Source organism: Pieris napi, chromosome 16 (assembly GCF_905475465.1).
Source record: "Pieris napi chromosome 16, ilPieNapi1.2, whole genome shotgun sequence".
In the NCBI taxonomy this organism is placed as follows: Eukaryota; Metazoa; Arthropoda; class Insecta; order Lepidoptera; family Pieridae; genus Pieris; species Pieris napi.
The window spans coordinates 1670395-1792290 of record NC_062249.1 but is presented as its reverse complement, the minus strand read 5'-3'; the positions used below and the strand labels follow the sequence as shown (position 1 = coordinate 1792290).

Here is a 121896-nt window from a genome sequence, read left to right as displayed (position 1 = left end):
GATCACTGATTATGTATTAGGTTCGTTTTACAAGACTACTCAAATATAGAACTAGATGAAATTGTATCCACAGTTTAAAACTGTTATTTGTGTTTTAAGGGAGCGTTCAAGTATTAGGTAACGCAATTTTTGGAGATTATTGACCCCCCCTCCCCCATGTAACTCGCCGTAACGTTTTTCAGTACCCAAGTATAGTAAAAGGTTTCGTGACCACCTAGTGACTCTTCAGTTACTATTATGTGGTGTAAGTCGAAATTAATTTTATTATTATATTTAATCCCCGCCCCGCATCGTAACGTTTTACAAAATGAACCCCCCCCCCCCAAATTCGTTACGTAATACAAACACTCCCTTACTAAATGTATTTTGTAAATTATATTTATTGTTAATGCATGGTATGTTTATTGCTTTATCAACAAATTCTTACAAAATTTGGAGATTCAGGTTTGAGAAATGATTTGTAAACCGAACCTAAAGTGTGCTAAGTGTAACTGCAATGCAGTGAGAAACAATTCAAATATTTACACATTATTTTTCTAATCACTTGAATAAAAATCAAAATCATTGTAACACACTGCTTTCCATGTGTGCGCTCACAAGAGCCTTAACAATATGTTTAAATCTAATATTTATGTCTTAATGTAAATAATAATTGTACTTAATATGAGGTTCGATGTAATGGATTCACTCTGTGCTCAAAATTCAATCTATTATTTTGAGAATGTAGTGGAGGGTATATCATAAAATAAACTTGTGATGAATGTGGGTAGTTTCTTATGTGCAGAAACTGATCAAAACGGTATCAATCATTGCACAATTGTATGATATAACACTGATAGCCATTTCATTTAGTCTTGGTGATTATATGTTTAACCTACACATTATCAATGCTCATAGTAACCCACAATTCAGTTGTATTGTCTATTTTAAAATGGTACATTTATAACAATTCTAACCCCTTAGTCATTACAAACGACCCTCGTTAGCTTGTCGTAGCAAGCTAGAGAAGCATTTGTAGAATTATCCAAGAATGTCTATAGATTTTAGATGTAAGGTTAAGATAAGTTCTCAATATTGACTTTATTTACGTCCATTTTGATTTTTTATTGCTTTACATCTCGGTTGACTACAAATCATAGTGGAATGTCGAATTTGTATGGACAGATGTGTAAAGCATTTAATCTTAATAATGTCCTTTAGGAATCCTAAGTGCAATCACTTTGGTCCTTTTAGTTTCTCATTATTTTGTATATATGAAAGAAAAGATATTTTTTGTTATTAATATTTGTAAATGTAGTTTTATTTTGTTGAAAGAATATTAACTTTCTGTTGATAGATATAATAAAGAACTTTTTGATGACTCTAAATGAAGTTTTAACAATCCCTTTCCATAAAGGAAAAAAAACACAATCCCTTTAGTTGTGCTGTGGTTCAATCTGCCACATTATATGTATATCCATGCCACAATATCTAACACTTTTCGATAACTGCAATATCTATACAAACACACACACATATATCCAACATAAAATTTTTAACATAAGCATGTAGGCCCTACAAAGTTTAAAAAAAAAAACTCCAAGCTTATAGTATAAACTATAAACACCCATAATTTTGATTATGTAGGTAGAATTATAAGGTAATTATTTTTTTAGCAATTAGATAAGTTATAGCTACATATTGTTATTCTAAAATGGCACTCCATATAGACAAATAAAAAATAGTATCAAATAAAACATTTATTTACATATTTATACCTAATTCAATGCTAAAGCTTAGGACATGAGAGGTGAATAGTTTACCACTTTCTTGAGAGACCAGCAGTTGAATCAAAAAGCAAAGGATGTTTGAATTCTCCCCGCATATCAACCATATAATGCATAGAGTGATTCTTAACTTTTAGAGGAAGTTGAACTTTAGCAAACTTCCTATCTTCTTTACAACATACATTCTCTAAAGGAACTTTCATAATTCTATTCTTTCCAAAAGGTGTGTAAGTTACAAAGGTAAGATGTCTTCCACCTTTGTTGAGAATTAGATATCGAACTGATTTAAGTGTAAACATCCATATCATCCCCAGTGAGCCAGTACCTACAATTAAGATTTGGTTAATATTGTATTGTTATAAATTATAAATGATTATAGTGCCTTGTACGTACACCAGCATCTGAGAGAAAGGAAAAAATTAGGGACAATCTGACTTAATTCGCAGAAATCAGACAGCATTGTTAAGATTTATATTCAAATCATAAAAATGCCAAAGCAATAAAAAGCTATGTTTACATTTTACTGTAGCAGTAGCAAAACTACTTAAAATTATAATATAAGTGATTTAAAACAGAAATATATAACAACCTACCGACAAGAAGAGCTATAGCTCCTAAAGTATTCTTGTACTTATTTTCACCTAGATTGATTTTCCTAAACCATGGAGTTTCTTCATCCTTCATTATTGATGAATCCACAGGAGCATCTCTCAAATTCTTTAAGGCAAACACTCCTAAATAGCACCAAAATATGTATTGCACAACAGCGAATACATTCATATACCTAAAATACTTTGGGTTTTCGTATTTAAATAAAATTACATCCTTCGTTACTTTGGTATTAACATCATGTATCGGTTTATTAACAGTGGAACGAAATCTATGACCATTATTTTTATGTATATAATATTGGGGAGAATGTCGAAGGGAAATAGCTATTCGTTTCAATATTGAAAACGAAAATGGTAAAAACATCTTAATCGTTTACTTCTTTAGAATTTATTTGGAATTCAAAATTCACATTATAAATTCTACACATAACCTCAATCTAAAAATTCAAAACACTCATTTTTTTTTTTTTTTTTGGAGTTTATGGCCTGGTATCTAGACCTTTCAAAACACTCAAGGACTCAACAGCTGACAGCAAATAAAATAGTAGACTAGAGAAATTTTATCAATTCTTAATAATCCGAAGTCTGTGTCTATAGATAAAGACCACAGACAAAAAGGACAATGAAAACGCACCAACGTAAAGTTGGATATTTTTACTTTCACACACTTAAATATTCTGGCACATCTAAAATTAAAGTTTATTGTATTTTAAATATTCCTAAAGCATAAAGGTTTCACAAGTATTGAAATTGAATAAAATTACATAATCCGCTATAATATTTCTCAAAATTTTATATTTAGAAATAAAAATTAGTTTCTGTTTCAAATTTATTTATGTTAAGTTATTTAACTCCATGTTGCATTAAAAACCAGTAAAATTATAGCACTTAAATAATTGGGAGGGCAAGCAGTGGCCTTATAGCTTTCAAGCGATCTCTTACATTAGAACAAGGTAAGGTCACGCGTGTGTTTCTTATACACGTCACTTGAAAACCCACGCGAAAAAAAAGTACTAATCAGTTGCTAAACGAATACTTAACAAGTTTCCTTACAATATTTACATTATATATAAGACATTATTCGTTTTGGGTCTGGTAGGATACACCCAGCTACAGGTATGGAGGAATCTAGCTATTACTCCTGGACCTATTTTAAAATCCTAACATGTAGAGCGCATAGTGCAGGAATATTAGAGAGTCTGGAGCTTCGTACACCGATTAACCACACTGACTCTAGGCATGGAAGATGATAACGATTATTGCTGGCTGTGCCGCAAGAGCGAACGAATTCAATAATAAAGTTTAAGCTAAAAATAATTAAGAAGGTGAAGCAGTGATTTGAAGTAAAAAAAAAATAATTACTTTTTTTAACATTTCATTTTAGATTTTGCAAATAAGTTTTAAGTCACCACTCACCAGTTTACGGTTATAAGTTTGTTAAGGCCGATTTACATTATCTTAGTGTTTAGGAGAGTGCTTTAGTACAAGTTGAAAGGCAAGTTCTTTAGTGCTTCAGTGCGTTGCGAGTGAACGTTTACATTTCTTCCAGTAGAGTATCATTACAGCGCCACAATGAACGCGCAACGACGTCGGCAAATACGCTCTATTCTACGCAAAATACTAACTGTAGTTATGGAACAAATAGAAGACGAGATTTTATTCGAAATCAATAAACTAAATATAAATAATAAACAAAATAGCTTCTTTTAAGGCAGTGTATGCCGAATGCCTAGCCGGTTTGTTTTTAACGTTCCACAAACATTCGTGAACAACATATTCAGACACAAATTTGATAGTTGTATCTTCCGACCATTTAGCCATCTATAAAAATCTAAAAACACGCACGCGTTTCACGGCACTTATGCACCTAAAGATTTGACTAAATTACGTCTTTACACACAACGAGGGAAGATCTCGGGGGGTGCGCAGGCGTGGGTGGGGTATCACTTGAAACAGAAATAAAAAGCGATTCTATTTTGATTCAACTTGAAAGTCAAGTAGAACCGTACTAAAGCAAGTAGCGTTTACATGTTTCAACTAAAGTACTATCCTAAAGCACTCTCCTAAACACTAAGATAATGTAAATCGGCCTTTATGTCAGTAGTATCATATTAGCTGTGTACGGTCACAGACAAGTGTTGATTGGTGATCTTGGAATGAATACTTACTTTTAACTTTATAGTTTATGAATAACTTGGCGTCTCTGTCAATTTATTCACGGTCGTGTTACTTTGCGAATTTATCGAATAAAAATGTTATTTTGCAAAAGTTACTAGCATTTGCTCTAATATTGTCTTGTTGACAAGGCAATTAAATTGGAAACGCGTTGATCGCGTACGATTTATAAGCACAACTTACAAGATGGCTGATATAAAGGTAAAGAGGTCCGACTTGGCGGCATTTTGATCAGTAACGGTCAATTCTTATTAAATTGTTTTTGGCACAATATTACAATGCCTTACATTTTACTCATTAATATGTTAAATACCTTTTTTTGATTCGTAAAATAAGAATATGTAATTTAAATGCACGGAGTTTTTAGATTACAACTTCTTTAATTTGCATTGGATGATGCTTGGACTATTATATGGCGGGCATTATATTGATAAATACACCAATAATTTATCAGTATTACCCACACAAATATTGGTTACTGAATTTCTGAGAATCATACTGAAGTTGATATTGTATCTCAGCTATGTACGTCTAATAATGGCATAAAATATTTAATTTAAAATTTTACTTATTCATTATTTCTTGTTAGGTATTTATTTGAAATTAAAAGAAAATTTATATCATGTGTAATATTTCTCATAACTTGTTAAACTTGATTTCAGTCAATGTTTCAAAAAATTAACAATGGCCCACAGAATGGTACTAAGGACGCTACACCCCCCAAAAACCAAAAGGGTAGTATAGAAAAGACTTATCAGAAAAAGTCACAGCTTGAGCACATACTTCTTAGACCTGATACATACATTGGGTCTGTTGAACGGGCCACAGAAACTATGTGGGTCTTTGATAAGAGTAAGGAGTGCATGGTGCAGAAGGAATTAACTTATGTACCAGGTTAATGATTTATATTTATTTATGTTATCTTAAAAGCTCTTGTTCATATAAGTACCTCTAATGCAATAATAAAAAAGTACATATATCTTAGTATATTTCATATAAGGAACATTTAAAACAGGTGAAACTTGTTATTTCAGGCTTGTACAAAATATATGATGAAATATTAGTAAATGCAGCTGATAATAAGCAGAGAGACCCTAAGATGGATGTTATAAGGATTGAGATCAACCAAGAACAAAATACAATTTCTGTATATAATAATGGATGCGGGATTCCAGTAGTCATGCATAAAGATGAAAAAATGTATGTTCCCACTATGATTTTTGGACATTTGCTGACATCATCTAATTACAATGATGAAGAAGAAAAAGTGACTGGTGGCCGTAATGGTTATGGTGCAAAATTGTGTAATATATTTTCTACAAAGTTTACAGTTGAAACTGCATCTAAGCAATATAAGAAACATTTTAAACAGACTTGGGGATCTAATATGACAAAAGCTTCTGAGCCAAAGGTAAAAGAATCTGGCAAAGACGATGATTTTACAAAAGTGACATTTAGCCCTGATTTGGCTAAATTTAAAATGGAGAAATTGGAAGACGATATTGTATGTCTAATGTCACGACGTGCGTACGACGTAGCTGCGTCAACAGCAGGTGTCAAAGTGTATCTCAATGGAGAAAGGCTCAAAATTAATAAATTCAAAGACTACATTGATTTACACATAAAAGGCAAAGAGGATGAGGCTGGACAACCGCTGAAGGTTGTCTATGAAAAAGTAAATGAACGGTGGGAAATTGCTCTCACCCTCTCCGACAGAGGTTTCCAACAAGTTTCATTTGTAAATTCTATTGCTACCACTAAAGGAGGTAAGCATGTTGACACCGTAGCAGATAGTATTGTGAAAAATGTTCTGGAAGTATTAAAAAAGAAAAATAAAGGTGGTGTGAACATAAAACCTTTTCAAGTCAAGAATCACATGTGGATTTTTGTCAATTGCCTCATTGTAAACCCAACCTTTGATTCACAAACCAAAGAAAACATGACACTCCAAGCCAAGAGCTTTGGATCAAAATGCACTTTCTCAGAGAAATTTATTACGGCAGTTTCTAAGAGTGGCTTAGTAGAATCCGTATTGACATGGGCTAAGTTTAAAGCTCAGAATGAACTTGTGAAAGCTTCTGGTAAAAAGCAGAGCAAGTTGAAAGGTATACCTAAGTTAGAAGATGCTAACGAAGCGGGTACAAAGAATTCACATTTGTGTACTTTAATTCTTACCGAGGGAGACTCAGCTAAAACGTTAGCTGTATCGGGGTTAAGTGTTGTCGGGAGGGACCACTATGGGGTGTTCCCACTAAAGGGTAAACCTTTAAACGTCCGAGATGCTTCACATAAACAGGTTCTCGAGAATGTTGAGATAAATAATCTCATAAAAATCTTGGGCCTTCAGTACAAAAAGAAGTACAACTCGATAGACGATTTAAAGTCACTTCGTTACGGCAAAGTGATGATAATGGCCGATCAGGATCATGACGGATCCCATATAAAAGGATTGATCATAAATTTTATACATCACAATTGGCCCGAGCTGTTAAAACTGCCGTTTTTGGAAGAATTCATTACGCCGATTGTCAAGGCGACTAAGAAAGATAAGGAAATATCATTTTACTCATTACCCGAGTTTGAAGAATGGAAGAATGAAACGGACAATTATCACACCTACAATATCAAATACTACAAGGGTTTGGGTACCTCCACTGCTAAGGAGGCTAAAGAGTATTTCCAGAATATGGAGAGGCATAGGATAAGGTGATTTTCTTTTATTTATTTTGACCCTATTTGATTTTATTTAGCTTTTATGTTAAAAGGCCGGCAACGCACTTGTGAGACTCCTGGCAATATGAGTGTTCATGGGCGGCTGTAACTTAACATAAGGTGAGCTGCTCGTGCTTGTTTGCCTTCAGTTACATAAAAAAAAATATTTTTGTTTATCATCATTATTCATTGCCTTTATGAAATTAATATTAATATAATTATGGGGAATTTAATAGTGATTTTTTGGGTAAATATTTATTTATTTACACTTTGTTGCATTAAAATATAAAAATTTAACATAATTAAATGTAAAAGTGGGCAACCGGCGGCCTTATCGCTTTCGAGAGATCTTTTCCAGGCAACCACTGTGAGAAAAGAAAAAATATATTACAAAATATAATAAATATTTAATTTTACTTTATTAGATTTAAATATGCGGGTGCAACGGACGACCATCACATAGAACTAGCGTTCAGCAAGAAAGGAGCTGATCAAAGGAAGGAATGGCTGACCAGCCACATGGAGGAAGTCAAGCGACGAAAGGAGATTGGATTACCAGAACGATATCTTTACACCAAGGAAACTAAGACCGTTACATACTCTGACTTTGTCAATTTGGAGCTGGTTCTCTTTTCTAATGGGGATAATGTGAGGTAATTATAGAGATAGTAATAATAATATAGACTTCTATTCAGATCGACTTAAGTACCGCGATCAAGGCACCGTTCTCACTCATGCGTTATATGGGGGACGCATAACGCGTTATAGGGGCAAGATACTGCGTTATATGGGGGATGCAAAATGCGTTATAGGGGAAAATTATGTGTCATATGGGGGACGGTAAACGCGTAATAGGGTTAAATACTGCGATGTATGGGTGACGCAAAACACGTTAAAGGGGAAAATAATGTGTCATATGGGGGATGCAAAATGCGTTATAGGGGAAAATTATGTGTCATATGGGGGACGGTAAACGCGTAATAGGGTTAAATACTGCGATGTATGGGTGACGCAAAACGCGTTATAGGGGAAAAACTGAGTTATATGGGGGACGGAAAACGCGTTATAGGGGGCAATACTTCGTTATATGCTAGACGCAAAACGCGTTATAGGCGAAAGATACTGAGTTATATTGGAGATGGAAAACGTGTTAAACGAAAACGCGTTAAGGGTAGAAAATACAGCGTTATATGGGTGACGGAAAACGTGTTATACGAAAACGCGTTAAGGGTAGGAATTACAGCGTTATATGGGGGTCGAAAATCGCGTTATAGGGGGATCACTGTAACAATGGCCATGCATCACGTGCCGTGTGCAGTATTTATTACATGGCACAAGTAAATATATTTTCTTTATGTAATTTCTGTATCTACATATTCCAGATCTATACCATCTATGATAGACGGGTTGAAGCCAGGTCAGCGGAAAGTGATATTCACCTGCATCAAACGTAACGACAAACGAGAAGTGAAAGTCGCACAATTGGCTGGTTCAGTGGCTGAACACTCGGCTTATCATCATGGTGAGTTGGTCACACAGCTTCAATAAATTGATAAAAAAATTGCAACACCTTTTCGTATATAGATTACAATTTAAATTACTAATAGAAAAGTTGTCATGCGGGATTTTTTGTTCAGGAGTTCTCTGAATCTGTTTATAAAGAATATTTAAGATGACCCGACAATCGTTTCGCCATGTATATTATTTCTAAATAACATTTTTTAGTGAAATAACAATAACTATATTATAATAAAAAATTGGGGTTGATCGTAGAGGGGGGGAAATTAAGGGTTGTATGTATTTTTGTATGTTGTATCTTAAAAAAACAAAAACAAAAAATGTTGTCTAATAAATAAAATAAAAATTTAGGGGACCTTAACATTCAGGGGGATGAAAAATGGATGTTGTCCGATTCGCAGACCTAACCGAAACAAAATTTCGTGAAAATCGGTCGAGCCATTTCAGAAGAGTTTAATTACAAACACAGTGACACGAGAATTTTATATATTAGATATTATTAATTAAATATTCGAAGCCATTTCAGAAACTGAAAATATTAAAAAATAATTAAATATCCAGTCTAGTTTTGCCATCTTAGATTCATTTAAACAACTTGTCATTTCGTAACGTCCAATAGCGATACCGGCATTAATATTTAAAAAAATCTAGTGGTTTTTCAAGAATAGGTCGTAGGTTCGATCCCCAGCTTTGCATCAATGAACTTACTTTCTATGTGCGCATTTAATAATAGCTCAGACGGTGAAGGTAATCGTGAGGAAACCGACATGCCTTAGGCGGCCCCTAGCTAGACCTACAATAACATTGTACAATATATTTAATTGTGCAATGAGATTGAATTGCGTTTTGAATCCAATCCAATCGTTCAATTATTGCGCAATCTTCAATATTACCCCTAGACGATTAATTATATTGCTCAATTTTCAATAGTGCGCAATATAATTGATCGTCGAGTCTAGACTCTAGGGGCTGCCTTGGACCCAAAAAGTCGACGGCGTGTGTCAGGCACTGGAAGCTGCTACTTGTATTATATTGAAAAATGATCATGAAACAGATCTAGTAATATGAGGGCCAGACCTATAGAGCTTGTAGCGCCACTGATTGATTTTATATTTGTAAATTCAGGTTTATTAAACTTCCGTGTTTTAAACCTAATAACTCCTTACAGGTGAACAATCCCTGGCGATGACAATCGTAAATCTCGCACAAAACTACGTGGGTTCCAACAACATAAATTTGTTAGAACCCCGTGGTCAGTTCGGTACTCGCTTGTGCGGAGGCAAAGACTCGGCCAGTCCCCGTTACATCTTCACGCTGATGTCACCACTCACGAGACTGGTGTTCCACCCTCACGACGACCCTTTGCTACTGGTATGTATTAATAATAATATTATTTTCACATAAGACGTAAAAATATAAGGAATTTATGTATGCAATTTGGTTTGAGCGATTTCTTGTAGACAGTTTTTTTGGCCAAAACAATTGTTGTGCAAACTTTTTGATAGATTTTATAAGACAGATAAATTGTATAAACAATTTTGAGATTTTTACTTTTTTGTTATATTTTTTTTTTGTGAAAACACATTACACAGTACAATAAAGAAACGTGGATAATGTCATGGAGGTAGTGTATAAAAAAATTAATATTGTGGGTACTAAAAAATACACGTTATTTTTGGTTGGAGGGGTTTTAGTCTCAAACCTCACCAAGTATCACCATGATCACGTGATTAATGGACGGCCCCTTCACAGATTGTATCGGATTTACACTAAAACTGTGGTGAAAAATAACTCGATGGACATTTTCAGCAACTCCATAAAGATCTTTTGTTGATTCGTTTTCGAATTGTTGTGTTAATTATTTTTTATTATTATTCCTACATAATTATGTAATTTTCAAACGTGTATATCCTTAACATAACATACTTTCATAAGTAAGTATTCTCATTTGAGAGCTGTTAAAAAAAATCCTAGTTATGTGATGAGCAATATATGTCAAGTAACCAATTTAATGGTGAAATACATTTATTTGACAAAACGGTAAAAATTAGGTGTGATAAAATTAAAATATGTGTTTGAACTTAAGCTTTTTATGTATATAACTTTGAATCTTCTGTATTCAAATAAACAGAAATTAAAAAATCTCTTCCAATTATAAGTGTATTAAATCATAATTTCTGTATTTTGTAGCACGAGTTTGAAGATAACCAGAAAATAGAACCAATTCACTACGCTCCCATACTTCCGATGGTATTGGTGAATGGAGCAGAAGGAATCGGTACTGGATGGTCTACGAAGATACCTAATTACAATCCAAGGGATATTGTTGCTAATATACGGTAATGATTGCTTAATCTTAAGATTTTAATGGTTATTTTAACGATCAAATATGTAATAAAATATTAAAACAACTTAACTAACTAATATCGATAAAAGCAGTGTTGGCCTAGTGGCTTCAGTGTGCGACTCTCATCTCTGAGGTCGTCGGTTCGATCCCCGGCTGTGCACCAATGGACTTTCTATGTGCGCATTTCACATTTGCTCGAACCGTTAAGGAAAACATCGTGAGGAAACTGACATGTCTTAAACCCAAAAAGTCGACGGCGTGTGTCAGGCAGAAGAGGCTCATCACCTACGTGCCTATTAGATTGACATGAAACAGATACAAAAATCTGAGGCCCAGACCTAAAAAGGTTGTAGCGCCACTGATTTATTTTTTTAAATATCTTTGTTAAAGGCGTATGCTTGATGGCGAAGAACCGAAACCAATGCACCCCTGGTACAAAAATTTCCGCGGAACCATAGAGAGCTTCGGTGATAAATACGTTATTTCCGGCGAGGCCGCCATTTTGCCCAACGACAAGATTGAAATCACTGAACTTCCGGTTGGCACGTGGACACAGAATTATAAAGAAAATGTTTTGGAACCCCTTTTGGGAACGGATAAAGTGAAACCTGTTATATCTGAGTATAGGGTGAGTTAATTTTTTAAAAATTATTATTAAACAAATGGTTGTCTTTAAAGTCGGTTTACGGACGATAGTTTAAAGTGACAACGTCATAACAAAACATTGATAAAATGATTGCATTAAGTCTTCGAGTGGAAGAGAGATAGTTGCGGCGCATGCGTACATAAGCGTAATGGGACAACGAGTGTAACAGGACATTGAGCGTAACGGGACAATGGGTCATGCTTTTTCGTGCGTTCAGCCAGCGTTGTCACGTATTAAATTTAATAATAACAAAAATTTGTGATAAATTAAGGGAATTTGAAATGAGTTACTATTAAAATTATGTAATTTTATATTTATGGTAATTGTCACTGACATGTTAATCAATCTGTGACCATGTAGGTTACTCGTAAAGCAAAATTTAAAACCTTAACTTACTATAACTACATTACTTAAAATGTGACATATGCGTGATTGAATATATTGGAGTTTAAGTGTAAATTTCTTTATAAATAACTAGCCGTTTCGCGCCCGCTTTGCTGGACGAATTAAAATAAATTTTATGTTTCATTATTTTATTTTTTTTCATATTTTTATTATTCTTCTTTTTAACTTCCCGCTAAGAAAATGATGAGTTTTTAACAGATGTTGACGTTTAGAGGTTCTAGGAAGCCTCCCCGAATGTTTCCGCGGTGAAGTCCGTATGGATAAATTTTCATAAAAGTAAAACAGCAATAAAAAAATGAAGGAACGTTGGAATTAAAAAAATAAATAGCCATAAACCATGTAGGAAAAATTTGGTGGTAGTTTCATGCCGATACGATCAGTGGTTTAAGCGTGAAAGAGCCTCAAACGAACACCATTTTCATTATATATATATAAAGATATCGCGCATACCTTAAACACTTATTAACTGATAAAAATATTTTCAGGAATACAATACAGACACGACAGTTCGCTTCGTCGTGTCCCTTTTGCCGGGAAAACTCGCCGAAGTAGAGGCTGAGGGCATCCACAAAGTGTTCAAATTGCAAACCACCATCTCTATGACTTGTATGAACGCTTTCGACCACAACAACTGCTTAAAGAAGTAAGTAATATTTAATCTTGTGCAGAGAATTCTTTATTTATTGAAGTTATACTTCTTTAGGCGCGTTATGAAAAATTTATGAGAGTGAAATTTTAAGATGCGCGCGCACCGTGACACAAAATTATCAGTATGAAGATGCCCACTAACGAATTCTTTTTAAACCTACCGGGCGGCGAGCTTGCGCGAGCGAGATGGGAATAAGACAATATAAAAGTAAAAAGAAATAGAATATGCGTGAAGTTAGCAGCTATGACAAGAATTATTATGAATGACCATAATGACCTTTGTTGTACCTTTTAAACAAATAAAGGACTTTTAATTATTTTTTCAAAGCAATTTAGCAATGCTTTTTCATAAAGACCTATTGTTACTTAGTTAAAAGGTTATGAAACATACCTTATACCATTAGTTATTAAATTGAATGAATAGTATAATAAAATAATAATAATTATTATTATTAATATTAATTAATAATTGAATTATATATTAAATATTTAAAAAAAATAAAGAAAGTCAAAGAAGTATAACTTCATACACGCACCCTTTTTTTTGTTTATATATATATTTCAATCTTAAATTTCCTGTAAAAAATTCACGACAAAACATAGTTTAACTAACTCCTATTAATAACTCCAGATTCGACAAAGTAGAAGAGATCCTGCGGCAGTTTTACGACGTCCGATTGCGATACTACGCCAAGAGGAAGGAATTCCTCGAAGGGCAACTGCAAGCGGAGGCAGACAAACTGACAAACCAGGCTCGGTTCATCGTGGAGAAGTGTGACAAGGGGTTGGTGGTCGAAAACAAGAAGAGAAAGGTGATGGTGGATGAGTTGATCAAACGAGGTATGTTGATTTGCCTGTTTGATAGGTGTTGTATAACTTTGACCGCGCACCACAACTTTGTGGAACCAGCTGCAAACAACTTTTTCCAAACCAATTCGACTTAGGGTCCTTCAAGAAAAGAGCGTACCAATTCTTAAAAAGGCCGGCAACGCAGTCGCGAGCCCTCTGGCATTGAGAGTGTCCATGGGCGGCGGTATCACTTAACATCAGGCGAGCTTCCTGCTCGTTTGCCCCGTTCTATAAAAAAAAAACTTTCGGATTGTAGGACCAAAATTCTGTGGGTAGGGTGGATGCTATGCATGAGACGGGATTCGCTGTCAGTCACGTTCAAAATTAAAAAAAAAGAGTAATTATTCCGTTTTAGCTATTGTATTCATCTGTCTCTTTCTATTGCAGTATAAACCCAACTCGACAGAAAGAGATCGAAATTGCTTTGGTTCAGACTTAGTTTTCTTAGAGTAAACAATTTTCCGAAAAAAAGTAAATTTCGGTTTAAAGATACAATTAAGCATTTGTATCTTCTATGTATATTTTGTATCATAAATATATGTGTAAGAGTTATATCTCAAGAAGTTTTATAATTATTATGTAAATAGGTTACGCCCCTGATCCCATCGCGGATTGGAAGAAACGAGCGACGAAAATGCAAGGTCTGAACGCGTTGGAGGATGATGAGGCAGAAGAATCCGAGGAGGAACTAGAACCTGAGCAGACTAAAGGGGGAAAACCAGTAGATCCCGGTTAGTTATGAGACTTTTTTAATTATATCCTGGATTAAAATTAATAGCGTTAAAATTAATTGTGGTAAAATTATTTAAGAATTACATTTAAAGTGTGAGTTTGTTGTAGATTTATCAAGAGATATTAGTAATAGTCTAATATATATAATTCTCGTGTCATGTTCGTTCCCATACTCCTCCGAAACGGCTCGACCGATTCTTATGAAAATTTTTATGCATATTCAGTAAATCTGAGAATCGGCTACTATCTTTTAAACCCCTAAATGTTAAGGCCACCTCTAAATTTTTATTTTTAGATACATTTTTTTGTTGTTATATTTTATGATACACCATACAAAAATACATCAACCCCTAATTTTTTACCCCTCTACGATCAACCCCTATTTTTAATAATAGTAGATAGATATTTTTATGGAACTAAAAAAGTGTTTCCTAGAAATAATATACATGTCAAAACAACGTTTGCCGGGTCGGCTAGTTATCTTATATAATTGTATTTCTCTCTTAATATAATTAAAATATTTCAGAGAAAGCATTCCAGCAATTGAAGGAAGTTAAGAAGTTCAACTACCTTTTGGGGATGTCGATGTGGATGCTGACGAAGGAGAAGAAAGATGAATTGCTCAAGCAAAGGGATCAGAAGTTATCGGAATTGGAGGCTCTCAAGTAAATAACCTTTTTATTTTCCGCATTAAATTTTAATCATCACAAATCCCAAAATTAACTTTTTTGGTTTTATTTTTTAAATGGGAATATCAAGTTTAACAAAAGTTTATAGCAAGTGCAAGTGCACACTTAATTCTTATCTAAATTTAAGAGTTATTTTTTTATGAAATTGTTTAATAATAATATTTGAATATTATGTTTTGGCAAAGCTATTTATTTTAGTTTAATTTGTAGTCCAAGGTCCAGTCCAAATTCAATTAAAAACGGTTTAGTAGTTTTTGAGATATGAAATAGCAAGACAAAAAACGTAAATGCATTTAGGCAATGAGTGAGTGAACTTATTCAATGTTTAGAGATTTAAAATAATTAGTCTGTGTTAGTTAGTTAGTTAGTTAGTATGTGTGTTTGAAGACAAGACTGAAGAAGTTGTCTTAATTTTTTTAATTATTAGAAAATATTGATTCTATTGAAAAAAAAATTAACAGAAAGAAAACTCCATCAATACTCTGGCGGGACGATCTTGACATCTTCCTCGCGAAACTAGAAGACCTGGAAGAGAGTGAGAGGCAAGAAGAGGCTGCTACCAACAGAAAGACGTCTAAGGCACAGGTACACATGGTGTTCAATTAATTTGTATGCATATTTCAAAAGGTGCTCAAAAAGGGGGCTTCACAGGGTGAATGGTTACCTTTTAATTGTAAATATTAATAATATTTATTTAAATGTTTAATAATGTGGTACTTTTAATATTTTCATGCTAATACTAAGATGGATAGAATAAAGGTAAGCTTCAAAACCACGTTAGATAATAAATTCACCATTTTGCGTATTGCGTAACAAAGCGTAAGTTATTTAATGAGGGTTAACAAAAATATTATATTTATTGAAAAACAACAACTCTTACTCGTAACGACCAATTTTAACGTCAGTTTAAAATGCGTCGACATTAGCAAAGAAAACGTCTATAACTTTATTAACAAAAATAAAATTAGATACAGAAAATACAAAACTAATATCTAAAATAAAAAAAATCTAATTTTAAGAATCATGAATCAATTAAATAAAAGATAGATCTATCTATCTTTTATTTAATACATTCATTAAGAATTATATATTAACAAATAAAAAAATATATATTTACAAAAGTCACTTATTATTAAAGATGGAAAGGATATAGGTTTTTATATAAAGCCTTTTTTTATATTAAACTTTCGTACTGACGCACAAGCGTGCAATTTAAACCAAGTACGTAGTTATATGTGTAATTAGTGTGATAGCAATGTGATATTATATCTTTTATTATGAAATATATTTCAGGCGGCGAATAAGAAGAACCGCAAATCAATAATAGAGATCATTCCTTCCGCTAATGGAAGACGAGTGGAGCCAAAAATATCTGAAGATATCATCAAGAGGATCCAAGCTGCTGAAAAAGCCAAGATCAAGAAGGAAGTTAAGAAAGAGTATGATCCGGTGAGACTTTAAACTATTACAAAAACTATCATAGAGCCAATAATCTGGATTTTCTTTTTTTTTTATAATTGGACATTTCACACCAATTGATCTAGTCCCTCGCTAAGCTGGTGAAGCTTATGTTATGGGTACTAGGCAACGGATATACATACATATTATAGATAGATAAACATATAAATACATATTTAAACACCCAAGACCTAAGGACAACACCAAATGCTCATCACATTGATGTTTGTCTCAGCCGGGGATCGAACCCGGGACCCATGGATTCGCAGTCAGGGGTGACCACTAGACCAATGAGCCGTCAAACTACTACTACTAGTCGTACTTAGTCTATCAAGTAATACAACAAAATTTACGATTATATTTCATAGTAATATTTACAAGTCAATTAAAGGCGGAAACATACTACCAAAACGCGACGCCACACCACGCCATCCGACGCATGTCAGTACTTATCAATCCCATATATTTAATATGGTCAGATGCACATAGACAACACGCCATGTGATCACACGCGGTAACATCCAATCGATTTGGATCGGCGTGTTGTGGATGTTGTGATGATGACGTCATGCGTCAATGCTTTCGAGTTTTTGACACGAATGTCAATTTATATACTTAAATATTTTTGGATTTATTTGGCGAAATGAACGACGAACAATTAATTGAGTTGGTGAAACAATATTCTGTTTTATATGACATGAGATTACCTCAATACAAGGACAAAAACAGGGAGTTAGGATGTTGTTAGTTAATACAAATAACCTGCTAATCAATTCAGTTTATTAGAAAAATACAGGGTGGGCCAGAAAGATTTGCGAATTTGAAAAAAAAATTTAAAAAAAACTAAATACAATACACAAAAAATTTTATTTCAATTAAAATAGACATCTGGGAAATTTATTTCTTAAAAATAACATCATCCAGGTGTGCACCATTGCGCTGCAAACATTCCTCGAATCTGAACCTCAAATTGGTAAAAACTTGCTGGCACATTGCGCGGGGAATAAATCAGCTAAATGACTTTTGAATTTGCAAGCGTGTCGTGGTGTCGCGTGTTGGTAATGTGCACGATGGACATCGGGTGTCGACACGACACGTCGCGTCGCGTTTTAGTAGTATGTTTCCGCCTTAATTATAAGAAATTGGTAGTCTTCAAATTTTATATGAATTTAAATATCACATAGTAAAATAAATATCACATGTTATCGCGAAAAACTTTAAATCCGCTAATTGCTTTATTTTATAATTGTTGGTACTTTTTTCAGGATGATCCGACAGGTGTGAGTCCCGCTAGTAACGAGAAGAAACCGCGAGGTAGAGTCAAGAAAGAGAAAGTAGAGAAAGTTGAGAAAGAGAAGGGAGACAAGAGTGACAAGAGCGACAAAGAGAAGGACGGAATGAAGCAGACTAAACTTACGTTTAAAAAGGAACCGAAGAAGGTAATAATACAATTATTTATTTTACAAATTACTCTTCACACAGATTTGTATGTTTTAATCTAAAAATATCTCGCTAATTATTATGAAATGTTTGGAACTATTTCCGAAATAATTACAGAATTCGTATATTATTTTTATTTATATGTAAAATTAATGATTTGTTATTTTCATTTTATTATTATTATTTTGTGTATTTCGTAAGTAATAAATGTTATGTCTATTATAACTGAAGTACTACGATGGTGCCTAAAAATATAATATAATTAGCTGTGCTGTTTAACACACGGTTATTCGGGCGTAACATATTATCTAATGCCATCCTTTATAATTATGGTATGCAACATATATTTATAAATAAAAATTGCCTATAAGTAAATAAAATATTTCAGAAGAAGCCGACGTTTAGTGGCAGCGAGTCTGAAGACTTGTCAGGGTCTGACGTGGAGATGGCAGCTCCAGCTGCTCCCAGGGAGAGGACTTCCACGAGAAGAGCTGCTACCAAGGTATATTATATTTTTACTAGCTGACCTGGCAAACATTTGTTTTGCCATGTATATTATTTCTAGGAAATATTATTTTAGTGCAATAAATATTGATCGTAGAGGGGTGAAAGTTAGGGGTTCATAAATCATAAAAACATTTTTTTAAAATTGTATAGAATAAAAAATATTTTTTTCGGGTGAACACCCCTTATCACTTAGAAGGTTGAAAGATAGTAGCCGATTCTAGGACCTACTGAATATGCATATAAAATTTGATTAAAATCGGTTAAGCTGTTTCGAAGGAATATGGTAACTAACATTGTGACACGAGAATTTTATATATAAGATTATATTACATTTAAATTTTTATAGTTATCAAATATAGCCCATTAAAATCGTACATACAAATTATAGAACATAGAGAATAAGATTATAATACGGAATTTATCAATAATTAGAATTTTTTTTTTTTTTACTAACAGCAACACCAAAATGGCAGTAATGGTTTAGTAGTTAATATCTGTCCAATAATCCTGTGCGAGACAGATATTTTTTAAATGTTTTAGTGTGAATTAAGGCGATATATTTTTCTATAGAATCGAAGTTTTCTTCTCTACAAATAAAAAATAGTATCTTTGATTAGGGGCCATTGTCTATGCTTCAAAACGAAATGCATTTTCGAGGATTCCTACAAAAAATTAATTATTTTTTCTATAAAAAAGAAACACGTTTTAAATTTGAATTCCTTACAGGTCCAAAAATACACAGATGGCTCTGACGATTCCAAATCTGATTCGGAACCGGAACTATTAGATAACAAACTAGAGTCAGACAACGATCAACCGCGGAGGGCCATTTCCCTCAGCGACGATGACGATGACTTCAATGTCAAGAACAACACCAATAAGAAGCCCGCGGAGATGGATTCAGGTAATTTTTTCATTATTTTCAAGTTCATTCAAAATAAAAAATGTGTGTGTACTTAAATGTACATGCCTAAGAAGATAAAAAAAAAAATATTCTACGTAGAAAAAACGACACTAACAATAGAAAAAACTAAAATGTTGACTATAGCTAACTTCAGCGTGTTGGTTTTTTGTTCTCGTAAAAATTTACTCTCATCATTTTTCCCTAACGCGCCAAAAGAAGTATAACTTCAAAACAATAATGAACTTAATATCATTTTGATTACCCTGTTTCAATACCAGTAATAATAGCTACGAGACATTTTCAATAGATGGCGATTGGCAGCCATTTTTAATAGAAAGTATAATATATATATATTAGGGTGGTCCTTATTTTTCGACTTTTGAATTATCCTCGGGGCACTTTCTCATTTGATTATATACCTCTAAATATGAAATACGTGTTTTTTTGTTTTTGTTAAGATTTAGAGGACCAGCTGTCAAAATTTTTACAAATAAAATATTTTTTATATTATTAACAGTCAATTAGATACCAGTCTTGATGTCTCTAAATTGAGTGACAGACAAGCAACTATACAACCTAATTCGTCATTAACAATCCATTGGGACGGTAAACTTCTAGATATTACTGGACACAAAACTAACGATCGGCTGCCAATTTTGACATCAGGATATGGAGTTTATCAACTACTCGCTGTTCCAAAATTGGAACGTGGAACAAGCGAAGCTTGTGCGTCCAGCTGTCTATGAAGCTATAAAGTCATGGAATTTGAGCTATAAAGTAAAATGTTAGACAATGTTTTGACACTACTGCTGTAAATATCGGCTTAAGGCGTGGAGTATTCGTCCTTCTGGAGCGCAAAATGAATAAAAATAAGCTTTGGTTTGCTTGTTGTCACCACATAATGGAAATTATGTTGTCACCTGTAGTGGATCAATCGCTTGCCGCATCTAGTGCTCCTGATATACAATTATTCAAAAGATTTAAGAACAATTGTAACACTATTGACCAAAGCGACTTCAAATCAATAACAGCTGATGACGCTGAGGCAAATATTCTAGCAGAAGTGGCCGCAGACAGGATTTCGTTTGCATAAAAGCAACTTCAAGTACATGAACCTCGACATGACTACAGAGAACTGTTGAATCTTACTATCATTTCCTTAGGAGGTGTTCCTGACAAAAGCGTTTCATTTCAGAGACCTGCTGGTCTTCATCGAGCTAAGTGGATGGCAAGAGCCTTGTACAGTTTTAAAATGTATTTATTTAAGCATCAGTTTAAGCTAACGAAGAAGGACGAAAAGGCTGTGAGAGAAATATGTATTTTCACGGTGATGATTTATGTCAAATATTGATCAAACAGTCTTCGAGTCAGTCAGCACTAAGAAACGACTTACAATTATTAATAGACCTTAAAGCTTCAACAAAAATATTATAGCTACTGATGCGCTGATAAAGATTTTAAATAATTTGTAATTTGTCAGAAGACATAGTTTCGCTTGCGTTTTTCAATGACGAAGTTTCAGTTCAAGAAAAGAAAAAAATGGTAGAAGTACTCAAAATTTAAGGCACAGAAGATTGCTTAAAACGAATAAACCTTGACATCGCACATATCGACAAAAAAAATAAAAAACTTCGTGAGTAGTCATTCCTTAAGATTCTTCCAGACCCTAGATCTCTCATCATGTTTTTTTTAAAAGACGTCGAAACCTGGAACGAAGACGCTGATTATATACCTGCCAAAAATATCGTTCATTCATTGCGAGTAGTGAACGACATAGCTGAGAGGAATGTAAGAATATAAAAAATTAATTACCACAAATGAAGAACAAAAGCAATATTTGCTTTTGATGGTAAAAGAGTATAGGATAAAGTACCCTAATACATGTACTATGTACTAACAATTCAACCCTTGTATCTTTAAAATAAACAAATCAGATATCTATATAATATCTTAATTAATAACAATAACAATAATTTCGTAACATTTTTAAGACCTGGGTATAAAAATAAAGAATTCTAGCAAATACGGATTTTAAATTTTTATTTAAAATTTAAAACTTGGCGACCTCTAAATATCATTTAAAAATTTCAAAAAAAATACTGAAACACTTTTTTATGGTATATATCCAAATTACGTGGTGCCCCGCGAAATTAAAGAAAAAAAATTTTTTTCTTAGGAATAAGGACCACCCTAATATATATATATATATAGGTATTTTATCGAACCAAAATATATATTGTAATTTCATACGTGAAATGTATAAAAAGATCATATATTTAGTTAAAATGCTCATTTATATTAAATCATTATTGAAGGAACTGTAAAATACTTAACTGGCCTAATGGAGCGGTATCAGATAGAACTAATGGGCTTAATTAGTTCTGGTCCATTGATAAGTTCTTTAACGATAGATGATCAGCCGTCAGTGTCATTAGAAACCTCTTATTTTGGTACAAATAGAAATCGGCCGGAATCCGGGCTTTTGTCAATAATTAATAAATGTTTCAGATTGTCTGTTCGATTCCCTGATAGAAGAAACAAAGAAAGAAGTGAATAAAAGTTCAGATAACATAGAGAGTGAAGATGAAGCTCCGAAGAAGAAACCAGGTAAAAGGAAACTGTTGACGGTCAAAGAACCGCCTAAGAAGAAGGTCAAGCCAACCATTAGCCTGGACAGCGATGATGATGACAGCATATTTGATACTAAGAAGGTAAGAAACAGTTTTTTTTATTTTTTTTTTTATAAAACAGGGGGCAAACGGGCAGGAGGCTCACCTGATGTTAAGTGATACCGCCGCCCATGGACACTCTCAATGCCAGTGGGCTCGCGAGTGCGTTGCCGGCCTTTCAGGAATCGGTACGCTCTTTTCTTGAAGGACCCTTAGTCGAATTGTTAATTAATTTTAAAGTTATTTCGCTTAACCTTAAGTTTTGATTGTATTTTGACTATAGAATCAAAGTAAAGAAAAGCAGTATGATATTTTGAAGTATTTACTGCTGCGGCTAATAAATGGACTGCCCGGTCATTTATTAGATAGGTTAAGGTAAATTAATCAACAAAGCTTTTTATAAATTCAACGATTATTTATATGATCCTAAAATCCTTGGGATTGATTTGCTCCAGTTCAAACAATTTGTATGACTTAAAATTTAACGATTTAAAAGACTGGCGGAGAGTTTCTTGTCCGCTCTACGCCCATGACTTGCGAACTGGTAGTAAATGTAAATTTAGAATTAATTTTATATCTTTATGTTGACGTTCATAATAACTTGTTTACCTATATGAATAAAGTTATTTGGAGTAAAATATAAAAACAAGTTTAAATTATTTTTATATGCATTTGTCGTGACCGAAGCACTAGATTGTTATTCTTACATTAATACAAACCACAGTGGTTTTCAAATATACCATGATTTAGATTGTATTATTCTGTAAAATAAACAAGCAAAATATAATATTGACAGATGACATGTGTCATTGTCATTTGTAATTTTTTTTAATATTTTATTACATACTATATACGACACTGTCAGTCGGAGATGACCATTGATAAATGTAATATTGCCATAATAAAAAATAAAAAAATTATTTTAATGTATAGTATATAGATAGGCCTTTGGTTAGTTTTTTTAAATAATTTATACGATTATTTGTGAACCAATAAAGTCTAAATAAACACTTGCTTGTACCCTAGGAAAACGTATGGAAACCCGTGTGTCTTAGATAATGTGGAGATGTACATAAGACTGATCACATCGTCTATTTTTCCCAGGATAAGAAGAAGCCCGCAGCTAAAAAGCCTGTCAAGAAGAAGAAAGAGTCGAGCGACGAAGAAAGTGACGTCTTATCGCCGAGTCCGCCTCCACGAGCCAACAACAGAGCCAGGCCCAAGCAGAAGTACAACTTCAGTGATGGCTCTGATAGTGACTGAAGTGAGTCATTGCCGTGTCAGGCACTTGTGTCTTATTTATATTTATTCAACAACACTCCTCTATTCTAGAACAATTATAGAAAACTAAAAGTCCTAGGGCTGGTTTTTTTATTTAAATCGGATATATTCTAACAATATTTTTTTAAACATTTCACCGGTATGATTATTAGATAAATTCTATACCAATCGAAAGTATGAAGCCCATAGAATATGCAAACGTTAGGTTGTTTTTAATCAATTAATTATTTATGTGTATATTTTTTATGTGACACTAAAGTATATATTAAACATCTTTAGTAAAAAAGAAGGTTATAGTGATACATATATAATAAATACTACCCTGATTAAAAAAATTAATTGAAAAAAATTAAAAAAATTTACTACATGCAAATTATAAACAAATATTTTTTTTAAAATATTAATTAAACATACTCTGGACTGAAATTTGCTAGGCAACCCATATGGATTATATTTATTGACATATTAAATTAAATATAATATACGTTTCATTAAATAAGCATCTCGGTGAAGGTCGTTGTATATTGGGATCTTATACTAATTGTATAAATTTATTATTTTTCTTCCAGAACCAGTGCAGATCTGAAGATAGTAATTTTAGATAAGTGTAAATAAATTTAGTAAATTATAATAACTTTTTCTAGTACTTTTCATACATTGACTTAGTTTAACCTTACTACGTATGTAGCTTTATTTGTATTAAGATAATTTTATGTAAAAAGTTAATTTTCCTTATTTTCTCAATTCCTTCTCTATGATTTTTCAGTATTCGCCAATTAATTATAATTAATAATGTATTGAATGTTTTGTACTGGTTACAGTCATAATTGTAAATAAAGACATTTATTAATAAAACATATTTTATTTGTCTTCAAATTTTTATTTCTTAAACGTTTTATTGATTAAAAGACTAAAAATAATCAGTAAATAAATATTCTCTATTTATTAATATGTTTTGACACGTCCACCAAATCAAAGATTTTTTTGTTTAATTGCAAACGGGCTGGAGGGGCTCATCTGATGTTAAGTGATACCGCCCATGGACACTCACATTGCTAGATTGCTTGCAAGTACGTGGCCGGCCTTTTAAGCATTGGTGAGCTCTTCTCTTGAAGGACCCTAAGTCGAATTGGTTCGGAAATACATCAGTGGGAACGGAACGGGGAATTCCCAGTATTTTTTTGCGTGTGCGTCTATTACGGGGGACTTCCCCGTAATAGACCAGATACCCACAAATTCACGATCCGCCCGTGCATACTTCTATCTCGCTTATCATTAAGCATTATACAGGTAAGAGGTACTGTATTGTTCAAGGCATAGGCTTGGATTCCCATAAAATATATATTTATTATTTAAATAGTTATTTACGTAATTAGGGATTTTTAACACAAGATCTCTCTGAAACAAATTATGTGGTTTGAGTTTTAAGTTATTACGTTAATCCATTGAGGTGCTATCTAGGAGTAAATGGAAATTTCACTGGGGTTCAAGTTTTATAAAGTACACAAGTAATTACATAAATATTTTATTCGCATAAACATGACGTCACAGACTTAGCACCAGTGCGCTTATAAATAACATTAATATGGCAATTCTATACTTAGTATTATTATTTACATTTTATTTTTAAGTACATAATATCTAAAAATAATATTTAATATAAATTATGCCAGAATTCACTTTACTAATATGTAAATTGCATTAAGTAAAAGACAAATTTACTATTGATTCATTTTTGCCTGTATTTAAATTGTTTTCTAAGCTCTATTGGAGAACATTTAGTTAGTTTTTTATAACGAATTATATTTTCCTTAAATCGTCTGTTTCAGTATGGTACTAGTAATTTCGTGTGACCGTGACCATCAAAAATACAAAGTACAGCAATTAAGACGCTATTTCACGAGAATTCAAAATAAATAAAATAATCTTAGATCTTAATATATATATAATAAAAATAATAACATCTTTTAGTATAATAGTTTCAAGTAAACTTTAGACAAGATTAAATTCAGAAACGAGACTTGGCCCGAACTATGATTCCCGTTTGCCTAAAATTTATTAGGTTTTTAGCAGCCTTACTTTTACACCACAGACAAAAAATATTCCTATAATTTAACTTTATGCTAGACTGTTTGATTTTTATTTTAAATTCTCGTAAACGGTTTGACATTTGAATCTTACACCTTGGGCTTACACATTTTAAAGGTGTGTTTATAATAATTATTATCATGCCTATCTAAAGTACTTTTATCTAGCAAAGTAAATTCTTGCAATTTTGATCTTATAACTAAGTTAGTATATATGTCAGTAAAGCTTTTTTACATCTCAAAATAAAATATTCATTATGTCCATACATTTTTAAGTATCAAAAATATAACACGGAAGTCTCGAGTCGTTCGAGATAAAAATGTAAAAATTCTGCGTAAATTTATTAAATCTTACAAAACTTCTCTGCATTTAACTTGACAAAGCAATAGATAGATTTTACTTCTTACTAAAATTATGGACTTTCCGACAACAAATCATGTTGATGTGCGCATCGATTGCAATATAATTAATTGGCGTTATTTTTATATGCCTTTACATCGCAGGATAATAAAAGTCTTTTAAAAATAACTTCGTACATACATTAACTAATTTCATACACTCTTATCTCCGGTACTCTGTTACCCACTAAAACCCCTCAGCGGTACCACCAATCGCCGAGACAGGACACAGTAACTGCGTAGCTTTGGGGTCTAACTCAACATTTACCCGGGGCTATTAAAGAAGTTTCTGATGCCAAAAAGGCGAATTGAAAAAGACTGGGTCCTTTTTTGTCTCACCCCCTTATTCATACTAAATCTAATACTATTTTCATTTTACTCAAGTGAATATGGTTCAGAAAATTCTCGTAGCCAGCCTCCAAAACAGGACGACTATATGATCTCCCAATAAGAGAGAAAGAGTAGAAAGCTTACACACAAGCGTAACATCAAATGAAATTTTAAATTTGTTGAATATTATTTAATTAATAAAAATGTTTTGTAAGACAGCATTCTGGATGTACTAAATAATTTTTTTTTTAACGTTAATACTTGCTTTAATCCGGCTTAGTATCGACTAATAACTTACCTTTATTGATGTGTCTCTCTTTGCTTTAACTCTATTAATATAGTTAAAATAGTGTAGACTAGTTTTTATGAATAAGAGGGTACTTCCAAAAAAAGTTGTCTTAATACCTACTTAGCTTACTCTCTCTATCTGAAAATTTAGCACTTTCCCTATCCGAATATTTACCGTTGTACTTATTATATCTATCGTGTCTATACGGTTTCTCGCTCGCACTGTAGTGTATCTCCGAAGGCCCTATGGTCTTGGACCAGTGGTGGGTCCAATAGAAGTCGTCAGGGTACTGCGGGTAAGGGTTCTCCCGGCAGAGCACCACGCAATATATAAGACTGCCCACGAGTGTGATGAATCCAAATATAAGGAAGATTATACCCAGGATCCTGAAATGTAAAGAATTATTTAGTAATAAACGATGTTAGCGGGATGAAGGGGATACTAGAGCGATTAAAAAGTGTGGCGGAGAGTTTATTGCCAGTTCTTCTCTTCCATTCTACGCCCTTGATTTGAGAACTGGCTTACATGTAAAATTAGAAGCATTTAATGTATATTTCTTTTTTGACGTCATAAGTGTACATTATGTTACCTATATGAATAAATGCTTTTTGACTTTGACTAACTCCATGGTCAAGCGTTCTAACCTATGCTGTGATTTTCCTATTACAATTAATAATACAAATTCTAATAGTTTGGTTCAATAACGACAGACACGGACGGAGGTTCCCGTGTATTGGACGCTTCTCAGTTAGCTATTAATTATTGATTGTGTTGAATTTCCTATATCAAATTTTAGATTTTTGTTATAACTTTATGTTTTCTTTAAAATAATATTAATTTAGGATTTAGTTTTTTTTACTTACTAGCTGCAATACATACTTATACAAAAGCTTTTGCCTGCAAGGAAGTTTAGAGATTACCTACCCCTTAATCATAAACTACATTTATTTAGTTAGTAATCCTAAACTATATTTTTTATATTGTGGTGAAAAGAGACCGGTCTGTTTTAGTGAAGTAATAAGATTGTCTAATTATTTAATTAAATATAAAACAGCCCGGCATTTTAACTTCTAGTTACATTTTTATTCGGACTACATAAAATCCTCAAGCGTATTCAACAACCCAATGCTAAATCGTTTTTTAATGTTCATAAAATCTCTCATGGCGGTTAGCGAAGAATAGCCGATCCACATTTTAAAACCATTTCGTTCGTGGGAACACATTTTTGGATGATTTGCAGTGAAAAGTGACAGACGTATTGTTATAAATGTCCATTGTCATTGTCACTTGACCATACCTTGACAATGTTAATTACTTTTTTTAAAGTATTAAAAATACGTACGCATTTCGTGAAATTTATGAATATTAAATATAATTAGAGGTATATTAGTATAAAAAATAGTAAACAAATGATTGACACCGGAAATTATTTATAATTCTTTAATTTCTTCCTTAAACATATTATTTAAGTTTTTTTTTTTAATCTTAAAATTTATGGTTGATAACATGGCACGAAAAAGTGTTTGGAAACCACTCCATAAAAACCTCTCTAAGCCTCTGGACTCACTCCGCTCTAGCCAATCCAAGTTTAAACCTAAGGGGCATACTACTTATTTTTTATAGTATTTTTTTTGTTTTTATTATATTTATAAAATAACAGTGATCTTTCTACGTTAATTCAGTTTCTCGGAAGGTCAGTCGGTGAAATCTGTGAAAACTTTAAGAATTGCTTTTTAATCTAAATACTTTTTGGAACAAACGAAGTTTACGAAGTGTAAGTTTGGAGATTGTACCTCCAAGGCAGCACGGATCAGACTAAATGTCTAAATGGGGCCGTACTTGAGCCATGTACAGTTGCATACGAGTACTTATTAACCATTTATATATTTTACTTACCAAACAAACAATGGTTCAAAGAACTGCAGTACTATAACGAAACCCAGTGTGACGAGGATCAATCCCAGGTTCAGAAGTAGCATCAGACAGCACATACCCTTTACGTTGGGACAAAATGGGTTTGGTGCGGCCATAGCGTCCACTTTTACCCCAGCCTGAAATATTTAAACTCTGTATTAGAAATCAATATTTGTGTCTTATACTTTCACGTACATTAAACCCACTTAATAATGAATTTTGGATCATCCAATAAATTGTCCATCAATAAAACAGCTACTTTATGACTTCGAATTTAACTAAACTTGGACCTCTGTGACTATGAAAATATATATTTCTCGAAATTTGAATCATAGTAAGTCAATCTACTAAAATCTTCTAAACAGTCCAAAAACTCTTATAAAATCTGTCCAAATACTCGTTGAATTTAACGGGCCCAAACTCTTGCTATTTTTTTATACTAACATGAGTTACTTATTATAAGGTATTCAACAAACTAGATAATATAAATAACAGGTCTATACGTATTTGTACTAACTTTTCGGGAGACTTTGGAGCGATGTGTAGACGCGACAGATGGCGCCACACCACTTCGATATGAATACACACTCCTTGGCGCACGAGATTGTCGACTGAAACAAATATCATGTTTTTTTATTAATTTTCATCTTTGTTCTGCCTTCCTTACTAAGAACCATCATAATAACCAGTGGTCTAGAGACATATAATGGTTATAGAATCCTTATTTCTGTTACAACTTTTTATTTTTAACACAGAAACAATTAATCTCTTTGCACAGATTATTTACAGTTACACAATACAAAGCGAAAACAAGCATATAAAGAAAAACAAATGAAAGAAGAAGAAAGAAAAACCAAAAACAATAACCGACTCCTAACTAAAAAGTATTAAATAACAATATTTCTATTTGTATTGACTTGTATTTGTTAGAGAAGGGAACGAACTATGCTTATACGATAATATCGAGAAAAAATAAAATAAATAATAAAATATTAAATACATAATATTGGTACACAATAATATCTCTAATGTGAACTCACTTTGCGAACATTTGTCGAATTAAAACATATTTAAAAAGTTTGGTCCCTGTGGCAGTGTACCTTTAACGCTGGCAGTATTTCCTCGCTGTATTGCGATACGTTTAGCGTTAGCGTTATACGTTGAGCGAGGAAAGCACCAGCTCTGTGGTCACCGGTACTATCTACCAGGCGCCATCTTAAATCTTTAACTAGCGCCTGTGCACTTAAACTCCACGGCCCAAGAGTCTCTACTCCAATGAGAACAATCAAATCAAAGTTGTTTTAAATTTAGTTACACCTAGATTTTGAAATCGCATTGCTCAACGAACACACGAAATCGTGTCTATGTAACAGAGCCATAATAAATAAAACTGCAGATTAAATTGATCAAGTTCAACTTGTCGGATGCAATTCAATATCGATGTAACGACCGAGTCACGATTCTGAATCGATTTGTTTCGAGTCAAGGCCAAATCGAGATGTCACGGAATCGATTCATTACATAACACGCCGGTAGTGCCGGTGCTAATCTTACTGACCTAGTGTGGGTGACATAATGTTTGTGGGTTAACATACCAGTGGGTTAACAGCAATAGCATTAGCATACATTTCGTCATTTGTTTTCTGTTAAAATCAAATAAAGTGTAATAAATATATTTCTTTTAAATGGTTATTTATCTGTGATGTGTCAAAACTGACATTTTACTTAATTGTAAATTTGAGAGTTTGTTAGTCTGTGGAAAAGGCGCGAGTTTTGGCTGGTCACTAGAAGTTTTTTAAGTTAGAATATTTTCGGATTTTAATTAGAATGAAATAATTGTTTCGAAGAATTTTAATGAAATAACAAACTCTAAATGTTGTTTCTATAACTGTTTCAGGTACATAATTGATTAATTATTAATAACTTTACCTACTTGTCTTCACGTATTTTAGTTTTTGGTTTATTATTAGAGGATTGTTTCTTTAAAAATTAAGGTTAGAATAAATCTATAAGTATTTCAGTTATTTAATTATTTTATTTATGTACTTCCAGTCAAGCGCGAAATCGAATAAACTCTCTGTCGCGCAACGAGTCTTTTTTTAAGATTTTACGGAGCTACTTATCACATACCATATCTAATCAATAGTTCTTATATTATTGGAAATTAATTAGATTTGTTATTAAAATTAAGTTAAAATTTGGTTTTTCATTTGTGTGATTGTGAAGTTTAAACATTAAGAACATTCAACGTACAGAATTCAGATATTTTAGTATAAAAAGTTATATTAAATATACAATGAATTGTATTAAAATCCGTTAATGAAAGGTATTTAAAAACACAGTGAAGAGCTATATTAAAATGACTTCTCACTTTTGGTTTTATAAAATCAACACCATTATTTTGTAGCTGACAACTTTAACGAGAAAAAACTCAACCGATGTCAACGTCCCAAATGTTTTTCATTGAACTAAGAAAGTTTAGAGTACAAAAAGGTAACGAGTATCGAAGCCCTTAGTCATGCAAACAAACACTTTAAATAAGTCGTCATGCTAACAATGCTGACAAAAACTTAATTGAAACATCACGATTAGGATAAATATGTACTTAACAGGATTTAAGTTCGGTGGCGGTTGTTAGGAATGTTCAAATACATGTTAAATGAAACACTTTGTCAACTGACTTTAATCGTTTAAGACATGAGCTTATTACTAACATTTGGGGTAGTGGGGTTGCGACGCTGGATTAACAAAAAACTAACTTATATTTAAGGGTCTTAAATCTAAGTGACACTTATGTTACCTATAAAGAATATAAGTGTTATCGACCTATTGGACATTGGAGAATGTTGTAGTACAATTTATGAGTATGTGTAAAACTATAGGACTCATTTTGGTTTCAAGTGTGCGATTATTGTTAACATTTTGATTTTGCTTCTAATTATTAACTAAAATATATATACGTAACAACTAATGTTACAAATAAAAAAGGAGTGCTTTAGTAGATTCGTCTAATACGTTGTGCGTTCAAAGCCCGGATGTGCACTAATGAACATTTAACACTTGTTGGAGCGGTAAGGAAAACATTGTTAGGAACCGGAAGGACCAAATATAGACATGTCAAAGTCAAAATATTCATGTAAATATTTGGAAAGCGCGGTAAAATATGTTCTACACAAGCCACGCACCATAGCCTTTCTTAAATTCTTATGCCCTATGGATTTATATGCAATACATAATTTTTAATATTAAAAATTTAATTGTTCACGTTAGAAACTTAAATGATAGGATTTAGGAAAAAATACTGGGAATTACGAAACACAGTAAGTAAATTTTCATGAAACACTGAAATTTAAATTCGAAATAATTTTTATAATTTTCGAATCAAATAACTATGTGGGTATGTGGTTTGTGTTTTCCAATAACGAGTTAAAAGTATTATGCTGGAAGATAGCTTGTTTTTACTTTCATTAGTAACAAAAGATATGATTTTGGTATTTAAAACGTCTTATCAAAAAGAATTATATATAAATGCTGTGTGTGATCGATAAATGGACTCTCTCTCTTTAATAGGCAGCTCATGTCTAAGAGTCGATAGTCAGCAAGGAAGCTGGAGCGGACAATCTGTTTCCACCGGTTTCTGTCCAGCGCCTCTCTTATGACAGTACAGTTTTGAGGACGATGAGTCTTTCACTCGATCGGTCCATCTGGTTGGTGATCACGTGATCTTTTGCCTTCTGTGTTACCAACCGGCAACCACGATCAGTTTCTCCAAGTTCTCAGCACTTCTACGCATTGTATGGTCGTAATAAGATACAATTCGCCGTTGGCATATGGTAGACAGGTGAGTCCGTATGCGGAGTTGGGTCAGCCCTGCGATTCTGTAACTCACTTTTCAAACTCGCACAGCGGTTTTCGCATCGGCGGTCGCTCTCAAATCAGTCGTGAAGCAGTCATTTTATGATTTGGCTTTCTGATAAACAATAAACTACAATCTCCCACCTTTTCAGAATTCCAAATTATAAAATGACTGCTTCACGACTGATTTGAGAGCGACCGCCGATGCGAAAACAGCTGTGTGAGTTCAAAAAGTGAGTTACAGAATCACAAGGCAGGATCGATTTACCGTAACGCGCACCAACGCTTCGCAGTCCACGGTATTCAGATCCATATCTCAAAGGCATCGATCCTTTGCCTTTCTCCAGGCAAGATAGTCCAAGTTTCTACTCCATACAGAAGATAGGGATCACCAGAGCCCGTATCAGTCTTATTTTGGTTTTGATACCAATTCCTCTTTTCTTCCAGATGTTGGCTAAACGTGTCATGGCATCTTTAGCAATGCCGATTTGACTTAATCTCGGGGGATAAATAGACTGTCTAATAAAAAAAAAGGGTGCGTGTACTTATGTACGCGCGTAAGAAGTTATACTTCTTTGGCATTATTAAACATAGTTTTTGATTACATGCAAATAATTAATTACAATTAAATAATCAAAGACTGGAAAAGGAGTCATTATAGTGAATAAAGTTCAGTTTACATTTGAAAAATTAAATAAATAAATATTTATTATTATTCTCTTACATTAAGTGTAACATAAATTCTATTATTATTCGAATGTTGTTTTTAAATTATGTCCAATGCCGTAGCATCTTCCGTGGGCAACTTCATTCTGTTAATTTTGTGTCACGGTGCGCGCGCATCGTAAAATTTCACTCTCATCAATTTTTCATAACGCGCCTAAAGAAGTATAACTTCAAAAATAACAATTCAAACCACCCTAAGATTAGCACGTTCAAACAAACTACATATTGAACTTTAAGACTGAAGTACAAGCTGTTGCTTAAATTTGATTACACGTTTCCCACAGCCCTTACCAAAATTATCGTCGGCGTTTCAAAGCTTTGTCCGAAATGTATTAATGTAATCTGGTGACCAGTGCATTAGTTATGGTCTCATCCAAGGACAGTAGAAAGTTATAATTGGTCACGCCTTGGGAATCTTTATGGGAACTAAAATAAGGAACGAAATTTTTTTTAAAGAAGATAATGGAATTGTTGTATGATTTTTACCAGTAACGCAATGCTGCCAGCATTATTATTTTATTTTACAGTATAGCTACATTCGCTTTCCGCCATCGGCGTTTATCATTACGCTACGGATTTATTAGGTTTAATAATAAACTTTATGAGGAATTTATTTTAAGAGAAGTTTTAGTCAATACTAGTCTTTATATTTATTAGTAGTACATATACAATCATTATTGCGTTTAGTTCTGTTGGTTTTCATATAATCCTTATGTATAAGATCCCGATATACAACGATATAAGCATCTCGGTGAAGGTCGTTGTATATCGGGATCTTAGACCCATTACGCTTGTTAATGTTAGTTCGAATCTAAAACAATTTAATAAAAAATTCTAAGTAATATACTAACATTTCTTAAAGTATACAAGGAAATATATACGTTATCGCCGTCTATTTTAAAGCTTTACAAGGATCAAAATGGCGTGTACAATTTAGGGTAAATATGTTTATGTATCCCTTGAAACGTGGTGCAACTAACAGAAACCACATCGTTATGAGGTTATGAAACTCAATGGCCTAACCCTAAGGCAATTACCTAGAAAGCTCTACGTCTAAACACAGTCTCACGCGCATTGTGCACTCAATGCCCTGTCAACAATAATAGTGGTTCAGTAAACCGATCAACAGATATTGGTTCCATCATAATGCAGTTTTCTAACCGGCAGTTGCGAACTTGCAAAAAAATAAATAAATCAGTGGCGCTACAACCTCTTTAGGTCTTGGCATTAGATTTCTGAATCTATTTCATGATTATTTTAAATCTAATAGGCAAGCAGGTGACCGACAGTGCCTGACACACGCCGTCTACTTTTGGGTCTAAGACATGTCGGTTTCCTCACGATGTTTTTCTTCACCGTTCGAGCAAATGTTAAATGCGCACATAGAAAGAAATCCATTGGTGCGCAGCCGGGGATAGAACCTATGACCTCAGGTATGAGAGTAGCACGCTAAAGCCAGTTCAACACTGCACAAATACCTATAACCTACCTAATAATTAAAAGTTAATAAATAGAACATTAAAACAGTCCCTTTGACAGTGTATCCTGTCAGCGTTTCCCCTCTGGGGTCACCGTACTATCTACCGGCGCCAATTCAAACCTTTAATTAGCTTATGCACTTGACCCTCACGGCCAAAGAGTCTCTAATCTAAACAAAATCATGGGATTTGTTTTTTGTTTTACATGTTGGATTGAGGCGGAAATGTCAATTATAAACCAAAATAAAAAGTCGTAGTAGTAAAGCTAACGTAAAGAAGCAGGTATTAGATGGAAATCGACTAGTAGACACAAAAATATGTCCGTTAAGCTTATTTCCCCACGTTGTATATACTGTATCACCGTTAGTCGCTCCAATACAATGTGTCGAGATGAAGTCAATAAACATACATCGGATGAGTCATGCGTGCATGCGCATGCGATTGCACTATGGGTAATTTTCCATCCATCTCGCCGTTTAATACCCCGGTTTTGTTTTGTGAACGTAAAAGTAAACGGACGGTTTGAACGCGACTTTTGTAGTACAGATTCCCACTGCTCGATTCTTTGATATAATTAATTTTAAATTAATGTTGAGGGTGTAAGCAATGGATAGGTTGCCTATAAAAATTAGCCGCAATTACGTGTATTAATTTTTGTATAATTGATTTGCTGCCTTAAATGAAACTATATGTTTAATTAATTTTACGAAATTTTAAAGAAAATTATGTAAATAATGGAAAAAAGGCTGCCAGCTCTGTCCGCCGCAACGTTAGGGTTGCCAGGTATTAATATTGTCAATTATTTACAGTCATTTGTTTTTTAAATCTTATTACAATTCTTCGTTTTCGAATCGTTTATTGGCAATCTCTGCTTTGCCATTTTTTAACTGGCAACCTTGGATATGAGAAATATTGGATACGAGTGCTATTCGGTTTAAACCCGCTTGTAAAACGTATTCGAAATGCCCGTCTACATTGACAGAGGACGAATCTAGTAATTGAACACGTTTCGCGGCCCGCTTGTATGAATTAGGCGAAGGATTAGGAATACATGTGTAGCGGTACCAAGTAACCTCACTTAACTGTTATATTATGCACTTTGTATAGTAATTTAAGTGGTTTAAAGAGTCAAAAGTCAACAATTTTGTTTAAATGAGACTCTTGTTTGGTTCTCCGACATCTGCATATATATTTTCATAATAGTTTATGATGCAGATACGTTTGATGATACAAGGAATTATACTGTTACGAAGATATATACAGTCAACCTGACTAAAATGTTGCCCGAATTTTCCACAAGTAAGCGATGTTTTCAGCAAACATGAAATAAAATGTGATTTATGGCCGTTTCAGAAGAGGTTCTATTACATTTCAGATTATTGTAATTTACATAATGTCTTGTTTTCAGGAGGCTGAAACATTTTTCAGGCGTTTTCTTTTTAATTTGTGTCTTGTAGTACAATTAAATTCCTCGTTGATTTATATGAAAAAAAACCCTTGAAGAGATCTAGATCGTTTTCTAACCGATCCCCTAGCTCGTAACAATAAAACTAAAACATTACAAGTAATAGAATCTATTTAATGTTCTGATTGACAGTATGGGGACAGTCGTATTTCAATTAACTTAATTTAATTTAAAATTAAACCCTTGCAAAATGTTCTCCATAGATTATATTAATAAGCATAGGTATAGGTTTTTTTAACAGAACATAGTTATAATTGAAATTTATTGACACGGTTACACTACATACATTGTTTATTTAATTACACTTCGTCGCAAGAGGGCAACCACTGTAAGGATTTTTTGGAGTTATTCTTCTTTAGGCGCGTTATGAAAAATTGATGAGAGTGAAATTTTACGATGCGCGCGCACCGTGACACAAAATTAACCGAATAAAGTTGCCCACGGAAGATGCTACGGCATTGGACATAATTTAAAAACAACATTCAAATAATAATAGAATTTATGTTACACTTAATGTAAGAATAATAATAAATATTTATTTATTTAAAGATTAAATAAGGTGAGCGCAAGAAGTCAAAAACTTTATAAAATATCGCATAGACACAAATAATGGAACAAAACATAGCAATCAAACATATGTAGAAAATAAAAGGACAATTTGGCACTGATCTAACAGTAATGTTGCCAAAGTTAAGGATATGATGTGAACAGGTATTGCTTGTACAATAGAGATTAAAAGGAAGATAGAGAAGGAGCTAAGCGGATAGATGGACTATAACTGTTTGTCATGCACTACAAAAACAATGCCTCACCTGATCTCCGAAGGTGGTCTGTAAGCAGCGCTGGTCACGTAGACTTCCGATGCAGAGTCAGCCCTTGGTGAGCCATTGGTATGTCTCCTACCATTACGCTCAGACGGGGAGCGCGTGCGTTCGTCCATTACCTGAAACCACAATGCGTGTATGTTAATGTGATTATAATTTGATTTTTTGGATCTTTAAACGCGTACCATACCCATATATATTTGCTAGTACCTTCAGTACTGGCATCGTGACGAATATTGCGAATACTTGACTATTAAGAAAAAAATGATCACAAAATCTTTACAAAATTGTTTATCCTTGGGTACATCTTTTATGGACAGATGTTTGGCCATAATCCCACCTGATGTTAAGTGAGATACGGTCTAATGGAGTGCACTCCTGTCTAGATGCCTGTTTAGCCGCCGTTTGAACCAATGTCTCTTAAGGAAAGATTGAAGAGGGCAAGGAGTTCCACGCGACCAAAACTTGTAGCGCGGCATTGGGGATGTCAACAACGAAAGGATAACATTCCAGCGTCCTTCTAGACGAGTTAGAAAGATGATGACGGAATAAGGTTGTGTAGTTCCAAGAAGTATTCTCCGGACTGCAATTTATAGAAGACTGAAAGGCAGGCAACTGAACGGCGATAGTCAAGACTTAAGAGTTGAGACTCATATCTTTTTATATTTTATTTACCAATGGCGCTACAACCTTTTAGGCCTGGGTCTCAGATTTCTGTTACTGTTTCGTGATGAATTCTAATAGACAAGTAGGTGATCAACGTTCGCCTGACACACACCGTCGGCTTTTTGGAATTAACAGACGCTGGTTACGATTATTTTCTTCACCATACGAGTGTTAAATGCACACATAGACAGAAAGTCTATTGGTGCACAGTCGGGGATCGAACCGACGAACCACTAGGCCAACACTGCTCATTTTTATCGCTTGGAAATAAATTTTTCCGTTATTTATTTTATTAATAGGTTATTATTTGTATTAATATATTCACGAATAACATTATTCTCTCTTTATAATATTAGTATAGATAAAACTATATCTAGACATGTTAAAGCTATCAAAACAATTGAACGTCAAACGTCGTGATGCGATAAAAATAACGCATGATCCAAATGTACATAATATTGGATTATTCGCAATAAACAATGTTATGACTTATGGCTTAAAATCCAAATAGTATTAACGCTGGAATTCAGTAATGATTGCTTGTATAGGCTTCGGGACAAGTCATAAGAGTTGACTTTAGGTTGAACCAATATAAGAGGAATTTTTTTAAAGAATTCGCATCGCGCCGCTCACCAAAGCCCGCCACCTAATGAATAGGTGTGGAGAGGCGGACGCAAATTCCGCATGTTGGGAAGCAGATAAGGCTCTGCTGTTAATAAGATGAAATCATTGCTATCATCCAAAGATGTTCATGATTGTCTCTATATGATATTAATTTACCTATAATATTAATAAAAATCCACAAAGATTATCTACGAAGTTCAATAAGAATAATTTATACTAATTAAAAAATATTGAAATAATAGAATTTATTGGTGTGAATTGTCCAATAAAAAAAAATAAAAAAAATAGAGAAGGCCAAAAGCAAATGAGGTTTGGGGGGCCTATACTAAAAGACACTGTCCGAATGCTTAAATGGGCCTTCGCTGTAAGTCAAAGTAACAAACTAATTACATTATTAAATTATTAAAGAACAATAGAATTTTGAACAAATAACAAATAGCTTTTTTTTTAAATATTGAATGTGTCATTAATATAGTCGTGTAGTTCAAATTGAAAAATCATTTATTCATATAGGTAAAAAAAATTACACTTATGAACGTCAAAAAATTAATATATATGAAATGCTTCTAATTTAACATTTACTGCCAGTTCTCAAATCAAGGTTAAAAAGATAATACTATAAATGTCTATTAAATAAAACGCTGTGTTCTCAAACTTGGACGCGAGAACGTTTAGAAGCGCATAGCGGGCTGGGCATGTTTTGATAGCATTTTAATCGATTTCGGACGAAAATAACTATTTACGTTACTTCTCCAGTTATTACAACCTGTTATATTGTTTTCTTAATATTTTCAATGTGTTTACGGATCGTAAAAAAATTATTGAGTTTCATGTTAGTTTAAACATATATTTACATTAAATACATTGTTTTGTCTAAACACTGCGTTCAAGTAATAATTTCGCATTGAGCTTTGTTATAAATTTATATAGAAATAATATTTTGATGTTCTATATTACAAGATAGTACCTGAGTCTTACACTCAGAAACTAGATAAAGAAAACAAACAAACCAGTGGGGCTACAACCTTTTTAGGCCTGGGCCTCAAATTTCTGTATCTGTTTCATGAACAACCTCCTGTGCCTGACACACGCCGTCGACTTTTTGGCTCTAAGACATGTCGGTTTCCTCACGATGTTTTCCTTTATCGTTCGAGCGAATGTGAATGCGCACATAGACAGTCCATTGGTGCACAGTCGGGGATCGAACCTACGACCTCAGGGATGAGAGTCCCACGCTTCAGCCACAAGGCCAACACGGCTCGAGACGATAAAGCCGTCTAATATTTTGTTAAATTAAAAAAATATCTTGGGTAAAATAGGGTATCCGAAAAAAAAAATCAAACAAATCTAATTTATTCAAATAATTGTGGTTTAATATAATGAAAGCATATGTATATTTTTCATATGTATCATAGTTAATTATTAAATAATCAATAGAACGCCTATGATGTGCAAAATATTAATAAAAAAAAAATGTTGCCAGCATTTTTGTTCAGCATTGTCCGTTGCCAAACAATTTATTTTAGTGTTTTCGTTTGCTGTATTTATTTGTAAGTCAAAATTAGCTGGTTAATTTAAAGCTCATTTAAAACTTTACAAGCGAACAGATGGACACGGAATCGAATTTTATTATAGTCAGAAGGCGTCTGTTCGCAATTTTACGGATGGAAGTTGCGTCAATACTTTGGAACGCAAATTAGAACGTACTTGTTTGTTTCTTAGTAGTTTTCGTGCGCCTACGCAAGCATCGTAAACATAATTATGATTAAGCTCTATCTTGGTTCGTCTTCAGTGCTTGGTTGGTAATGTCCAACATTACATATTATTCAGTATACTGATGATGTCGGCAAATCTTGACATGGCGATTTGGGCCCCGTCTGGTGTGGTAACGTCTCCCGTCCTATATACCATATCATATAATATAATTGACCACTACAGTAAATATAAAGAATTAGATGTTGGCCTAGTAGCTTCAGAGTTCGACTCTCATCCCTAAGGTTCGATCCCCGGCTGTGCACAAATGGAGTTTCATTATGTGCGCATTTAACATTACATCAAAAGTGGAAGAAAAACATCGTGAGGAAACTGACTTGCCTTAGACCTAAAAAGTCAACGGCTTGTGTCAGGCACAGGAGGCTGATCACCTATTAGACAGATACAGAAATCTGAGGCCCAGACCTAAAAAGTTGTAGCGCTACTGATTTATTTATATTTTATTTTAAAGCATTAGATAGATATCCATAGAATGCGGTTATAATCCGCCCATTTGTCTATGCTGTAATGGACAAGCAATTAAAACCGAATGGACTACTTCCGCTAAATAATTACCCGTTTAAGCTGGTACTCACCGTATATTCCGATAAAGTCCTCTCCGAGGGCGCCCGATGGCTGTCATTCTCATCTCGTGATGATGCTCTGTGCGGAAATCCACCCGAGGAAGGAGAATCAACGCCAGACCGGTGGGTAGCGACGTAGTGATTATTCTTTAGTTTATGCGCCATTTTGAATCTGTGTCAGTGACCTGTCATTTTCAAATGCGCGGCAACCGCAACATTTTTAATTTTGCGTCTGTGGTCACTCCTAATCTGTCATGATCCAATCTTGTAAGTAGTTTGTAGGTTACTGAAACAAAGGAATGGTATGACCTTTTTATAACCTTGAAGTAATTTGTGGTTAGGCGATATTGACCTATACAATCCACTTGCTTCGATCGAGATTCGATTATTGTGCAAAGTTTTTGTTCTATTTCCTAGTTCACACGTTTTTGTTGATTGATATAGCAATTAAACGTAATTCGACATGTTTGATTGCAGATAAAATTATCAATCGAACGAAAACGAATTTTATTTTAAATATGTATGTTATTTATTATAAAAGCGGATATGAAGTTATTTAGGTTTTTTAAGTAAGGTAAGACTAGAAACTATTTATTTAGATAACAAACTAAGAATATGTCCAAATAGTATCGAAAGGTAGAACACTCCTTGCTTGAAATTGAAAGATAGAGATATTACTTTACGAAATAAAGGGCATGAAAAAGTTTAGAATTGCTGTTACTTCTAGTAAAAGACTGAATTGGAAATGGACTGGACACATTGTGAGAGAAGACAAAGAGAAGATAAATGGACGAAAAAAACGACGTAATGACTTCCTCCAAAGAAAACGAAAAAGACAATTAAAAAGATGGGAAGATGATATAGGTAGAACAGTTGGTCCTATGTGGCTACACATACACCAAGACACCAACACCAAGAGGACACCAATAGATTCCATATTAGAAGCCTATGTCCAAGGACTAGCTGTAAAATAGAAATTAACCGGCTTGCGGGTTAAATACACTAGGTATTTAGTACTTCACATTTTTATGTACTAGAATAAGTATTTCACAGCAATAAAGGCTATTATTATTATTATATACTGAAATTTATTTGATGAAAGTCTATATCTTGATGTTTCTATAGAAACTGATCAGAATCTAGTATTCAATGTAACTAGTGACCTGGATGATTTGCTGTTATTATAGAAATCAGAAATGAGGACACTGGAAAAATCTCGATAAACATAACTATTACAGAACCTTAACTCCGTAAGATTAGTTCGTACGAAATTAAAGTATTACCAACTGAAACAGTTCTCAGAGAGGAAGTTTTATCGGATTTCAAAGAAGTTGAAGAATAACAGGTCTGCGATGATTTTTTTTTAAATTGCAGGTCAAACCCGTTGGTGTTACGTTGCAAGTATTAACTTTATTTTATTGTTACACGTCACATGTTTTGCACTTAATCTTTAATTTATTAAATTCGCTAGTTTTCAGCAACATTCCTTTGTAAGTTTTTACAATCTTGATTCTTTGTGCAACCGTTCTATACTCTGTGGCTGGTCATTCTATAGTATATACACCGTTTTATATTCTGTGACCATCCATAGTAATATGTATAAACAAAGATTTTCATTCTTTTTATCAAAAGTAATTACATACATATGTAATTATTATATTTCAGTCAATACATAAAACCATTACGAATTATACGCGTGAATCTTCCGGTAACACTATTCTATTGGTGAAAATCGTGCACAAATCCGTTCAGAACTGTTGAATTTATCGCGTTGTTACAGATATATACAGCCGGGGGACTTCATTATTCCAAGTACTATAATCCTAAATCTAAAATGCATGTTAGAAGAAAGTATACATTATACTAAAACTTTAATCAAAGTAACAAAACGCATGAAACAATTTTCTCCATACACTTTCGTTTTTATTGAATATTTTGATTATTCGTTATCGAATTTAGTTGCCGATTAATTAAATCGATTCAGGTCGACATTAATCGAAATGAATGACGTATCAGGGACGGACGGAAACAATGTTTTCTGTTAGATTGATTTATTTGTAGTTTGATTTGGGTGTGGCATTTTGTCTTTTTGTGAAAGTACTGCATTCATATATACTTTCCTTATATTGGTTATATTTGGGTCAAGAGTATCGAAAATAGAAGGATCTGGAGGAGAACGGACTTAATTTTTAATTTATTTGAGAATAAAAAGAAACGAAAAAAGGGCTATTTTTATTTTTTACTTATTTATAATCCTTATAAATAGTTGTCCCTTGGCAGGAACCATAGATACAATGAAATGTTTGGAACAATATTTTTTGACATAATCTAGATTGATCTAGAGATAAAGACGCAATATATTATCATATCTAACAAAAAGTAAATATAAGAATTATATCCATACATAGGGAATAAAGCTAAAGTTTTAAGACGTGTTGTATAAAATAATAAATATAACTACTAATTAATTTTATCGCTGAACAAATAAGTATCGCAATACATCAAGGAAATGCTGCCAGCGTTAAAGATACTACTTTTCTATACATGCATGTTTAATTATAGTATGTAGGTTTAGAATGTTGTTAATACCTTATATTTGTATGTTGGACAAAAATAAATGTAATATTTAATTACTTATTGTAATATTTTAATTAGAATAACGATATTTGTAAACGAAATGGAAAAATTTGTGGTTTAAGTTGCATTGGCTAAACACCAAGTTGTCATTAGCTTACATCGATTAATTAATCAAGTGAATTCATTAATCAGACGACAAAGGGGTATTGTGTTCGATTCCCGACCATTAAATGTTGTGTAACTGTTTATTGTGGTTTAGCAACGTTATCAATTAAAGCGTGACATTTTGAATAGCCTTGAATAAGAGTTTTTAGGTCAAGCGTTTATAGGCGTTTAAATATATAACTAGATCCTATTAACCTTATTAATGAGTATATATTGGCGCTACAATCCTATAGCATAGTTTTTTTAATAAAAACTGATTTGCAAGAGTGCCACACATAATGGTGTGATAATTTTCCTTAAGTATACAGCATACAAAAATACATACAACCCCTAATTTTTATGATTGTAGATAGTTACTTTTATTGAACTAAAAAAATGTTTCCTAGAAATAATATACATGGCAAAACAAACGCTAGTCTATATATATAAAAAGAAAATGGTGTTCGTTTGAGGCTCTTTCACGCTTAAACCACTGATCGTATCGACATGAAACGATCCATTCGATGCGAAATTTTTCGTAGATGGTTTATGGCTATTTATTTATTATTCCAACGTTCCTTCATTTTTTTATTTCTGTTTTACTTTTATGAAAAATTTTCCCGCTAATAAAAACAAAAGAGGCTTCCTAGAACAGCAAAACGTCAACATCTGTTAAAAACTCGATTTTCGAAATATTTCAATTTTCTTAGCGGGAAGTTAAAAAGAAGAATAATAAAAATATGAAAAAAAATAAAATAATGAAACATAAAATTTATTTTAATTCGTCCAGCAAAGCGGGCGCGAAACGGCTAGTTTTACATATAAAATAATTTCGTTTGACAGTAATTACGGTGCTAATTAGAATAATCAAATGGCATACACATTCACAAATTCCTTGCTGACTTTCACATTCAGGCTTCGAGTTTGCAATTGTCCTAGATATCGGTAATGTTACAAAAACAAATACTATTAACTTTGGGCCCGATCTTCGAGATTACACTTGAAATGTTTATGAATATTTTATTAGAAGACTAGCTGACCCGGCAAACGTCGTTTTGCCATGTATATCATTTATAATAAAAAATAGGGGTTGATCGTAGAGGGGTGAAAATTAGGGGTTGTATGTATTTTTGTATGTTGTATCATAAAAAAAAAGAAATTAAAAATGTTGTCTAAAAAATAATAAAAATTTTTTAGGGGTGGACTACCCCTAACATTTAGGGGGATGAAAAATAGATGTTGGCCGATTCTCATAGATACCGGATAAGCACAAAAAATTTCATCAAAATCGGTCAAGCCGTTTCGGAGGAGTATGGCAACGAAAACTGTGACACGAGAATTTTATATATTAGATTCTATTTCTATGTGTTTCGTCGGTACACAATCTTGTTTTATGCATTAACCGCATATAATAACAGTTAAATAACAGCAATTAATTATGAATGTGTTTTGTATGTAAATGGAAAGTGGCAGACGTGCCGAGTTCTCGCAAAACATAAATGTGCTAAACAGTCTATTGTTAGAGTTTCACAAATATGCAACCGCATTGTGGTCTAAGTTAATTTTTTAATATTCGTGTTTTTGAGATTCATCGTTTTAAGAAAAAATAATAATTACAATAAATATGTGCAGTGGACAAACGTTACGTAACCTTGCTCGTATTACAAAACAATTTTCCCCTATTGAAATTAATTGAAATGCCATTAATCGGATCCAACGCCAAAACACCACCTTAGTTGTTTTTGTTAAGGCCCTATCCCAGCTCCTCAGCAGCAGAGCTGGAGCACTGCATAATAACAATTAGTTATGTAAAACATTAAATTAATGTAATTTTATCATTTTTTTTTTCTGAAATGGATAACTTGGCTTGCGATAAAATATATCGTGTAAATTTCAAAGTGTAAAAATAATAAAATTCAAAGTGTCAAAAATTGGCTATGTTTGGATTTTTTTTCTATCAAGCGAAGTTATTTCAGTCGTGTATCGATCTTTAAAATTGATACATAAACAACTCAAATCCACCATATATTTTTTCCATTCCTTTACTTCAAGAAACGATGACGAAAAATGGAAAGAAACAATGTACGTTTGGCGACATGAAAATGATTTCATGCTTTAATTCAATAGTCTGAGGTGCGAAAAACTACCTCCAACTATTCAACGTACTCCCTCAAAGGCCGGCAACGCATGCACAAAAAATGGGTCCTCAAATCTTGCTCTCATCTTAAAGCACTCATATATTACGACAATCGTATCGAGGTACCACTAAGTTCATAATTGTCACGCAGAGAGACAGCAGATCGTTGGGTTAGGAGGCTCCGCTTCTTAAAATTTTTATTCTATAGTCGCTTCATTCTGTAGTTTATGACACACATAACGCTAAACGGTCTATTGTCATAATGTTTTTGCATTGTTTTGGTTATACGATCTGAATGTTTAAATACTAATGCAGTATAGATATACTTATATATAAAAAATATATCACTTTAAAATATAATTATAGATTCAAACAAAACAATATTACGTGTGATTCGTGAAGCTTTTAGTTTTTAGTTTAGATTAATTTTGGTAATAGTATATTTTTTCTGTGGTTCTTGAGTTATGTAAGCTAATATTAGTTAAGTTACATATATATTTTAGTAAATCATTAGAAGCGTAAACCAAATGTTAGCAATTATCCCACATTTGAAGCCAAAATGAGCCCTTTAGTTTTACACACTCATAAATTGTAATATAACATTCTCGTTTCCGATAATGTCCAATAGACTGACTACACTTATTTTATTTACAGGTAACATGAGCGTCACTTAGATTTAAGAACCCTGAAATGTGCCAAGTTAGTTTTTTGTTAATCCAGCGTCGCAACCCCACTATCCCCTATGTTAGTTATAAGCTCATGTCTTAAACGATTAAAGCCAGTTGACCCCAGCTTCAAATTGTTTCATTAAACAACTTTTTAAACGTAACTATAACAACCGCCACCGAGCTTAAATCTTGTAATAAATTTTTTTATTTTTTTGTACCTTTTAATTTAAAAAATATTATTTTTGTATGTTTGTACCCGTGGCATTAATGACGTCAATCGTGAAGTATATTCTTCCAATTATTTTCTAAATAAACTCAGTCCTATGAAGATCGAATACATAATAAGTGAACGTTATCAATCATTCTGAGAAGAAAGGATTTCAAAGATTATAAGTTAATTATAACATGTAATTAGTTTTAGGGTGAAGCTGCATTATTTAACAAAGCAATTATACTGGTACTTCGAGCAGGAGTCGGAATAAGAATTATAACGTACCAAAGAGTGTCAAAGTAACAATTATCTAAAAATAAAAAAAAATTCATGCAAATTAATGGTTTGGTTAATTCCAGGGTAAGATAAAGTTTTTTGAGTTAAGTGGGATAAGAGGCCGGCAACGTACAAGTCAACTGGTGGGATGTCTATGGGACCACCTAATAGATACCGGGGTTGCCGTAAGAGGTCGCTGGTTAGCGATAAGGCCGCCCGTTGCCTCCCTAATTCATGTTATATGAAAAGTGTTAATAAATAATATAGGATATTAGGGAATCTTGCCAACTATATACCTAAACATATATGTTTTATTTCGTGTACCTAGATACCCCATCATCCCATTTATCCCTCCTTTCAGAAGATCGCGTTTTTCACAGAACTCATTGATATCTGATAAACGAGCTAGGTCTGGATATCCATAGTTGCTCTCCTCACACTTTGAAATCAATTTTCCTTTACTTTTTTATAATTTATGAATCGATGTATTTTTTCCGTGCGAGTTTTTTATGTTTGCCTATAAGTGCTAGTTACATTGAAACGTGCCATTATATCAGTATGCCGAGCTAGGCAAGCAATTGTAAATAAATACAGACTTATTTTGTGTACAGGCGAACCCACCTTTGAACGTGCTTAACTCGGTACTACAGAAGATCTTAGCTTAAGTATCCTATCAAGCATATCGCTCGTCACGGAAGGCAATCAGGAAGCCATCATGACATAATGAGAAATGACGTTCCATCGTCAGCCGTCATACTTGACGCACCAATTATTGTGATCGATATATTTGTAAAGGCTCTTTACAGAGATATAATATTATACAATTTAAAAGGAAAAAGGAGATCCATAATTATCTTGCTTTCAATATAAACGTTTTATAATGAAGTGTGAAAGAATTATTAGCCCTATGGTAATTTTGAAGCGATTATGGATTTTTTTGTAACAAATGTGAATACGCCGCCCATAGACACTCACATTGCCAGAGGACTGGCAAGTTGCCGGCCTTTAAAGAATTGGTACGCTCATTTTCTTAAAGGACCCTAAGTCGAATTGGTTCGCAAATACTTCAGTGGGCAGCTGGTTCCACAGCGGTGGTGCGCGGCAAAAACTGCCTTGAAGAAAACGCTCTGCTCTGCGATTCTGTAACTCACTTCACGCACTCACACAGCGGTTTTCGCATCGGCGGTCTCTCTCAAATCAGTCGTGAAGCAGTCATTTTATGATTTGGCATTCTGAAAAGGTGGGAGCTTGTACTTTATTGTTTATCAGAATGCCAAATCATAAAATGACTGCTTCACAACTGATTTGAGAGAGACCGCCGATGCGAAAACCGCTGTGTGAGTTCGTGAAGTGAGTTACAGAATCGCAGGGCAGTTATGGAACGACGGACGTCGAGGTGATACGGGGGGAATTTCGTATTCTGCCTCGATGTCCGATGATGAAACGATGTTTAATATTGTCTCACTGACTTGGAACGCCAGTAAAATAAAATCATTTCATTTCACGGCATGTGGAGGAAAGTGTGAAGGTTGTAGTTCCTTACTAATTATTCCACAATAAAATAGTTGAAGAATAAGGCAGAGTTCCTAGCCAGTTCTTCTCGTCCGACTTAGACTTGAGAACTGGTAGTAAATGTAAATTTACAGACATTTCATAACGTTTCCCTTCATAAGTTTAGAAAAGTTATATGTATGTTTAAGAAATTAATTGTATCTAAAAGGTGATACAATGGCAGGCGATGAAATGTAAATAGCTGTGACAAGAATTTAAATATGAATGAAATAATAATCTACGAGTATTATAACTGTAATAATTACGTATAATATAATATGTATGAATAATTATTAATAAAATTATTTGTTGTGTATATTTTCGTTTCTATTATTGTTTTTTTTTTAGCTGTGTATACATAGTTTTATAAAAAGCATCTTATCTGTGAAACAATTTAAGGACACTTCTATTATTATTTGTTTATATTTTATTAAATATATTTGTGATGTGTCCATTGCCTTATTAATAAATAAATATTTTATATTACCTTAATAATAAATGGTAGATGAGCGATGCTGGAAAGTTATTGTTGATGGTCGATGTAAGATAGGGCCACGCCCAGGATTTCTTCGTCTTAATTTACTACTTACAGACGAAGTAACGGTAGGAGGACGGTGAGTAATAATGGTAATAATTTTGACATTAAGATACCATTGTAACTGGAAATCAATGGATAGTTTGTAACTTCATATGTAAATAGCAATATATAAAGAGAATAGCATTATTCATATGTATTTAAAAATGTCATGAAATAGCGAGATATTTTTTTTGAGAATTCCCAGACAAGGCACATTTTAAATTTGGTATAGGCTTTTTTCGTTTAAAAAGAAACAAGGGATACCAATAAAGCTATGGGCGGACGAGATCGAAAGTAGCTGGAAAAAATTGACGGCAAAAAACAAAATATGTTGGAAAATGTTGGAGAAAGCCATCTTCCGGACGAGGCCACATCTTAGAGTAATAAAATTATAAATAAATACATATATCTATTTGTAGTATAATATATGTCAAAGATGTGGATGAATAAAGGCTTATTATTTTTTTCCTTTGGGAAGTCAAATAAAAATGAATAATTTGAATAATTTTACTTCTTTAAAATATCGTTAAATTTACAAACTATTACTATTATTGTTAAATAAGTATAGTAATTAATTGTTTCGGACACGACACGTTACGGAGAGTTAAATAAAGAAAAGTACACACATTTAATCTCTTCCCGACACAGCATTAAAACAATTTAAGCAAGTTAGTTATTAGACTGTTTTAGGCCTTAAATTAAATCACTAAGTTAACTATAACACTTAAAAACTTTGTACAAATAAATCGCTGTATCGGAGATTCAAGTATTTTTCACGTGTTTAATATTTAAAATCGTTAAATTTTAAATCCGATTACACCTATTATTTAAATTCCTTTCGACAAATGATTGGTATCTAATTAAGATTCTTATTTTGTCAGTCACGCGATCCTGTTTTAGTGCGTGATCAGAAACGATCGCATAATTTTTCTGGAATTTATTAATTTAGAAAGTCATTTAATGTTATAAAAAACAACCTATGAGCTTGGATACGTAAGCTTGCTATGTAAAATGAGTGATTTTGGAGTTCTGTGGATTGTCTTTTAACTCCTCCCTAACACGGAACCAAAACAGCAAGACTTTTATTTTGACAAAACAATGATTATTTTTTAAGAATCAGATGTTCTTATTCTTGTGCCCCTAATAAGCCTAGTTTGAGTAACTTAATTTAAGGCCTAAAGCAGTCTAATAACTAACTCGTTTAGATTGTTTTTATGCTGCATCGGGAAGAGATTAAATGTGTATACTTTTCTTTATTTAACTCACCGTAACGTGTCGCCTCCGAAACAATTGATTACTATACTTACTAACGATAATAGTAATAATAGTTTGTGAATTTAACGATGTTGTAAATAAGTTAAATTATTAATTTTTATTTTACTTCCCAAAGGAAAAAAATAATAAGCCTTTATTCATCCACATCATATTTTAATAAATAGATACAGTCAAAATCTGTTATAAAGACATCGAAGGGACTACTCATATATGGTCGTAAAAACCGATAGTCGTAACAGCCGATGACGTTGTTATTAAGAACTTATTATACAATGGTATTTTGTTTTTGATTTTGTTAAATATAACCGGTATGTTGTTCTAAACGGTTTTGACTGTATATAGAATTTTATTACTTTAAAATTTGGCCTCTGTCCGGAAGGCTTCCTCCTACTTTTTCCACCATATTTAATTTTTTATCATCGTCATCCATTTTTTTCCAGCTACCCTTCGATCCTGTCGATCTATTAGTCTGCCTTGTTTTTTTTGGACCAGTTCATTCGGTTCATTCATCTGTGTAACAGGCTACATGCATTGCCCATCTCCATTTAAGTTGTAGGGCATCAATTATTTTTGTTTTTCTGCGAATACATTCACTTTTCCGTTTGTCGCGTAATTTAATTCCGAGAATACTTGTTTGTATCGCACGCACGCACAAACGTATTTTGTATAACAAAAACAAATTTTGTCAATATTATTCTCAAAAAAATAGTTTATTTCTCTATGGGTGTTGCCCCTACATACAGGCGACGCCTTGATATGTAGTATTTGCGTATGCAAAACTAGTTATACCTTTACCATTTTTAATCAGAGTCTATAGACTTAAGTCACGTCAAAGCATTATAGAAAACTAGTGGACCCGACAGACGTTGTCCTGCATGATATTTCAAGCAATTAATAAAGCAAAGTATGAAAGTACCGACTGCAGCGCCATCTGGCGGGCTGATTTGTGAATCTAAACCTTTCCCAGATCCCCTTGAACACACACAAACAATTTCATCAAAATCGGTCCAGCCGTTTGAGAGAAGTTCAGTGACATACACACTCACAGAAGAATTATATATATATAGTATAAAACAAAGTCGCTTTCTCTGTCCCTATGTCCCTTTGTATGCTTAAATCTTTGAAACTACGCAATGGATTTTGATGCGGTTTTTTTAAATAGATAGAGTGATTCAAGAGGAAGGTTTATATGTATAATAACATCTATTAAATAGTGAAGAAGTACTGTTATTTTTGAGGTTTCTAATGTGATGTCGTAAATAATTACATTTTTTCCGCTTACATTGCAAACGCAGGCTGAACCCTACGAGTTTTATCAAAATAATGTACTAAGTATTGTACACATTGAAAAGGTCTACAGAAAAGTCCGTGACGGTATATGTCTATCTCTTATGGATAACCCACAATAACTTTTTTTTGTCATTTACTTTTTACGACAAATAATGGCTAATTTTCGAAGCGATTTTAACCAATACAGCATTAATCCTTATCCAATTAAATACCTTAAATAAATTGTTGATTTAATATAGATTTATAAGGCCCTTTACAGCATATGATTTAAATGAATATTTTCGATGATATTACAAATTTAATAATTGCGGGACGCAGCGCGTCGGAGGCCGCGGTTCTCCCTATACTCTATAGCACTTTGAATTTAGTATCAGCATTGCATCCGTGCGAAGCCGGGGCGGGTCGCTAGTATATATATAATATATATATAAAGACAATCATAACAATGCATCAGTAATTTAGTTTTACGATCATTCTACGTGTATATGGTATTAATAGCTCACTGAAGTGGTCATACTTTGTTCGGCAGTAATCTTAAATCGCGACCAACTATCTGTTACTATCGACACGAAATATAATTATCGCCAGGAACTATTCGCTTTGTTCCACTTGGCATAGACCCAGCACGAACAATAGAGTAAAATTGTTTGACGTAGTAGAAATAAATATTTATCATCCACCCTCGTTCCACAATCATTCAACATTCCACCTCGACGTCCGTCTTTTCACAACTGAGCGTTTTTTTAGGTTTATACCGCGCACCAGCACTATGTGGAACCAGCTGGCCACCAATGTATATATTTCCGAACCAAATCGATTTAGGGTCCTCAAAGGAAAGTGCGTACCAATTCTTGAAAGACCGGCAACGCACTTGCGAGCCCTGTGGCAATGAGAGACAATATATCATTTAATATCAATTGAACCTCTTGCCCATTTGCTCTTAGTATTGTTATATTTAAAAAAAACCTGCTACTTCTGCTGGCTTCTGGCTACGCCTATTGCAGGCGCCTGTATATATCATGGATGTTGACTCAAGGTTCAAATATAAGAAAACACTATATATAATATACAAAGCCAAAACAGATTACATCGTTAAACAAAATATACGAAACAGAAAACATAAATATATAAAAAAGAAAACTGAAATTAAACATTCAACAAACTAATTGACGAAACGAAACGAAATAAGAAATTGTTACTACTGCTAAATAAAATCTAAGTCCTCCGGCTTGCTAAAATATTTCCTCTTTGGTATGGTGTAGTTAGCTAAAACCCGGGTCATTGACTTTGAAGTGGTTTCCGTCTTAAAAAATAATATAACAATATATCTATAGCTGTAAGATTACTTATAAATAAATAAAAACATGTCTAAACTAAGCCTATTGTGAACAAAGGGCCCAAGTCGAACATACCTTCAGATTGCAATAGAGGAGGGGCCGATGCAACGGTATCGCGGCTCGCTCTTAGTTTTATTGATACGGCTATGATTTTCAGCTTACGAGCTATTGCTGATGTTATAAGCCATAACGGAAACCTTAGATAAGCCAAGCTATTTAAACAATGCCTTACAGCTCCTGTCAGTGAGACAAATGGTTGTTTATTGGAGGATTATTTTGCTTTTATTCTTAGGCCATTCAATGTTATTATTTGGATTTAAATTAGATACGGTTCACCGCAAATGAGTTTCTTTTAAAAAAAACATTACCCTTGTTGGCTTTGGATTTCATATGTTTCGTGATTTTTATTTGTTAAAGTCTTTGTACTTGGAACACACCGTCGGCTTTTTGGTTTTAAGGAATGATTTCACGACCGTAAGAGCGATGTTATAAATTAATATTGAAAGAAAAAACACGACTTCAGCTAGTGTGTTTATTTGTTTGACTGTCTTTTGTTGTTATTGTATCAGCTGTTAAAATAAATAATCTTACATTAAGTTAAATATTATAAAGGCTTAAATATATTAGATAATACTTATATAAAATAAATATATTAATAATTTATCTAGTAGCTCTTATTCCATAGTTTCATAGTTCTTCAAGTACTTTTTTGTATAGTTCGAGATTCCGACTACTACTACTGTTAATACTACTGAGACTACTACTGGGATATTGTCGAAAATGATAAAACTATGATCTAAATGTGATCCTCGAAAACAAAGTCTATTGTTGTCTGTTTCTTATTCTGTGGCCTATTTCTATTTTATACAGATTATACAATAATCTGAATGGCGGACTTAAAACATAATTGGTAGATTTTTCTGTATTAACATCAATATAATATAATGTTTTAATCTATATTTAAAATAGATTCATTTTATTATTGTTAAAAATATTATTTTTATAGTTCAAAAGGAAGGCTTTGTGTAATTAAATTGATATTATATTCAGATAATTCAGTCACCTTCAGATACAGATTAGGAAGAAATACACTCTATTCCACATATTAGAGTTCTGATTTCCCTTGGTCGATAAATTAAATTGATCCAATACAAATGGAATCCCGTAAATTAACTGTAGCGTACTTCACGGGTGGGTGAGTCGAACAGGTGTTTTCATTTAATTAGCGATCATCTTTAGTTCGCTATTAAATGATTCCTGATTTAAATTAACTCGACATGATATATCTTTCTGACTAAACTATTGAGTTTTTATTAACACTTTGTAACAAATAAAAAAAAGGGCGTGCGTACAAATTACACGTCATGTCACAAGTGAAACCTATAGGCAAACTAATTTTTAAGTCTTGTTCATATTTATACAAATCTAAAATATTAGATTTCCGTTAGAGGGAGGGAAAAGGAAGAAGATATGTTAGGAATATTAAATATTAAGTGTCGAAAATTAATACAAATTAAATTTTCTTCGATAATATAAACATGTGGGATTTTAATTTACAATTCATCATTTGAGATTTCAATAAATTATTTTGCATAAAATATAAATTTTTACGAAATTTTAATTTTAAAAATAGAATTTCTATTATATTTCTCTAATAATTTATACCTACAAGAAAAAAGATTAGGGATTATTATACTAGATTCATCATTCATCGGCCTTAGACAATAATACTATTTGACAAGAGTTCCCCCTCCCCTAGCCCCTAACTAAATTTTATAAAAATAGTCACATGATATGTGAACCTCAGCCAGCCAGCGATTCGACTGTTCAAGGAGACTGGCTGGAAAATATCTGTCAAATATCGAAGCTTTATAGTAGCTGTCACTTGTTATCTCTCTATTCTCTGGTAACGTTGGTAGCGTTGGAAGTTCTCCCACTAGGTGGACAGATGACCTGGTGAAGGTGAAGGAAACGCGCTGGATGCACGGGGAACCAGTCTTACTGGAAGTTTAGCAGAGGGGTAACAGTCGGCGTATTAAATACCTAAGATCTTATTGCCATTGCAAGCCGTAGTCTGAATTATCGAGATATTAAAAAACCTTTTCCCACTATCAAAATGCATTTTAAAGATCGATACTGAGTTAACGATGTTTATTTTGCGAACATTATTTTAGTGGGCAATAAATATTTATTTTATGAGTGTATCTCGGCTTTTATCTTGCGGTTGCTTTATTGTTGCGAGACGCAAGGTTATTTGAAAACAGAAATGTTGTAATGTCAATGAATGATAAATATCATTGACAATACTAGAACAAAGACTTTAGGGAAAGTAAGGCAAGAATTCAGGCTCAGATGTCGGAGAAAAGGCCGTGAGGGGCTCATGCGAGCCGTATGTGCCGAGGCCCTGAGCAGGTTGACGTCCAGAGAATTCCAACTCCTACAGAATATGCCCCTAAATATCGATTGGAAATCCCTAAAGTTTTTGTTGTACTAGAAGTAATTTCTAATACGACATTTATTCAAGTAGTAAAAAATAGCTTTTGTTTCAAACTTGGACTAGCTTTTGATAGTTCAGTTATAACCACACTTTTGGGTTCGAGGCTTGATATAAATTGTAAACAGTCGTGTGTTTTTTAAGAATTTCCTCTTGAATAAAGTACTCTAAAAAACCCCTGGACATTCCCTCTTAATTTGGAGCTAAGTTCCGTCTATAAATGTTAAATGTTAATAAAAATAATTTATCAATTACGCGAAATTATAAACTGTGATTTTCACAAGAGCTCTGTGTAATTTATAAAATGACCTTAAATTATACGATTTCTTTCCTCTTTTGGCGAGGTTAAGAACATAGAAATTGTACCTATTTTATCCTTGAGGCTTGCAAGAACCCGTAAATAAGGCTTTGCAAGGTCTTTTACGGGTTTATGTTATGTGTGTAAATAAATTACAATTAAGTCTGAGAAAGACATAAATAGAAACAGAGGTCTTTATTTTTCGCCTTGGATTTTGTAAAACTGTGCAGAACAAATATTTTTATATTATAAACTCAAACTCAAAATATCTTTATTCATATAGGTAAACAAGTAGGTACACTTATGAACGTCAAAAAAGAAGTTAAATTAATTGTAAACTTACATTTACTACCAAGTTCGCAAGTCAAGGGCGTAGAGCGGGTAAGAAAAACTGGCGAGAAACTTTCCGCCATTCTTTTTAACCCTGGAAAGATAGTCTGCGTAAAATTTACGCATGCGTTTTCGAATAATTGCTCTATCTTTCTAATTAGCGCGAATCCATAGCTGTGCGTTTAGGACATTTCATTCGTCGTTGGGAGCTGCCGCGTGACGTAAGTGTCAATAAGGTAAGTGCCACCGATTTTGAAATATAACGACCGCGTGAGTCAAAATTACGCATGATTATCTTTATCGTGACTTTTATGATTTTGGCTTATATGACAGTTTTAGTACTGTTTTAATACTTTATATCATAACTAATATTATAATTTCATTTTTAAAGATATTGAGGCAAATATATATCACAATGGGGAGTATCAATTGAAACCAACACGAAATCCTGGCCGCTCTTATGCAAAGTGATGACGAGCTTCCGTGTGAGGACACCGACAGTGAAGTAGCGGACAACGTTTAAAGTTTTCTTTTTTTTTAAGTAAAAATAAAGGAGTTTAAAAAATTATCTGCAGTATTAATAATTCTAATATATGTGTATATATAATAACATACAATTCATTAAAATAAACTATTAAACCTAGACCTACAACTAATTCAAATTCTTGCGTAAATTTTACGCATGATTATCTTTTCCGTATTACAAAATATGATTATCTTTCTAGGGTTAATCGCTAAGTTTTGAGTCATACAAATTGTTTGAATTGGAGAAAATCAATCCTAAGGATTAGGATTATTTAAATATTCGTCAAATTTATAAAAAGCTTTATTGATTAATTTACATATAATATTTTTTTTATATGGCTGACTAATAATTTGATAACTCGATGTACACAACTAACCTTAAATTTTCTCACTAAGTTATTGATTGTGAAAGTATATTATCTTTGAACCGAAAGGCTTCCGATGGACTATATCATTAAAGGGTGATATATGATTTGATACTATAATAATCTATTAAATACTGTAAATATTTATATACTTTTTAAATATATTATTATATAGGAGTTTATTTATTCATTTTTATTTATTATTATAAACAGCCTAAGTGATTTTCATCGAACCAACCATAAATAATTCATGTTGCATATTATAACTATATTAAGATTTTCCGATCAAAAATAACGAAAGTTATATGAAAAACGTAGAAAAAGTCCCAAAACGCTATAATATCATTTATGATAACATTTACCGGAAACACAGCTGTAGCTAAAATTATTTCAAAATCAATAAATCCTTGAATAAAGCAAAACTATCGCAAGCGCAGCGTGGAATTCGATTCGAGCGTTGCCCTCAAAATCTGCAAGGGCGAACGATGCTGATAACTGTTATGATATAGTATCGCTCGTTAGAAATTGGGACCGCTGGGTAGCGATTGTAATCGAATAGACACTCGAATGATAAATTCGATTATTATATACAATGACCCGGAACGGTCTTGTGAAGGTATTCTTATATAAAAGAGCAGTGTTGGCCTAGTAGCTTATGCGTGCGACTCTCATTCCTGAGGTCGTAGGTTCGATCTCCGGCTGTTCACCAATGGACTTAATTTCTATGTGCGTATTTAACATTTGCTCAAACGGTGAAGGAAACCGGTTTGCTTTAGACCTAAAAAGTCGACGGCGTGTGTCAGGCACAGGTGGCTGATCACCTACTTGCCTATCAGATCGACGAATGATCATGAAACAGATACAGAATCTGAGGCCTAGACTTAAAAAAGGTTCAAACGCCACTGATTTTTTTATATTTATCCTGATATTGGGAGTTCTCTTCACTACCCAGTAATATGATATTAATATCAGATACGAAAAGTGGTCCAAAATGTTTAATCCTCACGCAACTATGAAACTCACGGAACAGAAGAACGTATAGATTTAACGAATTAAGTTTTTACTTTGACATTTCACCACATAGTAGGGAAATGTTCAGACATGTACTGATAAGTATTATACAACATTCCACAATTGAGAGATTTTTAAGGCACTTTTTTCCGCGCACCACCACTATGTGGCACCAGCTGCCCATTGATGCGTGGCCAAACCAATTCTTATGGACCCTTATAAGGAAACGCACGGAATATTTCAGTGGTGGTGAAATAACTGCCTTAAATAACGCTCAGCTGTGGAACGATTGACATTAAGGTCATACGGGTGGAATTTCGGTGGAAAACTTAGCTGGAGCTATTAATCCGCACAACTCCTCTAAACGCTGTCCATGGTAAATGCGGTAGAAGCTGCAGTGAGACACTATATCTTTACGCAACGCCAAGGGGCCAACGCAACGCATTAAATAAATGTTATCAAACAAATTACCATCGGAAAGCTATTAACCAAATATTGATCGATACACCGTTAATAACTTTATGACAACATAAATAATTTGTAACTCAAAAATTGTCGAGCATTAATAATATTACATAATATTGCTACGTGCTTCGTCTACAAAAACATTTTGAAGACGTCTCAATGGTGTTAGACACAGCCTCTGCGTCCTTACTGACGTGTCAATTGTACGAATGTTAGCTTTCTGTGTGACATTATACAAAACGCTATTTGTTATTAGACATTGTTGGCCTAGTGGCTTCAACGTGGGAATCTCATGCCTGAGGTCGTAGGTTTGATTTTCGGCTGTGCGCCAATGGACTTTCTGTATATATGCGCTTTTAACATTCGCTCGAACGGTGAAGAAAAACATCGTTTGTCTCAAAAGCTTGTCTTAGACCCAAGAAGCCGACGGCGTGTGTCAGGTACAGGACTACTTGCCTATTAGATTGACAAATGATCATGAAAAAGATAGAGAAATCTGAGGCCCAAACATAAAAAAAGGTAGCAGCGTCACTGATTTATTTATTTCAATTTGTTATTAATAGATACAGCCTTCCAGTTCCAGGTCAAATTAACTATGAAGATCACTTTACAGAATGAGCAAGAAGAAATAAGAAGAACTCTTTCCAATAGTAGAAATGTTTTTTCTACTATTCGCTTTTTGAAGAGAATAATAATCATAGGTTTATATACCATATGAAATAAAATATAAGCCAATTTATAGCTCCGGAGAAATATTATATGGATATTAAAGCCTTCATTACTTTAAGAACCCGGTAGTCCGTAAATTGTCAGCTGTCTGAGTTACACGTTACGGCGATAAAATGTTTAAATTTACAAGCACTGGTAAAAGATGTTATAAGAATACAAATTTAACAAGGCCCGCCGTTGTTCAGTGCCTGTTAAATATAATTATGTTCATTTGTTTTATAATTTTATTTGTTTGTTGTTTTGTTTATTTCTGTTATCGCTTACTACGTCATGTGCCACTTTACAAATATTTTCTTGATAAAATAAACATATGAAGGCTTGCAATGTAAAAATGATTGTCATAATTGATTAGGCTATAGTCGTCTATCAAATCAAATCAAATCAAAATACGTTTATTCAATTTAGATGCTTCTTAGAGCATGCTTATGAATGTCAACAACGTTTACAAAATTCACGAAAGAGCAGGGCTACGCCATCAGAGAGCAGATTCAATTTTTTTAATACTGGGACATCATGGAACATAATGATCTAGCCTAACTAAAGACTAATAAGTAATTCTAACCTAATTTACTAATAAGAATATTTAACATAAGAAAGTGTCCGAAACCTTAGTCTCTATTAAAGGATATACACTATGTTCTTATTTTTTATATTTTTTAATTGTGTAGCACTTAACACTAACGTGCGCAAACACCAATTCACAAATTCAAATGGTTTTGTCCTTTTCAATCTTCGCACTAGGTCCGTGGTGTCAAGAAGTTGACACCAAAAATAAGCAATTAAAAAGTGGCGAGTTTATTGTCAAGCTCTCGTTCTCGTCCGATCTACGCCCTTGTGTTCCCTGGCCTGACTTGACAATAAATTGTACTTTGCACTAACACAATCTTCTGACTAGGCCCGTGGTGTCCAGAAGTTGTATGGCCTCGCCTAGATTAGCCTTGATTCCAAAATGGCGTCATTTTCGTTAACCCCATTTCGACCGAGTCTTTGAATATCTATTCAACGCAATATAAGTCTCTGTTGTAGTTGTTTCTCCGCTTGTGCCCGCTTTTTCCGTTTACTTAAACCGTACGTTAGACGCAAGGCCGCCCTCGTGGGAACCATCTCACGGCGATAGATTCCTTTATCAATTTACTTACAACTATTATCTATTAGCCTTATTTATTACCGGTCACTTCGGCCATTTTATTGTTCAATAAATACCTTAGACGGTATGCGACAATGCCTTGCTAAACATTGTCTTATAATAGACTGTTATGGGAGCGCTAAGCGAATAAGTGTAGAGGCTATTCACATTCCTATTAAGTTTACTTTATATTATTTATTATTATGTATAGTAACACACTGGCAGCGTTTAATAAGCTAATGCGCGTGTATTTTGAGATTTGGAGAAACTATCCAATCTATTTTTAAAGGTGTTCAAAGATGGTGCACTAATTACACTTTCCGGAAACCTATTCCAGTCGTTATGTTATATTTAATCGGCACGAACTTCTACTACTAAATTATATGGTATATGTAAAATATTGTAAATTTAAATTAACATACCTTATCAAAAATTCGTTTTGATATTTATATAACAATTAATATACATTTAACTGAGAATTAACAGGCTCATGAAATACAGTTCTAACTACATCAGGAGCGAGTACGTAACATGTTTGTGTGGCGAATATGGTTTTTGAGGTTCATAGGTGTAGAGAACAGTATTGGTCTATCGTCATCCCTGAGGTTGTGCGTTCGAATCATGGCTGTGCACCAATGGAATTCAGGTGAAGCGATACATCGTAAGGAGCGTTTCTCAAACCCAAAAATCTATGAACTATGAAATATAAATGATCAAAGAAACAGATGCAAACTGAGACCGAGATTCATATATCTATATGAATTTTGAGTTAGAATTTTTACGGGTTGCAATCAGCTACCTCTATCCAATCCAATAACATGCAACGATCATAAAATGAAACGATTCATAAGAAATGTGTCTTATGATAGTGCAGCTGCACATGTGTTCTGGTAAACACGAGAAACATTTATATGAAACCAGCTGCCCACTGAAGTGATTCCGAACCAATTCGTCTTAGAATCCTTCAAGAAGAGAGCGTAGCAATTCTTAAACGGCCGGAAACTCACTTGCGAGCCCTCTGGAAATGTGACTACGGGTGACGTATAACTTAACATCCGGTTATATAAATAAATCTGTAGGCAACATTTAAATTGAATAATTTTTAGTAAATCAAATTTGATTGACTATTTAAATAATTCTCATACACACTTTCACATACTTGCCCTAACTTTTACACCATCACACAACATAGCCAAATTAGGTACCACTTAGTTAAATTGAATAATTTTTATTTGTTTGTTTCCTTTTGTAAATTTTTATACCTTTTTGTAGTTAAATGTATTATTGTATTCCATCTATATAATTTATGTTAGCTGTAAGATTACGAAATAAATAAATGAACAAAGAATTTAACGCACTCACTTGCCGTAAAATTTTTCATTAAAATCAAAGGATCGGTAATTATACCGAACAATGTCTATATGCCGACAAACAAAAGGTATCATGGGTGGTAAAAGAAATTATACAAAATTGAAACGTCACTCACGTATTTTATTAAGTCATGATGAGGTTGGCCTTAAACTTAATAATAGGGTGGTATTTTGTTCTAATATATATCCAGCTTTTATCAGCGCCAGATTGAACGCGAATATAATATAACGCGAAATTTGAGTAGGGCGTCAAATATAGCAAGCTCATGATTAAGAAAAATTTGTAAGTAATTCTGATAAATAAGTATACATATAAATATGACTTTCGTATGTTCCAAAACTTTCGATTTGACATACAGGCGTCATACTTAGCGTTAAGGCTCTACTCTGGATAAAAAAACTCTATGGCGCTACAACCTTCTTAGGGGTTGGCCTCAGATTTCTGAAACCGTTTCATGATCATTTTTTTCAATCTAATAGACAAGTAGGTAATCTGCCTCCTGTGCCTGACACACGCCTTCGTCTTTTTGGTTCTGAGACTCCGCTAGAGCGAATGTTAAATGCGGACATAGAAAGATAGTCCATTGGTGCACAGCCGGAGTCGAACCTACGAACTCAGGGATGAGAGTTGCACACTCAAGCCACTAGGCCAATACTACTCACCTTTGACTCTGGATACCTAAGCCAAAACTCGCCTGTGTATAATAGATGATATCAATGATTTTTTGATCACTATAGCCAAAATTTTCGAAATATCTTCGACATTCTTATACCAACATTGCTAGTCTACCTTTAGCGGTTCTTCATCACCTTACAAACTCAGAATTTTCCTTGGTCTAAAACCAGTATTCAGTTTTAACAAATAAAATTAAGTATTCTATAAAATTATTTGTTGATTTTACTGCAGTAAAATATATCGATAGTACTCGTATTTGCAAGTGATTTCCCGGGCGATAAATCGTCAGACATACAACTGTACCCGTCCGTTAGCTGCGCCGCTCAGCTGTCTAGCTGGATGATTCACTGTCTTCAAATAAACTATAACTGGACTTGCAAACTACTATTACTGTACTTTAAAATTGTTTAGGATTTTTTTTAAAGACAATTCACACCAATTGACCTAGTCCCATGCTAAGCTGGTGAAGCTTGTGTTATGGGTACTAGGCAATGGATATACATAAATATTATAGATAGATAGACATATAAATACATATTTAAACACCCAAGACCTAAGAACAACACCAAATGCTCATCGCATCGATGTTCGTCTCAGCCGGGGATCGAACCCTGAACCCATTCACAGTCAGGGCTACTAACCACTAGACCAATGAGTCGTCAATATTATTATTATTCGTTATATTAGAGTAGTAGATTTACAATTCCATGTAATTTTTTTTTTAATTTTCTTCTCTAACGTAAGACATAGCCACCTGCCCACTAGATGAATATTCAGGCTTTCAATAGCGAAACCGATTCTGATGATTTTGTATGAAAAAACATAGTTCTCTCAATTTAGGATCGCGTGGTACCAAAACTCAACACTGAAGTAAAGAAAGACATAAAACGAAATATCATAATGTCATTGACTTTATTAAGCACTTAGAGGTAGATTGTTGCATATAAAACCTAAAAATATTTTCGTAATAAGATTTAGGTTTTTTGAACCACTTATTTGATATATAAAAACCAATCGCTATAAACCTTTTAGGGGCTCAGATTTTTGGATTTCTTTCGGGATTTTTTTGTAATAGGTAGTTAGGTTTTTATTAGGTAGGCTTTTGAGCTTGACATACACTGTCGACTATTTAGGGTTAAATGCACATATAGACGGAAAGTCTGCCCACAGGAATCAAATACACTAGGCTGCTCAATCGTTAAAATTATGTAACTCTTAAAATATTTTTATTTTAACAACTTTTTGTAAATGAATTATGTATTTTAATTACAATTACGAAAAAAAAGGTGGATAGAAGAAATAGAAGCGGTAGCAGGAAACGAATGGAGAAAGAGAGCCATAGACAGAGTTAGTTGGAAAAAGCTGGAGGAGGCCTATACCCGTGAAGGGGTTCCGATCGACGGTACTGAAGGAAGCTAGAATATAGAATAACAAGCAAAAAAAAAATTAATGTATAAAAATTTAAAATAATCTAAGCTGTGTTTAATAATTTGTTTTTTTGTCACGATTGGAAATAAAACGGGCTTTATTATTATGATTATTAATTACGATTACGATAGTAATATATATTTACCTGATATTAATATCTTGTGTGACGTTGTAGATCTTTACGTAACAATCTGAAAAGAGAAGAAAATTCATTAGATTTATGACAACTATTGTAATTCTAGTATAGTGTATACTATATTGTGAGATAAATAATGTATCAAAGCACAGTTTTAATATTAGAATTAGTAGATTTAGTTTGATTCCGGCCAATCGTTAGGTTCAAAATAGAGCTTTTTACCAATTCTTGAAAGGCCGGCAACGCACTTGCGAGCCTTCTGGCATTGTGAGTGTCAATGGGCGGCGGTATCACTTAACTTCAGGTGAGCCTCCTGCCCGTTTGCCTCCTATTACATAAAAAAAGCTAAAATTTTTAATGTATTTTTTTTCCAGGGAATAAAACCAAGACCTCCGTGTTTAGATTACTATTACTATTAGTTTAAGAGCATAGAGAATTTAACCTTGTCATTAGTTTTGCCATTACATCTGCCTTGAGTTACAATCTTACATATAAAATTGTTGTGTTTCTTAGAATTCAAATTATTGCTTATTTTGTGATTGTACTGATATGAAAACATGGAATTTAATTTTAATGAGGCAAATCCTTTATAGGCTTTGTGATAAACGGTAGGGTTTAAGTGAAACACTATAGCAAGTTAAGAAATTATTTAATATGATATATTGATAGTTTTACATTAAATTTAAAACACATTTAAATTTCTATAATCTTATTTTTAGGTATCTGTGTGCCCCTTTTTGGCAATAACCTCCTCAAAATCTTCAAGGAATGAAGAAAAATACTTGTTTTAATCACGGGGTAGACGTCATAGATTTCAGAGATTTATTATTATTTAAGATTTGGCGCCGAAAGCGACAATTGAATGAAAACAACATAAAAGGGGCTGAAAATCTAAAACAAATGACGGTTCGGTTCTCTTTTTGTGATATTAAATCGCTTGTTACTAGACTAGAGAGGCTGTAGACCAATCATAATCAAATGCACTAGAGTTTCATTTATATATATATTATTTATTTATGTATTAACACTTTTTTGCATATACAATCTGGTAACATAAATGATTAAGGAGGCAACAGCGGCCTTATCAAGGCAAGGAATTCGAAAAAAAACTAAGTAACTAATTTAACTAAATGAAATGAAATTTGTTACTAGTAGTTATTTAGTTAAATTAGTAGTAGGTTAAAGGTACAAAAGGACGAAGCCTTTTATTTTTTTTAATTTTCTATTTATCAATTTTTAATTATTATTATTACTATGTAGGTTAAAAATATTGTAAATACTGTATATTTTGTGTTGGAATTGTATATTTAAAAAGAATAAAATGCAAATCAATGAAACTAACAAAAAAATTAAAAACTAATCTTAATAGTCATTACACAGAATACAATTTTACTATTACAAGTATTTCACTCTACAAGCACATACCTTGGGCCACGCCCAGTGATGTTCCGAGCAATGTTAGTTGGAACTAACAAACAGATGTCTCTGATACGTGGCGGCGTGTTGCCCGACATCAGACCATTTACGTACTATGACAGTTCTACAGAAAATCGGACGAAACGTTGCCAATATATTTGACTAATTGATATATTTACTTCTTTATCCTACAACTAACATAAATTATATATTACAAAAAGCAATTATACTTAATATATAGCCAAAGATGGAATACATATACCTTTACAAGGTTCAAACATATACAAAAGAAAAAATCAATAAAAATATTAAATACATTTAAGTAGGTAAATCCTATTTATATGTTATGTTGTGTGTTGTGTGATAGTGTGAAAGTGAGGGTATGTATGTGGCGTGCTCATGATGCACCTGATTCAGCGCTATGGATACTCCTTTTAAGAATATTACGCGTACGTTAAACAAGTCAAGGCACAAATAGTGCGTCTTTAAAACATACAGACTATTACGCTTCACTCGATTGATGGGACATTTAATTGAATGAATTAATCTTTAAAAATTGTATAATGTACTTAACTGTTCGGTTAAGGTCTAAAAGTTCTTCTTGTTTTGTTGGCGTTAGTATGTTCGCTCGTTTCAGGGTATAACTCTTTGTACTGATTGTAACTGTCGCTATATGTACATGTATAGTGTAAACTCTTTATAACGAATTCATGGACCGAGCATTTTGTGTCGTTATAGAGAACAAATTTAACCAATTACAATAATTTCTAATTTTACAGTATCTAAATTATCCTTTTTTTCTCCATCTTGACAGTTTCAAAGTTTGTTTACGACTCATAATACACGATAGGTGACGATGGTGTGTTTAGTAACTGAGACCTACATTTCCTACAGGCAATGTACACGTGTTAATGCGTCGCTATTACATTATATTGTGGCATGTATAGTTTAAAAAATTTGTACTGCGCTTCTAACATGTGTTTTTATATAAATGTAAAGTAACCGCATGCGCATGATTATAGTAGTCCTCATATCGTGAGATCATCCAATGTCATTTGCCCGATGCGCTTACGTGACGTAGATAACTTTGAGCCTTGCGTTCCCAGGAAAATGCTTTTGGAAAGTCATTTTGATTTAGAAATAAGTATTCTGCAATTTAAAACTATAACATAGACTCCGTTGTTTAGTGGTAAACATAAACCAGATATGCTGGGTTCGATTCCCGGCGTATAATGTTTCGAGGTCGGACGCAGTAAGTTGAGGCTATATTCCATGCCCCATTAGTTGCGAAGCTTTAAAGAAAAAGCTGCAGTTATAAATAGTATTGTAAATTGTTTACGATTTTATAACTTTGTATGTATATTTAAACGATTTTAATTTACTACGGATTTTAAGCTGTGTTAGTCTAGTGGCGTCAGCGTGTCACTCTCATCCATGAGGTCGTAGGTTCGATCCCCGGATGTGCACCAACTTCCTTTATATGTGCGCATTTAACATTCACTCGAACGGTGAAGGAAAACATCGTGAGGAAACCGGCTTGTCTTAGACATAAAACTCGACGGTGTGTGTCAGGCACAGGAGGCAGATCACTTGCCTATTAGATTGACAATCATGAAACATCTGAGGCCCAGACCTAAAAAGTTTGAAGCGCCACTGATTTATTTTTTAAATTTTAGATAAGGGTTTCAAAGGCGAGACTGAACGCTTTTATCCCTCCAGTATGTAATAAACGTATAATGTATTATGTGTATCAATAATACATTTTGTATTAAAAATTAAAACAACATTTTTGTTTAGAAAGTTATAAAATAAGCCCACGAAATGTTTCTCTATTTCCCTATTTTCCAGCCTAACGCTAAACGTTGATAAATTGTTATTCAAACCAGACTCTTTCTTCGGAGATCAACTAATTGGTAGACACTTGTTAAAAGCGAATCTACTCGATCACGTGTTGGCAACTCTTGTTAACACTTCCTTAAACTAAATTAGCTGTATAAATGACCTACCCCAGAAACGTCTATCTAAACGTTTCCGCACTATTGCTTTTCGTTTAATGGTATTTATTTTAACCGTGTGGAGTTTTAGTTAAAAGTTAACGGATCGTACAAACACATATGTGTTTGGGTAAATAGCAAGCGAGCGAATTGTTAATAATTAAATATATAAATTAATAAAGTAAGAAAAATATTATATACCTATTAGCGAATCCGACAGACGTTGTCCTGTACACATCGTACATTTTGTGTAAGATTGAACATTTTCCTCTCATCCTTGGGACCCAGAGTAGGTTATGACTGACGCCACCACCCTAAAGCTTAGGTTTCCTAGAAAAGCGGTGCCGTTAACTAACGGCCGTCATTTTACGGTTGTTAATAACAGATGTCCTTACTTTTTAATATAATGCAAAAAAAACTCATTTTCGCTCGTCCAAGTCACGTTTCCACTCATTGTGTTAATTAAATATGGTCACCGCTACACGCGAAAAACGTTGAACTAATGTATATCACCGCTATGACGGCCGTCATGCAAATGACAGCACCGCTATTTGACGTTACGGTGACTACACATTCACTAGAAAACCTACTCCGATGTTATTTATAGACAACGTATGGGTGACGTCACCCAACGTTCATTACGGTCGTTAGATAGCGGCACCGCTTTTATAGGAAACCTAAGCTTAAGCCCCTAAGGTCCTTGGACAGGGTCTTATTTATTTATTTACTTCGTTACCATACTACATATATAAAATCATACATATAAAAATAAAAAAGCAGGTTAAGCAAAAATATATCGATAGTACTCGTATTTGCAAGTGATTTCCCGGGCGATAAATCGTCAGACATACAACTGTACCCGTCCGTTAGCTGCGCCGCTCAGCTGTCTAGCTGGATGATTCACTGTCTTCAAATAAACTATAACTGGACTTGCAAACTACTATTACTGTACTTTAAAATTGTTTAGGATTTTTTTTAAAGACAATTCACACCAATTGACCTAGTCCCATGCTAAGCTGGTGAAGCTTGTGTTATGGGTACTAGGCAATGGATATACATAAATATTATAGATAGATAGACATATAAATACATATTTAAACACCCAAGACCTAAGAACAACACCAAATGCTCATCGCATCGATGTTCGTCTCAGCCGGGGATCGAACCCTGAACCCATTCACAGTCAGGGCTACTAACCACTAGACCAATGAGTCGTCAATATTATTATTATTCGTTATATTAGAGTAGTAGATTTACAATTCCATGTAATTTTTTTTTTAATTTTCTTCTCTAACGTAAGACATAGCCACCTGCCCACTAGATGAATATTCAGGCTTTCAATAGCGAAACCGATTCTGATGATTTTGTATGAAAAAACATAGTTCTCTCAATTTAGGATCGCGTGGTACCAAAACTCAACACTGAAGTAAAGAAAGACATAAAACGAAATATCATAATGTCATTGACTTTATTAAGCACTTAGAGGTAGATTGTTGCATATAAAACCTAAAAATATTTTCGTAATAAGATTTAGGTTTTTTGAACCACTTATTTGATATATAAAAACCAATCGCTATAAACCTTTTAGGGGCTCAGATTTTTGGATTTCTTTCGGGATTTTTTTGTAATAGGTAGTTAGGTTTTTATTAGGTAGGCTTTTGAGCTTGACATACACTGTCGACTATTTAGGGTTAAATGCACATATAGACGGAAAGTCTGCCCACAGGAATCAAATACACTAGGCTGCTCAATCGTTAAAATTATGTAACTCTTAAAATATTTTTATTTTAACAACTTTTTGTAAATGAATTATGTATTTTAATTACAATTACGAAAAAAAAGGTGGATAGAAGAAATAGAAGCGGTAGCAGGAAACGAATGGAGAAAGAGAGCCATAGACAGAGTTAGTTGGAAAAAGCTGGAGGAGGCCTATACCCGTGAAGGGGTTCCGATCGACGGTACTGAAGGAAGCTAGAATATAGAATAACAAGCAAAAAAAAAATTAATGTATAAAAATTTAAAATAATCTAAGCTGTGTTTAATAATTTGTTTTTTTGTCACGATTGGAAATAAAACGGGCTTTATTATTATGATTATTAATTACGATTACGATAGTAATATATATTTACCTGATATTAATATCTTGTGTGACGTTGTAGATCTTTACGTAACAATCTGAAAAGAGAAGAAAATTCATTAGATTTATGACAACTATTGTAATTCTAGTATAGTGTATACTATATTGTGAGATAAATAATGTATCAAAGCACAGTTTTAATATTAGAATTAGTAGATTTAGTTTGATTCCGGCCAATCGTTAGGTTCAAAATAGAGCTTTTTACCAATTCTTGAAAGGCCGGCAACGCACTTGCGAGCCTTCTGGCATTGTGAGTGTCAATGGGCGGCGGTATCACTTAACTTCAGGTGAGCCTCCTGCCCGTTTGCCTCCTATTACATAAAAAAAGCTAAAATTTTTAATGTATTTTTTTTCCAGGGAATAAAACCAAGACCTCCGTGTTTAGATTACTATTACTATTAGTTTAAGAGCATAGAGAATTTAACCTTGTCATTAGTTTTGCCATTACATCTGCCTTGAGTTACAATCTTACATATAAAATTGTTGTGTTTCTTAGAATTCAAATTATTGCTTATTTTGTGATTGTACTGATATGAAAACATGGAATTTAATTTTAATGAGGCAAATCCTTTATAGGCTTTGTGATAAACGGTAGGGTTTAAGTGAAACACTATAGCAAGTTAAGAAATTATTTAATATGATATATTGATAGTTTTACATTAAATTTAAAACACATTTAAATTTCTATAATCTTATTTTTAGGTATCTGTGTGCCCCTTTTTGGCAATAACCTCCTCAAAATCTTCAAGGAATGAAGAAAAATACTTGTTTTAATCACGGGGTAGACGTCATAGATTTCAGAGATTTATTATTATTTAAGATTTGGCGCCGAAAGCGACAATTGAATGAAAACAACATAAAAGGGGCTGAAAATCTAAAACAAATGACGGTTCGGTTCTCTTTTTGTGATATTAAATCGCTTGTTACTAGACTAGAGAGGCTGTAGACCAATCATAATCAAATGCACTAGAGTTTCATTTATATATATATTATTTATTTATGTATTAACACTTTGTTGCATATACAATCTGGTAACATAAATGATTAAGGAGGCAACAGCGGCCTTATCAAGGCAAGGAATTCGAAAAAAAACTAAGTAACTAATTTAACTAAATGAAATGAAATTTGTTACTAGTAGTTATTTAGTTAAATTAGTAGTAGGTTAAAGGTACAAAAGGACGAAGCCTTTTATTTTTTTTAATTTTCTATTTATCAATTTTTAATTATTATTATTACTATGTAGGTTAAAAATATTGTAAATACTGTATATTTTGTGTTGGAATTGTATATTTAAAAAGAATAAAATGCAAATCAATGAAACTAACAAAAAAATTAAAAACTAATCTTAATAGTCATTACACAGAATACAATTTTACTATTACAAGTATTTCACTCTACAAGCACATACCTTGGGCCACGCCCAGTGATGTTCCGAGCAATGTTAGTTGGAACTAACAAACAGATGTCTCTGATACGTGGCGGCGTGTTGCCCGACATCAGACCATTTACGTACTATGACAGTTCTACAGAAAATCGGACGAAACGTTGCCAATATATTTGACTAATTGATATATTTACTTCTTTATCCTACAACTAACATAAATTATATATTACAAAAAGCAATTATACTTAATATATAGCCAAAGATGGAATACATATACCTTTACAAGGTTCAAACATATACAAAAGAAAAAATCAATAAAAATATTAAATACATTTAAGTAGGTAAATCCTATTTATATGTTATGTTGTGTGTTGTGTGATAGTGTGAAAGTGAGGGTATGTATGTGGCGTGCTCATGATGCACCTGATTCAGCGCTATGGATACTCCTTTTAAGAATATTACGCGTACGTTAAACAAGTCAAGGCACAAATAGTGCGTCTTTAAAACATACAGACTATTACGCTTCACTCGATTGATGGGACATTTAATTGAATGAATTAATCTTTAAAAATTGTATAATGTACTTAACTGTTCGGTTAAGGTCTAAAAGTTCTTCTTGTTTTGTTGGCGTTAGTATGTTCGCTCGTTTCAGGGTATAACTCTTTGTACTGATTGTAACTGTCGCTATATGTACATGTATAGTGTAAACTCTTTATAACGAATTCATGGACCGAGCATTTTGTGTCGTTATAGAGAACAAATTTAACCAATTACAATAATTTCTAATTTTACAGTATCTAAATTATCCTTTTTTTCTCCATCTTGACAGTTTCAAAGTTTGTTTACGACTCATAATACACGATAGGTGACGATGGTGTGTTTAGTAACTGAGACCTACATTTCCTACAGGCAATGTACACGTGTTAATGCGTCGCTATTACATTATATTGTGGCATGTATAGTTTAAAAAATTTGTACTGCGCTTCTAACATGTGTTTTTATATAAATGTAAAGTAACCGCATGCGCATGATTATAGTAGTCCTCATATCGTGAGATCATCCAATGTCATTTGCCCGATGCGCTTACGTGACGTAGATAACTTTGAGCCTTGCGTTCCCAGGAAAATGCTTTTGGAAAGTCATTTTGATTTAGAAATAAGTATTCTGCAATTTAAAACTATAACATAGACTCCGTTGTTTAGTGGTAAACATAAACCAGATATGCTGGGTTCGATTCCCGGCGTATAATGTTTCGAGGTCGGACGCAGTAAGTTGAGGCTATATTCCATGCCCCATTAGTTGCGAAGCTTTAAAGAAAAAGCTGCAGTTATAAATAGTATTGTAAATTGTTTACGATTTTATAACTTTGTATGTATATTTAAACGATTTTAATTTACTACGGATTTTAAGCTGTGTTAGTCTAGTGGCGTCAGCGTGTCACTCTCATCCATGAGGTCGTAGGTTCGATCCCCGGATGTGCACCAACTTCCTTTATATGTGCGCATTTAACATTCACTCGAACGGTGAAGGAAAACATCGTGAGGAAACCGGCTTGTCTTAGACATAAAACTCGACGGTGTGTGTCAGGCACAGGAGGCAGATCACTTGCCTATTAGATTGACAATCATGAAACATCTGAGGCCCAGACCTAAAAAGTTTGAAGCGCCACTGATTTATTTTTTAAATTTTAGATAAGGGTTTCAAAGGCGAGACTGAACGCTTTTATCCCTCCAGTATGTAATAAACGTATAATGTATTATGTGTATCAATAATACATTTTGTATTAAAAATTAAAACAACATTTTTGTTTAGAAAGTTATAAAATAAGCCCACGAAATGTTTCTCTATTTCCCTATTTTCCAGCCTAACGCTAAACGTTGATAAATTGTTATTCAAACCAGACTCTTTCTTCGGAGATCAACTAATTGGTAGACACTTGTTAAAAGCGAATCTACTCGATCACGTGTTGGCAACTCTTGTTAACACTTCCTTAAACTAAATTAGCTGTATAAATGACCTACCCCAGAAACGTCTATCTAAACGTTTCCGCACTATTGCTTTTCGTTTAATGGTATTTATTTTAACCGTGTGGAGTTTTAGTTAAAAGTTAACGGATCGTACAAACACATATGTGTTTGGGTAAATAGCAAGCGAGCGAATTGTTAATAATTAAATATATAAATTAATAAAGTAAGAAAAATATTATATACCTATTAGCGAATCCGACAGACGTTGTCCTGTACACATCGTACATTTTGTGTAAGATTGAACATTTTCCTCTCATCCTTGGGACCCAGAGTAGGTTATGACTGACGCCACCACCCTAAAGCTTAGGTTTCCTAGAAAAGCGGTGCCGTTAACTAACGGCCGTCATTTTACGGTTGTTAATAACAGATGTCCTTACTTTTTAATATAATGCAAAAAAAACTCATTTTCGCTCGTCCAAGTCACGTTTCCACTCATTGTGTTAATTAAATATGGTCACCGCTACACGCGAAAAACGTTGAACTAATGTATATCACCGCTATGACGGCCGTCATGCAAATGACAGCACCGCTATTTGACGTTACGGTGACTACACATTCACTAGAAAACCTACTCCGATGTTATTTATAGACAACGTATGGGTGACGTCACCCAACGTTCATTACGGTCGTTAGATAGCGGCACCGCTTTTATAGGAAACCTAAGCTTAAGCCCCTAAGGTCCTTGGACAGGGTCTTATTTATTTATTTACTTCGTTACCATAATACATATATAAAATCATACATATAAAAATAAAAAAGCAGGTTACATAAGTTATTAGACAACGGGCGGCCTTATCGCTAACAAGCGATTTCTTCCAGGCAACAATAATATGGAACAATAAAAAAAACACCTATAGAGGGTAAAGTACAAGAAATGCATAATTAATTAACAAGAAAAAAACTTAAAATAACATGTAACTAAAACTAAAGTTAAATAAAGTTAAATGTAAAGAAAAAAAATGTAAAAGCTAATCTACAGGTAAATTAATATATATTAGTACATAGTAGCTAAGTCTTACTGTATCATGTTTCAAATCGGTGCTTAAATAGTATAAAAACTTAGTTGGTACAGGCTTATTCGTAAAAAAAAAAAACTGTATGTGATCCAAATGCCAATATTAGAACCGCCTTGCGCTTGCGCTTATCTCTTATTCTCTTATATCTCTCGCGATGCATCTATAAATATGTTATATACTAGCAGACCGGACCACGCGTTGCTGAGGCTAAGGTGTTTGTTATATTAAATAGTAGTAAACTATTCAAGGGAACCGGTAGGAGAACACCAGTCATGGGGACCACCATGCTTCTTTGGTGGTTATGCCATCAAATTGTAGCTTATGTGAAATGTTGGTACTATCAACACAGCGCCATCTGTTAGAATAACTGTTAAATAATAAACAAATAATATTGCTGGTATAAATTAAGATGTAAGCTATCCTATCTTTTAAGTTAGATCAAACTGCACACGGTGTGCAAATTTGATTGAAATCGGTTAAGTAGATTAGGAGTCCATAGCGGACAAACAACGTGACGCGTAATTTGTATATATTAAGATATATATAGTGTACTTTGGAAATGTTATATACACTCTTAATATGTCAAATCAAATATATTATAAACATGTTTATTGTATTTGGGTTATTATAATCTATAATCTCGAGATAGCAACAGGTTTTGTAATCACTTTTTCACTTCCGAAACTCGATAATTCAATTACCTCCTGTTTCTAACTTATACCGGAAATACACTCGCATCGGATATATAGATTTAAATAAAGTTTATGTCAATTAACGATAAAAATCTATAAAAAGCTAGATCTTAGAACCATTAATTATATTTATAGAAACAATTGTTTTGTTTTACTTTATAAAACAGTGTATTAAACAAGCCTTAAAATACTGTTAATCATTATTCATAAATCAGTTACACTATGTATTTTATTTTGTTTTAATATAAATTGAACATTTGTAATATCTTAATATATATAAATTATGGGTCACGTTGTTTGTCCGCTATGGACTCCTAAACTACCGAACCGATATCAATCAAATTTGCACACCGTGTGTAGTTTGATCCAACTTAAAAGATAGGATAGCTTACATCTCAATTTATACCCGCAATATTATTTTATTGCAAAATATTTGTTTATTATTTGATAGTCTATTTAATGGCATAACCACCAAAAAGCATGGTGGTCCCCATGACTGGTGTTCTCCTACCGTTTCCCTTGAATAGTTTGCTACTATGTAATATAACAAAAACCTTAGCCACAGCAACGCTTGGCCGGTCTACTAGTATTTTTATAAGTTACAGTCAGGCCCGGGCGACTACTCCTGAGAAATCCACGTGATATTCATGGGCCAGTCGGAGCCCGATGGCTCGCGAGACCCGCGTCGCCTCTTGTACTACTCATGCTGTACTGTTTTCTTACGTTCACCATAAAGTACCATTCAAAACGAAAAACTCTTTCTTCTTGTACCTTAATATCATCTTCTATTTAAAGATGTCTCTCTAATTAGCTGTTGTCGTTAACACTCGTTAACACAACATCTATTAAAATGATTATATTTCATGCTATTTTAATGAACGCATTCTTCCAGAAAACAAGTGTTAAGTGAAATAATTGTCAGTAAGTTATTTTTTAGTGTTATGTCTTTTATGAACGAGACCGACACGTAAAAAACTTATTAACAAGGATTCTTAGCTTTTTACAAAGGGAAAACAAAAATTCTTTTGATAAACAAAGTTTTACAATGTATTTCTATTATATTATCTTATGCTTAATAGTAAGGAAGAGTGCTGGTAGGAGAATCGATTATCTACTGTTAAAATAAATCAGTGGCGCTACAACCTTTTTAGGTCTGGGCCTCAGATTTCTGTATCTGTTTCATGATCGTTTGTCAATCTAATAGTCAAGTAGGTGATCAGCCTCCTGTGCCGCATACGCCGTCGACTTTTTGGGTCTATAGCAAGCCAGTTTCCTCACGATTGAGCGAATGTTAAAAGCGCACATAGAAAGTAGGTCCAATGGTGCACAGCAGGGAATCGAATCTACGACCTCATGGATGAGAGTCGCACGCTGAAGCCACTACGCCTACCCGTTGGTCTGACCAAATAAAGACAATTATGGGTCTCAACATCCCTAATACCACACAAGCTGAGGATAGAATGGTGTGGAGGCGTAAGTCGACGTATCAGTTAGGGCTTTTCAAGCGTCGTGTCGTTCCTTCAGTAGTGAGAATACGAAGAATAAGATCTTATGCTTTTTGAATATAACATATATATTCGTCATGCTTGATAAATTAATTGCTGTTCGTTTATCGTGAGTTTTAAAAATGTGTATTTTGTTTTGACAGAAATATTGTAGGTGATACAAAGTTCACCGTGTCCTCTAGTTATTTAAAAAAAAGGGCTAGAGACTCACTTGATGTTAAGCCATGGACACCCTTAATGCCAGAGGGTCATGAGTGCGTTGCCGGCCTTTTAAGAATTGTTACGCTCTTTTCCTGAAGGACCCTAAGTCAATAAATAATTAAAAAAACATAATTTAATATGTTGTTCCAAAGGGACATGATTATATTTTGAAATTTAAAGTTTACTATTTGTCACATCCGTCACTATTCTACGACTATGACGAAATATTCGCCCTTTGACTTGCTAGCTAGATACCTCTTAATAACAGACCGGAAATTAACGTTATTAATCGTTTCCTATATATTATGTTATTTAGCTAGTACCGTAAGTATGTTTGAAATGTAAAATAACGGTGACAATTAAAATTTTCCGTGTAAGATTACATCAAATATTTGATAACAAAAAATGTAAACCGGTGTACCTTCCTGTTTAAGCTCGATTTTTAGAAACAACAATCTAAATTTCTTAGAACGAATCGATTAATCATAAAAACGTCTTAATACGTTACTAAAAATACAGTTTTCCTGGTAACAAAGTTTATGTTCGTTATAAATAAAAAATAAAATATGTTTATTATGGAACATAAGATACATGTATCACTTATTCCACGTCATTAAATTTGAAGGCATCCCTAATCATCGGCAAAGAAGACAGAGGGTGTAGGCCGAGAGAAAAAGCCGGCGTAAAAAACTCTCGGTACTCTTTTAAAACAGCAAATCATCAAACAACACTTATTTAAAACAAATATCGCAAATTAATTAGAAGTAGCCTGTCTAGCACTAGTCCCAGGCCCTTTTATCAACTAGATAATCGTTGACTTTATAGTAAGCCTTTTTACACAGCTTTTCTTTAAAACATTTCTTAAATTTATTGAAAGGCAGTGATAAAAGAGCCTCTGGGATTTTATTAAAGAAGAGTATCCCTTTCCCCAAAAAAGAATTACTAACTTTAGATAGTCTAGTACGGGGAAATTGCAGCCTGCGTTTGTTCCGTGTATTAACATTGTGCGTATGTTCTATTCTAGTAAACTTATCACTATTTTTGTATACATACATAATATTTTCATAAATATATTGCGAGGGAAAGGTAAGTATATTAATTTCCTTGAATTTATCTCTAAGAGATTCCCTACATTTTAAATTATAGATTGCACTGATTTGCATTGTTATGTAAATTAATACTAAGAACTTTTAGGAATAAGTATATCTTTAGATCAGACCTGTATATCACAAAAAACTTTTTTGAATACCTTAACTAATGTTGAAGAGGCTGCGTCATTAACTCAAAGACCTCTTCAGCATTTATCGTTATAATTCAGTCAATTTACATAATAATCATGGAATTATAGACATTTTTTTATAGAAATGAGGGAAAATAGAGCGGAGGCTCATCTGATGCCAAAAATAAAACAGTGGCGCTACAACCAGTTTAGGTCTGAGCCTCAGATATTTATATCTGTTTCATAATCATTTGTCTATCTCATACGCAAGTAGGTGATCAGCCTCCAGTTCCTGATACACGCCTTTTTGGGTCTAAGACATATCGGTTTCCTCACGATGTTTTCCTTCACCGTTCGAGCAAATGTTAAATGGGCTGATAGAAAGAAATTCTATTGGTACACAGCCGGGGATCGAACCTACGACTTCAGGGATGAGAATCGCACGCTGAAGCGACTAGGCCAACACTGATGCTAAGTAAAGTATAAAAGGCCGACAACGCACTCGTGAGACCTCTGTAATTGAAGGTCCATTGGTGGCGGTATCACTTAACTTCAGGAGAGCTTTCTGCCCGTTTGCCCCCTGTTCGATAAAAAAGTAGTTACACCACCAATTGACAGTCACACTCCCAGAAGGCCCACAAATGCGCCAGCAATGGCCTTTAAGATTTGGTAGGTTCTTTTTTTGAAATAGCCTAAGTGGAATTGATTAGAAAATACTTCAACTTTCTTATCACACACAAATCTATTCGGCAATTTTTAGTTTACCTATATCTTTATACGAAATTGTAATGTAAGAATAATCAAGAAAGAAAAAAGAAAAAAATATAAAACATTTTTTTGATTAAAGCACACACATATATATACAAACACAATAACTTTAATCAAAACCAACTTAGCTCTAAGTTACTGTCACCAGCAACACTGATTTTCAGTGGACCCATGATTTTGGAGTGACAGCTATATACTGAACAAAACAAAAATCTCTGTTTTGATTTAACTTTTTTAAATGCCTAGAATTTAAGCTGTGTCCACCAGGCCCCCTTACTTTGTAACATTTTTGAACGGCTAACTCAAACTCAAACTAAGTAATGAACTGAATTTGATGAATTAATACTATATTTAATCGTGGTAGTCATATATTAATCACGTTGTCACAGTGCCACGTAACATACCGGTTGCGTGCGTTCGGTTTTTGTGCGCGCTTTGATGTAATTTGAGTAACAGTTCGTAAATGTTGTGTCTGCATTCTTACATATGAAACCAAACAAAGGTTTCTGTTGCCAGTGTCGAGTGCAAATGTCACGTAAAGAATTACATATATCCCTAATGTGTAGCCATTTAACCTTTAAGGTTTGGGCCTCAGATTTCTGTAGCTGTAAGTAGGTAAATAGGCTTGCGACGCTGGTCTAACAAAGAACTGTAACTGAGAAATTTATCTTTACCTATAAGTGTTAAGAATATCAAAACCTAAACATAATAATCAAATATACAGTATTTGAAGTTTTCTTAACCTATATAGTAATAATAAAAATACATACTTAATATTTAATAAAAAGAAAATACAAATTTAAAAAGTTTGGTCCCTGTAGTGTATCTTTAACGCTGGCTGCATTTCCTCGCTGTATTGCGATACTTATTCGTTGTGCTAGGAAAGCACCAGCTTTGGGGTCACCGGTATTATCTACCAGGTGCCAACTTAAATCTTTAATTAGCGCCTGTGCACTTGAACCCTACGGCCCAAGAGTCTACTCCAAAGGGACCAAAATCGAAGTTGGAGGATTGAGGAAATACTTATATTGGAGACGTTTCTTATTCTCCGCCTGCTCTGCGACCGGCCCAGCTTTTTTGCTTATGTATTTTGTTAAGTAATAATATAATTAAATATTTTTAGAGAATTTGAATTTATAATTAAGTGTGTTGAATTTATAAAGCTGGCTAAGTTAAGTTTATCGTTAACATTTGATATTAATCACTTTATATTTTTAACTAAACTACATACAATGTCAATTAACTAAGGTTAGGTTACATAACTGACGCCAAAGCGAATAAATACTCGAGTAAATATTTTTATTTATTTAACTTACTATCTTTATAATTAACAACCAATGTTGATCTTTAAAAGATCTAATATCAACGTTAAAAAGTCCACAAGTAACAGCTTTTGTTTCTTTCCCCAGTTATTACAAAGCCTGACTATTTAATGTAATTTTTGGTTATACAATGCCGATGTCAAGGTGTGCAACGACTGAATGAAAGTGGTATTACCTTATGTATGGTATAAGAATGCAGTTTTTCTGATGTATAACGTCATGCTTGGTAAAACGTGTGTACCACAAAAGAGCGCAAAAATTTCCTTATAAGAGATGGCAAATATTTTTATGTCATCTTAAAAGAGAATGACAGAGTGAGCAAGTCTCTCATAGTAAAAGATATTCATACATCTACAGGGCTTGGATCCGTAGGGTTGTTATCTTCTTCGGTCTTATCCTCTCATTCATATTTAGTTATCTAGTGCAGCTTGATAATACATATACTACACATAAAATAAATAAAAATAAATCAATGGCGTTACATCCTTCTGAGGTCAGGGCCTGTGTCTGTTTCATGATCATTTGTTTATCCTATAGGCAAGTTGGTGATCACATGAGCTGATGCAAGCCATCGACTTTTTTGGGTCTAAGGCAAGCCGGTTTCCTTCACCGTTCGAGCGAATGTTGAATGCGCACATAGACAGAAAGTCCATTGGTGCACAGCCGGGGATCGACCCTACGACCTCAGGGATGAGAGTCGCACGCTGAAGCCACCAGGCCAACACTGCTCTATACTACATATACCATACCAATACTTCTGACATTTATTACATATAAATTTAAATACACATTTAACAGCCCACTGGCAGGCAAGCTGTACTTTGGTCCTTCGAGCCGGTTTATCTGTTCTTATATAACTGCAAACATAGGGTTGAATTAAACTCACAAAACAGAATTGACTCTAGTATCTATTCAGACCAGCGGCTGTCCAAATCGTCTATGTAATGATGCTCTTTTGTTTTATATTAACGTCGTAATAGCGCTGATAACACGCGATTCATGTTCGTTCGTTCTGTTATACGGGTACTTAAAAATCTCTTTTTAAAAACTAAATGATTTTATTTGGAAATAGTAATAGAATACAGAGGTGTAACCTTAATGGATACCGAATGAGAACTGACCCTGCTCCCGCTCGCTATGCTTATATGCTTTCCTCTTGATTACTTAGCATATTAGATAATCAAGAGGTTAGCCATTACTCCTACATATTAAGGGTATAACAACCCCTCGCATAAGACCGAAATTCAGGGATATAACTGAATTTTCGGAGAGTATTCAAACTAAGATAGATGTCTAAGAGGAGCAGGGCTTACATTCATTTCCACATCTTCAGGTTCAGTGGTTTTATGGAGTTTAACATTTTTCCTTAACTTAATACAATAAACTAACTTATAAGCTAGTAGTATAATAGCAATAATAAAAATAATAATTACAGACACTGTGTAATGAGTTTGGAATTTTACAATAAAAGGTTCCTTATTAATTAAATTGTCTAGTTCTTTCATTTCACTTTCACTATTAAGTTTTAATTTATTTAAATCTATGACCTTCGGCGTCTTATAGTCAGAACTGAGTTCACTTTTAATTTCGGGAATCATATTACAGCAAGAATCGTTTGTCAACGTGAAATCCAGTATAGGTGTGGTAATATTAACCTTGAAGTTTTTGTAAGCTTTTATCTTCATTGTTCTTGTGAATACAGTGCAATGTTTAGGTATCCTAAGTATACCTGTACCAAATACTGTGGTTTCAGATAGGCCATTTGCACCACAATCTATAGAGATCTTATTTCGATGTGATTGGATAAACACCCATCTGTTATTTGTGAGAGGTTCCCATGCATCAAGTGGTCCAATGTGGGTTTTCGTTATGCATTGCTGTGGTAGTGAACTATGAGGGTTTTTCAACAGTTCTGTTTCACACGTAGGGTTGCCACTGGTCGAAAGGATTGCCCGAGTTTCGCAGATATAGAGCTCAGAGTTTACAAGGCTACATTTTCTTAAATTATCAAAAATACAATAATCATTCTTATCATTAGAAATAGCAATATATGGATTATTTGGTAGAATAAAACTAAACGAATTCGGGTCATTCATATTGTGTGGAATTGGTATAGCTAAGGTTCTGTATAACACATATGTTTCTCTAGTTACTAAAGGGATTTGTAATATGAATACTAATTTATGATTATAATAATAACAGGCTACACTAGAAATACTTAAAATTAAATGAATATTACTTAAATCTAAGGGTACAGGAATATGTGTATCTTCCGGCAAATGTCTGATGTTGCTTACAAGTTCTTTGTAAAGTTGAGAAGGAGATAAAATATTAGGATGAAATACATTTTGACTGGCAAATAGAATACCATTAATAAGGTCTTGTACTTGGAATGACATGGTAAGTAAAGAACTTTCTAAGTTACTAATAATTGAATTTATGCTAGAGTTTATGATAAGTTTATTTGTTACATTTTCATATTTAGAAAAGAATTGGTAAATATTTTTATTTAATTTTTCTTCATTTAGTTCAAGTTGCTTTATCGTTTCTTTAAAAGAGTTTAATGTATTTGTTGTTATTAAAATATTTTCTTTAATTAATTTGGCAAGGGTTTTCTCATCTTTCTGAACGGACTCTATAGCCTGATCATATTTTATTGCATCGTCTTCGCGTTGACGTGAGCGTTTATTACGATTAGAAATAAGATGAGATATAGAATTGAATTCACTTTTAATATCTTCAAAGCGAACCAGTAAGGAAGACAGGGTGTTCTCGCAGGGCTGATAATTAGCACGTTTGCATATCTCTTCCAGAGTGGTAAATACGCCATTTAAATTATATAGATGAGGGCCGATATAGGAAATATTAATGTAATTAATTATATCTAGTTGTCCCTTTTTTATTTTTATTTTACCCAAACCATCGAAAAGGATGCCGGAACTAGAAGGGAGTGGTTCAATAAAACCAGAGGATGTGTGCACCTCACCCATGGCGCTGAAATGGAATTATATAATTTAATCGTGTTAAATATATGTTTAAAACTAAACTTAAATTAGAATAATAGAGTATTAATTATATAAACTTTTATTTATATCTTTGATTCATTGTAGAAAGGAATGTTCTTTGCTTATCGTTTGTGTTTATATTAACCGATGGAATTGTACCTGGGATAGGATGTTATCTTCTTATACATTCGCAATTAGTTAGACATAGTTTAAGAGACGCTTATTTAATTGATGGGATTATTAAGTATAATATATTATATTATAAATTATACTTTGAGTTTTATTTAGGTATTAGCGCCGGTTTCATTTGATCGAAATGATGTGTTACATGTTTCCTATTTATTAGAAGTGTCGCTGTATGATTATTATTAACCATTATTATTTTATAAGGTCCTTTCCAGATAGGAGACAGAGCTTTTCTTAGCCTTAAGTGATTTTTAATATAAACATAATCTCCAGGTTTATAACGTGGAGGAGATTTGGTATGTGAATCGTAATAAGATTTTGACGTTTCTTTAGATTTTGTAATGTTTTGCATGGCAATTTCCCTTGAGAATTTTAATTTATGTTGTAGCATTTTTATATAATCCAAATAGGTAGTAGGTTCTTCTTCAAATACAGAATTTGGTATATAAGGCTTATGTCCAAATATGAGTTCGTAGGGCGTGTATTTTGTAGTTGTATGAGGAGTTATATTATATGTGAGTATAGCAGTATAAACATAAGTGGGCCAGTTGTCTTGATTATTATTAATAAAAGATTTTAAATATTCTTTTAGTGTTGAGTGGCTGCGTTCTAGCGCGCCTTGAGTTTGAGGATGGTATGGTGAAGACCAGAGTTGTTTTATTTTTAGAAATTTACAGGTACTCTTGAAAAGATCAGCTGTGAAGTTAGTACCTTGGTCTGTGAGAATGGTTTTAGGAATGCCAAAAAGTGAGATAAAATGTATTAGACAATCGCTGGTCTCTTCAGCAGTTGTGGACCTTATTGGATAAGCTATTGAATATTTTGTAAGATCATCTTGTATGGTTAAGATGAATTTGAGTTTTGCAGTACCTGATTCAGGAAGAGGACCGACTATGTCCAAAGCTATTCTCTGGAAAGGGGCTGTAGATGTTGTTGTTATTTCCATAGGAGCTTTGTTAATTTTTCTAAGAGCCTTATTTTCCTGACAAGATCTACACGTCTTTACATAATTTTCTATGTCGCTCCTCATTCCTTTCCAGTAATATGACTCTTTAATCCTTTTGTACATTCTGACAGATCCTAAGTGACCAGCTATAGGAATGTCATGGTTTTCATGTAAAATTTTGGATCTTTCACTTAAGGTTGGATATATTATTTTATTTCGATATACATCGACAGGGATGTTAGTATTATGGAATATGTGAATAATTATATTGTATATTTTAGTATAAGATAGTTTATCAAACGGATTTCGGAAATCAGAGATAGAAATGTTTGTTGAATCAGAGGATAGTAATAGGTCGTTCCTCACTTTCTTCAAAGCATCGAATATAGAAGGATATGTCATTTCGTCGAAATGATGAACTTTCGTAAATAGCAAATAAACAATTTTATTTTCATAGTGTATTTTAAGAAAGGAATTTAGTTCTTTTTCGATATTCAAGATTTCATCTTTATTTTCTGTATTAAGAATGACCTCCGATACGTATGGATTGCTTTCGTCGAGGTCTATGGATGTTGGAATAAGAATTATTTTATTTGTTGTTTTCAAGAGATGTTCGTTGTGTTCTTGTAATGTAGTATTATAAATTATGTCTTTTTTAGAATTTGATTTTAGAAACTGTGAGTAATCATCGTGGGAAATATTAGGATTATCGGAATTAGATTCATTAGGCGACGGAATTTGGAGTGAGTCGAAATCTAAATTAATATCGTCTTCTGTGATATCTAAATCGATTGGGCCTAGATCAATTAAATCTGAGTGTGGAGATGGTAGTTGATCTTGGTCTGGTGTAACACGAGGTATGGGATTAAGTAAAGGATTTTGAACAGGATTTTGCATTTGATTCAGAGGATTTTGAATTGGACTTGTTTGAAGTATATCTTGATCATTGAAAGAAAGTGGTATAGGAGATGGTAATTGAGAAAATTGATCATCTAAAGAATTGTTTGAATTTTCATCGATATTTGGTAAAAGAGAATTTGGAGATTTGGGATTAGTATGTATAGGATTTACCGGAAATCGAGATAATGCATCAGCATTTGTGTTAATTTTTCCTTTTTTATGAACTATCTCGTAATCAAACTCTTCCAACTTTAGTCTCCATCGCACAAGTCTGGAACCAGGATCTTTACAATTAAAGAGCCATTGGAGGGGCTTATGGTCTGTGACTATGGTGAACCGACGACCATAGATGTAGGGCCGGAAAGTTTGAGTACCGAATACTATTGCTAAACATTCTTTCTCGGTTACACTATAATTGCATTCCGCCTTGTTTAAGGTGCGTGAAGAATAAGCTATTGGCCTGTCTTTGCCCACGGGACCTTGGGATAGAATGGCGGATATGGCATAATTAGACGCGTCGCAGGTGAGAATAAAAGGCTGAGTAAAATCGGGATATGCTAGTATGGGAGGAGAGATGAGTTTACTCTTTAGGATTTCGAAAGCTTGCTGTTGTTCAAATTTCCATTCGAATTCAGTGTCTTTCTTTAATAATTTTGTTAATAATTTTGCAGTCTTGGAAAAATCAGGAATGAACCGTCTATAATAAGACACAAGCCCTAAAAATGACTTAATGTCTTTGGCACATTTGGGAATTGGAAATTTTTGTACAGCTTCGATTTTCTTTGGATCAGGTTTCACACCATGTTCGGTAATAATATGGCCTAGATACCCCACTTCTTTTCGTAGGAATTCACATTTATCGGCTTGTAGTTTTAGGTTATGACTTCGAAGTTTTTGAAATACGGACTTAAGATTTTTAATATGAGACTTTAAATCATATGAATACACTACTATGTCGTCTAAATATACAAAACAACGTTCACCTTGAAGACCAGCTAGCACGTTGTTCATTAATCTCTGAAAAGTCGCTGGTGCATTTTTAAGGCCAAATGGCATACGAGTAAATTCATAATGACCTTGAGGTACACTAAATGCCGTCTTATTAGTGTCCTGTGATTTTACCTTTATCTGATGGAAACCGGAGCTTAAGTCTAAAGTTGTAAAATATTTGGATTTACCTAATTGATCAAGGATTTCAGTGATGTTTGGTATCGGATAAGTATCGCCTATAGTGATGTCATTTAATTTACGATAATCAATAACAATCCTCCATTTTTGAGTTCCAGAAGCATCTATTTTCTTAGGTACCACCCATATAGGTGCAGACCACGGGGATGAAGATGGCTTAATTATGCCTTGATGTAGCATTTTTTCGACTTGTGTTTGTACTTCCTTTTTGTGTGCCTCTGGGAAACGATACGTTTTTACACTTATAGGATTGTTTGTGTCGGTATTTATTTCATGTTGTAGAGTGTCGGTTGCTGTCAATGATTCGTTTGGGAAATGGAATATATCACTGTATTGGGCACAAATATCAAAGAGGGACTTAGATTCTTCTTCATTTAAATGAGCTGTGCGTAATGATTCAATTACTCTTCTCGAGCGGTCAATAGCAGATTCAGAGAAATGATGTTTAAGATTGGATGTTGGATGATATTCAATTGGATGCAGAGTGATTAACATATTTGGATTTAGTGATATTGGGTTTTCTGATACATTAACAATGGATACGTTTACTCTATTATTCTCTTTGACTTTCACGATACAATTTGCGAGTAATAATTTGTCCGAAACGTATTCATCTAGTATAAGGCCTTCTTTAATTTCGGGATTTACGACGGAACATTCTACAATAGTCTCAGATCGAGGAGGTATTTCATAAGTAGGTTCGTTAAAGTGGAGTTTGATTTTATTACCATCCGGTCCTTCTAAGTGTCCTGTTTTATAATTAATTTTCATGTCAAAAGTTGTAAAGAAGTCATTGCCTAGTATGCCGTCATATTGAAGACATATTTCCTCAACAATATGAAACTCGTAAGAAATAGTAAGTTTATCTACCTGAAACTTGAGATTTGTAGTACCGAGACTACGGATTGGTTCGTCTTTAATATCTACTCCTTTAATAGTAACTATGTTATTTTTATTAATTGTTTGAATCTGAGATAGGCACGAGCGCTTAAGCAAACATATAGAGGATCCAGTGTCTACTAAGAGATTTATAGGTTGATAGGATTTAGAGGTTCGTAATACAACACAAGGTAAATATCTTTTAGAATTCGTATTAATTTTATATATTTTTTCAGGAAGATCATTTGATAATAGTGAAACAGTGGGCATAGTGCTCATTATAGGTTTAGAAATGGTTGACGTAGTTGATACAGTAAATGCGAGAGTTTTAGGAACTGTGGATAAAGAGGATACAGTGGACACAGTGGGTTCAACGGATGTAGAGGAAACAGAGGATACAGAGGATGCAGTGGATCTAGAGGTTGTAGTGTTTCTACCTAATGTAGAGGATACAGAGGATATAGAGGATGCAGTGGGTACAGTGGATACAGAGGATGCAGTGTTTCTACATAATGTAGAGGATACAGAGGATGCAGTGGATACAGAGGATGCAGTGGATGCAGAGGATGCAGTGGATACAGTTGATACAGAGGATGCAGAGGATGCAGTGGATACAGTGGATACAGAGGATGCAGAGGATGCAGTGGATACAGTGGATACAGAGGATACAGAGGATGCAGTGGATACAGTGGATACAGAGGATACAGAGGATGCAGTGGATACAGTGTTTCTTCGCGATACAGAGGGTTCAGTGAATACGGTATTACTATATGATGCAGAGGATACGGCGGATGTACTGTTGTTGTATGATGCAGAGGATACAGCGGATATGATGTTTCTGTGTGACGCAGAGGATACAGTGTTTTTACGTGATGCAGATGATTCAGTGGATACAGTGTTTTTATGTGATGCAGTGGATACGGCGGATGTAGCTTTTTTATATGATGCAGAGGATACAGTGTTTTTATATGATGCAGAGGATACAGTGTTTTTATATGATGCAGTGGATACAATGTTTTTACGTGATGCAGAGGATTCAGTGGGTGTAGTGTTATTACATGATGCAGAGGAAACAGAGTTTTTATATGATGCAGTGGGTACAGCGTTTCTGTGTCGTACAGAGGATTCAGTGGATACAGCGTTAATAAATTTGGTATCGGCTTTGAAATTATTATTTTTATTTCCCGGGCGATACCATTCGGGAAACCGATTTAGTTTAAATTACCTTGGGAGGTATATTCGTCATTATTATCCTGGTAATTAAAATGTGTGTCAATATGTTGTGCGCGATTCTGAGTAAAGTTTTGATTGCGATTTTGATTAGAGTTAGAATTACGATTAGGGTTTCGGCTGTTATTATATTGTCTTTTACGGCAATTTTCTATACTATGACCCATGTTCTTGCAATATCTACAAGTTATCACATTTGCAGTATTATTTGAGGAAAAGTTTGGTCTCGAGAAACGATTAGGTGTTGAATTAGGACGTGGTATGTTGTTATGTTTTTTATTCGTCATACCCAATATTTTTTCTTCTGCTATCGCAAAAGCAATTGCTTCTGAAAGCGTTGATGGGTCCTTGCATCTCACTATTGTGGAGAGTTGTGGCTGAAGGCCGGTTGTGAAAATGTTTAATGCTAAATCTTGCATTGCTGCTACGCGACCTACGAGTTCATCTTTTTTCTTTGTGGGTATCGAGATATTAATTTCAGCCAATAGTTTTGAAAGGCATGACTCCACCTTCAAGGAATATTGACTGATGGTTTCATTAGTAGACTGTTTACAGTCTTGTAAGTCTGCCAAAAGATATGCATAATGTTTCTTATCGCCGAACTGGGCTTTTAAGAAATCCTCAAGTTGAGGCCATTTATTAAAATCTCTAATTGAACACGCTGATTCTGCCTTTCCTTCTAGCCTACTCAGAATATATTTTAAAAGGACATCGGTTTGTGATGGTGTGGCCATACTCATCGCATTTTGACAATTTGTTAAGAATGGGCCTAACTTTTCTCGTGACCCATCGAATGTAGTAATGAACTTGAGTAGTATGTTTAAGTCGATTTCTGACATTTTGTTGGAACTACTGTCTTCGGTTTTTAAGTTTTTAGACATATAATTTTTTACACAAAATAAGATATAAAAAATGAACAAGTCACAAATGAAAAGAATACACTGTCTCTTAGACTACCTAACTCTGAGCTCTGATAAGTGTTTGGGACTTACAGCGCAACGATGATTGCAGTAACCTTGAAGAGCATAACTTCACTGGAGATATATAACTTGTAACACTTTACTACACTCACTTAACAGGCCAAATAGAACTATTATTTAATTACCACTTGAAACACACACGAAATACTTATATACGGAACTTCGGAGTCGTATTCGGGTAGGGGATTTTCGTATCCCACCGCTGCCACCATTTAATGTTATACGGGTACTTAAAAATCTCTTTTTAAAAACTAAATGATTTTATTTGGAAATAGTAATAGAATACAGAGGTGTAACCTTAATGGATACCGAATGAGAACTGACCCTGCTCCCGCTCGCTATGCTTATATGCTTTCCTCTTGATTACTTAGCATATTAGATAATCAAGAGGTTAGCCATTACTCCTACATATTAAGGGTATAACAGTTCGCATGTAGATTTTTAGATAAACAGAAAATTCGCTACTGTGCAGCTAACAAACTTATATGCTTAAAAAGTATTAATAACACACCCGAAACAATATTTTTAAAATGCAATCTGCCGAGGCACGATTTTCAATTTGAACAACGATCATGTCATATTATTATTAGATTCAAAATATTTTTTGTGCCTTCATGACCTCCAATTGGCCGATTGGCATTCGGTAGCATGATCGGCAAAGGTCTCTAGTTTCGGAGGCCAAGGCTCGCTTTGTGTCGCTACCAGTGAAGTAAATATCCTCAGGTACAATATTTGATGACACAATAATTAAATCACCTATATGAAAGTGAAGTATAAAACAAGAATGAAGAACGGGAATGCTTTGCGAAAATGCCTTTAAAACTTTCACCTCATGTACGTGCTTTAATGATATTCTTTGTAAGGTAACTTATGATTGGCCACTTTCACTTAAACCGCAAATGTCGAGATCACCAATTTAGGGTGAATTCTACAGATGACCGACAATTTTTTATTGTCTAATTAATAGTTCAAAGAACTGGTACGCTCTTCTTTATAGTAAGTAGTTACGGTTCGGAAATAATTGGAATGGTAACTGGTGCCATAAAGTTGTGGTGTCTGTCTATGGTGGAAAGTCACGATACGGATGGAATTCTGCCTTAACTTAAGATGATTAAATTTAAACATTTCATCCGAAATTACTGCGAAAGACCTAGAATATAGAAGTGTCCCTAGTATTTAGACTAGCGACTGGCCTAACAGCCTGCCCTAATAAATAAAAAAAAAGGGTGCGTGTACTTATGTACGCGCGTAAGAAGTTTTACTTCTTTGGCATTATTAAAAATAGTTTTTGGTTGCATGCAAATAATTAATTACAATTAAATAATCAAAGACTGGAAAAGGAGTCATTATAGTCAATCAAGTTCAGTTTACATTTGAAAAATTAAAAAACAAATATTTATTATTATTCTCTTACATTAAGTGTAACATAAATTCTATTATTAGTCTAATGTTGTTTTTAAATTATGTCCAATGCCGTAGCATCTTCCGTGGGCAACTTCATTCTGTTAATTTTGTATCACGGTGCTCGCGCAAGTAAAATTTCACTCTCATCAATTTTTCAAAACGCGTCTAATTATTAAGTATTACTACATTATATTATTAGTTAAAAAAGTAAGTCGGATTTCTGTAGTCTCGTAATCATTTATCTTTGCTTTTAAGCAGCAGGGGGTAGCCTTCTGTGCCTGACACATGTCATCGACTGTCTAAAGCATGCCGGTTTCACGATATTTTTATACACCGTACGAGAATTAAATGTGCACATAGACACAAAGTCCATTGATGCACAGCCGGGACTCGAATCTACGATATCAGAGAGAGACTTTAAATCTATTTTTTTCACTAACAACTATTTTAAACATGTACCATATATTACTGACTAATTGTTATCTAGTTACCCACAACACAGGGAGTTCAACGGACTAGAGATAGATGAATTTTGTCACAACCTATTAGCCACGAATAAAGGTTTTATTAAAAAAAATATATTATTCATGTTATATAATTGGTGTGTATTTGAGCGGTTTCTCTATTTGGACTTTAGATAAGCTTTAGAACCTTTGCTTAAGGAAATTGTAGGCGTCAAGTTTAGCTTTAATTTATCAACGCTCATTAATATTCATGATTTGTCAACGTTTGATTAAGTTGCGTGAAAACAATGTATGTATTTGGTTCAGGCTATATATTTTCAATTATTTTGTGGGTTTTTATAGCATATATTTTAAAGCTTTTTTGGTTTCGAACTAATTTAACTAGCTGCCCCCGCGAACTTCTTTTCGCCTTAATGTGATTTTTATGAAGATTTCTTTCCCGTACAATTTTTCTTATTTTTCTCAATATAATCATAATACTATTAATCATCATTTATAGTTATCATTTATAGTGATATTGCTATATATAGCTGAATAAAAATATGTAGACTTTCACGCACTTGAATTACGTAGGTATGTATTCTGTCTACTAATTTCTCGGAACCTATTATTTTTTATTTATTTATTTATTTACCCTTCGTTGCAAATGAAAGAAACACAATACATAAAAATTATAAGGGATGCAACGGGCGGCCTTATCGCTAGTAAGCGATCTCTTCCAGGCAACCCTAGTTAAGAGAAAAACTTATTATAGGGATAACTTGATTTTAATGGGGCATATTCCAGGGGAACAGTACTTTTCTTTAGTTTTTGAGGGAACCACGCATTGGGGCTTGTACATCAACCTAGGTAAAAGGTTTTACTGAAACTTTACTTTATAAGTAGTAAGTTAATACCACAGTAAAAGAGAAATTAGGCGTTTGGAGAAAGTACTAGTCTTGCTAGTTATTTGCATTCCAAACAGACATTACACAACGAAGTTAGATCCGTTTAACTGCCCACGTTTACTTCATAAATGGCTGTAACCAAGTACCCGGGTAAATAAGCGATATTTGCGATGCATAGGTTTTGTTCTGTGATATTTAAATCTAACATATTTTGCTGTCAAAATTCATTCGGATTTAATATTTGAAATTCTGGGAAAAATTAACAACAGTTTTTGTAAGTGGAATTTTAAATTTAGAATTATGCTTTACAGGCCGAATGGTTAGATAATGACACGCGGTTCAATTGTTTGTGCAAATTGTCAGATTAGTGAAATATACACATCTTAGCATGTAATTTACCCTACCTTAATCTGACGCGCTCGAGAAAGTCTGATGGTTTTTACTAATCTGATCCTTTATCCTTAACGGGCGGCCATATATATGGGGCTCATATTTTGTAGATATACTTAACCGGGTACAAGGTATCTCCTTGTATATTAATCTGCCACGCTGTACAAAATCCCGGAATACCCGCTTGAGCTCCCCTACTATTATACATTTTTCAATCTGAGATTCCGATTCACGTCTTATTGTGGAACAATGATATACGGTCTTATGCGCGCTCTCAATCACCGCCAGAATTTGACAGCAAGGGTGAATTTCGGATTTAGTTTTTGCAAATACTTCTTAAATGTTCAGTCTATATCGTAACGTATATAACTATTTTACTTGACTTATAATTATATTACTATATCTAGTATTGCTTTTGTTTTAATTATCAATACGTAGGAAATCAATTGCGTACAAATATTAAATAAAACGCACAAATCCAGTATTTCTATTCCAAATTACAGATAATGCGTGTCTGATGGAACCAGCTCCGAAGGTCAAATCTAATTGTAACAAGCTACATTCCGTTACAGGAAATTATTTAATTATAACTGTTTAATAATAACAACCATTTGTCAGGAAACGCGGTGTCAAAACAATCCTGCTTCAACGGTGATGTAATGATACCATGTAAAAAGTTAACTAGCCTCCAGTTATCCGGCTTCTTAGCTTTAAATTATGACGTTGAGGCGAGAAATTAGATTTTCTAGTTGTTGGAGAATTTGCGGAATAATATTACTGTGCTTTGAGCTTTGTATGTATTGTATTTTCATGTAAAAGTCAAATCAGTTATTTCAATTAGGCCTATTAAAAGGCACTTTTGAAGGTCTAAATTACAAGTTCCCCTTCCAAAAGGTTTTATATGGAGAAGAATGGGCAAGATACTCCATACTTACTGTTTTAAAATAGTTTTTTCAGTATTTTGTATACATTGATTTGATAATTATGTGTGAAGGCCCTGTACCTAGAACAAAAAAACTACTATACTAAAATGAAATAGGCGCATGGTGCTATAACAAACAATGCAGCAGATAACTTCAAAATTGATTACTTTTTCATAAAAAAAAAATAAAAATAAAAGCAAATATAAACTTTTATAACTAGATTAGCAACCAGTTGATTTTGTTTGGATCATGACAATATTTTGTTTTTCCTAAAATATTAATAAAGACTATCTATATACTGTATGTATATAAAACAAAAAAACTTTTGCGGAGTGGAGAGTTCTTCTCTTCCGTTCTACGCCCTTGATTTGAGAACTGGCAGTTCTTTTTTGACGTTCATAAGTGAACATTGTGTTACCTATCTGAATAAATGATTTTTGACTTTTGATATTTGTAATTTGAAACGACTTGACAGTTGACGTATTTTTATAAATTTTTCGTGTATATATGTTAAGTCTGCAATAGGTCGTAATCTAATTATATACTCCTATAGATAAGGAGCACCCTAATTTTAATATTTGGACAAAAAAATGTTCTTTTCAATTTTCCATTAAAAATACACACAGCGCCTTTTAAGGTATTTTCTGTCTGGCACCACCTTTTTGTGGAATCAGCTTCCAGTAGAGATGACGACTGCTCAGACTTAGGAACGGTCTTTAGGTCGTCAACCCCCACGTAAATCCAACCTAACGCCCATGGGCGTCGGTCAGCACTTTATTTAAATTGCCCGCTTGAATCTTAACCCACAAAAAAATAAACTAATCCTTAAATTCCCGGTTCTGCAAAAAATATTATTTCCTTCGCTAAACGTGTTTTTTGTGATACTTGCAAACAGGTGTTTAAAATATGTAATTATTCTTGTTATTATCATAATATATTTACGACTTAATCAATTTAATATTATCAAGGTATATATTATGCTCATATATATAGGTAATAAGTATGCTAACTGCATAATAACGAAGGCCTTGTCGCCATCTTGTGACGTCATAAGGATGAATTAACAAATGAACCGTGACGTTGTAAGGTCGCTGTTATAATATTTAGTTTTAATATATTTAATTATATATTATACTTTTAATATATTTATAGTTAAACAAAAATATATATGTTATAATAATTATTTATAGAAAGGGGGTCAAACACTGTAAATAATAATAATAATAAATCATTTATTTGCAAGAAAGTGGTACATTTATATCGATTAATTATAAAAATCCGCACAATGAGCCACACAAAAATAGGCATGCAAATGTCACACTCATTTTCATTATGTCATATAATACAAACCACGGGGAAAATATGAATTATTTTAGCTCGATTATTATGTCCAGAGTTATTTTCAATATATGTCTGGGAAATCATCCCAATTAAAATAAAAACAATGAGCTGTCGAAATGTAAGTCGGGGTCACGTCGTGAGGTGAGTCGATGAAAGTAAGATTGGCTCGTTCCCATCCCGACACTGGCTCGACCTACTTTGATGAGACTGCCATGAGACATACCAAGGATCACGTATGGTTTTATTGGTAAAAAATAAATTTGATAATGTGTAAAGGCTGCGGGTATAAAAATTATACTTTAATTTAAATATATACTATACCTTTAATGAAAAAACTGTTTTTAACGGATTAAAGTTATGTATTATTATAAATTTACAATTATTTAACATAATTTTCAATTTATCCGACGTTTCGCGTGCTTTACAGCGTGCGTGGTCACGGTGACTACAACTAATGGTGGTCGGATAAATTTAAAATTATGTTAAATAATTGTAAATTTATAATAATAATACATAACTTTAATCCGTTAAAAACAGTTTTTTCATTAAATGTGTAAAGGTTATGTCAATCAAAGACAATATATTACTTATTAACATTTTTTTTGGTTTTATTCGAAAAGATTGAGCAGTGTTGGCCTAGTGGCTACAGCGTGCGACTCTCATCCCTGAAGTCATAGGTTCGATCCCCGGCTGTGCACCAATGGACTTTCTTTCTATTTACGCATTTAACATTCGCTCGAACGGTGAAGGAAAACATCGTGAGGAAACCGGCTTGCCTTAGACCCAAAAAGTCGACGTGCTCCAGGCACAGAAGGCTGATCACCTACTTGCCTATTAGTTTACCAAATGATCAAGGAACAGATACAAAAAATCTGAGGCCGAGACCTAAAAAGGTTATAGCGTTATTTTTTTTTTTAATTCGAGAGAGACCCACGTAGGAAACATTCAATACCTACAAGTTTACAGTATAGAATAAATCTTAAGTAACATTTAATTATTCTATTCGCAACGAGGACAATTAGTACATTACTATGTAAAAAATGTCGATACATCCTGTACAAGTGACATTTAAGATAAATATGTAAAGTATTTAAAGAGAATATAAAAACTATATGTAATTAGTACCTTTTGCGATATCTGCATAGCGTCGCTGTAGCATGATAACCTCGTATGTCCAGAGAACCAAACATTAAAGGAAACAAAAAAAATGTGTAATTTCGTCAATGTTCGTTAAAATATTATGTGTTTTTGTCCATAGTTTTGGATGGGAAAAAGTACTTATTTATTAATATAATAAATAAGTCGTTTATTCATTGAAGTTTTATTAATGAATCCATTCAACAATTGGTTAGTTTACATTGCTTAGTATTAGTAAAGTGTATTATTATTAATTATTTAAAATGTCACATGGGACATGGTGTAATGGTTGCAGCTCCTTACAAACATTTTGTAAAACAAAAACAAGCTAGTTCTATAACGTCATTTGTAAGTAACTCTTTCCAGTAGGTCCAATCCATTTTGTTATTTTAAATGTTCATATTTTATCCTTTTTTTACAAAATTATTTATTTGTACTTAATTAACAGAATATTTTAATGGAATTTCATACACAAGATTTTCTCGCTCGTTCTTGTCGCTACTAAGCTATCTCCTACACGTAGAATGCCTCCTAAAGAAGACCCTAAAAAACGAACTACGGAGAACTACAAAGGCGAATCTTGCAATTTTTATACTACGCAACTTCTACAAGTTACCCAATTACCAATAATATACAAGGTTTATTTCCATAATCTAACCGGGTGTTTAGGTCATGAATAGGAGGCCTCTTTTCTGTCTATCTCATATTCACAAATCTCTCATAAGAATCCTTATAATTTATGCTTCTTCTTTTAAGTAATAAGTGGTCTGCTCTACTCATAAGTAATTACTAAATACTTCGTACGTTTTCAAAACGGATCGACATCAGAACATACAATTATGTAATTTCGGCCTTTCGAAGACCCTGATCACATTTTTGCTAAAGCCGATCGTGGGCGATGCTGGCCTTGAAATTATTAACATGCAACAAAATTTAAAATTAACTTTTTAAATTCCTTATTTAATGCTTCATATTGTTAATTTTTATTCTTGTTATAGTAAACAAGAATAAATAAATTCCATTCTGTTTAATTCCATACATTCATGTATTGATTTTATTACCGTCTGTGTATATATGATATTGTTAAGCTACTAGATAGCAAATCAATATAGTAGCATTCTTATGGCGAAGGAATTTTTAATCGGTCCAGTAGTTTCTGAGATTATTCTCTACATACTCACAAATTTAATATTAGTATGGATAAATGTTACTTCGTATGATATTTAAAACTAAACCACTCTATCGACTTCTTCACTCAAATTAATATTTAGCTTTAAAAGAAAGAGACGAATTGATGGTTAAAACTGCACAAATACATTCACAGTTTCTATGAACATCTATAGAGAATAGAACTTAAATAAATTTATCACAACTGGGTAGTGGTGACATGTACATAGTTATTTCGTTTAAATCGAGTCAAATAAAATGTTTGATGATTTTAATTATCTATTAATTATTATATTACAAAACATTCTAAATTTATCTATTTTCTTACATTTCTGAATTATAGACAATATTTCGTCATTACTTATCAATTTAAAAAATCTTCCATTTATCATAAATTGATGAGTCACCCTATTGTCATATTCACACGGCGTTTGCACCCGAAGTGCGCACGGTACTTTGCACACGGAGGATTTAATACTATATAACCGCGCTTCCCTTATCACCTGCTATCACTTCGTCACAAGAGATATCAGCTATTACAACATACGGAGGAAAACACAGTGAGTATTATTTTGTGTAATAATAAGTTTCCTACTAATCGTATACTTTCGTTATTATTAACAATATTATTTTGATTTTTGTGCAATATCATCTATTTCTTTGAACGAGATGATTGTTAAATAAATTATAAATTAATTAAACTAATTTTATTATACTATTCATATCTGATGTGTTGCTCAGTGGGTCTTGATAAAATATTTATTGCTTTGCAATATATAAATTATAATAAGTGGTATTATTATATTACAAACACATTTTATCATTTGAAATAATTGCAAATTATTATTTTACTATACTATAGAAATAATTGCTTGACCCCATGACAAAAGTGAAACGTTGTAGCAGTGTGTATAAGACTGTATATAAATTGATTACTAGACAGGACAGGCTGCTTACTCTACACATAAGATATTAAAATTGTTGATGAAATGGTATCGTATATTATTCGTTTTTCATTTCAGAATTTGCCAACATGTCTGCTTCAAAGTCTGTGAAGGAAACCACTAGCATGCAATGCAACAACGGCTGCATTTGTATTCCAACCGAAGGAAAAGATGCCATTAATGTATGCCTTGACGGTAAAGATAATATCGTCAAATGTGCATGCACAAAGTGTACAGCATTCACAACCAATGGCGCAAAGATTCTTTGTGTTCGGAGAGAAGGTGGGTTAATAAAGAAATGCGATGGTTGTTGTACTGATAAAGGTTGTAACTGTGCCTGCGATGATGGAAAAGGGGAAGTCAAGAAATGCAAGGACTGTAAATGTAATTACAAGCCTGGATGCGATAAGGATGGCTGCTTCGGTATTTCTATTGAAGGTGGAAAATGTATTTGCATCTGTAGAGATGAAAAAGGAGGGTTTAAGAGATGTGACGACTGCAAGTGCTCGTCTAAGGCGTCAACTATGGATGGTTGTTGTACTGATAAAGGTTGTAACTGTGCCTGCGATGATGGAAAAGGGGAAGTCAAGAAATGCAAGGACTGTAAATGTAATTCCAAGTCTGGATGCGATAAAGATGGCTGCTTCTGTATCGCCATTGAAGGTGGAAAATGTATTTGCATCTGTAAAGATGGAACAGGAGGGCTTAAGACATGTGAGGGCTGCAAGTGCTCGTCTAAGGCGTCAACCGAGGGTGCTTGTTGTACTGATAAAGGTGGAATAAACAAATGCAACGACTGTAAATGTAATTCCAAGTCCGTAAGCGATAAAGATGGCTGCTTCTGTCTCGCAATCGGAGATGGAACATGCATTTGCATCTGTAAAGATAAAAAAGGAGGGTTAAAGAGATGTGACGACTGCAAGTGCTCGTCTAAGGCGTCAACCAAAGATGGTTGTTGTACTGATAAAGGTTGTATCTGTGCCTGCGATGACGGAAAAGGTGAAGTCAAGAAATGCAAGGACTGCGAATGTAATTCCAAGTCTGGATGCGATAAAGATGGCTGCTTCTGTATCGCCATTGATGATGGAAAATGCATTTGCATCTGTAAAGATGGAACAGGAGGGCTTAAGAGATGTGAGGACTGCAAGTGCTCTTCTCAGGCGTCAACCAAGGATAGTTGTTGTACTGATAAAGGTTGTAACTGTGCCTGCGATGATGGAAAAGGGGAAGTCAAGAAATGCAAGGACTGTAAATGTAATTCCAAGTCTGGATGCGATAAAGATGGCTGCTTCTGTATCGCCATTGAAGGTGGAAAATGTATTTGCATCTGTAAAGATGGAACAGGAGGGCTTAAGACATGTCAGGACTGCAAGTGCTCATCTAAGGCGTCAACCAAAGATGCTTGTTGTACTGATACAGGTTGTAACTGTGCCTGCGATGATGGAAAAGGGGAAGTCAAGAAATGCAAGGACTGTAAATGTAATTCCAAGTCTGGATGCGATAAAGATGGCTGCTTCTGTATCGCGATTGAAGGTGGAAAATGCCTTTGCGTCTGTAATGATGAACCAGGTGGGCTTAAGAGATGTGAGGACTGCAAGTGCTCATCTAAGGCGACAACCAAGGATGGTTGTTGTACTGATAAAGGTTGTATCTGTGCCTGCGATGACGGGAAAGGTGAAGTCAAGAAATGCATGGACTGTAAATGTTCTTTAGACGGTCAAAATAAGGTCTGTTATTGCATTGCTACAGGAGAGGGTTGTGTTTGCATTTCCTTCGACCAAGAAGGCATTAAGAAATGCACTAATTGTTGTAATACTAATTAATGATTAAAGGTTTCAACTACATAATGGGTAGGTTCGTAGTTCGTATTTGCAATATTTTTTAATGGTTTCAATTTTGTATAATCCTTTATGTACACTTAAAGCGTATTTTACCAGAGAATTATAAAATGTAAAAAATATATGGTTCTTTTATTTCATTCCTAACAAAACATTTCGTTTGTAAAGAAGTAATCACATGTAATTTATTCGGTAATCATGTAGAATTATTCAAACATAATACATAGTTACCGCCTTTATAATTGTCTGTGGTACGCATTCATTACATGTCAAGTTAACATGACAGCTGGGAGAGATATCTTGACATGTCAGTTGTCAATGTGATAGCTCTATGGGTGGTATTCGTTTTTAAATGAGGCATTTAATTTTAAATTCTGGGTGGTAGGCTTGTCAGTTGTCGGGTTAATAATCTTTTTACTAGAACAAAACTACTCCTTACGAAGACTCACTTAAATCAGCCGTCCGTGCTCTTGAACCCAAACCAAACATTGTTTGAATAGGATTTTTTTTATGTAATAGGAGGCAAATGGGCCTGAGGCTCACCTGATGTTATTTGAGACCGCCACCCATGAACACTCACATTGCCAGAAGGCTCGCAAGTGCGTTGCCGGCCTTTCATGAATGGGTACGCTCTTTTTTTGTTCGGAAATACTTCAGTGGGCAGCTGGTTCCACATAGTGGTGTGTGCCAAAAACTGCTTTAAAAAACGCTCAGTTGTGGAACGACGGACGTCGAGGTGATACAGATGGTATTTTGTTTATTATGATTATGGCTAAAAGGTGAAAATCAGTCAAAAGGCAAAAATTATTTATTCATATAGGTAACACAATATAAACGTCAAAAAAGAAACATACATTAAATGCTTCTAATTTTACATTTACTGACAGTTCTCAAATCAAGGGCATAGAACGGAAGAGAAGAACTGGCAATAAAGTGGTAAATCTATCTTGATATAATATAAGTAATTACTTTAAATAACTTTACGGTCTAATTTTATAGCATATTTTAAAATGTAAAGTAAATTAAAATAATATTAGGAGCACGTATTTAGGGTCTCATTAATTTGCGTGGTCACGGCCCAGATGGCAAGTGAGTTAGATCACGATAAACACAACAGTTAAGATGATCGCTGGATAGCGACTTTGTATAGTTACAAGCTATGTGATCTACACGGGGAAGGATAACAATGATATTTCTTGGGTTTAAATACAACGGCCGCTACTTGAATCAGTAAGTTTTTTCGTAGTAAATAAGTTAGCATTGCAGGGTTCCAATTAGGGCGACTGTGATTGTTTCATTTTTTTTTTTTTTATTTAATAGGAGGCAAACGGGCAGGAGGCTCACCTGATGTTAAGTGATACCTCCGCCCATGGACACTCACAATGCCAGAAGGCTCGCAAGTGCGTTGCCGGCCTTTCAAGAATTGGTACGCTCTTTTCTTGAAGGACCTTAAGTCGAATTGGTTCGGAAATACTTCTGTGGGCAGCTGGTTCCACATAGTGGTGGTGCGCGGCAAAAACTGCCTTAGAAAACGCTCTGTTGTGGAACGACGGACGTCGAGGTGATACGGATGGTATTTTGTTAATGGTACTTGACGTCAGTTTGAGTCTAAGACCTTACGATGTTTTCTTTCAAGTATTTACGAGCAAGTGTTATATGGATAAGAAGTCTATTAGTAGTTTGACAGGGCCGCTCCGCCCCGGTACGAAGTAAGAGAAGAAGAAGTAAGTGAGTTCTTTGTAGTGGGGTATCGATAAGTAAGTATATATATATAGTACAATAGGCGCAAATTTAAATACCAAAAAATATACCTAATTCACCAACCATGTCTCACACTGGCGCCGGCAAGACAGTACACACAACTCACAAAATGGGAAGACGACATTAAATCCACAGCCATCCACTAGAGAAGAGTAATGAGACACTGCAAACTGTTAGAGGAGACCTAGTTAGCAAAGCATAATTGCAATATATCTACAATTGTTAGGTATGACTTATAATAATAGAATCCGTGGTCCTAGCCAGTCGTCCAGCCGCGGGGGGGAAGAGGCAGAGGGGGGGAGGAGCGGTTAAAGGTTCTCGATTTGGAGGCTAAGATACACGCTTCACTGAAGAAACAAGCGATTACACAATTACATAAGAACTCTTTGCTTTTATAAGCTCATGCTTTCGACTAATAGACAGCTAGAATGACCTAGAGGAAAGCCTTCATAAATGTATTGCAATAAATAAATCTTGATATAGATACGTTGCGTGTTCTGAAACGTCAACTTCAAATTAAAGTATCACCCAAGTAACCTAGAAATACTTAAATGTGGAGGTACACTAAGTAGTGTTGTCATTCCGACTTTAATGGTGTACATTAAACCGAGAACTTTAACATCTAGAACATCGTTTGGTGTAATTTACAGTACGCGGCGTTTAAAAGACAAGATCAAATTTCCCGAAGCAAAGAAGACTTGTTATAACATATTAAAACTTACCTTATTTAAAAGCTCGTTTTGACGTTTGTACCTGAAAGAATATATTCTTTATAAGATTTTTGTTAGGCCTTCAAGCCAAGATATAATACATAATAAATACTGTCGGCGTTGAATGTACACTGCCACAGGTACCAAACGTTTTAAATTTGTTTTAAGTTCTATTTTTCAGTTTTTAATTATTATTATCATTATTTTTATGTATGTTAAGAATTTTGAGAGTATTGTGTTTTTGTGTGTTGGAAGTAGTTATTTATTTTTTATACAATAAATACAAAATCAATAAAAAAACAATTCATTTCAAATACCGATTTCAAAATAACCTAATAAGTTTATGATTTCGTATTTCTCTTGATTGCTCTAGTTTAATCATAATGATTAAATGTATTAAACGATAATTGATTTATTATTGGGTAAGAAGGCATCAGATTTCATTTGAAACCTCCATCATCTGGATTGGTCCACGGACAGCGAAGCTTTGAACAGCGAAAGGTTTTTTAATACATTAAAATGTATAATAAATTCTCTTTTCCTCTTATATCTTGTACCTTTATATTAAGATCACTGTTAGCAAAGTTTAACAAATCGCGTTGACACTGTGATAATCACACGGTGCTATTTGAAAAACTGTACTATTGTGATCATTGGCGTCATGATTGTCAGACAATTGAATATCCTGTGAATTAGAGCTGTAGAAAATTATAATTATGGTATTTATGTTAAATTTATGGGTTTGAGATCGATTGACGGAAGGTGAGAACTTATGGGGCTTTGAACGCTTTCGAAACTCATCGAATATAGAATTATAAGATAAAAAATAAATCAGTGGCGCTACAATCTCTTTAGATCTTGGCCTCAGATTTCTGAATCTGTTTCATGATAATTTTTAAATCTAATAGGCAAGTAGGCTCCAGTCCCTGACACACTTCGTCGACTTTTTGGGTCTTAGACATGTCGGTTTCCTCACGATGTTTCCCTTCACCGTTCGAGCAAATGTGCATAGAAAGAAAGTCCATTGGTGCACAGCCGGGGATCCAACCTACGACCTCAGGTATGAGAGTCGCATTAGTCGAGTTAAAAGATAATTTCCAATAAAGAATACCATAGTATAATAACTGTACACTAAAATATAAAAAATGATTGACCAGGATTTTTTCTGCTGTTAAGTATTTAATTAGTCCGTTGATTAATCTTGCATTTCTTATATAGTAATATACTGTTGTCACTCAAAAGTAAGTTATATTTGCATACAAAATACAAGTAGAACATTTGTAGTTTAATTAAATTGACTATGTTCCATGTATCTGTAATTTGCGTAGGAATAGCTTATGAATTAAACGAATATTTAGCCTTGCGCCTACATCACTGTAGGTGTGAATCAATAGTAGTTCTAGGCCATTCAATATTTGTATACGACACACGTACAATTCGTAAAAGAACGTATTTTGAAGGTGAAATTAAATCCCATAATAAGGATTGGTTCTATTTGATAACCCCTTGTATAGATAGATAGAAAATTCGTTTGTTTTTTATGTAATAGGAGGCAAACGGGCAAGAGGCTCATCTGATGTTATTTGATACCGCCGTCCATGGACACTCACATTGCCAGAAGGCTCGCAAGTGCGTTGCCGGCCTTTCATGAATGGGTACGCTCTTTTCTTGAAGGACCCTCAGTCGAATTGGTTCAGAAATACTTCAGTGGGCAGCTGGTTCCACATAGTGGTGGTGCGGGGCAAAAACTGCATTAAGAAACGCAGTAGTAGCTACATCTATGGACTTTATGTGTATATTATATAAAATAAGCAAAGTTCTATAATTTCGGTGTATGTGTTTTGTTATTATTGCAAGAATTAGGGCCGGATTAAGGACAGAGCAAGGCCTTGGGGCCACACAATAGATACTTCGGAAACAAAATGTTTTAAATTTCGACTAGTAAACACTAGTAAACTACTTTTCTTTTGATATATTTTTATATGTTTGTTAAATACTAAAATAATCTACATCACCTTGGTTTCATATTAAAGTCTTGATTGAAAAACTCGGCTGATTTTTTTTTTTTAATTTTATTTGGAACATAATTTGGGGCCTTTATTGGCCTGAGGCATACAGACGTTAAATCCGGCCCTCACAAGAATAAATTATTACTATATAATTTTACTTAAAGAATGAAGCACGTAAAAACCCAAGAAATTCTGTCTTCTAATACTTGAAGAATCCACACAAAAAGTTGTGATAAAATATTTTGATAAAAAAAACGATATTCTGATCATTAAACCTCCGAGCCAAACCGATTTGTTAAGAACAAGATTTTCTTTTCTATTTGAAGAAAACATTTTGTATTCTTTTACTATTAACTTACTTTCATTTTTGTATTATAATCCATGTACGGATAAATTGTACAGTCAGTTGTGTCTCATGTACATTGTATAATTATATGGAAATATTTTGTGAGGCTTTAAGCATCATAAATGCGAATCTGAAACCGTCGCCCATACATACGAAGGCGTTAGCCCACGAAAGTATTCCGAGAAACCTTGAAAAGTTCACAGAACGACCTACCCTGCTCTTTATAACCTGTTTTTAAGCCAAAACAAGTATTATGCATATTTATCCTTTCTATATTTGTTTTTAACTTTTGTTGCAATGGGTCAAATATTCATAGAAGTTTAAGCATTAAAAACAAAGCTACAGATGATCATTTATTTCTTTGTATCGGTGGTTCGTCTCATGGGAACTTCTGCTTATTGTGTCTTATCATTTTAATTTAGTGTATTTTTATTTTATTTAAAGAGTGAACGCACACTGTTACATTGGTACATAATAAAAATAACAAGTTTAATGTCTCAACCACCTATAAGCAAACACAACATAACCAGTCACTTTCACAAAAACAAACTTTATTAGAAAAGCCTATAATAAATGTGGAAAATCGCTTAAAATTTAAAATTATGTTAAATAACAAACAAAATTAGTATACCAAAAGTTGTCATAAAATAAGTAATTGCAAGAAATACAAACGTTGCTTGCAAGAAATACAGGCTTGAAATCACTTACAATTGTTTTTTAGTTAAAACTGTATGATTTGTAAGAACGGGTATTGAAACTATATCGAAATCGCATACAAAAACGTCAGTATCGCTGTTAGAACTCTAAAAAAAGTAACGGATTCACTTAATATATTAATAATATGAATACCGTTTTAACAAATGAAATGTATATTTTTTACAAACAATCAATCCTTGTAAATAAAGAATTATATAATAACAACGATAATAATTGGGTAATACACGTGAAGTAATTGCGGAGTTATGTAAACATCAAAATAGTAATAACAAAATAACTAACATCGGAAACGGTTAAATTGCCAGTGAAATAATTAATGAAGCTGAAATAATATTTTTGGCCTTCTGACGGTAGAAATATCAACAATGACGCTTGAAATACTGGTATATATCATAAAATGTTTAATTATATAATATAAATATATTGACCGCATATATTCGCGGATGCTTGGCGGACACATGTGTCTTCTTCAATAAAAAGAGTCGGTCTTCGATTGTGAGGAAATTACTCGTATATGGTTAGCGCTGCGCCTTTTTAAGCTCCCATGTCATTTTCACACGTATACCTTTCTATAACATATTTTTATATGTATCTGATTGTCCTCCTTGTAACATGTGTGAAGATTGAGAGCAAAAAAAGTATTGCATCCGTTTTACTGATTGTTTTTTCATAGACAAGATGGTGATCAGGCTTATGTGTCTGACCCATGTTGTACATTTTTGGGTTTGGGACATGCAAGTTTCCTCATGATGCCTTCATCGTAGGACTCTCAATTAAACATTGAAAGATAGATCCATTATTGCACAACCGTGACTCGAACACTGCTCTATTTTAAGTAAGTTTTTACACGCTTTATATTAGCTTCACCTGTATGTATGTATGTATGTAACCGACTCCTTCGGACTCGATTTTGACCCACTTTTAACGGACAGATTTAATTCAAACTTTGCGCACCTGTCAAAGATCGATGATAATGCAATAATCCGAAAAAAAAAATTTAACTAAAAAATAAGTAATAGTTAAAAAAAACTAAAAAACACGCTCTGTGCCATATTTTTCGTCTATCGAGCAACCCACCCTTTTTCACAATAATACCAGTATTTTTTGTTCATTACCATTTTCAGCCTAAATTAGGAATTATTTTTCACTTTTTAGTTTGATGTGCTTTAAAAGCGTGTTTTTTAGTTTTTTTTAACTATTATTTATTAAAATTTCTATTAGGCAGTGAAAATGTAATTTCCCACATAGAATCTGAGTTGTATCTTAAAATATTTGAAACATGAATATCGCTTATATCGTGGTTATAATAGTGAAATAATTTTTGAAATAGGCAGAGTATCGGTCCATACTTGTATAATGTATGTATGAGTGAATGATTCATTTGTATTGTACACATAACCTTGGCATACTTTTCCTTAACAGGTGATCATCACAGCTACTGTCAAAAGATTTATCATACGCACAAATTAAGTTGTCGTATTATTACATCGTAAATATGGTTGTTAAGGCTTTTAATATAGCCTAGTATTATCACTGTCTTAACGATATCAATATTGAGTTGTGAAACCATCATTCAACAGCGAGTTTTTTTAATTGCTCGTCGTAAGAGCTATATATTGCCAGAACGAAGTTACGTTCTTTGTTGACATGATTTAGGACTTTATTACAACATTAATAATTTGTTTTTGCAGTTGCAGAGGAGCGGAAAAACTTGGAGCAAGGGGAAATACGAGGCTCAAGATCGAATGCGATGAAGACTCACTGTGGAGGCTGTCTGCCCCATCAAAGGGTTATTAATAAGCCTTTATTGCTGATACCCAGTATAATATATTTACACTTATTTAAGTTACATAACCTAACTTAATCTAATAGGTCATATGACCCGCTTTTGGTAATCAGCGTGTTCTGTGACACATAGGCCTCTTCCAGCTGCTTCCATTATTTTCTGATGTTAGCTCTTCTTGTCCAAGTCGTGACGCCTATTCTCTTTATATCGTCTGCCCATCTTTTGCTCTGTCTTCCTCTTTTCCTTTTTCCATCGCGTAAGTAGCCATCAAGGGGTTATAGGGGCATTCAGTTAAGTAAGTCAAGAATATTATTCGTTAATTAAACCAAACGTAAATGTCTCGATAATTGCTCGACAAATCCACGAAATGTTTGCCTTAGTGCAGTCAATAATAAATAGACAGGACATATTTTTAAGAACAGCTTGGCCGATACATGGAATACGTAAAATCATTTATATGTGTCCCTATTATATATGAACATATTTTAGTAATTCTTTCTAAAGATAACTTCCGGCGTTTTCTTTACTCTTATTATTTGTGCAATACAGTTTAAATACCTAAACATACATAATATTATGATGAAATGTAGGTACAGCATCGTACATTTGCCATTATTAATTTATTTATTTATTTGTAAACCTACAGCTAACATAAATTATATACAATTACAAACAGTTACATTAAAAATATAGCCAAATATGGAATACATAATAATACAATTAACTACAAAATGGTTCAAGAATTTATAAAAGGAAACAAACAAATAAAAACTATTCAATACGTTTATCTAAGTGGTACCTAATTTGGTTGTGTTGTATGATGGTGTAAAAGTGAGGGTAAGTACGTGAAGGTGTGTATGTGGGGTATGCTCATGATGCAGGTGATTTTGCGCTATGGATATTCTTAATACTTCTTTTAATCATATTCCGCGACAGCTTAAACAGGTCGAGGCTTAAATATTGGTCGTTGTATGTCCGGGCTGCGCGATACAAAACTGAGTTCCTTGCATAGTTAGTGTTAATGTGAGGAACATGGAACAAAGCACGATTACGAGTCTGGTAGGCAGGAACAAGGAAGGGCAATTTTTCTAGAAGGGAGCTACAATTAATTTTATTTGAGATGATGTCATGTAGTAGCAATAAATCATATTGTTTTCGTCGAGAGTCTAAAGTATTAATTTTAAAATGTTCACACGCGTCATTATATGTATTAAACTTATTGTAAGTCTTATAGGAGATAAATTTTATGAAGTCTTTTTGGATCTTTTCAATTTTTTCTTTGTGTACAGTGTAACTAGGTGACCAAACCGAGCAACCATATTCGAGAATACTTCTTACGTACGTATAGTATAGCACTTTCATACAGTCGACATCATGAAAATGTTCACTAACATTTCTTACAAAACCAAGCTGCTTATAGGCCTTGTCAACTATTGTGTCAATATGGTTATTATACGTCATTTTATAGTCTAACCATATACCTAAGTCACGAACACAATCTACTTCTTTTACAGATTTGTTATTAATATGATAGCTAAAGTTAAATTTGTTTTTTTTTCTGGTGAATGTTATTTTGACACATTTAGAAGCATTAACCGATATTCGATTTTGTCTATAATAATTGGAAAGGTTATTTAGGTCGGCCTGAATTTTGTGACAGTCTCCTTCTTTGTTTATTTTTAAATATATCTTTTTGTCATCAGCGAACATAAGGTAATTTGAATCTTTAATGGTACTATTTATGTCATAAAGATATGCATTGTATAACAGGGGACCCAATATAGATCCTTGAGGAACTCCAGAACTTATACGAACAAAGTCGCTTCTAGCACTGCCAACCGCAACCGCCTGTCTACGATTTGTTATATATGAACAAAACCAGCGATGTAGGTCACCACGTATCCCTAGAAGTTGGAGCTTATGTAATAGGATGGTGTGATCCACTCTGTCGAAAGCCTTCTCAATGTTATTTATCATTAGGCAACAGGCAGCTTTATCGCAAAAGGCGAATTCATCCAGGCAATCCTAGTACGAAAATAAAAAACACCTACAGATGGTAAAGTACAATAAGTGCACGTAAGTGTAATCTGTAGAGTAATTAACAAAAAAGAACATGTAACTCTAACTATAATCAATCATTCGTTGAAATCAATATTGTTTTTAAACATTAACTAAAGTAGGTACTCGTCTCTTTCCGACTAATTGTGTTTATTCTGTGATGAAAAGAGACATGTTCTTTAGTAAAAACGGTACAATTAGATTTTTATGAAGGTAAGGGGCCAGCTATCAATGCGTTGAAACAGCTAGTTTAAACCAATTCGGCTCGCTGCCAAGTGAACGCCTACTGCGTTCAAACTAATTTGACGATCGTAATTAAGGTTTATGGCATTCCTATGAATAAACGGGTAAACAGTGAGTAATAATGTTTTGTTTTCAAATTGTTGCAAATATCGGGAGTATTTTTTGACCTTGTACCCGTTTTCATTGAGGCTAGAATAGAGAATTTATGTGTATATACACTACATAACAGCATGTGCGTGCGATCATCACCAATCAATCAGCTAAATTGACTTTTTATGGGATTCAAAAACAAATGAGTGTTGACAAACGTGAGGAAACCGGTATTTAATCCTTACTATTATACATAAGAATCATACTTAACCTTGCCAAAGTCAAGTCACTTGACAAAATGAAAGAAAGGTAAAATGTTTTTATAAAATTGACTACAATTCATAATGTGTAAGATTTGGGAACCCATTTAAGTACAAAAATACCTATGTTAGGGTTCCCAGCTCTTTCATAACAAACTTAATAGTAGATTCCATTAAATATATAATTTAATTACATTCTTTTTTAAATTATTTTTGTTTTTTCAACTGTTTTTAACACGCCTCAGTACATGAGTGAATGTGTGGGTGCATGTGAGTGAGTGAGTGAATGAATGATCTACTTGTCTCAAGAAATAGATTGGATATGTGACTGCCATATGGTAATTTTGCTTTGGGGATACACGGATAAAAATGTTTCTAAACGTCTAAAATAATTTAACAAAATCTTCAGTAAATGAGACAACTTTCGCATGTATACAATTGCGTATTGGTGGGTTAAAAATGGTTTAAATACTCCTGCTTAATCCTATTTAAAACTAGATGTGTGTCAGTCTGTCCAATAGCCATGATTAAAGCATTCAAAATGTCAAGAAGTTATTTAAATTGTATAAAATCTTTAGTAAGCTTTCTGCTAAACCCACATAATGATGATGTCATCATGACCTTCCCAATGTGGCTCTCACCTTATACGGACATTGCATATTATACAATTTCCTGATTACATCACAAATAAACATTTTTCTCTTATAGCATAACTCAGAAATAGGTAAGTTTTGTTTAATAACAGGGGGCAATCGGGCAGGAGGCTCATCTGATGTTATGTGATACCGCCGCCCATATACGCATTGCCAGAGGATTCGCAAGTGATTTGCCGGCCTTTTAAGAATTGGTAAGCTCTCTGAAGGACCATAAGTCGAATTTGAATGGAAAGTTCAGTTAAAACCACACAATTACCTTTAATTTAAATCAAGAAAAATCTTGACGTGCTTTAAAATGTAATCTTAATCTTAATTCCGCCAAATTCCTCCTTTAACGACGTTTACAAGAAGTCTAAATATATCACGTAGTATAGTTTATATGCAATTAAGTAGTTATTTGGTTTTCATTTGATATTTTCATCTTTTTTTTTCTGCGGGTATTAGCAATCAGCCCTATGCTATGAGCGAATTTGTTCTGTGGTGCTGTCATGTGGAGTGACTTCCCATTGGAAGCATCTACTCATCTTCAGTCTAGAGTTACTGCCGGTCTTCTAACTCCAGAATATGGTGACGTTTTAGTCGACTCACATACTGTCTAATGCTGAGATGGCGGCCAAGTTCGTTCGGTTGACAGCTTAATTGTTATTCAATCTGATTTTTAAAATTTATAATAAAATTTAGTAAAGTTTTAAACACATATTTGTGTGTACAGCGGCAGCAAAAAGTACTGTAATGGGAAAACATTCAGGGGATTATTTATTTTGTATACTTTACTAACATATAGGGATTTTTATTAGTTTTTTTTGGTAACTGACTAAAATGGCAGTACAATTATGTTACAATACTTATTTCCATAACGACTAAATGGAAAATAGGACCTGAGAACCATACCTGGCTACCGGACGCCATCGCCCACTTATAGTTAATGAATTTGCGATTTATTGTGACATGGTATATATATAATATTGACTCATAAATAGTTCGGTAGTTTCCGAGTTCATCGCGTTCATAGAGACAACCGCAGCTGGAAAACTTTGTTTAATATGTATGTTCGTGTAAAAAGCTAGATAAAGTAATAATTATATATATCAAAACGATGGAGTGTTGCGACTCTCATCTCTAAGGTCGTAGGTTCGATTCCAAGTTGTGCACTAATGGACTTTCTGTTTACGTGCATTTAACATTCACGAACGGCGAAGGAAAAACATCGTGAGGTAATCGGCTTGCTTTAGACCCAAAAAATCGACGGCACAGGCTGGTCATCTACTTGCCTATTTGATTGACAATGACCATGCAACTGATACGGAAATCAGACCTAAAAAGGTTGTAGCGGCCTGATTTATTTATTTATATCAAAGCCACATCGGCCCACGAACATTAATGCCCGATTAGGGGCTTACTTAAAAAAAGCTAAAACTGGTGGACTCTTTTCCTTTGAATTGGCTTACTTACTTACTTTACGCTTATTCAGTAACGTTGATAAATATGCAATGGTTGTCTATGGTTTTCTTGTTTTAAAGTACTTACTTAGATTGTCGTTAAGATTAATCACTAACATAAAGATCCGACATATCACAAACGTGGTACAACTTGAAATTAACACTTAAAAGCCTGGGAACAAGTGGCTAAGTGATACGTGACGATAATGAACAGCCTTCACCTTTAACTTGGCCGCAATTTAATCGCTACTTACACTAAACAATGATAAATAGCTGCTATATTTTTGCATGCATACAATAGAGCAGTGTTGAACTGGTCGCATGAGCACATGGCTCTTACACCAGAGTACTTAAGTACATTTGCATCCCGACGTTTCTGTTCTGTTTCCGTAGCGCTGGTCTCGTCATTCTTTGTATCGCGTGTTACAACAAAACTCAGATCGGAATCGCTGTCGATAAAAAAGAGTGACGGAGTTTATTGCCAGTTCTTCTCGTCCGTTATACGCCCTTGATTTGAGAACTGGCAGTAAATTTAAAATTAATTTTAATATTCAAAGAATTTTATTTCTCATTACAAAAAAGAATGAGTTTTATTTACATGAGAAACTTAATATATACGAACGAAATACACGTCGCCATCAGCTGTCACAATTTTAGTCTACTAGGCTCATTCTGATATGTATCTTTAATGCCCTTGAATTGGTTAAACGCGCTAATATTACGAATTTTAGACGGTAATTGATTAAATAATTGCACACCCTCATACTTAATAGATTTCTTTTATTTTTCTTCAAATAAGAAGCATTTAGCATTTAAAATGTATTTCTTTATTGACGTTCATAAGTGTACATTGTGTTACATAAATTAATAAATGACTTTGACTTTATCGCTACTGGTAGTTACAGAGTAATGGCACTGTTCGTACGGCGAAGGTAAACATACTGAGGTCACCAGAATCATAGATATGTCAGGCACAAAAGGCTGATCATCTATTTGTCTGTAAAAGAATCTACTAGATCCATTTAAGATTGTAGCATTTTAAATGGAAACAATTTAAAATTCTTGAACAGATTTCAAGCAAACAGAAGAGGTCCTAAAGAATATCTCATTAAAAAGAAGAAACATAAAAGTAGAACGAGGTAATGCAAAGCACATGAAGAACGTGATGTACCAATAAAAAGAAGACAATCAGAGCAGATGGGTTGTGGCCCGGATAGAGGATAGGCAGGGTACCACGGAGGCTCTTGGATGTGGATGGAGGCTGGCAAATCCGCGGTAGGCCAACGCTACGTTGGTGGGATGGTGTTGAACGGGATCTCCAAGCCATTGAAATCACGATTTGGAAGCAAAAAGCACAGAATGGGACGTTTTGGACATACGATGCTGATGTAGCGAAAAATTCTGAATCTAAGAAGTCATTGTTTCCTAGTCCATCAGAGAAACCTTTGACAAGTCTGTGACTGATTAATTTACCTATAAGCAACAGTTATGTTGTTCTTGTACAGAGATTAAGATTACAGTTACGTTAACCGTTAGTTAAGGTTAGTTTTATTGGGCTCATAATTAAGATTGTTGTAAATTTCATCTGTTCGTAAAAACCATCGTAAAATGTTAAACTGTTTTCTATGTATGTCATAAGTTCAAGGCTCGTAGTATTTGAACAGACTATTAATTGTATTTTTGGTACAACGCAGAGCTTTTGATCTAACATTGAGCCAAAGTAATGTGTTTATTATTAGTCGTATAGGAGGTTTACTTGATTTTAATACCCTATACATTCCTAGTAGGTCCACGAATGCGTGGTCGGCTTTTCAAGAATCAGTACGGTCTTAAAGGTGCATTGTTCCAAAGTAATGATTTTATTTATCAGAGGACAATCGGGTAGGAGGTTAACCTTATGTTATTAATACCGTATACTTTCCTAGAGTCCCACGTATGCGTTGTCGGCTTTATAAGAATTGGTACTCTTTGTATTGGAGAAGTCGCATGGGTTCGCCAAGCATCCTCAAATATTATGTACCTTTAAATGCATAATTATGTAGGAATAAAGAAAATAATAGCGAACAACACAGCAAGGTTTCTAAAACAACTGCTTATACTGATTTAGTTTTATAAAGGTGGTGCATATTAAATGACCTGACAATTGTCATAGTAAACCTAATCTTCAACGTTAGCATATATTTATGAATAGTTTCCTATGAACGAACAGCTCATGATTCATACCCATTCAAGTCTAATTCAACGGTATTTCGAATTCCAATAGATTTTCAAATGAACCATGCGATATAATTTATTGTCCGCGAGACAACCCTTGGTCACAACCACTTGCAAAATTTATAATGCATTTAACAAATATATCTATGTTATATTAATGGCGTTTGGATAACATTTCTCTATAAACAAGTAGGCGAAAATCTGATTTTTCAATCCTTCATTTTTGTTCGATTTAAATGGGCTAAAAATTTTGTTGTCACATATTGTCCTGCATGATATTTCAAACGATTAGGTTATTAAACAAAGTATGAAAGTACCGTCTGGAGCGCCAGCCGCCGGACTCATTTTTGAATATAAACCATCCAACCAAAACGCATACAAAAAAATTCATGCAAATCTGAAGTTTGAGAGGAGTTCAGTGGCATACACACGTACAGAATAATTATATACATATAAAGATAAAGCTACTTTAAATTTTAATTCCATCCAAGAAAAATTACAAATGAAATGGGTGTTTTTTTTTATCATACACGAAGTCTACGTTAGTAATTGTTGATATTTATCTGTAAATATCTGGGCTATCCTTAATTAAAGCAGCAGAAAGCTAACAAAACTCTGAGCTCAAAAGATTAAAATTCATTGCAAAATGTTTATATGAAACCACAAGAGAAACATCCTTCTTCCATAGGAACATTTACTGCTATATCGGTATAAATACTAATAAAACCAGGCAAAATACGTGTAGATAAGTCTGGCTACTTGTAAATTGGTCTCAACCACGCAATGATAACGATTAACATGGAACTGTCGTGGCTATTACCAGGATAATCGGAATATAAAAATACTAATCTAGGAACGGGAATAATTTGTACCCGTACTACAAGGTGATGTGTTTTGCTTAGATATCGTGAATTATATTAGTAGAATTTGTCCGAAATTCAATTTTAAATTTAGAATTATAAAACATCGAACAGTTTTGAATTTAAATTTAGAAAAAAACGTTGGGTAATTTAAAACTATTAATTATAATAATTAATCGCTTTTAATAAATTAATTTAAATAGTTAATTAATCCAAAATATCAAAAAAACTTTCCATAACAATTTTCACCAGACTCAATTTATTTACCAGACATAAATCTAGTGTCCCTACAACTTTGTTTATTTCATTACTAAAATAAAAAATAAATGAGTGACACTACAAAATTTTTAGGTCTGGGCCTCAGATTACTGTATCATGATAGCTTACCAATCTAACAGGCAAATAGGTGATCAGCCTCCTGTGACTCCCGCCGTCGCCTTTTTGGGTATAAGACAAGCAGGTTTCCTCACGATGTTTTCCTTCACCGTTCGAGCGAATGTTAAATTCGCACATAGAAAGTCCATTGGTGCACAGCTGGAGAGCAACCTCAGGGATGAGAGTCTCACGCTGAAGCCACTAGGCCAACACTGCTATCTCTTATTTCATTAAAATTATAATTAATTAAGATTCATTCATTTATGGGCCTGCACCAGTGACGCTACAACTTGGTCTTGGTTTCAGATTTATTTATCTGTTTCATGATATTTTTTCTCTCACACACACACACACACACACACACACACACACGCACACATGACACATATGACAATTTCCTCACGAAGTTCCCCTTCAACGGCTCAATGTTAGATAAAAAATCGTTTGGTACATAAGACGAATTCCTACTAACTTTTCACATTTATCATCCTCAGACATTCAACGTAAATCAGAATTAGCAGACTTGTTTTAAACTCTTGCATGATTTTTAGCTTTTAACAAGACAGCTTTATAGCTTTTCGCAATGGTAGCGGATCTATTATCGCAATTTACATAGAAATCGTTAGCATTAGAAACTGAATATTTTAATTAACCATGAATTTATTATGACACTTTCATCTGTTGTCGACATCGTGATGAAGTGCGATTTAATTCACCAACAGCAATTTAGTATTGCTCATAATGACGGATGTATGACGATACCTTGTATTAATGTATTATGAAAAGATTTTCCAAAGGATCTCTAGTTAAAATTTGATAAGACTTTCAGGTAAGGTTAGGTTAGGCTAGTTTTATTAGCGTATTGTTGGTATATTATCACTGTAGAGTATGAAATTTATGACAGTAAATAATTTTGTATGAAATTTCATAAGGAAAATATATTTTTTTATTCAGAAAGATTTACTGCATACTTACTAAATATAAAATTTATTTTTACGCCATTACACAAATCTTTATAAATAAGTACTTAATAATTAACTGGATTGGTAACAATAACACGGAGGCAAAATCGCTAACATGAATCAACGTCTTTGAGGTAAGTGACAGACACTATACACAAGAAATATTTTTTTGTCTAACGCGGTTCTAGTACGGTCATGATATGACGGTACACGTAATGGACTATTTTATACTTGAGTTAATTAGACAAAACACACGGGTTTTAATAAAGACTATAATTAAGTAATTAGATGTTGATTAAACGAATAAAATATTTCGTCAGATGAGTTATAGCGAGCTTTCGTAAGCTTCGAAGGTAAAACTTAAGTGTAAAACTAATGATTCAATAATGATTTATCCACACTACCACAGTCTACAAACTCAAAAACAAAGAATGCTCTTACAAATACCTACTAATAGATGTCCGGTTATAATGTAATACGTAAAAACTGAACAAAATTTATGAAAAAATAACGCTTTTAGGCTAAAAAGCAACTTTACGTAAGATTTTGTTTGGACTACATAGACTTGGCCGCAGATATTGGTTGAAGAATCTTAGAGAATGCTTTGGTCAAAGCACCAAGTCATTGTTCAGAAGCTCGGCATCCAAAATTAAAGTATAAATGTTCGCCAACCTTGGAATGAAGATGGCACAATAAATGAAACTCAATAAAGTGTGCACAACTGTTAGTGCGTTAGACTCTGTAGCTGTTGACATTATGACGAGGCCGACAAGTAACATGTTATTGTAACATTAAGAGCAACCTTAAGGCTTTGATACAATAATTACCTTACGCCATTCCTATAGTCGTCATTTGATGCAAATTATAAACAATTAAAATTTAGAAACTATTAGAGGAGCGACCCGTCCGGGCTTAGATTGTACGAGTAGATATATATGTAATATCACACACACACACACAGAGACACACACACAAACACACACAAACAAACACACAACAAATTTATTTTTACGACTCCGTTTGCAATGTTTTCTTTTAGCTAATGTAATGTAATTATTTTTTTATTTTTTTTGTATCTCACACACTGTTTTGTTGTGTTTTTTTAATTTTTTTATTACTCTTTAATGTTAATATTCTACGGTTTCGATATTTGTAAATATGTGAGGAACATGTATACTAACTTTTTTAGTATAGTAGTTTATTCTAAGAGTACATTGTCTTCACATATAATTATTTAACATATGTAACAAAATATTGTAAACCTATTTTAAAAGAGTAAGTGTGGAGTTTCTTGCCCATTCTTCTCCACACGAAACTACCTTTTGGAAGGGGCAACTAGAATCATCTTTATATTTTTTTTGACGTTCAAAAGTGCCATTTTAGATGGTCTAATTGAAATAAACGATTTGACTTTGACTTTGACTTTAGCACTTAGTACTTATTTTCTTCTATTGTAACTTATGACAATGACATGATTGTACGTGTCCGGAACACGTACAGTGCTGGAGAGGCTGGCTATCTGTCACTCAGGTCTCCTCTTACAGAGACCAGTCTCTCACATACACTTCCAAATGTTATCATCTTAGTTTAATCATAATAACCTTGTATGAATATATGTGAGAAGGAATTAAGATTATTAATTATAATTAGTATAAAACAATGTCGCTTTCTCTGTCCCTATATCCCTATGTATGCTTAAATCTTTAAAACTGCGCAACGGATTTTGATGCGTTTTTTTTAAATAGATAGAGAGATTGAAGAGGAAGGTTTATATGTCAACGACATCCATTAAATAGTGGAAAAATACTGTTATTTTTAAGGTTTCTAATGTATGTCGTAAATAATTACATTTTTTTCGCTTACATTCCAAACGCAGGCTGAACCCTACGAGAATTATCAAAATATCCAAATTTAACGCGTGCGGGCCACGGGCAGTAATGAATAAATCATAAGTATTGGATCGATTTTAATATTTTTTTCAGTTAGAAACAGGCTATATACACACACTCACTCATGCACTCCGGCGCGGCGTGTTGAAAACAGTTGAAAAATCGAAAACAAAAATAAATAGTTAAACTATATATAAAAATATTTTAAGGATTTTATAATTAAGTTTGTTATGGAAGACCTGGGAACCATGACAGGTATTTTTACTTAAAAGGGTTCCCAAATCTTGTACATTGTAATGCACATGTACTTATAATGAATGAACACATTTATATTTTTTTATTTTATAATCTATGCTGACAAATTCAAATTTCATTAGTAGTATAATAGACAATCGGACAAATAGATGTAATTCTAGAGTGATTTGTCAATGGCGATCACGTAACTCCCGCGCACGATGAGGTCATGTCTATATTTGGACATGATTAAACCTACCTTAATATTTACAAAGACAAGAAAAATAGGTTTTGATGAAAAATCAATCGCTAATTTCGAAGATTTATTTTGTTATGTTAACGAGCCGTTATTAATATATTTATTATTGCTTATAATTGTTGCGTTACTCAGTCTTATTTGGAGAATTTGTTCTTCCGTGTATTTATTTGTTGTATTTGTGTACAAAATAGTAGTAATACAACATTAAAACATAATCACTATCGTATTAGAGCTATAAAGATTATTGTTGTCTTGTTATTATCTATTTTTATTAAGAAATATATTTCTTCTGTTTCTTTTGTTTTTCACGTTGTCACTTATGCCTTGTATTCTTTTTTAAGATGAACACAAAAATAATTAACTTACAAACAATAAAAATTTAAATTTAAATGAACTGACTCTCTATCAATGTTTTCAATCGTCAAGTATTTTGTTTTATAAGATATCTGTAAAGACCAGCAACCATATAATATCTAGAAACAATTAAGCATAATAATTAACATGTACATATCATTCTAGGTAAGTATTCTTTGTAACAGTGTTACATATTAAAACAAAATTTCTTCCACTTCCACTATAGTAGAAGCAGGTGGTGACAGATGGTGACCAGCGACCCGAAACGAACAACAGTTCTTCATCGTTTAATGCACGGTAGTCGGTACCGCTACCGATCGCTTTTTGTTTAAAAGTTTTTCTATTATTTGACGTCACTTGTGCGAAAGATATAAACGTCATTCTTTCCTCTAGCGTTTGGCTTATGTATCATCCCATATAGTGCATACATGCTTTTTGAATTGAAACTTCTATGAGGATAAAAATTTTACGGACCGTCACGAAGATGTGCAGCGTTTTTGTCAAAAAAAAGGGAGAGTGATTGAGAGAGAGAGTGAGAAGGGCGAATTACCTTATAGAAATTCTATTTTTAAAACTAAAATTTCGTAAAGAGAATTTTGAAATATTAGTATTTTATATTTTATGAAAAATAATTTATGGAAATCTCTAATGACGAATTGTAAATTAAAATGCCAGTGTTTTTTATTAGCGAAGAAATAAATGTTAATTATAATTTGTATTAATTTTCGACACTTCAATAAAATTCCTAACATATCTTCCTTTTTCTCTCCCTCTCAGTCTCTGAAATTTTTAGATTTATATAAATATGAACAAGACCTAACTTTTTTAACATTCTTACTTCCCTTAACTTCCACTGGGTGGAACGTTTTGGAATTTAATATATAATAGAGCCTGAATAAAACAAGGTTTAATAAATCTATATTTGCCTTGCGACGAAAACTCTACGACAACTTTCGTATAAAAAGAAAGAAGTATACAATACTATCCCTTCTTTGAGAAATTTAAAAACAAATAAATGACTTTAAATAAAATAGGTATTGAGTCCATCCAAAACTTGTGAATATTTATAGTTTATACTTTTATATATTCATAAATTGTTTATTTATTCTAAAGGGTTACTAGTGACCAAAATGTCTAAAATGATAGATTCACTAAGTAACTATCCTAACTAAAAATAATTTTAAAACTTGAATCTTAATAAAATCATATTAATTGCTAGCATATTTTATATAGTTTTTGTTCACGTAGTCCAAAGTTTATGAGCTCATGCCTACTTGACTACTCCGTGTCGGATTAAACGACATAACGCGGGAAAATTATGCTGGTATATTATTTATTTAATAAAACTTAATTCCTGCATAGAAGTTGAAAAACAATGGAACTAGACTTCAAACATAAACGTATCTATGTAAAAATAACTAAAGACACTTAAAATTACTTAAATTTAATTAAATACAAATAACTTACCACTTATTTAAATACAGATAGTACTTCCACAATAATCACTGTCACAACACTTGTCGTATTCGAATTTTAAATTCGATCAAATACTTTTTGGTTCGATATTTTTACCGCGTGAACACTGCACACGTTCGTGACCGCGCACGGCGCTGGTATGTACTGCCAGCGTTGTGGTGGGAGCGTAATTGTGCTAGGCTTTGTCTTGAACCTGACTTAGTTTCAAATGCCTGGAAAATGGAGTTATTAAAAATAGATTTCCTATACGTACGAACAGGAAGTGTTGAATGGGAGGTCCTGTTGGAGGCTCAACGTAGTGTAATATGTGTATGTGTAGAGGTTTATATGTAACTTTTTGCAATAGCTATCAATTTAAAAGCAATTATTGAATGTATTTGTTTTCATTCGTAGGACTTGATGTAGGGATTTTTGTACGTATGTAAGGGTATTTAGTACAAATATAGAGTATTTTTGTGTACCAAAACTTTTTTATTATAATTCACCTAAAGGATTATAACTTATGATTAGGATTTAACTATCTATTCTTGTTCTGTCAAAGGTTATAATGCATTATTTGCATAGACTTTATATAGTTTTTTAATTATAATTTATTCGCTCGTATTTAAAGTAACGCCTGCAAATATGTTAACAAAAATATTTATTGCAACTATTGCTCAAAATATTAATTCAGGCGTTAAAACTTTCCTAATTCTAAAAATTCTCCACTATATTTTATTAAATGTCGATTTTAGTTTAGTTAGGCATTTAACATTTTGTATATTGACAGCGGTTTGGGTCTGCGAGAATATTAGTAATCTAGTATTACTTAAAATAGAAGAAGACAAAAATAGAATTAAATGTAGTAATGAAACGAAACAGTGCTGCTTCGCATTCTTCATTTTGATCGAAAATTAAAGCAGTTTTTGTGAAGTTGAGAGCCCCATTAAGTAGATAAATAGTATTTTAAAACTATTATAAAAAATTACCATATTAATAATAAAACTAAAAATAATTTGTTATTAACATATAATCTAATAGATTTAAAAAATGTATATTTGTAGATAAGACTAAACTTTTATTACATGAATTACGAAAATGTTATAGATGGCAGAAGCAACTTTACGTAACTAAAACTATGTGGTATGTGTGACATTCAAAGTATTATGCGGGTTATTAAGTTTTGAAAATCGCTATATACAAAACAAATGCTCGCGGTATATTTTGAAAAAGAGGCCCATTTACGAGTATGTATACGTTAATTGAACGAATTTAGACTTTCACAGATGTTTTGTGGTACTTCTGACAGCTATCATGACTTTTCAACAATTGATAGTGTGATTTCTAAGAAAAGTACAGAAGCCTTTATAAGCTTACATATAAGTTAATGTAAGTAGATTGCCTGAAATAGAATTGTTGTTGAAGAAGTCGCAAATATTGCCACGAAATCTAAATTTTAGATATTCTAAAATTTAAAACAGTCTCAGGAATACTACTGGAAATAATAACTTCTAATTTCATGAAATACAAAGCACTATTGCAATTTCATGTATATGTCTTTACTAATACCACACTAATGGCTAAAAAGCAGATAGCATCAGGAAATATTTGTGTAGTTTTGTTAATTTTTATATCTCTAACAGGATAAACTAAAAAGTAATAAAGATTAGACGATTACCAAGTAGGTCTTGGTTAAAAAAGTAGTTAATATCACATTATTATGCAGATATGTTATCTCGGAAGTATATAGGTTCAACAAAGTTTTTTTTTCCATACAGATTGTATAATGTACTTTTATTTTGTACTGTTTTTAGGCTTCTGCCATGCCCAGAATAATGACGTGATAGAAATAACTGATTTAATAAGTGCCATTCAGCAGGAGATTAAGGATTCAATTGAGGAATGTAAGTTTTTTTATAGATATTTGGATGATATATAACAACGCTATTAAATTTAAATCACCTAAATATCGAGCGAATACAACAAAAGACTGCTTCTTTCAAATGTTATAACTTCCAACACACAAATGCACAAAAAGAAGAACAATAAAAACAAAAACTAAACTTAAAATATAATAACTAAAATATATTTTAAAAAGGAGTCCCTTTAGGCAAGGTTCCGAAGATACTGGCAGCGTTCTCCCTTTGAATCGCTAGACTAATTCTTTGTCCGAGGTAGCTGCCAGCTCTTCGGTCTCCTGTGATGTCGACTAACCTTTTTGATATTTCCTTTAAAAAAACTTAATGCTATCTATAACTGATTTTATATAAACAGATTGTGCATACGATTATTCTGTCTTTGGTTTTCTTTCTTAGCAACATTTTTACAAAACATACGTTCATCTTATAAAATTTATACATGAAACAACATATACGGAAAAACC

The 121896-nt window shown here is 33.5% G+C and overlaps 5 protein-coding genes and 1 long non-coding RNA gene across 8 annotated transcripts; 3 read left to right on the top strand and 3 right to left on the bottom strand.

The window, feature by feature from the left end:
• Positions 1-1726: 1726 nt before the first annotated feature.
• Positions 1727-2828, bottom strand: LOC125057392 (transmembrane protein 223). Its single transcript, XM_047661059.1, has 2 exons — positions 2360-2828; positions 1727-2091 (listed from the first exon to the last, which is right to left on the bottom strand). The coding sequence occupies exons 1-2, from the start codon at positions 2739-2741 to the stop codon at positions 1799-1801; spliced, it is 675 nt and encodes a 224-aa protein (XP_047517015.1). The 5' UTR covers positions 2742-2828; the 3' UTR covers positions 1727-1798.
• Positions 2829-4547: 1719 nt separating this feature from the next.
• On the top strand, positions 4548-24212 carry LOC125057180 (DNA topoisomerase 2). 2 transcript variants are annotated; one of them, XM_047660695.1, is made up of 21 exons: positions 4548-4753; positions 5215-5446; positions 5587-7258; positions 7690-7917; positions 8647-8786; positions 9951-10153; positions 10973-11121; positions 11520-11757; positions 12666-12823; positions 13460-13668; positions 14265-14408; positions 14936-15074; positions 15560-15683; positions 15843-15857; positions 16392-16547; positions 17822-17995; positions 18385-18498; positions 19230-19407; positions 21916-22118; positions 23181-23340; positions 23927-24212. In XM_047660695.1, the coding sequence occupies exons 1-20, from the start codon at positions 4739-4741 to the stop codon at positions 23337-23339; spliced, it is 4650 nt and encodes a 1549-aa protein (XP_047516651.1). In that variant the 5' UTR covers positions 4548-4738; the 3' UTR covers position 23340; positions 23927-24212. The 2 variants fall into 2 exon arrangements, with proteins under 2 accessions (XP_047516651.1, XP_047516652.1); XM_047660696.1 differs by lacking the exon at positions 15843-15857 and having other exon boundaries at positions 4550-4753.
• Positions 24213-24866: 654 nt separating this feature from the next.
• Positions 24867-119694, bottom strand: LOC125057234. 2 transcript variants are annotated; one of them, XM_047660798.1, is made up of 7 exons: positions 119526-119694; positions 68886-68931; positions 40363-40636; positions 36713-36843; positions 28894-28987; positions 28359-28513; positions 24867-26848 (listed from the first exon to the last, which is right to left on the bottom strand). In XM_047660798.1, exons 3-7 carry the CDS (start codon positions 40513-40515, stop codon positions 26572-26574), a joined length of 810 nt encoding a protein of 269 aa, XP_047516754.1. In that variant the 5' UTR covers positions 40516-40636; positions 68886-68931; positions 119526-119694; the 3' UTR covers positions 24867-26571. The 2 variants fall into 2 exon arrangements, with proteins under 2 accessions (XP_047516754.1, XP_047516753.1); XM_047660797.1 differs by lacking the exons at positions 68886-68931; positions 119526-119694 and adding an exon at positions 63356-63401.
• On the top strand, positions 55603-56246 carry LOC125057235. Its single transcript, XR_007118184.1, has 2 exons — positions 55603-55751; positions 55907-56246. It is a non-coding gene; the product is annotated as an uncharacterized LOC125057235 (long non-coding RNA).
• LOC125057484 (uncharacterized serine-rich protein C215.13-like) lies at positions 85993-88388 on the bottom strand. Its single transcript, XM_047661207.1, has 3 exons — positions 88354-88388; positions 86444-87239; positions 85993-86001 (listed from the first exon to the last, which is right to left on the bottom strand). Exons 1-3 carry the CDS (start codon positions 88386-88388, stop codon positions 85993-85995), a joined length of 840 nt encoding a protein of 279 aa, XP_047517163.1.
• Positions 96568-98958, top strand: LOC125057233 (balbiani ring protein 3-like). The gene is made up of 2 exons (XM_047660796.1): positions 96568-96614; positions 97077-98958. Exon 2 carries the CDS (start codon positions 97088-97090, stop codon positions 98819-98821), a length of 1734 nt encoding a protein of 577 aa, XP_047516752.1. The 5' UTR covers positions 96568-96614; positions 97077-97087; the 3' UTR covers positions 98822-98958.
• Positions 119695-121896: the final 2202 nt, after the last annotated feature.

What these genes read in the sequence shown, in the direction of transcription:
- LOC125057180 (XM_047660695.1), top strand. An exon ending in ATGGAGAGGCATAGGATAAG is followed by an intron (nt 7,259 to 7,689) that starts GTGATTTTCTTT and finishes TTACTTTATTAG; the next exon opens with ATTTAAATATGCGGGTGCAA. An exon ending in TCGGAATTGGAGGCTCTCAA is followed by an intron (nt 15,075 to 15,559) that starts GTAAATAACCTT and finishes AAAAATTAACAG; the next exon opens with AAAGAAAACTCCATCAATAC.
- LOC125057234 (XM_047660798.1), bottom strand. Translation starts at nt 40,515, where the DNA reads ATGGCGCATAAACTAAAGAATAATCACTACGTCGCTACCCACCGGTCT. An exon ending in AGACCACCTTCGGAGATCAG is followed by an intron (nt 28,988 to 36,712) that starts GTGAGGCATTGT and finishes TATTTGTTTCAG; the next exon opens with TCGACAATCTCGTGCGCCAA. An exon ending in TTTGAACCATTGTTTGTTTG is followed by an intron (nt 26,849 to 28,358) that starts GTAAGTAAAATA and finishes TTTACATTTCAG; the next exon opens with GATCCTGGGTATAATCTTCC.
- LOC125057392 (XM_047661059.1), bottom strand. Translation starts at nt 2,741, where the DNA reads ATGTTTTTACCATTTTCGTTTTCAATATTGAAACGAATAGCTATTTCC. An exon ending in AGCTATAGCTCTTCTTGTCG is followed by an intron (nt 2,092 to 2,359) that starts GTAGGTTGTTAT and finishes TCTTAATTGTAG; the next exon opens with GTACTGGCTCACTGGGGATG.
- LOC125057233 (XM_047660796.1), top strand. Translation starts at nt 97,088, where the DNA reads ATGTCTGCTTCAAAGTCTGTGAAGGAAACCACTAGCATGCAATGCAAC.
- LOC125057484 (XM_047661207.1), bottom strand. Translation starts at nt 88,388, where the DNA reads ATGCTCTTCAAGGTTACTGCAATCATCGTTGCGCT. An exon ending in ACTGCAATCATCGTTGCGCT is followed by an intron (nt 87,240 to 88,353) that starts GTAAGTCCCAAA and finishes TGTACGACACAG; the next exon opens with AAACGCTGTACCCACTGCAT.